Genomic DNA, 144179 nt, shown 5'->3' with positions numbered 1-144179 from the left:
AACCTGCTACCATCCTCCCTTCCACTGGCATACTGTTATGTTCAGCGCATAACTGTTTTCGTTCTCTTTCTGTCATCTGGTGGTCAAAGCAAGACTGAAAACAGTCTGGAGAAAACCCTCCCTTTCCCTCTGCCTCTCTCTCTCGCTCTCCAGTTAATGTCACCTCTCCTGGCTCTTACTGACACCTACCACCTGCCCTGGCCGGACAGAATCTGAACCAATCATTGATGTCTATGTTTCACAAGTTTGGACAGCACAGTAGAGTATAGTAATAATAATATGCCATTTAGCAGACGCTTTTATCCAAAGCGACTTACAGTCGTGCGTGCATACATTTTTGTGTATGGTGGTCCCGGGGATCGAACCCACTACCTTGGCGTTACAAGCACCGTGCTCTACCAGCTGAGCTACAGAGGACCACAGAAGAGAACAGTAGAGAACAGTAAAGAAAAGTACAGTAGATCACACTAGTGTAAAGTATAATGTACTGTACTCTACTGTACATCTCTACTTTACTGTACTGAATAAGGTTGAATATTTTCACGATATTTTACAAATGTTCCATCCCGAGGATAAATCACTTTTCTCCCAGGTAACCCGGTATTTCCCACCAAAGCCGGAAGTGTCATTTAAAAGCATGTACAGTAAATAGGCCTATGTCTGGATTTGATTAGCGCTTTGATAGAAAATTAAAGCCTGATACTACCTGAGCCTGATGAGCCATACATTAAATACATTTAATGAGCCCAAAAACATAAAAGCCCATAGATGTAGCTAGCTCTATGCTCTCTTGCGTAAATAAATGAAACTAGCTCCAGTAGGCTAATCTTTTTGCGTGTGAAATGTGTTACTGTACTGTAATATACTATATTATATGGAGTGGTCTTTACGCACATCGTTCAAACCAAAATAAAGTAGGGAGAGAACATGTGATTCTAGTGCAGCACATGCAACCTACAAAGTTACAAGTATATACTAGCGAAATATTATAGGGCCTATTTGTATAATTAGTAGGCTGAAGCATATATACATTTCATAATATTTCCCCTAATGTTATTAGCCTACCTCTTTCTCTCTCTATTGTTGCTTCATTCCTTCCTCGCTTTCAACAGTTAAATGAAATACGTTTTGTTGTCCTTATCTTCATAATTCTAATGACATCCTTGAATAATATAGGACTAGAATTAGAAGGCTTTCACTTCTCTTCACGAAGATTGAATGTTATGGGTCTGAATAAATAACTGCTAGCCTAGCGCCATCGCGCGTTCGCTCTTCTTTCAAACTACCCGTGAGTTCGATTGGCTGCTGTATTTAACATTCAGTAAACAAGAGCTTGTGTCCCTCTTCGAATAGTCTATTGGTATAAGAAATGCAACAAACAAAAAATGTCCAGCAAGCTATTCTAGTCTAGCTTTTCCTGCATGGGACTCCAAGAGCTAAGGAGCATTTTTAAGGAGAGAGGCCAGCGGAGCACAGGTGCGTGCGTATTGCACAAGAGACAGAGCCTATAAATTAGAAGCTTATTATGCATAACCCATCATTAATTAGCTAAATATAAGGCTAATACTGTGTTGAATTTATTACCTGAAAGAGGTAGGCTAGGACATCTATATACAGGGCTATATATATATATATCAATCTAGAACAGGATTATACTGTATATGTTGTACTGTAGTGTACTGAACTCTACTGTACTATAATCTACATGCTCTACTGTGCTGTACTGTCCAAACTTTTGAAACATAGACGTGTCTATGACTGGTTCAGATTTGGTCTGGTCCGGACCAACCATATGTGTTCTTGTTTGGGGGCGGAGCTCATTAGGGTAATAGCCAGTGTGTAGAATAATACGCAAATATGCAAAGGAGGATATTGCATATTTCTACCTTTGTGTACCTTTTCAGGATACATCACCATAAAGAGATTATATTCATATCCATAATTATGCATTTCTGTATAGTACAGATCAGGGACCCATGATGTAATTCCGCTACTGTAATTCTGTTACCGGATGTAAATCCACTTCACTTACTGTAGTTCAATTACCAAAATAGATTTTTTCAAAGTCACTGTGTCATGTCATAGCTGACACCCCATTATTTCTGCAGACATCTTTAAATCTTAATCAGAACAGATATTTAATAGAGTTTTTGGAAAATGTGGTCACTTAAAGAACTAAGGGAGATTTTACCGAAAATCTTTGACCAAACTTTGCATCTGCACAGTTCTTCCAGTAAATTTGTTTTTGTACCCTGTTCAGTAACACTTTACTTTAAGGGACTGTATTAAAACATTTATAAATTGTGTAGTTCATCATTTATTAATCATTACTCCCACATTTATAAACTATTTACTAATCATTAGTCAAATATTTTTGATGTCCTTAACCTAAATGTTTTGAGTGACCAGTGTAATTTCTCACAAAAAGATGGGCATGCCACTGGTAGTCATTCCTAACAGTACCTGGTAAAAGAGTAAGCACACAACACAGGATGTTAGCTTAGTACCCCCCCTACAAACAAAATGTACTACAGACAAAATAATTCTGATGCCCTGTAACATGCTTTCCCACTGGGCACAGAAGTCAGTTCACAAATGTGGGAGTAATGATTAATAAATGGTGAGCAAACTTTGTAAATGCCTTATAAATGGTTTATTATGGACCCTTATATTAAAAACTTTACCATGGCCATGGTTTTTGTTTGTTAACATTTTGAAGGGAAAAATCTAAGCATAATTCCATTACCGTGCAATTGCCCTCTGCTACTTGATACGAGGCACTGTGTCTTATTTTCTGTTGGCATTATAAATGTTATTTGGTGCCATAGATGTTCTCCATCTTTTCTTACACACTTCTATCCTGGATTTAAAGATGGTTGATTTGTGCATGAAAACGAACTTGCAACAGGGATCTACCATTGTACCCGTATCTCTCTCCAATCAGTAAGATCACAGGGGACTTCAGGTGAAATTGTTGTTTCCGTTATGCTCCAAAATATTATTATGCATTTATTTATACATTTTATGCACCCTCTTACTCAGGTTAGAAAGCTTATCAACTGCATATGAGCATTACACATAATTACTGAGCTCATCTGATTCTGTAAATATTCACAGAATGATTTTCAAGCAGCAAGCTTTTGCAAAACGATACTAATGATGGAGTGGGTGAAACTCAGTTTCCTCCAGTCTCTAATATACAATGTGCAAGTGACATCATCCTATGTCACACTTCCGGATCCTGTCCCCTAATCTTTTGAATCAGCTTGACAATTATATCATAAAATGAATGAAAACACAGTCATTTTGATAAGTTCAGATTTTTTTGTGGCCCCCACCCCATCAAAGTTGCCCATCCTTGCTTTAGATCCTATACTGTACCACCAAAGACTAAAATAAAGTATTACCTTTGGTTAATTTTGTGATTGTGAGTGTTACGTTCCCCAGCTAGAAAATAAAATAATGTAGCTCAAACAGAAGGGGGAACTAACAAAGAGTCACTGAGAACAACCAAAATGAAACAGGTGGGGATTTAGGAGTGGTTCTGAAAGAAACTCATGGGGGTATCCACTGAAAGTTAACTAGCAACAACAACTGGAACCTAAAAGACACCCACCATGAGCACCCACTAAATTTGCCTAAGAGGAGGCAAACAAAAGAAAAACCCACACCGAACTTAAAGACAGGAAGCAAAAGAAAAACCCACACCGAACTTAAAGACAGGAAGCAAACCAAAAAGGTGGAGCAAAATGAAATCAGGGAAATCAGACAAAATTATGTTTTTCTAGATGTCAAATCAGGAGCACCAACTAAAGGTGTTGACCCTCCGCATCTACCAAGACAACTGGAGCACTGGGCTAGCCACTCTTAAATAACACCTGGGCCAGCACATGTGAAACACCTTCCCACTAATGAGATTGCAAACCAGCACAGGTGGAACACATACTGACTAACGAGGTGACACCAATAGGTGCGCCCTATGTACTAAAGTGCTATACATGCTAACGTCCAACCTCAAAACATAAATGGAAAAACCAAAGCCTGTAATAGTGGGCACAGGCCCATATAGAAATGACAGGGCAATGACATTGACTGTTTGTGGTAATAGCTGTGTTAGGCTAACTGAATAACGTGATAGCCCTCCGCCTGTAATATTTTATTTTGATTTATAGGGGCGGGGACAAGTTTACAGTTGAAGCTGTGTCACTCTTAGCTAGCTAGCTGTAAAAGGTGTTAGTGTTATTAGCCTTAGCCTATTTAGCAAACTCGAACCAGCTAATCTGCCACGATGGATATCAGAAATTACCCAAACAAAGCAGAAGGAGAAGGAGAGCAATGAGCATCAGCAGAAGCATCAAACTACCTAGGTCGCCGCCAAGCCCAACAGCGATGATGCTACCGAGCTCCAGCTAGCTCCGTGTGCAGAGCCTACCCACCTTTCCACAAATGCCTCCAGGATAATGGCTCCACAGCTGCCTCCACCTACAACTATTCCTGAAGATCTTGGAACAGAGGTGCCAGCCCAGGTTAGCCTAGAATCCTACCCTAGTCGCAGGTTTTTTCTCCAAAAAATTAATTTAATAGCAACTGGTTCAAAGGAAGAGAGTGGCAGGAATACTTGGTTACTTCATATGCTGCATTTTGTTTCCCATGTCGAAAGTTCTGTGTTGGGTCCAATCATGCTAATGCAGACAAGGACTTCACCCAAGCATGGTATTCTAACTGGACGAATGCTATTGATAGTACCAAAGGATTTAATGCACCACCACCAGCTCCAAGCCAACAACAACCTTATGTAAGTACAAACCTCCAGCAGTACGTGGTGGACAGTACAGTAGGCCAGCAGGACAGAGGAGAAGAGACTGAGTGTAAAAGACTGTTCTTCAGCACGTTGGATGCGGTCATTGGTGAAATGTCAGAACGATTCAGTGAACGCAACAGCCAACTGGTGTAGGCCCTGTGTGCCCTTGACCCAGAGAGCCATGACTATCTACATGTGAAAAATGTGAAACCACTGCTAGATCTAAGCTAAACAGATTTGGTGGAAGCTGAGTTTAGTGTTGCTCGCCAGTTTTTGCAGACTGAAATTGACCGCTCTGGCTCCAATTAGGACAAATGGACCCCACTTGATATCCTGCAACAATTATCAGGGCCTCTCTCCGCTATGCCGACAGTGCTTACAGCACAAGTACTGACTTTTGGGGCATCCACAGCTACATGCAAGAACTCATTTTCCACTTTGAAAAACATGTTCAGTCAGCACCGAAGAATCATGCTACACCCAAGGAAAGCTCAACTAATCCAACTGACATTTGAGGGGGATCTCAGAAGATTTCAGGGAGAATGGAATTATCAATTACTCAGGAAGGTCCACAGAGCATCAAGGAAGCTGCGACTCCTTTGAAAATGTAAGATCTAATCAATCAGTTAGCTGGTCTGTTTTTATCAAAACGTTGCTTTACTGTGTAGGGGGTGCTGCCCATGGTGCTGATAGAGCACAGCAAGATCTTGTGCCATTGAACCTGTCAGTTCTTGGTCAAAAGCATTTTATGTTTATTGTGGTATAGTGTGATATAAGCAGAATTCAATTTAATTAAATTGCAAGAACCCAAATGACGCCCCTGGGTATAGCTACATATTGGTATGTTTCATCAGAGAAATAGGCTACATTCTATTATGGTTTTATTGGTAGCCTATTGGTTTTCGTTGCTGTAAATGGAACTGTACGTATTGGAAACACGTTTATGGTAGGCTGGCATTGCTTAATTGATTACGTGGGTCGAATTTGATTCACATAAGTGTATTGTGCTTTATACAATGGGTGGGTCTAATATCTGGATGCTGATTGGTTAAAACCGCATTCCAGCTGGTGTCTATTCCACAAGTTACCACCGGCTAAATATATGACGTTGAAATGCTTATTTACTCTGTTCCATCTTATTGCGCAATCCACTGTCTCATCAGCTCAGCCAGGCAATTTATATACTAGATCTACACTGTAAAAAGCATCTAGACATTATCTCCCATTTTCTTTAGACTAGCATTTGGTTTTCGACAGCGGAGATTTGTTATATAATATAATATAATATGCCATTTAGCAGACGCTTTTATCCAAAGCGACTTACAGTCATGCGTGCATACATTTTTTTTTGGTGTATGGGTGGTCCCGGGGATCGAACCCACTACCTTGGCGTTCCAAGCGCCGTGCTCTACCTTGCTGTATCTCCTACATTTGAAACACTGTTTCAATATTGAAATTCGATCTCCATTTGTCCCAGGGTAATGAACTTGTCGGGACGAGACAGACAGGCTGGCAGCTTTTCTTAGTCGAAATCATGAATCAGCATAATTTTTATGGATATATCCAAAGAAATGTCAATAGAAAAACATGAATGCAGCTACAGTAGTTTGCCGTCATTTGAAGTGATTGTGTTAGCTGTGTAGGTGGCTATCTCTTCGAAACCGTGGCCTGGCGAGAGATTATCCTATGCCAGGCGAAATCGCACATCGTTAGCTCATTGTTATGGATATATCCCAAAAGATAACAAAAAAACAGCTTAAACAAACGTAAACGGGCTGCACTATTTGATGTGACTGTGTTAGCCAAAGTTGGCTAGCTTGCAAGCAAGGGATAAGAACGTTACCAACCATCATGGAAACGGAACATTTAGAACGAACGACTGGGTCGCGTCTATAGATTTAGAACAAAAATACTTAAAGATTTGGACGCATCTCTGGCAAGAATATATTTTGATTTGTTTAACACTTTTTTTGGTTACTACATGATTCCATGTGTGTTATTTCATAGTTTTGATGTCTTCACTATTATTCTACAATGTAAAAATAAAGAAAAACCCTTGGATGAGTAGGTGTGTCCAAACTTTTGACTGGTAGCGTATGTACTGTATATATATATATATATATATATATATATATATATATATATATATATAATTATAAGAAATAAAAGTAGCAAATAATTAAAGAGCAGCAGTAAAATAACAATAGCGAGTCTATATACAGGGGGTACCTGTACCAAGTCAATGTGCGGGGGCACCGGTTAGTCGAGGCAATGTGTACATGTAGGTAGAGTTATTAAAGTGACTATGCATAGATAATAAACAGAGAGTAGCAGCAGCGTAAAAGAGAGGGGAGGGGGGAATGAAAATAGTCTGGGTACTGGATTAGATGTTCAGGAGTCTTTTATCCCGCTTATACGTTTTATATGTTTTTCTTTAGAAGCAAATTCATCATTTTCATCTTTTGGTTGTTAGAGACGCGACCCAGTCGTTCGTTCGATTAGTTCGATATTTACGGACGCGACCCAGTCGATTGTTCTTTAGGTTCCATTGCCATGCTCAGTGGCAATGTTCTTATCCCTTGCTTGCTGCTAGATAGCCAACTAGCTGCGGCTACACAATCACGACCTCTGCAGCCAGAATAACAGCAACGTTTATTCCGTTGCATTTGTTTAAGCTGTTTATCCCGCTTATACCACAGTTGCCAAAAAAGTAATACTAAGCACACATTTACCGGTAGAAATATACATTTTTTTATATGTTTTAATGTATATAAGCTAATTCATACTTTGTCATCTTTTGGCTGCTAGATGCGACCCAGTCGTTTGTTCCATTAGTTCGATATTCATCTTTCTTTATGTTCCGTTGCCATGCTCGCTGGCAACGTTCTTATCCCTTGCTTGCTGCTAGCTAGCCAGCTAGCCATGACTAACACAGTCAAGACCTCTGCAGCCAGAATAACAGCAAAATTGCTGTTTTCTATTGACATTCATTTAGAGACATCCATAACAATGAGCTGATAATGCCAGATTTTGCCTGGCATAGCTAGGAATGTTTGCCTTCTCGTCAGGACACTCGTCATTACAGACTGTTAATTACGAGGAGATCACATTGCATTTCAAACAAGATGCTAGAAGCTAGCTAAGTAGTTTGTTGCTAGCAAACCTGCCAATATGACAACCTATATAAAAAACTATCAGTTGCTGAAAACAGCTGGTCAAATTTGAAACATGTGGGAAGATTTGACAGCTTTAGCTGTCCCATTATCCATTATCTGGTTGTAATGTCCATTCTAAAATGCCCTTCTTGCCAATCAGAAATGAGTATTCAACAACACTGTGATATCATTCCCTATACCGCATGGTATATTTGCACGGTAGAATACAATGGCTATAGTTCATTCTTACATGTTCTATGTTTGAGCTGCTTTTGAAAGCAAAAGTCGAATTGAAAACATTATTGGCATTGTTGAATTTGATTTTCATAATAGCAAGCTACAGTAGGACTGATGGTTTGGTTACCTAAACTAGCAAGTCTTTGTTTGGTTATCAAGGCAACTACTGTCGCGATCTAGTAAACTTGCTAGCTACTTCAGTGGAGTTTGAACACATTTCTACCTGCAAATTAACACATTTCTAGCAGTAAATGTGTTAAATTATAGCCATGGTATAAAAGGGATAATCATCTCGGGGCTCAATGGTTTGCCGGCCCTCGGGCCTAACAATACACATGCCAATATATCCTCCAAACACCGGCTTCTCTGGCATTATCACTTAAATATCACAATGTGTTGCTGAACTCATGAGCGCTACTTCCTGTGTGAGCTAGGGTCGTACTCTACGGATGTTGTAGAGCATGAACCTGCAGGAGCGAGTCACTGTTTTGCTGTTTGCAGAGAACTATAGGGTGTAGTCCAGGGTCACGCCAAGGTTATTTGCACTCTGGGAGGGCGACACTGTGGAGATGTCAACGGTGATGGAGAGGTCTTTGAGCGGGCAGGCCTCCCCGGGAGGAAGAGCAGCTCCGTCTTGTAGAGGTTGAGCTTGAGGTGGTGGGCCGACATCCAAGCTGAGATATCTGCCAGGCACGCTGAGATGCGTGTCATCACCTGGGTGTCAGAAGGGGGGAAGAAGAAAAGTAGTTGAGTATCATCCGCATAGCAATGATAGGAGAGACAATGTGAGGATATGACCGAGCCGAGTGACTTGGTGTATAGAGAGCAGAGGATAGGGCCTAGAAGCGAGCCCTGGGGGACACCAGTAGTGAGAGTACATGATGCAGACACAGATCCTCTCCATGTCACCTGGTAGGAGAGGCCTGCCAGATAGGATGCAATCCAAGAGTGTGCTGAGCCTGAGACACCCAGCCCTGAGCGGGTAGAGAGGAGGATCTGATGGTTCATGGTGTCGAAAAGGGAGGAGGGGATGGGATCAACCGGGCTGGTTGTCGGGCGGCCAGACCTCACTAGTGTCAGGATTACATCTGGAGAGAGAGGGGAGAAAGAGGTCAAGGCGTAGGTTAGTTCTTTAACAATCTGATATTTTGTTTACTAGGCCTACTACTCGTTACCACTGTTTTATTTTGTTCACGTTCGTTCGCATTCGCAGTTGTGTCCATATTCTAAGCCAAACTGCTATTCAGTATTTTTGTTTGCTTGCATGAATAAGTAAGCTACTACTTTCAGCATTTAGTCTGCATTATTTTGGTAAGACAGCTGTGTGTACAGTTGGATTCACATAGGCTGTTTGTAATAGGTGAATTGCCCTATCTATCTTGTAGCCTATATTCATATATTCATCACCAAAATGGCCCAGCTGTAGGGCACTGTGCATTGTGCTGATACAGCGCAGCAGAGATCAAAAGCTCTCAATGATCTCGGATTCTCTCCATTTGAACTTTATATTTATTGTGGTATAGCTTGATTATATAAGCAGAATTCAATATAATTCCAGTGGAAGAACCCCAGAAAATGTTGCACCCTGCCGATTTCAACTGCCCCCTTAGTCACTGTCACGATTTAACTGGATATGAACCCAAATGCAGACAACTACACCGAGCCAGAGAAGGTTTAACAGGTTTATTCACAAGGTTCAATTTGTCCAGGTTTCCAAAAATAGGGGAAGAGCAAGTCCAGGTTTACAGGGAGGGTAACAAATCCAGGTTCTGAGCAGGAGTGGTACCGTAACGTCCTAGTGTCCGTGGTGAGTCCAAAAGGGAGGTCCGGTAGTGGAAAGCAGGATGGTGGTGGCAGGAGTGAAGCGGAGGCAGGAGTCAGGTTCCAATAATCTGTGGCACAGGAGAAAAGTAACTAGAACAGGCCAAAAACACAAAGAGCGAAAACAAGCAGGTTGAGTCAACAGCGAGACTAACATGGTCGTCTTGACTATGATCTGACGATGAGTGGCAAGTTTGACCGGGTCTTTAAGGCTGAGGTGATTATGGTGAATGAGCTGCAGCTGGAACCCTGACTCCCGCACACCAGACTTCACTCCTGCAATCAAGAACAGACAGAGGGGAGGGGGAGAGCAGAGAGAGAGCTACCTAGCAGCAGTAGGCCTAACAGTCACTTTATCCTGGTGCCGGTGTGGTGAGATAACTCGATCCCTTGGAATAAGGCCATATGAGCACTTATTTCAAAGAGCGCTCCGTAAGCCATGCCCCAGTGGGCAGACCTAAGCATGGTGGACTGGGACACGTTTTAATGAAGAAAAGCCTCTAATTTTACAATGGGTCCGCCGTGGTTCTGTGTATCCTAGTAATGCTAATATATTGGAATACATTGAGTGAGTTGACAAAACAGACCATGGTCCCATGTTTTCACACTGATATTTATTTGTTAAAGGTCCGTGGTGGGTCTGTGTAAACTATGCGATTATATTGGAGACAGGTTTATAGCAGTGAATGTCATCTATTAATTTACTGTTATAGTATTTCTAAGTACCAGCATATCAGGAAGGTAAACTAATTGTCACTTTATGATAGAACATTCAGATTTTTCTGCCTGACTGTGGCACTCTTTACCTGAATTGTTAGGATTTCCTTGTGATCACAACAAAACTACTTATTTTGTTTAAATAAACCACATTTCCATTCATAGTTTTTATGCGAATAAGGGACAGATCGTAATTTACTGGGTGGAGGGGTGGTCCAAAATAGGGGAGGGTTGTCAAACCTTTTTTTTTTTGCTTTGGGGAGGGTTGTGTTTTGTTTTATTGGGCACAGGGGAGGGTAGTGCGTTTTATCCCCCTGGTTTACGTTCGCTAGTTGCAGATTTTACTATATAATTTATTCCATCCTAGCCAAATTTCCTAATCTGCTTGCATGCACCTCCCCTATATCAAGGTGTTTTTGTACTTCCCCATTATGCACTACGCTTTTCCGTGTGCTTACTTTTACTATACCACAAGTCAGGATAGTCTGCCAGTCTAACGGTCCATCCTGCCCTCTATGCACCATTCATAGTGACAATAGTGCTAGGTGGATCGTTTGTCCAGATCTGCAATAGGCTAACTAGCAATCATACCACACATAAAAGCATTCAAAGCTGCATCAATTTTCAATATGAATCCACAAGAACAAATAGGAATAGCTGATAGGCAGCGGAGAGGCCAGGTGAATAGTTTTGCATGAATGAACAGTGAAGACATGACAAACAGCTCAAAAAGCTCCCCTATTGATCTTGTTTAGGGACAATAAAATGATCCTGCCTAGACTAGCCTACAACACCACAAGGCAATTAATAATTTAATTGTTGTTTCAAGCAAGTACAAAATTCTACTCTAGGCTGCCGTAAAAATGTAATTTCAATAACGGCGCAGAAGCCCTGTGATTTTAATGTTTCATTCGATTTGGATCAGTTGTGGATCTACTCTCGACAGTTTATAAGGTCTAGAAAGCCACAGTGGCAAGCCAGTCAAGCTGTATTTTTACTTCTGATACTGAATGCGCTGTCGGTCTCCCAAGTTGTTCTATGATAATGTGGCCACATGCAGTGCATTCGGAAAGTATTCAGACCCCTTGACTTTTTCAACATTTTGTTACGTTACAGCCTTATTCTAAAAGTGATTAAATCATTTCCCCCCCTCATCAATCTACACACAATACCCCATAATGACAAAGCAAAAACAGGCTTTTATAATAAAAAAATTAAAAATAATGGAGATATCACATTTAAAGAAGTATTCAGACCCTTTACTCAGTGCTTTGTTGAAGCACCTTTCGCAGCGATTACAGCCTCAAGTCTTCTCGCGTCGCTGCACAGCTATTTCCAGGTCTCTCCAGAGATTTTCGATTGGGTTCTGGTCCGGGCTCTGGCTGGGCCACTCAAGGACATTGACAGACTTGTCCCGAAGCCACTCCTGTGTTGTCTTGGCTGTGTGGTTAGGGTCGTTGTCCTGTTGAAAGGTGAACCATGCCCCAGTCTGAGGTCCTGAGCGCTCTGGAGCAGGTTTTCATCAAGGATCTCTCTGTACTTTGCTCTGTACATCTTTGCCTCGAGACTGACTAGTCTCCCAGGTACTCATATATATAAGGCATTCTGTTTGTTTTTTTATACATTTGCAAAAATTTCTAAAAACCTGTTTTCGCTTTGTCATTATGGGGTATTGTGTTTAGATTGCTGAGGATATTTATTTTTTTTACATCCATTTTAGAATAAGCCTGTAACGTAACAAAATATGGAAAAAGTCAAGGGGTCTGAATACTTTCTGAAGACACTGTATTTATATATAATTGCTACTGCTCAACTAAAGAAATCTCAGTCGACCAAATTGGGGTCAGCCCTAGTAAGGAGGGATGTATTATCTGTTTGTCAAGATTTACATAGTCTATTATTGTGGTGTTGAACACGCAAACCATCATATTGAAGTGCCTGAAAGTCGTTATGCTTTGTTCATTGGTTGGGTAGTCCGTTGGTACAGAAACCTGTTGGTGGAAAATGTGTTGCATATACAGTATTTTATATCATTATAAATATGGCATCAAAATGTAGAAAATCTAATTTCCCCCTAGCTGATCATTGTCTGCAGCTAGCTCTGATCATAGTGTAATGAAACAGGCAGGGAGAGTAAGCTCGTCTGGCCCGTAGCCCTGCGTGGCATCGACTGTGCCATAAAAGCATGCTGAAGTGGCAAAGTCAATATCAACATATATAAACACAGGGTCGCTACAGTTATTGTTATTTGTGATCATAGACATTATTTTGAGTTAATTCTATGAGGGGGAGATGCTCAATTAATTTTACAGTACAAGGGGATGGTCATGTGAAAATATATTTTGCGTTGGGGAGGGGGGTGCATTTTTTTTAATGACACCTTGAGATGGTTTAAATATTGAGGATCTGATTCTGGTGACATGATGATCGATGATTGACTGCCGTTTGACAAATACAAATATTCTTGCTCTTATCCATAATCATTTCATCATGTAGACGACCTGTATCTGCGAGCTGTTGGCTAGAGCGCACGTGCCAAGCCCAGAGTTTTGTGACAAAACTATCCGTAGAGTTGAAAATGCGATGGAAACACATTGAACTTTTGATTTTTATTCGGTACATATACAGTAGCTTAAGCGAAAAAGTCAATGTTGTGTGCACTACATCATCACGCACTGATTTCTATCTGCAACAAGTCCATTTGGTAGAAACACACCACTGGTGGGAAAATGATAATATTTTCTTTATACGGATTTTAGGATATTTGCATGACAATCTGTCACCAATTGGAAAGGAAAGGATCCACAAACACAGAGGCTGATTATCTTTCTGCACATATCTTTATTTACAATGCTGGCTGCGATGGCTAACACAAACGCATGACATTGAATGTTACCTGAATTGACTCAGAAAAGTAACATAAGTAGGCCTACAGTATCACAGTGAGGTCAAACAGGTGTGTGTGTGTGTGTGTGTGTTAGTCAGATTATCCAGTGTCCACAGCAACACTATTGATTATTCTCTACCCACAGTGCATGCTCTCACTAACACCAATTATAGTCACACAGCCTCTCCCCTTCATTTGCTTAACTGGGGGAATGGGATGGAGTAATTGTTTACAATAGGCAGGGTGATGCTCAAAAGGCAGGGTGGGGCACCCTACACCCTATTCCCTATAACTTGTCCCTGTATAATGCAGTACTTTTGACCAGAGCCCTATGGGCCCTGGTCAAAATTAGTGCACTATGTATAGAGAATAGGGTGCCATTTGGGACACATTCCTTCTGTTGATGAAGCCACCTGAAATCGATGGCTGCATACCAATTGTCCATTCCTCTCCTCATGGATATTTAAGCATTGGATAGGTGTATGCATTGGCTTGAGCTACTTTGCACCATTGTTAAATCCCTAAAATGAGAAGAAATGTTCAAGTCCACACAATGGATATGCAGCCAAAGTTAATGGTCACACACCTTTGAGTCATTAGTAATAATGGGTATTCTATAAAAGGGCAGATAATTGACATACGTTGTTCCTGTAGTAGGTAAGACAATGGATCCAGAGCTGTATAGGTTAATTATGGACTTTAAAGTAACAGGTAGGTAGCAGGTAGAGGGGGCCCAGGTGGGATTGGGCCAGGTACGTTCAGGTGTCAGGCCAGGGTGTCCTCAGTCGCGGTCCAAGAGCCTCAGGCCCTCCGGAAGGGGAGACAGTGAAAGAGAAAAGATAAGGGTTAGTGAGAGCATGGCTAAGACCATAGTTCGCCACATGCACTGGGGGTAGAGAATAATCAATAGTGTTGCTGTAGGCCTACTTATGTTACTTTTATCATTCTCATAATAGCCTAGTGTTTATTGTCATGTTTTCCTTTCATGATACTTACCTGTTGTCATTTGTCAGGCACAATGTATTGAATCATTTGTGTGCCAAATATCATTACGTTTTAGTCACATTTTTGTAATTTGAATAATGATTTAGTCTAGTTATTGTCAAAATGATGAAAACAGTGGGCCATTTTAGTCAACTAAATGTCCATTCATTCTAGTCACATTTTAGTCACATCACATTTGTATTGTCTCATTAACCTATAGTAAACATAAATCACTGACTTCCATGTCCACAAACGTGCATAGCCTTGTCCTTCCTAATTCAGCCTACATAGATGTTGCATTTTACATACAAAACAAACAGACACACGGAAGTGCAGAGAGAGAAAGAGAGTAGCACAATCACCAGATGGTGCCGCAAAGTATTGGCAAAGTAGTATGGGTTGCACCTACGTCACGAGGTCGCGTCATTGCCATTGTTATCAACATTCCAAAGATGCCGCAGCCACATTGATGTCCCAATTATTATGGGGACTAATGACTTTGAACGGGAGCTAATGACTGTTTCACCCATTGATGTAGTCGAGTCACTAATCTCCAGTCCGAATCGAATCCCAAATCCCCTATGCATCACAAATGGTCGAGTCACGAGTCAAATCACGAGTCCCTATGGCTGAAGTCTGAATCCCCGTGCTCAAGTCTTGGTTCAAGTGCTCAAGTCTGAGTCACTGGGTACACAATAAGTAAGGCATAATCAAGGAGGGGCTATACATTCTATGGAAAATAATGAACAACGTGAAAGGTGTGTTCCACAACGCGCTAGCGGAGTGGAACTGACCTTCCACGGAGTTGCATTATTTTCCAGAGAACGCATAGAGCCCCGAGTTGATTATCCCTTTTATGCCATGGCTATAATTTAACACATTTGCAGCTAGAAATGTGTTCATGTGCTGGTAGAAATGTGTTCAACATCCATTGAAGTAGCTAGCAAGTTTACTAGATAGCTAGAGTAGTTGCCGTGGTAACCAAACAAACAGACTTGCTAGTTTAGCTAACCAAACCATCAGTACTAGCTTGTCATTATGAAAATCGAATTCAGCAATGCCAATAATGTTTTCAATTTCAAAAGCAGCTCAAAAATAGAACATGTAAGCCATTGAATTCTACCGTGCAAATATACCGTGCCTTATTTAAGTGATAATGCCCAAGCAGCTGGTGTTTGGAGGATATATTGGCATGGGTGTTGCCGTGCCAATATATCCTCCAAACACTGGCTTAGAGGGCATAATCACTTTAATACAATGGGTTACCCACATATTCAAATAATGATTGACATATTTTCATTAAAAAAGTTATTTTGATGAATTTATTCATACTATTTCATCCTTCCACAAGATAGTCCCGACACAAATCTAGGGTTGCTAGAGACGTTTATTCAATCTGTTCGGTTGCTAGAGACGTGACCCAGTTGTTCAGTCTTTTTGTTCTGTATCTAAATGTTCTATTGCCATACTGTTTGGCAACGTTCTTATCCCTTGTTTGCTAGCTAGCCAACTACGGCTAACTTACAGTCACGTCAAAAGGTGCAGCCAGAATAACAGCAAAGTAGCTGCATTTGCATTTGTTTAAGCGGTTTTCTAGTGACATTTATTTGGATACATCCATAACAATGAGCTAATGAGGAGTGATTTCACCTGGCATAGAAAATGTGCTCACTCGTCAGGACACTGTTGTTCAGAGGAGCTAGCCAACAACACAGCTAACACAATCACTTCAAACTGAAGCTGGAAAGACTGCAAACTAGCTGCACTTTTTTCAATTGACATTTTTTTGTACATATCCATAAAAATGATGCCAGCTGATTCATGATTTTGCCTGGCTGAGAAACGCTGCCTGCCTGTATGACTCGTCCCGTCTCCTGACATGTTCATTACCATCGGACAGCTGGACATCAAAGTTGAATATTGAAACAATGTTGCAAATGTCGGAGAGACAGACAGCAAGGTTGATACAAATCTCTGCTGTTGAAAACTAAATGTTAGTCTAAAAGAAATGTGAGATAATGTCTAGATGCTTTTTATAGTGGAGATCAAGTTTATAAATTGCTTGGCTGGGCTGATGAGACAGTGGATTGCACAGATGGAACAGAGTAAATAGGCATTTTAATGTCATAGATTTAGCCAGTGGTAACTTGTGGAATAGACACCAGCTGGAATGCGGTTTTAACCAATCAGCATTCATGATTAGACCCACCCGTTGTATAAAGGGAAATAATGCATGCTCTAGAATGCCCTTCAAGCCAATCAGAAACAAGTATTCAACAATGCCATGGTATAACCAAAAATAAAGTGATTTACCCAGTCAGACAATACAATATTGTGGTGGCAAGAGGGATTTAGTCAATACATTTTCCTTTCTTTCTGTGCCACCAAATGTTTGCATATAGGTTACTGGTAATGTTACCAGGGCCACGTTCAATTGCAAAACATTCTTGAATGTTGCAGATATAAATTCCATGAATAGAGCCAACATGATTCCTTATTCAACATGTCAGAGAGGCATGTTTGTTCTACATAGCATATGAACGTTCCAAAATGTTGAGTCCTGCTGAACGTGCCCCAGATTGTTAGCTATTAGCTAACTAATGAGGTAACATGACTGAACAAGGTGTTGCCTAAACAAATTGTTAAGTAAAATGTGGCCTGCCAATCCACGATATAAATAAATAAAACGTAGCGCCAGGATTATGGGTCATATCTTTTGAACGGTAATGGCTAGAATCAAGCCGTTTCCTCTGAGCAAAACAGGGAGACTTGGTAGTATGTTGGCTACAGACCCTGGCTATGAAATGCAGTGGGGAAAGTGCGAGGGTTGAGCGAGACTACAAATTCTAAATATTTTCTATACTCAAGGGAGCGAAAACATAGCTAGACTGTTGTTTTACTATGAAACATAATGCTGCTGTTGTTTTTAATTTTGTAAAGCAGCTTGTGTTTCTTAAACAGGTAAAGGGTATCTAATGAGAAAGCTGGTGGTGACTGGCTTGCTACTGGGAAGTAAGAGAGTCTCCTGCGTGATGTGTTTAATCGGAGGTGGAGCCGGAGTGGAGTCTGTCTGCTAGAGGTCTTCACAGATCCAAAAAGTTAGACCTGTTCCGAAATGGACCTGGGGCTTTCACACCCGGACCCGATATGCATACATTTGTTTTGTCATATTTAGACCCGTTACGAATTGACCCGAGGACAACTAGACCCGTTCTGTATAGACCTTGTCTGATCCAGACCCTATCCGATCCAAGTGATGGAAGCAGCAGAAAAGTCCATTTTTAAGATACTTCATTAACTGGAGCTGATAAAGCGTGAGAAGAGTGAGAGAGAGGTGCAGCTAATAGCTAAAAGCTGCCATAACTAGGTTATTTATCAAATATGATTACGTAGTACCTGTCTTGACTGCATCAAACTGGGAGAAGCTAGTTAAGATAGCTAACATTAGCTAGCTAGGCTAATTGAGACTGCAGTGCATGCACTTTCTCATCCTACAGTTACAAATAACAACAACTCCATTCAGAATAATAAGTAGCAGCCTACTTGTTGGCTCTTGGTCGTTGTAGCCTATCCTTCTGCTGTAACTTTTAATTCCATCTTCCATTGATTAGATACCTCTTAACTTTTATATTTTTGTTTAATTGTATTGTACTTTTACCCCTTTTTCTCCCCAATTTTGTGATATCCAATTGGTAGTTACAGTCTTGTCCCATCGCTGCAACTCCCGTGAGGACTCTGGAGAGGTAAATGTTGTCTCCGTGCTGCTGTGCTGTTTGTTGCTACTTGGCTACCTGCCAAACTATTCACATTTTACTTTTAATAAACGTTTAATCAATCTCTGTGTTCAACAAATTTACCAACTTTTTAGTTTTGTCCTCACTCATCTTTTTTCGTTAAACTTTTTCACCCCGGACGTTTTATCCCGAGACAGAAGAGTCATTTTCCTGTGCGTTTTAGCTGCCAATTTTACTTTATTTTCCATCGCAACTTTTTTCCCTTATTCAACTTTTTCACTCCGGACGCTTTATCTGGACATGGTTCGTCAACATCTTCAACAGCCGAAGCTAAGTAGTAACATTAACATGATGTCTTCTAATTGCAGTCGCTGTACTCATAATATACAGGAGAACGATCGCCTTACGGCGAGAATAGCTGTGCTACAAGCCCAGCTTCAGACGCAATCGTTAGGCAAGGGTAATGTCAGTGTAGGAAAGGAAGAAACAGCGTCTGTGCCACCAGTAAGTACAGACAGTAACGTTAGTATTGTCACGAGTTACAAAGCCAGAACCCAGAAGCAGACCAGGACAAGGTAAGTTGAAACGAAGGTGAGTGTTTATTTACAAGTTCAAGAGTGATGCTGAATAATCCAGGGAACAGAGCGGGCGGCGTTGATTAGTTGTTGGGGGTGCAGTGGTTGATTCAATCATGGCTCGGCAGCCGCCGACCACCAGGCAGAGGTTGGATGAAGGTTCCGGACGAGTGACTGCAGATGGAACAAAACGGAGGTAAGTAAACAATAAATCAACAAGGTGCAAAACAACAAAACTAACGCTAGAAGCTCTACGACTGATACTCTGGTAAACCTACTGTTCATGGCTAACGATCCGGCAGGGAATGGATGTTAGGCCAGAGCCTAAGAAGGGTGATGATCAGGACCAGGTGTGCAGATTGCTGATGGGATGCAGGTGCGGAAATCAAGAGAGCTCCCGGAGCGTTCCAGAACCCTCGGGAAACTGGAGATCACGAGCAGAAAAACTAGTCCACAGACAGGACCCGACTCAGACTGCCGGGATCGTTACAGTACCCCCCTCCGACGAACGCCACCGGGCGGACTCCCCGGAGCGCCAGGATGGAGGCGGTAGAAGTCACGGATGAGGTCAGCATCTAGGATCTGTCGCCGCGGAATCCAACTCCTCTCTTCAGGACCATACCCCTCCCAGTCCACGAGATACTGGAAACCCCGGCCCCGCCGTCTGGAATCCATGATGCGTCGCACCGTGTAGGCAGGACCACCTCCGATCATCCGAGGAGGAGGAGGAGGAGGCGGAGGAGGCAACAGAGGACTGAGGAAAACAGGCTTGAGGCAGGAGACATGAAAGGTGGGATGGACTCTGAGCGTCCTCGGGAGTTTGAGTCGAACTGCCACCGGATTGATCACCTTCTCCACCACAAACGGACCAATGAACTTCGGTAACAACCTCCTAGACTCAGTCCGTAAGCGAAGATCCCGTGTGGCCAACCAGACCCTATCTCCGATGGTATAGGTGGGAGCGGGGATCCGGCGACGATTCGCCTGGAGCTGATACCGGTCCGAAACTCTAAGGAGTGCCTTTCTGGCCCGATGCCAGGTCCGGTGGCAACGACGAATATGGGCCTGAACAGAAGGCACTGAGAGCTCCTTCTCCTGAGAAGGGAACAAGGGAGGTTGGTAGCCATACAGGCACTGGAAGGGAGACATCCCAGTGGCAGATGTAGGGAGAGTATTGTGGGCATACTCAACCCAAGGCAACTGAGAGACCCAGGAGGTGGGGTTGGAAGAGGCCAGGCAGCGTAGCGTGGATTCCATCTTCTGGTTGGCTCTCTCCGCCTGACCATTAGATTGGGGGTGAAAACCAGATGTGAGACTGACTGTAGCTCCAATGGCCAAACAGAAGGACTTCCAGACAGCAGAGGTAAACTGAGGGCCACGGTCGGAAACGATATCACTGGGCAAACCGTGGACCCTGAAAACCTCCCTAACCAGGATCTCGGACGTCTCCGAGGCAGAGGGAAGCTTGGCAATTGGCACAAAGTGGGCGAACTTGCTGAATCTGTCCACGATAGTCAGAACGACCGTGTTCCCCTCAGAAGCGGGCAACCCAGTGACAAAGTCCAGGGCCAGATGCGACCATGGTCGCCGGGGAATAGGAAGGGGGTGAAGTAGTCCAGAGCTGGGCCGATTGGTACTCTTATTCTGCGCACACACTGGACAGGCAGCAACATAACCCCGAGTATCCTCGGCCACGGCAGGCCACCAAAAACGTCTGCGAAGAAGCGCCATCGTCCGAGCCACGCCAGGGTGACAAGCCATCTTGCTGGCGTGGGACCATTTGAGGACCGCAGGACGAACCGACTCAGGCACAAACAACCGACCGGGTGGACCGTTACCGGGACCGGGCTGCGTCCGAAGGGCCGCCATCACCTCCTCCTCAATCTTCCACCTAACAGCTCCCACGACGCAGTTCCGGGGGAGAATTGTCTCGGTCTTGGACCCACTCTCCTCCGTCTTGGAGAACATCCGAGACAAGGCGTCCGCCTTGCCGTTCTTAGATCCAGGTCGGAACGTCAGGGAAAAATTTAATCGTCCGAAAAACAACGACCACCTGGCCTGACGGGAGTTGAGACGTCTAGCCGATTGCACGTAAGCAAGATTCTTGTGGTCAGTCCAGACCATAAACGGTTGCTCCGCCCCCTCCAACCAGTGGCGCCACTCCTCCAAGGCAAGTTTCACCGCGAGAAGCTCCCGGTTACCCACATCGTAATTCCTCTCCGCAGGCGAAAGGCGACGAGGTAGTAGGCGCAGGGATGGAGTTTACTGTCCGTGGAGCATCGCTGCGACAGGATGGCGCCAACTCCCACATCAGACGCGTCCCACTTCAACGACGAACTGACGGGCCGTGTCCGGTTGAGAGAGAATCGGTGCGTTGGTGAATCGCCTCTTCAAATCCAGAAACGCTCGATCCGCCTCCGGATTCCACTTGAAGCTCCTGATACTGGAAGTCAAGGCAGTTAACGGAGCGGCCACACGGCTGTAATCCCCGGATGAATCTGCGGTAGAAATTCGCAAACCCCAAAAATCTCTGGAGCTGCAATCTCGTACCGGGCTGGGCCCATTCCAGAACCGCTCTAACCTTCTCCTGGTCCATCCTAATCTCTCCCCTGGAGATGATGTACCCGAGAAAGGATGTCGTGTGGGCGTGAAACTCGCACTTCTCGGCCTTCACGAACAGGCGATTCTCCAACAATCGCTGCAGAACCTGCCGGACATGCTGGACGTGGTCGGAAGGTTCCTTCGAGAAGATCAGAATGTCATCCAGATAAACAAACACAAAGAGACCGATCATGTCTCTCAGGACGTCGTTCACCATACTCTGGAATACCGCTGGAGCATTGGTCAGTCCAAACGGCATCACCTGATACTCGAAGTGACCCATCGGTGTATTGAAACCCGTCAACCACTCGTCTCCCTCTCTGATCCGGACCATGTGATACGCATTGCGTAGGTCTAGCTTGGTGAACACCGTAGCACCCTGTAAGGAGTCGAAGGCAGAACTCATCAAGGGCAGGGGATACTTGTTCTTGACCGTGATGTCATTCAACCCCCGATAATCAATACACGGTCGAAGAGAGCCATCCTTCTTACCCACAAAGAAGAATCCTGCCCCCAGGGGTGATGACGAGGGACGAACGAGACCAGCAGCTAGGGACTCCTTGATGTAGGTCTCCAAAGCCTCACGTTCAGGGCGGGAGATACTGTATAACCTTCCCTTGGGGTAGACAGCTCCAGGGAACAGGTTGATGGCACAATCATATGGTCGGTGGGGAGGGAGTGACAGAGCCTTCTGCTTACTGAACACTTCCCCCAAATCGTGATATGTCTCGGGAACCAGGGACAAATCTGGGGGTTTAGCCTCAATCACCTGACTGGGAACCGAATGGGGACAGGCAGTCTTGAGACAGTTAGCATGACAATCAAGGCTCCAACTCGTTACCTTGCCCGTCACCCAATCGAACGTGGGATTGTGTTCCTTCAGCCAGGGGTATCCAAGGACCAGAGGAACATGGGAAGACGGCAGAATGAAGAATGAAATCATCTCCGAATGATTCCCCGACAACAGCATCTTAACCGGTTCAGTCCTCATCGTGATACGTGCCAGCCTACTGCCGTTCAGAGTGGTCGCTTCAATGGCTTCCGGCAATTGCTCCTTGGAAAGCCCCAGCTGTTCCACCAACTCGGCATCAAGAAAGCTTCCATCGGCACCTGAATCGATAAAAGCGTTAATCGCTAAGCTCTGATTCCTGTTCACAAGGGTAGCCGGGAAACGGGGTCTGACAGAGGTATTGAGAGGTCGAAACTGGCTCGCTAAAAGTCCTCCCAACTTTAGCGAGCCGCGCAGTTTGACGACCGCCGGGAACAGGTGGCGAGGTAATGTCCCGAACCACCACAGTAGAGGCAACAGTTAGTCCCTACGTCTGAGTTGGCGTTCCTCCTTGGTTATCCCGTGCCGCCCTACTTGCATTGGTTCCGAATCGGGAGACAGGACCTCTCCACTAATCCTGTGTGGTGGACGATGATCGACGTATTCTGGTCCAATCCCCGACCCGACTGGAACCTGAGAAGCTGATCGATTGGACGGACCCCATTGCTTCTCCCTCCTTCGCTCTCGGACTCGATTATCCACCCGAATAGACAAGGCTACCAAGCTGTCCAGGTCACTAGGCTCCGGATAGGAGATCAACTCATCCTTGAGCTGCTCCGACAGACCCTGGTAGAAGGCCGCTTGCAGAGACTCCTCATTCCACCCACTCTCCACAGCCAACGTCTTGAACTCGATCACGAAGTCGGCCACGCTGCGAGTTCCTTGGTGAAGCGAAAACAGGCGCCTAGCTGCGTCCCTCCCTCGGACGGAATGGTCGAAAAGCTTCCTCAGCTCGGCCGTGAACCCCGGGTATGAAGCCATGCAGGGGTCTTGTCGTTCCCAAACGGCTGAAGCCCACTCCAGCGCTCGACCACGCAGCAACTCAATCACGAAGGCTATCCTAGCCTTGTCTGTGGCATAAGAGTAGGGCTGTAGATCGAACACTAACCCACACTGCATAAGGAAAGAACGGCATCTTCCCAGCTCCCCCTCATATCTATCCGGCGCCGGAACCTTGGGCTCACGGAAGGACACCGCTCCAGACGCGGCAGGCGAGATGGGTGAAACCGGTAGTGGATCCTCCACCGGAAACTCGCGCTGGTTCTGGACCTCCGTCAGACCGGTAGAAAGGTTCGAACTGCCAACGCGATCTCCTGTAGCTCCGTGCTATGATGGCCCAACATCTTCTCCTGATGGGTAATGGCATGGCGAACAGAGTCCAGGTCCGCTGGGTTCATTACTGGCCGGATCGTTCTGTCACGAGTTACAAAGCCAGAACCCAGAAGCAGACCAGGACAAGGTAAGTTGAAACGAAGGTGAGTGTTTATTTACAAGTTCAAGAGTGATGCTGAATAATCCAGGGAACAGAGCGGGCGGCGTTGATTAGTTGTTGGGGGTGCAGTGGTTGATTCAATCATGGCTCGGCAGCCGCCGACCACCAGGCAGAGGTTGGATGAAGGTTCCGGACGAGTGACTGCAGATGGAACAAAACGGAGGTAAGTAAACAATAAATCAACAAGGTGCAAAACAACAAAACTAACGCTAGAAGCTCTACGACTGATACTCTGGTAAACCTACTGTTCATGGCTAACGATCCGGCAGGGAATGGATGTTAGGCCAGAGCCTAAGAAGGGTGATGATCAGGACCAGGTGTGCAGATTGCTGATGGGATGCAGGTGCGGAAATCAAGAGAGCTCCCCGGAGCGTTCCAGAACCCTCGGGAAACTGGAGATCACGAGCAGAAAAACTAGTCCACAGACAGGACCCGACTCAGACTGCCGGGATCGTTACAAGTATAAATCCCCCCGCACAGTCCCCGCAGCCGGACAACTTTCTCATGGCTTCTGGAGGGAAATACTGTTGGAATGCTCAACCGGTGTCGCTCATTCAGCCGACAGAAACCTTCAACCGGTTTTCCCCATTATGTAGCGAGTCGGAGTCTGAGTCTGAGTCTTCTCTTGTCTCTACTCCTCCCGTTACGGGGTCTGAGACGCCGAAGGCTCCCACCATTAGCTCTGACAAATTGAAAACCCTAGTCATTGGCGACTCCATTACCCGCAGTATTAGACTTAAAACGAATCACCCAGCGATCATACACTGTTTACCAGGGGGCAGGGCTACCGACGTTAAGGCTAATCTAAAGATGGTGCTGGCTAAAGCTAAAACTGGCGAGTGTAGAGAGTATAGAGATATTGTTATCCACGTCGGCACCAACGATGTTAGGATGAAACAGTCAGAGGTCACCAAGTGCAACATAGCTTCAGTGTGTAAATTAGCTAGAAAGATGTGTCGGCATCGAGTAATTGTCTCTGGCCCCCCTCCCAGTTAGGGGAAGTGACGAGCTCTACAGCAGAGTCTCAGCACTCAATCGCTGGTTGAAAACTGTTTTCTGCCCCTCCCAAAAGATAACATTTGTGGATAATTGGCCCTCTTTCTGGGACTCACCCACAAACAGGACCAAGCCTGACCTGCTGAGGAGTGACGGACTCCATCCTAGCTGGAGGGGTGCTCTCCTCTTATCTACCAACATAGATAGGGCTCTAACTCCTCTAGCCCCACAGTGAAATAGGGTGCAGGCCAGGCAGCAGGCTGTTAGCCAACCTGCCAGCTTAGTGGAGTCTGCCAATAGCATAGTCAGTGTAGTCAGCTCAGCCATACCCATTGAGACTGTGTCTGTGCCTCGACCTAGGTTGGGCAAAACTAAACATGGCGGTGTTCACCCTAGCAATCTTATTAGGATAAAGACCTCCTCCATTCCTGCCATTATTGAAAGAGATCGTGATACCTCACATCTCAAAATAGGGTTACTTAATGTTAGATCCCTCACTTCAAAGGCAGTCATAGTCAATGAACTAATCACTGATCATAAGCTTGATGTGATTGGCCTGACTGAAACATGGCTTAAGCCTGATGAATTTGCTGTGTTAAATGAGGCCTCACCTCCTGGTTACACTAGTGACCATATTCCCCGTGCATCCCGCAAGGGCGGAGGTGTTGCTAACATTTACGATAGCAAATTTCAATTTACAAAAAAAAAAATGGCGTTTTCATCTTTTGAGCTTCTAGTCATGAAATCTATGCAGCCTACTCAATCACTTTTTATAGCTACTGTTTACAGGCCTCCTGGGCCATATACAGCGTTCCTCTCTGAGTTTCCTGAATTCCTATCAGACCTTGTAGTCATAGCAGATCATATTCTAATTTTTGGTGATTTTAATATTCACATGGAGAAGTCCACAGACCCACTCCAAAAGTATTTCGGAGCCATCATCGACTCAGTGGGTTTTGTCCAACATGTCTCTGGACCTACTCACTGCCACAGTCATACTCTGGACCTAGTTTTGTCCCATGGAATAAATGTTGTAGATCTTAATGTTTTTCCACAAAATCCTGGACTATCGGACCACCATTTTATTACGTTTGCAATCGCAACAAATAATCTGCTCAGACCCCAACCAAGGAGCATCAAAAGTCGTGGCTATAAATTCTCAGACAACACAAAAATTCCTTGATGCCCTTCCAGACTCCTTCTGCCTACCCAAGGACGTCAGAGGACAAAAATCAGTTAACCACTTAACTGAGGAACTCAATTTAACCTTGCGCAATACCCTAGATGCAGTTGCACCCCTAAAAACGAAAAACATTTGTCATAAGAAACTAGCTCCCTGGTATACAGAAAATACCCGAGCTTTGAAGCAAGCTTCCAGGAAATTGGAACGGAAATGGCGCCACACCAAACTGGAAGTCTTCCGACTAGCTTGGAAAGACAGTACCGTGCAGTACCGAAGAGCCCTCACTGCTGCTCGATCATCCTACTTTTCCAACTTAATCGAGGAAAATAAGAATAATCCAAAATTTCTTTTTGATACTGTTGCAAAGCTAACTAAAAGCAGCATTCCCCAAGAGAGGATGGCTTTCACTTCAGCAGTAATAAATTCATGAACTTCTTTGAGGAAAAGATCATGACCATTAGAAAGCAAATTACGGACTCCTCTTTGAATCTGCGTATTCCTCCAGGGCTTAGCTGTCCTGGATCTGCACAGCTCTGCGAGGGCCTGGGATCGGGAGAGACACTTAAGTGTTTTAGTACTATATCTCTTGACACAATGATGAAAATAATCATGGCCTCTAAACCTTCAAGCTGCATACTGGATCCTATTCCTACTAAACTGCTGAAGGAGCTGCTTCCTGTGCTTGGCCCTCCTATGTTGAACATAATAAACAGCTCTCTATCCACCGGATGTGTACCAAACTCACTAAAAGTGGCAGTGATAAAGCCTCTCTTGAAAAAGCCAAACCTTGACCCGGAAAATATAAAAAACTATCGGCCTATATCGAATCTTCCATTCCTCTCAAAAATTTTAGAAAAAGCTGTTGCGCAGCAACCTCACTGCCTTTCTGAAGACAAACAATGTATACGAAATGCTTCAGTCTGGTTTTAGACCCCATCATAGCACTGAGACTGCACTTGTGAAGGTGGTAAATGACCTTTTAATGGCGTCAGACCGAGGCTCTGCATCTGTCCTCGTGCTACTAGACCTTAGTGCTGCCTTTGACACCATCGATCACCACATTCTTTTGGAGAGACTGGAAACCCAAATTGGTCTACACGGACAAGTTCTGGCCTGGTTTAGATCTTACCTGTCGGAAAGATATCAGTTTGTCTCTGTGAATGGTCTGTCCTCCGACAAATCAACTGTACATTTCGGTGTTCCTCAAGGTTCCGTTTTAGGACCACTATTGTTTTCACTATATATTTTACCTCTTGGGGATGTTATTCGAAAACATAATGTTAACTTTCACTGCTATGCGGATGACACACAGCTGTACATTTCAATGAAACATGGTGAAGCCCCCAAAATTGCCCTCGCTAGAAGCCTGTGTTTCAGACATAAGGAAGTGGATGGCTGAAAACTTTTTACTTTTAAACTCGGACAAAACAGAGATGCTTGTTCTAGGTCCCAAGAAACAAAGAGATCTTCTGTTAAATCTGACAATTCATCTTGATGGTTGTAAAGTCGTCTCAAATAAAACTGTGAAGGACCTCGGCGTTACTCTTGACCCTGATCTCTCTTTTGACGAACATATCAAGACTGTTTCAAGGACAGCTTTTTTCCATCTACGTAACATTGCAAAAATCAGAAATTTTCTGTCCAAAAATGATGCAGAAAAATTAATCCATGCATTTGTTACTTCTAGGTTAGACTACTGCAATGATCTATTTTCCGGCTACCCGGATAAAGCACTAAATAAACTTCAGTTAGTGCTAAATACGGCTGCTAGAATCCTGACTAGAACCAAGAAATTTTATCATATTACTCCAGTGCTAGCTTCCCTACACTGGCTTCCTGTTAAGGCAAGGGCTGATTTCAAGGTTTTACTGTTAACCTATAAAGCGTTACATGGGCTTGCTCCTACCTATCTTTCCGAGTTGGTCCTGCCGTACATACCAATACGTACGCTACGGTCACAAGACGCAGGCCTCCTAATTGTCCCTAGAATTTCTAAGCAAACAGCGGGAGGCAGGGCTTTCTCCTATAGATCTCCATTTTTATGGAACAGTCTGCCTACCCATGTGAGAGACGCAGACTCGGTCTCAACCTTTAAGTCTTTACTGAAGACTTATCTCTTCAGTAGGTCATATGATTGAGTGTAGTCTGGCCCAGGAGTGTGAAGGTGAACGGAAAGGCTCTGGAGCAACGAACAGCCCTTGCTGTCTCTGCCAGGCCGGTTCCCCTCTCCACTGGGGTTCTCTGCCTCTAACCCTGTTGCAGGGGCTGAGTCACTGGCTTGCTGGTGCTCTTTCATGCCGTCCCTGGGAGGGGGTGCGTCACTTGAGTGGGTTGAGTTACTGACGTGATCTTCCTGTCTGGGTTGGCGCCCCCCCTTGGTTTGTGCTGTGGTGGAGACCTCTGTGGGCTATACTCGGCCTTGTCTCAGGATTGTAAGTTGGTGGTTGAGGATATCCCTCTAGTGGTGCGGGGGCTGTGCTTTGGCAGAGTGGGTGGGGTTATATCCTTCCTGTTTGGCCCTGTCCGGGGGTTTCTTCGGATGGGGCCACAGTGTCTCCGGACCGCTCCTGTCTCAGCCTCCAGTATTTATGCTGCAGTAGTTTATGTGTCGGGGGGCTGGGGTTAGTTGGTTATACCTGGAGTACTTCTCCTGTCTTATCCAGTGTCCTGTGTGAATTTAAGTATGCTCTCTCTAATTCTCTCGTTCTCTCTTTCTCTCTGAGAACCTGAGCCCTAGGACCATACGTCAGGACTACCGGGCATGATGACACCTTGCTGTCCCCAGTCCGCCTGGCCTTGCTGCTATTCCAGTTTCAACTGTTCTGCCTGCGGTTACGAAACCCCTACCTGTCCCAGACCTGCTGTTTTCAACTCTTAATGATCGGCTATGAAAAGCCAACTGAGAGACCTGAGCCCTAGGACCATACGTCGGGACTACCGGCCGTGGTGACTCCCTTGCTGTCCCCAGTCCGCCTGGCCTTGCTGCTATTCCAGTTTCAACTGTTCTGCCTGCGGTTATGGAACCCCTACCTGTCCCAGACCTGCTGTTTTCAACTCTTAATGATCGGCTATGAAAAGCCAACTGAGATTTATTCCTGATTATTATTTGACCATGCTTGTCACTTATGAACATTTTTGAACATCTTGGCATGGTTCTGTTATAATCTTCACCCGGCACAGCCAGAAGAGGACTGGCCACCCCTCATAGCCTGGTTCCTCTCTAGGTTTCTTCCTAGGTTTTCGCCTTTCTAGGGAGTTTTTCCTAGCCACCGTGCTTCTACACCTGCATTACTAGCTGTTTGGGGTTTTAGGCTGGGTTTCTGTACAGCACTTCGAGATATTAGCTGATGTAAGAAGGGCTATATAAAATAAAATTGATTGAAATTGATTGATTGAGAGCCATGCGTCCTCCAAAACACGACCCTGCCAAGCCGCACTGCCCACGTAACCCGGAAGCCAGCCGAAACCAATGTGTCGGAGGAAACACCGTACAGCTGGCGACCGAAGCTAGAGTGCGATGGGACAAGGACATCCCAGCCGGCCAAACCCTCCCCTAACCCGGACGTTCTGGGCTAATTGTACGCCGCCTTATGGATCTCCCAGTCGCGGCCGGCTGCGAAACAGCCCAGGATCAAACCCGGATCTGTAGTGACGCCTCTAGCACTGATCAGTGCCTTAGACCGCTGCGCTACTCGGGAGGCAGATTTCTCCTAACTTTTACCACACACGGAGGTTCTATGACAGTAGCCTATTGCGGCTTTGGTGACTTATGATTAGCCAACAACAACAAGCTACACGCACCACCCTCCACTCTCATGAAAAGCAAGAGCAGCAGCATAAATGATCAAATGTCTCTCTCTCTCTACTGCTGCAGTCGCATTCGGATCTGTATGGGCCCTTCCGGACTTGTCAGTTAAAATGACACATACCCGTGACAATCATATCAGATCTGACCCAGACCAGTTACTTTTTTTTTTATTCTGGACCCAGACCCGCTCAGGTCCCGGATCGTGTCTCGGGTATTTGGGTACAGGTGGATCCATGAAGACCTCTACTGTCCGTCTGTGTGCCCACACTCATCGCTTGCTCCCCAGCTGATGTAAGCTAGGCTGTGTGGGCCGGGTGTGTCGTGTTCTTCCCACTGCTGAACCGAACTGAGCTGCCTATCTGTGCTGCTAATATTAATTGTGTTTATCAACGAAAAGTACTCAATATCTCAAAAAACTATTGTCCAGTCCATTTAGTAGTCAGATTTTAGTCACAGCTATAATTTTCTCTCATCTGATTTTAGTCAACTGAAATGAAAAATCATTTTTGATTAGTTATAGTTTTTTTTGGGTCTATTTAGTCAGTTATAGATTATTTTCTTGTCAATTGGCACTGAAAATTCGTTTTTTGCTAATGCTAATATTAATTACTTTTCAACCAAAATGCAGGAGTAAAACACGTTTTCTGTATCTTGCGTTTTAAAAATGCATCACCATTTATTTGCGCACGATTGTGCACGTGTGCGTGCCAGAACACGCGCACAAGTAACAACTACTAGCATCTTTTGGTATGTCAAAATAGCTTGAAATTGATAATTTACTTATGAAGCTTGCATTTGGAATTTGTTGTTGAAATTAACATAATCAAAATATGTTGTAGACAAAATAATGAAGAGGGCTGATTGGTAGCCTCAATAAATAGACACAGATTTGTAGTTGAACAAGTCATTGCCTTTATAGATTATTATTATTTTTAAACTCGACTTGCTCTTTAAACGAAGGACTTGAATTTGACTCGACCAGTTCTACTTGGGACTTGCCTTGAGACTTGGACCTTGTGACTTGAGACTTGCACCTTGTGACTTGAGACTTGCTTGTTACTCGAATAATAGTGACTTGGTCCCAACTGTGCTATTTTTGTTGACGAAATTAACACTACCCTAAAAATCTACTTACCTGACGCAACCTGTTTACATATGGCAATAGTAGGTCTATATTCCACTAGAGCGGACTTCCTGACACAGAGGGTATTTGAATCGGTTGGTTTCAGCCTTTGGGACGAGAAGGAGGCGAACGTAAATGTGTGTGCTGCTGTGAGTTGCTACGTTAGCCATGTCAAGTTTGGGCCAATGTATTTAGCTCCTTTTATTCTTATTTTCTCCTTGGATTTGAGCACATGCATGCTGTCGCCAATGATAGCTCCCTAACCCGTTATTGAATAAATCCGGCACCTATTGGAAATCATCTTGCATCCTGTGCTGCCGACCTACAGTATCACCTCCCTTGGCCCCGAGACACTGTAGCTTATCCATTGTATGTGTGTGTGTGTGTGTGTGTGTGTGTGTGTGTGTGTGTGTTGTATGCTATGTTTGCTCATTCTTACCAGCATATGGCTCTGTTGATAGCCTATAATAGTTATTGTACGCGAACAAGATTAACAACATTAATTAACCTTGAAATAAAATGATGTAGGCTAATAATTACGTTTGTAGCCTATGTTAAGGAATTAGTCATTGTAGGCAAAAAATCTTAGAAAGGCCTAAACATAAAACAAAAACGACATATTTAGGCTACCAGGGTAATCATCTGACTTACATTCGCTTCACTCTATGGGCTATGTGCCTCATGCCTGCTTATTATATATATTAGACCTATACACGTATGCTGGTAGCCTGCTTGTGAGATGTCACTTTAATGTCAATGCATAGGCGTGTTCACAGGAAAAACACAAAATCATAGAGAAAATGATTATCATGGAACGTCCAGCAGCTATCGTCATTACCAATTCAGGAATGTGGATGATGCGCTGCTCTGCTGTGATGCTCACTCCTACCTGCCTGATGCAGATTAATGTAGCCTATGCGCCCGGTGGGACAGACCAGGCCTACTTCGCTCATAGCGACTTTTATACTACGGCTTTCTCGACCGGGCAGCAAGATGAATCCACTCCTAAGAGTTTTGCGGCATGGGAAGATAGTCTTCATTTTCGTATCCACTTCTCATTAACACCAGCTAATAAAAACACGGAGCTTTTTTCTCAGCCAATAAACCATATCATTCCTCAAGACGCTGCGAGATCACATTTCCTACATCTCTACGGTAAGAACGTCTCTGCTTTGATGATGCCACCTTTATTCATATGCCAGCCTGAGCCTAGTGAACAAAAAAACAGTTTACATTTTATTACTGAGATAGCTCTCTAATTTAGACCTATCCGATATAGCCTACCCAACCAATCATGTTTTACAATTATATCCGTGTCGACGAGCACTGTGAATAAGTCTACCGCATTTATATATGACAGATGTCAAAACATATATTCTCATATTGTCCATGTAGCAGGCATATTGTGTGCTAGCTTTGAATGAAACATGAATCAATCGATATTTTGCGTACCGCAGTTTATTAAATTGGCATGATATGACGTTTGCGACGTCTACACTACAGTACGTGGAACAAACCCGTGCCCCTTGCGACCACCAAGAATGTTCACAAATGCATTCATTGATAACGTTTGATAACTCTGGATCTAAACCTGTTTAAAGGGCACATTTCTGAACCTTCAGTAGCTCATATTCACCAGCAGTATCTCACACTGTCAGTAAGGACAGTGTTGAGGTTAGCCCACCCGGTCTATACGGAGTCGTGGAGGGGCGAGGCGCAGAGAACACGTTGATGGATATTTATTAGTAGGCTACCCAATACAGCAGCAGGCTGCCTAATGTCACAACTGTGGTTCACCCTTGACCACCTTCAATGATAGATGCTGTATGAGACATGTGCATCTTTTAAAAGTAGAAATTCTAGCTGTGCGTCTAAGAAATTGCTCAATAAGAAATTGCTCAATACTGTAATTGTTAGGGGTGCAGTAGATATGTTATTGTCAAATAAGTATTATACAAATGATTACTCTCAATACATAAGTACATATGTAATTGTGTAAATAGTTCGTCAATAACTTGTGCTCCACTCTGCTTAAGTGATAATGCCAGAGAACCCGGTGTTTGGAGGATCTATTGGCATGGGTTTCGTTGAGGGCCGGCAAACCGTGCCAATATATCCTCCAAACACCGGCTTCGAAGGCATTTTAACGGGTTACCAACATCTTCAAATAATGATTGACATATTTTCATTAAACACGTAATTTTTTTGAATTTATTCATACTATTTCATCCTTCCACCAGATATATCCCAGACACAAATCTAGGGTTGCTACCCTAGCCGGCTGGTCGTTCGTTCTATCGGTTCGGTTGCCAAAGACACGACCCAGTCGTTAAGTCTTTTTGTTCTGTATCGATGGACGCGACCCAGTCAAATGTTCTATTGCCATGCTGGCTGGCAACGTTTTTATCCCTTGCGTGCTAGTTAGCCAACTACGGCTAACTTACAGTCAAGTCAAACAGTGCAGCCCGAATAACAGGAAAGTAGCTGCATTTGGATTTGTTTAAGCTTTTTTCTAGTGACATTTATTTGGAGACATCCATAACAATTAGCTAATGATGCGATATTTCATCTGGCATAGAACATGTGCTCTCTTGTCGGGACACTGTTCTTCAGAGGAGCTAGCCAACAACACAGCTAACACAATCACGTCAAGCCGAAGCTGGAAAGACTGCAAACTAGCTGCACTTCGTTTCGTTTTACCTGTTTTCTATTGACATTTCTTTGTATATATCCATAAAAATGATGCTGATTCATTATTTCGACTGGCTGAGAAAAGCTGCCTGCCTGTTTGTCTTGTCCCGACTCCCGACCCCTACATGTTCTTTGCTATGGGACAGCTGGAGATCGAATTTCAATATTGAAACAATGTCGCATGTTGCCAATGTCAGAGAGACAGACAACAAGGTTTATACAAATCTCCACTATTGAAAACCAATGGCTAGTCTAAAAGAAATTAGAGATAATGGCTAGATGCTTTTTACAGTGGAGATCAACTTTATACATTGTCTTGCTGGGCTGATGAGACAGTGGATTCCGCAGTGAGATGCAACAGAGTAAATAAGCATTTCAACTTCATAGCTTTAGCCGGTGGTAACTTGTGGAATAGACACTGGCTGGAATGTGGTTTTAACCAATCAGCATCCAGGATAATACCCACCCGTTGTATAAATAAGTTTATGTGTGCTCTTCATTGAGGTAATGTTGACTCTCCTATCATGTGCATAACAGCAGCCTGCATTTAGCCTGTCAGACAGGTTTCTGAGGGACTGGATGGATTGATTGATTGAATGTGTGAGGTAATTTGTTTACAAACCTTTCTAAAATCAGATCCTCTTAACAAAGGCACATCATTTAAATAATATACAATGTGCAACAAGTAATTGCTCTGTGTAATGTGAATAAACCTTATTAGCCTGTATAACAGCAAATAGACTCTGAGGTCACATTTGGCAGTAATTGGTCCAATATGTGACATAGGCCTAGCATTCAAATGAATCAGTATTCTCATACATGAATTATAGATGTTATTCATTCACAATATCAGTGCTGTAATGTCCTTCAGTTCTATCCCTGAACAAAATTCTAAAATAAAGCTAGAATATTTTAGACTGATATACAGACACTTCATCCAGAAGTCTATGAATAATATATTGGCTGTGACTTTCTTTCCAGGCCTGGAGATATGTGGGATGGGATTAGATACTTGTTGCTCAAATGGAGATGATTCATTTCATGATTACTTTTTTTCCATGTCCTGAGTCACAGTCTGGGTGGTTGGTAATCACTTCAATAACAGTGTTTTGCAGGTTTGGCTTTTGCTTGATTGCAATTCAGTTAAAGACTGAGACATTTCAAACAAATGGCATAGTTTATGCTGTATGTGTATTTTGTGTGTAACTTGGACCTTTACAAATACGTACTATTCCCATGGAGTAACAACATTACTGTTTATGCTTTTGCTTGGACAAATCATTTACCAACCGGTTTGGTATCTCCTCAGCATTCAATATACTGTGTCTACTCTTACAAGAAAGAGGAAAGAAGGGCTGATTGAAATAGTTTAGCAGAATTACTAGTTCAGTTTATTAGAATCTTGAGTTTCTATTGGTTTAAATTTACTCAAAATGGTTTAGCACCTATGTACTAGGCTTATGTACTTCCTCTTCTTGACTCAAGTAACCAGTGGCCACATTTAGTAAGGCTGAGCCATTGGCTAAATCCATGCATGAGTATGTCATATGTATTTTTTAAGGGCTTTCTCTCTTCATCTCCTTTTCTTTATCAGCACCATTTTGACAACACAGAATAGGTTAAATAAATGTGTTGTTGAATGAATCACTTGTTGTTATTATCTTGAGAGTAAAGGTATCACTGCTCTTTCTGTTCACTAGGTTCATACACGAGAACACATACAGAACACGCCCATGGTTGCCCAGGGTTGTTATATGAATGTCAAGATCCACTTCCGTGCTGACATTTTTTGCTGAAAAGATTCAGATTGCCATCTGCCTCAAGAATAATTAAATGGTTGCCTTAGAAACACAATTATATTACAGCTATAAAATATAATCCTGCAGCCTTTGCAGTCCCGTCAGGTATGCGGTTGGACGTCGGATGGATGGTAGGGGAGGATGAGAGGGAGAGATTAGATGAGAGGGAGTGGATATGCATTCATTGTCCATCTCTGAGGAGAATGAGTCTAGAGAGAGGTCAAATTAGCCAGTAGGAATTGGCTGTGAACTGTTTACTATTCCATCAAATGTTGTCTGTGTTACAGACAATAACACTAGGGAGGACACTGGGAAGATTTTTGGTTTCATTCATTAAAAGATTGACTTGCATAGTATTGTCAGGAATTGTTAAAGTGTCTGGCTTATATCAAAATTGATTAAATCTCATAGAACATGTACAGTTCATTTTTAACTTCCCTGTATACCCAACAGTGCTGATACAATCCACACTGTTTATGTTTCAACCCCTGGTAGTATGCTCCTACTTGGCTCATTTGGCAAATATTGCAGACCATACGGATTGACTGACAATTGCAAACCACCCTGGTGTGTGTTCTACTAAAGCTAAGATTGGAGGGTGCATCTGAGCTTATTGCTACTATAGATCTGTTTGTGAGCAGCTGGGTAATTACAGTTGGGGTGATAAAGTTAAGAGGCTCAAGAATGTTGTAACACATTTTATTTTGTCTGTCTTGTGTCCTTGAAATTAGATGCTTAAGAAGTCTTCTGTTGCTAAGAGGCCTGTTGGGGTGAGAGAAAGTAAAATGGAGAGAGAGGAGGCAGAGAGACCTTGTATGCACTTGTGTGCATGTGCATAGGCTACATCTGTTTATGAGGGTGTGGAAACATGACACATTGAAGTATTAACCCGAGTTTGCATTTTACAATGCATTAGTCACACTGGCGCAACCAAGTTGATGAGTTATGCCTGGCCTTTCACTTTCCCTGTAGTGAAAGCTGTGGGAGGAGGTTGGCTTGCCAAAAAAACACACAACAACGTTTCCTTGTAATCATAATGATAAACTGTGTGGGAATGGAATTGCCCATGTTCCATATATGGATTGTGGGATGTGGGACTGGGATGTGTCGGTTATAGTGCACTGCGTTACAAAACCTCTATCTCTCCTCTGTTATCATAATTGGGCCTTGCTATAAGATTACTGTAATAGACAGTTTATAACAGCATCACAGAGAGCAAGGTCATCAACAGGATGACAACATCTACAAGTTGTGATTGACTGTTGTGTGTTGTACATCAGATATCGTTCAACAACTTGAGCATGATACTTGCAATGCCAGGGTTGTAGGTTCGATTCCTACGCAGGACCAGTATGAAAAAGTATGAGAAATGTATTCACTCACTACTTTATGTCGCTCTGGATAAGAGCGTCTGCTAAATGACTAAAATGTGAAATGATTATGACAGTAGTTACCATTTATTTCCTATCATTTTGGAATAACTGTAATGTTGTTGTTTTTTCCAGTATGCTGAATATGTGAAGAGTTCTGATAAAGTTGGAACCCATATTGTAGGAGGATATGTTGAGTTGTAATTGTAATGATTATGTTGGCCGGTTCCTGGTCCCGCCTTGGCTGTGGCCTAGAAGTGTAATTTTTGGTCCCCTCAAACTCAAGGGTGGGGATCTCTGGAGTCATTGGTTGAGGTTTTATTTGCTCTTCCATCCACACTCTAAGTCGATCACAGTCATTCATGACATGATATGCAATATCTGTGATGAATATGTACAGTTGAAGTCGGAAGTTTACATACACCTTAGCCAAATACATGTAAACTCTGTTTTTCACAATTCCTGACATTTAATCCTAGTAAGAAATTCCCTGTCTTAGGTCAGTTAGGATCACCACTTTATTGTAAGAATGTGAAATGTCAGAATAATAGTAGAGAGAATGATCTATTTCAGCTTTTATTTATTTCATCACATTCTCAGTGGGTCAGAAGTTTACATACACTCAATTAGTATTTGGTAGCATTGCCTTTAAATTGTTTAACTTGGGTCAAACGTTTCGTGTAGCCTTCCACAAGCTTCCCACAATAAGTTGGGTGAATTTTGGCCCATTCCTCCTGACAGAGCTGGTGTAGCTGAGTCAGGTTTGTAGGCCTCCTTGCTCGCATACGCTTTTTCAGTTCTGCCCACACATTTTCTATAGGATTGAGGTCAGGGCTTTGTGATGGCCACTCCAATACCTTGACTTTGTTGTCCTTAAGCCATTTTGCCACAATTTTGGAAGTATGCTTGGGGTCATTGTCCATTTGGAAGACCCATTTGCGACCAAGCTTTAACTTCCTGACTGATGTCTTGAGATGTTGCTTCAATATATCCACATAATTTTCCTTCATGATGTCATCTATTTTGTGAAGTGCACCAGTCCCTCCTGCAGCAAAGCACCCCCACAGCATGATGCTGCCACCCCGTGCTTCACTTGGGATGGTGTTCTTCGGCTTGCAAGCAACCCCCTTTTTCCTCCAAACATAACGATGGTCATTATGGCCAAACAATACAATTTTTGTTTCATCAGACCAGAGGACATTTCTCAAAAAAGTACGATCTTTGTCCCCATGTGCAGTTGCAAACCGTAGTCTGGCTTTTCTATGGCGGTTTTGGAGCAGTGGCTTCTTCCTTGCTGAGCGGCCTTTCAGGTTATGTCGATATAGGACTCGTTTTACTGTGGATATAGATACCTTTGAACCTGTTTCCTCCAGCATCTTCACAAGGTCCTTTGCTGTTGTTTTGGGATTGATTTGCACTTTTCGCACCAAAATACGTTCATCTCTAGGAGACGGAACGCGTCTCCTTCCTGAGCGGTATGATGGCTGTGTGGTCCCATGGTGTTTATACTTGCGTACTATTGTTTGTACAGATGAACGTGGTACCTTCAGGCATTTGGAAATTGCTCCCAAGGATGAACCAGACTTGTGGAGGTCTAGAATGTGGTTTTCTGAGGCTGATTTCTTTTGATTTTCCCATGATGTCAAGCAAAGAGGCACTGAGTTTGAACGTAGGCCTTGAAATACATCCACAGGTACACCTCCAATTGACTCAAGTGATGTCAATTAGCCTATCAGAAGCTTCTAAAGCCATGACATCATTTTCTGGAATTTTCCAAGCCGTTTAAAGGCACAGTCACCTTAGTGTATTTAAACTTTTGGCCCACTGGAATTGTGATACAGTGAATTATATGTGAAATAATCTGTCTGTAAACAATTGTTGGAAGATTACTTGTGTCATGCAGAAAGTAGATGTCCTAACCGACTTGCCAAAACTATAGTTTGTTAACAAGAAATTTGTGGAGTGGTTGAAAAAAGAGTTTTAATGACTCCAACCTAAGTGTATGTAAACTTCCGACTTCAACTGTATATAACATTAGCATTTCAAATGCACATCTCCACACATCCACTTGGCAAAACCTCCTCAAACTTCCCCACACATCCGTGTTCAGTATCTCTCTAGAAACCACAACTACAGATGTTAGTGGCTTATGTCATGCCAAGGAATGTTAAACACCTGTCATTTACTGTAAAATACAGGTTCAGATTGTCCCCATACGTGTGCTGGGACTATGGCTGTTGCGGTGACCGTATTACCGCCACACCTGCGGTCACGATTCATGAAGGCAGTCAAATTCCACATGACCGTTTAGTCACGGTAGTTAGGCTTCTCCAAGCTCTGCTGCTGCTGCTGGTCATTAGTAGCCTACCAAACTTGCTAACTGCCTGGTACTCAGCACTCTATTGTCCCTCTAATCACTCTGACATCGATGCAAATGTGTTCGAAAATCTAATCACAAACACTTAATGAAGGCTATGCAATTGCAGGAGAAAACAGAGTGATGGCCTCTAATAAAAATATGAGGATCCCATCAGCTTTCTATAGGCTAGGCCTACTATATTTATTTCTCAACTTTCCTAATATTTAGCACATTGCTTACATTTACAACAGGTGTATAGCCTACCTGGCTTGCATGAAAATAAACCACGGGGAAAAGCTTCCTACATTCGCTATTTAAGTGCATAGATGACATGTATTTTTTCCCACTGCCCCTGTTTTGGTACAGGTGCATGATAATGGTCAATTCTAAATCTAAATCAAACCAAATGTCACACATATATTATTTAGTTAGGTAAAGACAAGATTAAATCAAGAATAGTCTGATGGGTGACAATATTTGCCTATTTACATTTTACATTTTAGTCATTTAGCAGACGCTCTTATCCAGAGCGACTTACAGTTAGTGAATAAATTTTTTAAAAATACTGGCCCCCCGTGGGAATCGAACCCACAACCCTGGCGTTGCAAACGCCATGCTCTATCAACTGAGCTACATCCCTGCCGGCCATTCCCTCCCCTACCCTGGACGACGCTGGGCCAATTGTGGGCCACCCATGAGTCTCCCGGTCGCGGCCGGCTGCGACAGAGCCTCAATTGTGAATTATATATTATCACAATTATCACAATGTATATATATAACAATGCCTTTTTTTGCAACTTGTTCGAATCATAGTCACACACCTCATGTAGCCTAGCCCATAGGCCTATATGTTTTAATAAGGTTTGTTTCACAACTAAAGTGGCCAAATAACTTCTTAAAATTAAGCACATTCATCCGCTTTACAACGGGTGTAGAGCCTAACTGGCATATATAAGCAGCGCGTGAGTTTGCTTTACAACGGGTGTAGAGCCTAACTGGCATATATAAGCAGCGCGTGAGCTTGAAGTTTGGGGAAGATAATTCTCCCCATAAAAATTCACCTTTTATAATAGAAGCGTTACATGCATAATTGCATTTGCGGTCACTTTTGATAATGGTGTTTTCTGCTAATGGAATATTCGAGTTTATAGCCTACTACCATGTGCGCATTGCTGTGCTTATAATATGAAGAAATAGCCTAATATTTTATCAACATTTTAAGCTAAACGTTCTGATCTGTTGCGTCAGCCACATTGCATAAAAACGTTTTTTGTAGTTGTATTAATTTGGGATCTATCACATCCCACAACTGTCCCAGACTATGATTGGAATATTTTTTTCTCACACAGAATATTTTTCGCACAACGTTTATACTATGGGGGATAGTAGATTGACATAGGCTAGTGCTTTTGCTGTTCGTTAGGCCTACTCATCTTGTTGGCTTACGAAAGTAAATGTGGACAGTTCTTCCAATATCTTCAATATGCACCTCGGAATTGGATAAGGACGTGCGCAGTTGCAGCCCCGATGTGTCTGTCTTCACTTGTAGCCTGTGAGAAAGACCCGATCACGTGACGGAGAGCCGTGTGAGTGAGAGACGCTTCGGATTGCGCAGCACACTCAGGGATAAGGGCACAATGCAGCACTTCGGGCCGCAAAAGGCACAGATTTTTTTAGGTTGCATTATGGCCACAAAGGGGATACTGCCGTGAAATTCGATGCATTATCAAGTGCTTGTCAAATTGTGAATAAGAGACTGTTGTAGTGTGTACAGCCTGCGCAAAAAACTAAGCAGAGTTTATGCCTTTCAAGCGACTTCTTTCAAATAATCGTTAGTCTCATCATGCAGCCTTACAATGTATTAAAAATCAAAACATATAGCCCAACATTTGTAGAACAACTAAAGTTACATTAATAACTTTAAATTAAGCATATACAGTGGGGAAAAAAAGTATTTAGTCAGCCACCAATTGTGCAAGTTTTCCCACTTAAAAAGATGAGAGAGGCCTGTAATTTTCATCATATGTACACGTCAACTATGACAGACAAAATGAGAAGAAAAAATACAGAAAATCACATTGTAGGATTTTTTATGAATTTATTTGCAAATTATGGTGGAAAATAAGTATTTGGTCACCTACAAACAAGCAAGATTTCTGGCTCTCACAGACTTGTAACTTCTTCTTTAAGAGGATCATCTGTTCTCCACTCGTTACCTGTATTAATGGCACCTGTTTGAACTTGTTATCAGTATAAAAGACACCTGTCCACAACCTCAAACAGTCACACTCCAAACTCCACTATGGCCAAGACCAAAGAGCTGTCAAAGGACACCAGAAACAAAATTGTAGACCTGCACCAGGCCGGGAAGACTGAATCTGCAATAGGTAAGCAGCTTGGTTTGAAGAAATCAACTGTGGGAGCAATTTTTAGGAAATGGAAGACATACAAGACCACTGATAATCTCCCTCGATCTGGGGCTCCACGCAAGATCTCACCCCGTGGGGTCAAAATGATCACAAGAACGGTGAGCAAAAATCCCAGAACCACACGGGATGGACCTAGTGAATGACCTGCAGAGAGCTGGGACCAAAGTAACAAAGCCTACCATCAGTAACACACTACGCCGCCAGGGACTCAAATCCTGCAGTGCCAGACGTGTCCCCCTGCTTAAGCCAGTACATGTCCAGGCCCGTCTGAAGTTTGCTAGAGTGCATTTGGATGATCCAGAAGAGGATTGGGAGAATGTCATATGGTCAGATGAAACCAAAATATAACCTTTTGGTCAAAACTCAACTCGTCGTGTTTGAAGGACAAAGAATGCTGAGTTGCATCCAAAGAACATCATACCTACTGTGAAGAATGGGGGTGGAAACATAATGCTTTGGGGCTGTTTTTCTGCAAAGGGACCAGGACGACTGATCCGTGTAAAGGAAAGAATGAATGGGTCCATGTATCGTGAGATTTTGAGTGAAAACCTCCTTCCATCAGCAAGGGCATTCAAGATGAAACGTGGCAGGGTCTTTCAGCATGACAATGATCCCAAACACACCACCCGGGCAACGAAGGAGTAGCTTCGTAAGAAGCATTTCAAGGTCCTGGAGTGGCCTAGCCAGTCTCCAGATCTCAACCCCATAGAAAATCTTTGGAGGGAGTTGAAAGTCTGTGTTGCCCAGCGACAGCCCCAAAACATCACTGCTCTAGAGGAGATCTGCATGGAGGAATGGGCCAAAATACCAGCAACAGTGTGTGAAAACCTTGTGAAGACTTACAGAAAACGTTTGACCTGTGTTATTGCCAACAAAGGGTATATAACAAAGTATTGAGAAACTTTTGTTATTGACCAAATACTTATTTTCCACCATAATTTGCAAATAAATTCATTAAAAATCCTGTGATTTTCTGGATTTTTTTTCCTCATTTTGTCTGTCATAGTTGACGTGTACCTATGATGAAAATTACAGGCCTCTCTCATCTTTTTAAGTGGGAGAACTTGCACAATTGGTTGCTGACTATATACTTTTTTTTCCCACTGTAGGAGTAACTATTTCTTTGTTAACCGCTCAAAACAGAATAGCCAAGTGCACACTCCCTCAAATTGTTTGGAGAAAATATTTATATTTTATTCAGCTTTGTTCAATTGTATTCTTCATACTATAAAATAATATAAAATAATACCACGGAATTATAAGCAAATCTTGTCTGCTAAATTAACTAGTGTAGTCCACAGCCATTTGGCGTAGCCACGTCAGGACCGAAAATAAGGACAACTCTGAGTATGCTATTCTTTTCTTCTGAAATAGACTACATTTTCTTCATATCATGCTTCTTTAGACCTGTCTAAAATAAATAATGGATTTATTGTGAATGTGTAGGCTATATTACATGGATTAATTATACTTTTAAAAATGGCTTGTAGGCTATGTGTGGAAGTCAGGAGATGCTAAATGTGTTTATGTTAATTAACGGTCAATTACCGTGAGACCGACAGTTATTTGCTTGACAATCACTGGCTGATGAAATTTCGTGACTGCCACAGCCCTAGCTGGGACTACTTGTTCGTTTACGTTTCACAAATTCTGCTTGGTAACTCCTACGGCATTTTTGCTGCCAATCTTCACTGTAATTTCACAGGATACAATTTTATACACGCATCAGTCATTATGTCAATTCTTATCATGGCCTTGAGGTTTGGACCATGAGTAAAATAGCAAATAATGATAACCTCTCTAAGTACTGTATACTATAGCTCAGTTGATAGAGCATGGCGTTTGCAACGCCAGGGTTGTGGGTTCGATTCCCACAGGGGGTATGAAAAAAAATTAAAAAAAGAATGTATGCACTAACTAACTGTAAGTCGCTCTGGATAAGAGCGTCTGCTAAATGACTAAAATGTAAATGTAAATGTAATACTTTCTACCACACTCTTTGTCAAGCTAGAGGTTTACCCATATGAGCATGTAAGTTATTAATACTTCACGAGAGTATGTCATGAAAGTGTGGAAGCATGTGACTTGCATGAACACTTACCATAAGATCAGCTGTTCTCTGTGAACCTATAGCTTGATTTCCTATCATGCATCCCAGAAATATATCGACATGCATGCGGAATCACGCTTTTCACTCTTACTGCTTTAAGATGTCTCGTAGTGTAGCAACTAGCAAGACACTTCCCTTAAAATAAAACAGAATCCTATGTCATTAACCTACAATGCATTTGTAATCCGACACCGGCATCTAAAATGTCACATTATTTTGAAATATTTCCAAACCAATAGTTTGGTTGCTATGTGTAGGCTATGCAAGGCTTATGCACTACTTGATGATGTGTGTTTGTAAGTAAGTATGAATGAATGATCAAGTCACAGAGGAGTGCTACACGATGTCTTCACACATAACATCTTAATGACTGGCATATGTCCTCTCTCTTAGTCAATGGGCAAGTTGAGTAATTATTCTGGGCTATAGCACGTGCCTACTGTACACTGTAAAACGTTTCCCTGTAATATACAGCATTATACTGGCAGCAGAGATGCTGTAAAATGATTTACAGTAAGATAAACAGTGGTATTATACAATACGGCATTATACTGTAAATTAATGAGCATACTGTAATCATTACAGCAACACAGCTGTATTATATAATTACAGTAATTTGCTGGCAACTCTGCTGCCAGTATAATGCTGTATATTTACGGTACATCATTTTCCATAATCAGTTTTACGGTACCATTGCTCTTACTGTAATATTTTTTCCGGTAATTGTAATGAATGAACAAATGAATGAATGATTGGATGAATTAATTAAATTAATTGAGGCAAGATTGTGTTTGTATTTTACAGTAATTGCATGATATTGGTGCAAGCAGGTTGGCTGCTTGGTATTGTGTTCATATATTACAGCATATCAAATATATATGTGGTTGTACCACCTAGCTATCTTAAAATAAATGCACCAATTGCAAGTCACTCTGGATAAGAGCATCTGCTAAATTACTAAAATAGTAAAAGAAATATGAACAAAAAATATATACAGTACCAGTCAAAAATGTTGACACACCTACTCATTCCAGGGTTTTTCTTTATTAGTACTATTTTCTACGTAAAACAAATGGAATCATGTAGTAACCAAAAAAGTGTTAAACTAATCAAAATATATTTTATATTTGAGATTCTTCAAATAGCCATCCTTTGCCTTGATGACAGCTTTGCACACTCTTGGCAATCTCTCTACCAGCTTCACCTGGAATGCTTTTCCAACAGTCTTGAAGGAGTTCCCACATATGCTGAGCACTTGTTGGCTGCTTTTCCTTCACTCTGCGGTCTGACTCATCCCAAACCATCTCAATTGGGTTCAGGTCGGGGGATTGTGGAGGGTAGGTCATCTGATGCAGCACTCAATCACTCTCCTTCTTGGTAAAATAGCCCTTACACAGCCTGGAGGTGTGTTGGGTTATTGTCCTGTTGAAAAACAAATGTTAGTCCCACTAAGTCCAAAACTGATGTGATGGCGTATCGCTGCAGAATGCTGTGGTAGCCATGCTGGTTAAGTGTGTCACAGACAGTGTCACCAGCAAAGAATCCTCACACCATAACACCTCCTCCTCCATGCTTTACGGTGGGAAATACACATGCAGAGATCATCCGTTCACCCACGCCGCGTCTCACAAAAACACGGCGGTTGGAACCTAAAATCTCCAATTTGGACTCCAGACCAAAGGACACATTTCCACGGTCTAATATCCATTGCTAGTTTTTCTTGGCCCAAGCAAGTCTCTTCTTCTTATTGGTGTCCTTTAGTAGTGGTTTCTTTGCAGCAATTCGACCATGAAGGCCTGATTCACACAGTCTCCTCTGAACAGTTGATGTTGAGATGTGTCTGTTAGTTGAACTCTGTGAAAAATTAATTTGGGCTGCAATTTCTGAGGCTGGTAACTCTAATGAACGTATCCTCTGCAGCAGAGGTATATCTGGGTCTTCCATTCCTGTGGCGGTTCTCATGAGAGCCTGTTTCATCATAGCGCTTGATGGTTTTTGCGACAGCACTTGAAGAAACTTAAAAATGTCTTGACATTTTCTGGATTGACTGACCTTCATGTCTTAAAGTAATGCTGGACTGTCATCTCTCTCTGCTTATTTGAGCTGTTCTTGCCATAATATGGACTTGGTCTTTTACCAAATACTTGTCACAACACAACTGATTGGCTCAAATGCATTAAGAAGGAAAGAAATTCCACAAATGAACTTTTAACAAGGCACACCTGTTAATTGAAATTAATTCCAGGTGACTACCTCATGAAGCTGATTGAGAGAATGCCAAGAGTGTGCAAAGCTGTCATCAAGGCAAAGGGTGGCTATTTGAATTTGAATATAAAATATATTTTGATTCGTTTAAAACTTTTTTGGTTGCTACATGATTCATATGTTTTGATGTCTCCACTATTATTCTAAAATGTAAAAAATAGTAAAAATTAAGAAATCCTTGAATGAGTAGGTGTGTCCGAACTTTTGACTGGTAGTGTGTGTGTATATATATATATAAGTATTCAGACCCCTTGACGTTTTCCACATTTTTTTACGTTACAGCCTTATTCTAAAATGGATTAAATAATTACAGTCCTCATCAATCTACACACAATACCCCATAATGACAAAAACTGAAATATCACATTTACATAAGTATTCAGACCGTTTACTCAGTACTTTGTTGAAGTACCTATTACAGCCTCGAGTCTTCTTGGGTATGATGCTACAAGCTTGGCACACCTGTATTTGGGGAGTTTCTCCCATTCTTCTCTGCAGAGCCTCTGAAGCTCTGTCAGGTTGGATGGGGAGCGTTGCTGCACAGCTATTTTCAGGTCTCTCCAGAGATGTTCGATCAAGTTCAAGTCTGGGCTCTGGCTGGGCCACTCAAGGACATTCAGAGACTTGTCCTTAAGCCACTCCTGCGTTGTCTTGGCTGTGTTTAGGGTTGATGGCCTGTTGGAAGGTGAACCTTCGCCCCAGTCTGAGGTCCTGAGCACTCTGGAGCAGGTTTTCATCAAGGATCTCTCTCTACTTTGCTCCGCTCATCTTTCCCTTGATCCTGACTAGTCACCCAGTCCCTGCCGCTGAAAAACATCCCCACAGCATGATGCTGCCACCACCATGCTTCACCGTAGTGATGGTATTGGCTAGGTGATGAGCGGTGCCTGGTTTCCTCCAGACGTGACGCTTAGCATTCAGGCCACATAATTAAATCTTGGTTTCATCAGACCAGAGAATCTTGTTTGTCATGGTCTGAGAGTCCTTTAAGTGCATTTTGACAATCTCAAGGCGGGCTGTCATGTGCCTTTTTACTGAGAAGTGGCTTCCGTCTGGCCACTCTACCATAATGGCCTGATTGGTGGAGTGCTGCAGAGATGGTTGTCCTTCTGGAAGGTTCTCCCATCTTCACAGAAGACCTTTGGAGCTCTGTCAGAGTGACCATCGGGTTCTTGGTCACCTCCCTGACAAAAGCCCTTCTCCCCCAATTGCTCATTTTGGCCAGTCTTGGTGGTTCCAAACTTTTCCATTTAATAATGATAGAGGCCACTGTGTTCTTGGGGACCTTCAATGCTGAAGAAATGTTTTGGTACCCTTCCCCAGATCTGTGCCTCGACACAATCCGGTCTCGGAGCTCTATGGGCAATTCCTTCGACCTCATGGCTTGGTTTTTGCTCTGACATGCACTGTCAACTGTGGGACTTCATATAGATAGATGTGTGCCTTTCCAAATCATATCCAATCAATTGAACTTACCACAGGTGGACTCCAATGAAGTTGTAGAAACATCTCAAGGATGATCAATGGAAACAGGATGCACCTGAGCTCAATTTCGAGTGTCATAGCAAATGGGATGAATAGTTATGTCAATAAGGTATTTCTGTTTTTTATTTTTAATAAATTAGCAAATATTTCCAAAAACCTGTTTTCGCTTTGTGATTATGGGGTATTGTGTGTAGATGTAAACATTTATTTAATCCATTTTAAAATATGGCTGTAACGTAACAAAATGTGGAAAAAGTGAAGGGGTCTGAATTCTTTCCGAATGCACTGTAAGTATGCACACCCGAGTCAATACATGTTAGAATCACCTTTGACAGCGATTACGGCTGTGTGTCTTTCTCGGTAAGTCGCTAAAACTTTGCACTCTTGGATTGTACAATATTTGCCCATTTATTATTTTCAAAATTCTTCAGGCTCTGTCAAATTGGTTGTTGATCATTGCTAGACAACCATATTTAAGTATTGCCATAGATTTTCAAGCAGATTTAAATCAAAACTGTAACTCAGCCACAGGAACAATCACTGTTTTCTTGGTAAGCAAATCCAGTGTAGATTTGACCTTGTGTTTTAGGTTATTGTCCTGCTGAAAGGTGAATTCATATCCCAGTGTCTGGTGGAAAGCAGACTTATCCAGGTTTTCCTCTAGGATTTTGCCAAATTCCATTAGGTGAATTTTTTTCCTGAAAAACTCCCTAGTCCTTGCCAATGACAAGTATACGTGATGCAGCCACCACCATGTTTGGAAATATGAAGAGTGTTACTCAGGGATGTGTTGTGTTGGATTTTCCCCAAACAAATTTAATCTCTTTACCACTTTTTCTTCTAGTTTTACTTTAGTGCCTGGTTGCAAACAGGATGCATATTTCGAAATATTTGTATTCTGTACAGGATTCGTTCTTTTCACTTTGTCTTTTAGGTTAGTATTGTGGAGTATCTACAATGTTGGAATATTTGTATTCTGTACAGGCTTCCTTCTTTTCACTCTGTCATTTAGGTTAGTATTGTGAAGTAACTACACTGTTGTTGATCCATCCTCAGTTTTCTACTATCATAGCCATTAAACTCTGTAACATTGGCCTCATGGTGAAATTAGGAATGACGCCTGTATTTTTGTAGTGACTGGGTGTATTGATACACCATCCAAAGTGTAATTAATAAGTTCACCATGCTCAAAGGGATATTAAATGTCTGCTTTTTTATGTTAATGAGCCAGAAACAACAATACCATGCTCCCACTAGTGGTCAGAATGGTTTTTGGCGCTCCAAAAATACGGTAGGGTACTGTATTCTGTGGGGTGAAATTATATTACCAATTTAAATACAGTACTTATTTACAGGAATTTTACTGTTAAACCAACGTTTCATTGGAATTTACTGTATAATTTATCAGTTTCACCTAAAATCACCCAGAGTGCATTGCGATTTACAGCTATTTATTGTAAATAATTAATACAGTACATTGCTGTTAGTTTTATTGTGTAATACTGTAAAAACAACAATATTTGTAACAGTGTAGCCAGCAGCTGCTGTAAATATTCTTCCACTTCACCGCCACTTCAAGAAGATATCTACTAAAATAGTCTGAGCTTCATGCGTCTCACCCGACAGCATGAGGTTGGTGCCTGAAACTGAAAATGTGACTCTACAGTAGGCATAAGCTATTACTGTAAAGAAATACAGTATATTAGAGTAATTTTTACAGGAAACATCCAATTGCAGTTAATAACAGTATTTTTCAGCATCTTACGCATATTGCAGTGGAATCTACAGCATTAATTCTGTAAAACACATTTAATGTATTTTTATGTATAAGTCTTAGTGTACGCTAAGCAATATTCCATGTTAGGGCAATGTCACTGATCTAGCCCCAGATAATGTTAATAGTTGGTCATTGATAGTCAAATTTTTTAGATGCAAGTACTGCTTTACTTCCTCTTCTGTAAATATTATAGTGAAGAAACGGTAGTAAAGGTCCAGTAGAAAGCTAAAACAGCATGATCTCTCCAGCTCCAAAGATCACTCACAGGGCCATTTCTGCCGGAATACACTATGATTCATATATGACTGACAGCTTCTCTAATGTGATTTTTTTTTTTTTTCTTATTTTATTTTATTTATTTATTTATTTTATTTTTTTGGGGGGGGATGGATCAGCTTAATATTGCAGATAGATTGTATCTTCTATCAATGTAATTGTCTGCATCACTTCCAATCCCCCATGTTTTTTTAATTTTTTAAATTTTTTATATATATATTCCCCTTTATTACTTTTCAACCCCACCATCCTTTCCCTACTTGGAGTAAATTAGTGAACAACAACGCCCAGGCCTCTACTTCCGGTCTATACTTACTATCTACACCTTATGGACAGAGTTAATTTTACAATAATTCTATATATATATATATATATATATATATATATATAACACATATACACACATATATATATATATATATATATATATATATATATATATATATATATATATATATATATATATATATATATATATATATATATATATATACACATATACATATATATACATATTTTTTATTTTATTTTTGCTCCTGAACTTCTTCTACTCTCAACCTCTCCGATCATTTTCATGATGTCCATCCGGTTTGCTTCTAAATGCCATATCTTTCTAACTGTGCTCTTTCCCAAAAGCTCCCAACATACAACCTATATACTTATTATGGACACAGTATGCTTACATTATTAGCTATCTTTGTTATTATTTGTTGTTATTTGTTATTAGTCCCATCCTTCAACTCTATTCAATACCTCCCATCTATCTCTTAACACCATCCATATAGGATTTCTATTTGCCATATATATTTCAACCGTACTGTGATGTTTTACAAAAGTTCTGAACCTTTCTATTCTCATTGCTTCTACAGATTGTGAATTAAAAATAAACATTTTTGCTAAAAGTATTATTATATTATTGATTGATTGACTCTGACTTTTCAGATCACCCAGTAATGCTATCTGCAAGGTTAATTCCAGGTAAATATTGCAATCCTTTAGCCATTCCTGGACCTGTGTCCAAAAACAAGCTACAAATGGACAGAACCAAAACAAATGATCTAATGATTCTATCTCTTCACAGCAAAATCTGCAGAGCTGGGAAGATTGTATCCCCATATAAATAACATTCTATTGGTAGCAAGAATTTTATATAATAATTTAAATTGAAAGATTCTAATTTTTGAATCCGTGTCGTTTTGCGTGTCAGTTCATAAACACTATGCCATGGGATCGGTACGTCAAAGATCTCTTCCCAACTATTTTGCAATCTATATGGGACGGCTGTCAATCCTTTGGTCCTTAAGTGAAACTGATATACTTTTTTATTTATCACAGTTTTCCTTAACCAATTATGTTCTTTAATGCAAGGCCGACAGACAAGTTCCTTACTTTCTCCCCCTTCAACTTTCCTCTTCCACTTTTGCGGTAAGGCTGCAATTATTTGGTTGTAATTTTGGGTAGAGCAGACATTTCCATATGTTTTTGTTAGCTGCATGTGCGACATAACTCCACCAGTCCTACCGATGATATCATTTACGAAGATTATACCTTTTTTAAACATTCTGTCAAAAAATAAAGGTTTTTTGTCAATTAGTATATTTGAATTTAACCACAATATTTGTTGCATTATTTGTTCTGTCGTTTCTGGAGGATTAAATTGAAATTGCAACCAACTTTCTATGGCTTGTTTTAGAAATAGTGACATTTGGGAGATTATTTCCTTTTCAAATAACTGAAAGTGAGAGGTTGTAATCTGAATAAAGGGAAAAAGGCCTTTCTTGAACAGTGGGTGAGACAATCTTACTAATTTGCTTGAGAACCAGTTCGGATTTAAGTATAACTTTTGGATGACTGAAGATTTTAGTGATAGGTCTAATGCTTTAATATTTAATAATTTCTGTCCTCCGAATTCATATTCATTATATAAATATGCTCTTTTAATTTTGTCTGGCTTGCCGTTCCAAATAAAATTGAATATTTTTTTCTCATATAATTTAAAAAACTGTTTGCTAGGCGTAGGCAAGACCATAAGCAAATAGGTAAACTGGGATAATACTAAAGAGTTAATCAGGGTGATTTTTCCACAAATTGACAGGTATCTTCCTTTCCATGGTAGTAAGATCTTATCTATTTTTGCTAACTTTCTATTAAAATGTATTGAAGTGAGATCATTTATTTCCTTTGGGATATGTATTCCGAGTATATCCACATCACCATCAGACCATTTTATTGGTAAACTACATGGTAATGTAAAAATTGTATTTTTTAGTGATCCAATACGTAATATAGTACATTTGTCATAATTTGGTTTTAATCCAGAGAGGTTAGAAAATGTATCTAGATCCTCTATGAGGCTGTGGAGGGATTCTAGTTGTGGATCTAAAAGAAAACATGAATCATCTGCGTACAATGACACCTTTGTTTTTAAGCCCTGTATTTCTAATCCTCTGATATTATTATTGGATCTGATTTTAATAGCTAACATCTCGATGGCCACAATAAATAGATATGCCGATAGTGGACAACCTTGTTTGACAGTTTAAAACTTTCTGAGAAATAGCCATTATTTACTATTTTACACCTAGGGTTACTATACATGATTTTGACCCATTTTATAAGAGATTCTCCAAAATTGAAATGCTCCAGGCATTTATATATAAATTCCAGTCGAACTTTATCAAATGCCTTTTCGAAGTCTGCTATGAATAGCAGGCCTGGTTTCCCATATTTTCCATAGTGTTCTATTGTTTCCAATACTTGCCTTATATTATCTCCAATGTATCTTCCATGTAAAAAACCTGTCTGATTAGAATGAATAATATCCGACAATACCTTTTTAATTCTATGCGCTATACATTTTGCTAGGATTTTTGCATCACAACACTGAAGTGTAAGGGGCCTCCAATTTTGTAAATGGACTGGATCTTTATATTTTCCACTTGTATCCTGTTTCAGTAATAATGAGATCAGACCTTCTTCTTGAGTGTCAGATAATCTACCATTTACATAGGAGTGGTTAAAACATGCTAATAACGGTCCTCTTAGTATATCAAAAAGGTTTGGTATACCTCGATTGGTATGCCATCCAACCCTGGAGTTTTCCCCGGACTTAAAGTCTTTAATTGCATCCAGAAGTTCCTCCTCTGTAATTTCACCTTCACATGAGTCTTTCTGTGTGGCTGTTAATTTGACATTATCAATAGAAAAAAAATCTCTACAATTAGCTTCAGTTAGAGGAGATGGAGGCGACTGAAAAGAAAACATATGCTTAAAATACTTTGTTTCTTCCTTCAAAATATCATTAGGTGAATTATGGGTGACTCCGTCAATTGTAACCAGTTTCATTAAGTTCTTTTTGGTAGCATTCCTATGTTGTGATTTGTTTGTGCATGGCCTGGTCAGAGGTGGGGCTGTGCCATCAGTGACAGTCCTGTGTCAGTGTGGGGCTCCTGTTAATGTATCTGCTGGACTCTTGCAGGCTACTGTGCACAGCATGGTGATCAAGGATTGAGGGAAAAGTTTTATCATGTTTAGCCTTGCTTGTTATTGTGCAATTGTTCATCTACAATTTAGTTTTTCACATTCTTGGATTACAAGTATGGAGTGCGATTGTAATAACTATGCTGTAATTTGTGGCTTTCAGTGCTGTTGTACTTGTTTGAAAATCACTAATTTGTCATTAGGCAATGCTCTTTACGTCATTGTGTTGCCATCACAAAAACAACTCCCAAAAAGTAAACTCACACCCATCTTTCTCTGTGGGGGGTGCAGGTAGATGATGTATGCTCTGGCTGTCCTTGGCTGAGCCATACCACAATCCAGAGCATTTTTTCATTGTTTGTCATGGTATAGAAACAGACAGACACAATAGACACAAAATGTTGTACGTGTCTACTAAATCCTCAGGGAATAGATTATGACCACCTTGTGATTTTTGATAATGTCACTTTTTTTCTCAGACATGTATGTTGTAGTCTCATCAGTAAGCTGGTCTAGCTAAAATATGGGCTTAATGGACACTGCTTCAATTAGTAAAAGGTATACTTCAGCCAAAAATGTTATTACATTAGGAACATGTGGATTTATTAGTTTGTATATTTTTGTTGCTGCGAATAGTCGGTGTACAAAGATGGTAAGCATTCAGGGTCAATCCACTTAAAACCCTTTTAATGAAGATGGTAAACAGCTGCCGTATGTTGCGTAGGTAAATATGTGCTTAGTTTGACTCAATCAGAACAGTGAAAGTCATGTACTATCAACAGGGATAAGTAACTGTTTTTATAATCTGGGTCAGCAGCTTTAGAATATGATAAACATTATCATGTAACCCAATAGAAGCTCCTTATCTGTCCCAGGTTCTCGTCCATTATTTTGAATCAGTAGAAAACTGACATTGCACAATAGTTCTACCCATTTTCACTATGTATGTGTGGGCTTCTTCAGCTAAACTCACTGACTCACCTCTGCTCTGTCTCAGTGGCCGGGCGCTAACAATCTGGCTTTGTGTCTCCACTTGTGGGTAGAGGAACTCTGGGGCTGGGAGAGCGAGAGGGAGTGAGTAGGCACACAGAGCCATGCTTTCGCCTTCATACACTGCTGGAGCCATAGAGTAACGTCACAGTCAAGGCTTTGTTTTGGGCGCTCTGATTCCAAAATGCAACAATGTGTAGCAATACTTAGCCTTTTAGAGCACATTGAAATGAAACACTGCCAATTTCAAATATGTACAGAACTGGATGTGTTTAGTCTAGATGCCATAATAAAAACAGTATTGTATATGTGTTTGCCTTGGCTGTCATGTAAAACATTTTGAGTATTCAATGTTTCTATTGTTGAGAGATAACATAACTGATTGTCTATTCCTCACTCTGTTCTGAAATTCTGCCGTGGGTGGAATTAGATTGCATGCTTAGCGATTAATAGCTCTTGAAATTTTAACATTTTGCTTTGCCACACTGTGTGGGCTAGAACAAAGGGGTTTGTCACAGTGCAGACAAAGAAACAGAATAACACACACACACACACACACACACACACACACGTGTCTGTGAACACTACACCCCTTCTCTTTCTTTCTCTCTCTTTTTCTCTCTCTGTCCTCGACCCTCCCTTCTCTCAACCACACAGTCTAGCATAGCATAATCTCTCTCTCTACGGTACAGTTCACTCAAGCAGACTCCCACTCCTGGTGTACACAGGAAGTAGCTTTATTAGTTGGTTCATCCCTTTTATACAGACATTTCCTCTGAGTCAGGCCCAAACAATGGGCAAGAGACAAATCCTTTTGACTAACAAGCAAACAGAGTGGAGTCCAGTGGAGTCCAGTTCATGACTGTATTCAATGAATTCCCTGGTCTTTTTATATGTTCTATATCTGGGGATGTCACCATAGTCATATCAATTCAAATTTGACTGGTTTAGCAGATGTTATTGGGGGTGTAGCGAAATGCTTGTGTTTCTAGCTCCAACAGTGCAGTAATGTCTAACAAGTAATATCTAACAAATTCACAACAATACACACAATACACACTAATCTAGAGTAAAGGAATGGAATTAAGAATATATAAATATTTGGACGAGCAATGTCAGAGCGGCTTAGACTAAGATACAGTAGAACAGAATAGAATACAGTATATACATATGAGATAAGTAATGCAAAATATGTAAACATTATTAAAGTGACTAGTGTTCCATTATTAAAGTGGACAGTGATTTCAAGTCTATGTATATAAGGCAGCAGCCTCTAATGTGCTAGTGATGGCTATTTAACAGTCTGATGGCCTTGAGATAGAAGCTGTTTTTCAGTCTCTCGGTCCCAGCTTTGATGCACCTTTACTGACCTCGCCATTCTGGATGATAGTGGGGTGAACAGGCAGTGGCTCGGGTGATTGTTGTCCTGGATGATATTTTTGGCCTTCCTGTGACATCGGGATGCTCTCAATTGTGCATCTGTAAAAGTTTGTGAGGGTTTTAGGTGCCAAGCCTAAGGAGGCAATATATTTTTCTATAGCCCCTTTAATAGCAGCAACCATGGTCTAACCTTTTCTCTTGTCTTCTCTTTCCTCAGGTGGTATGTGTTTATGGAGATAACTGAACTCGAGCCGACTGTAAACCGTGTCATGACCTGAAACCTGGAAGTCCCCTAAAACCCAGCTACCAGACCTTAGCTACAGGAACAGAGTGTGTCCTGATCACAACCACTACTCCCCCGGCCAGTCCCACCAGACCCTGTACCTCTGAGACAATGTGAATGTGGACTGGGTTGTGGGTACAGAACCCCAAGGGCCCAGTCAGGAAGATAATCAGACCTTCAGGCTGATATGGACTATTGGATCAACACCTACTGAATCCTGTCAGCTCTGCTTGGAACTGTGAGTAACCCCTGAGTCAATTTCATTTAAACTCAGTCAATTTAGGGAATCAATCTAAATGCAATCTATTAATGCAAAGGGTCCCTTGTTTTCAATTAGGATTTCAATTCAATTCTTGAAGTGACTTTGTTCCGACACAGTGATTAGTGGCGTATGGGAGATTACAAAAACAAGATTATGGTACAGCTTCAATGTTAGTGCATATTATACTGTTACGACTTGTATATATGGTTAAGCTTAGCGCATGTTAGCTGAAAGCAAAGCCTATAACAGAGGCTCAATACTGTATCATGCTTCTGAACAGACAAATATTCAACCTTCCATCATCCCACAACAAAGGAAACATATCAGTTTTTGTCAACTAGCCATTCTTATGACAATTGATGTCAGAGTTATAAAGCATATAGTGGTGATCGGGACATTTGTCTGTAGCATGGCCTGCTTCTTGCCAGTGAAGTCATCCTTCCCTCTAGTACTGTTGCTGTTTGTCTGATAGGGAAGTTTCCCATTATGGCTGCTAATGCTTTACCCAGGGCCCAGACATTTATCTTCTCCAGCCTATCATCTCTCCTCAGATTCTCTCCTCCTCTGTTCACCCACTCAACTGACATGTATTTGATCTCCACTTCTACTGTCTGCTCCAGCCAGACAGCCATGCTGCTGACTGTTTGGGTGTTGCTTTCCACTTTCATTGTTTTCTCTCTCCTTGTAAAAAAACCTAAACATTTTGTGTGTCATCCATCTTACTCCCCGAAGCAAAGATGCTGCTTTTAGGTTTTATTGATTCATGGAAAAATCTGAACTTGAATGGATGTGGGTTGGGTTGCCATATAAAGATGAATGTTTTCTCTTTGTTTCCTAAGACAAAGGGTACACTAGTCTAGCCTATCTGATGAAATACCTTTACAATTGGAGATAAGGAAAGATTTCAAGGGCAGTAAATGGATTGCTATATTTTGGATGCCTTTTCTATGCCTGGATACAATTTTACAATCCCTGTATGTTTGCACCATGTCCATTTGTAAAGAACATGCACAAAACATATTTACATGCTCGTGGATACAGTATCCATTGTCCTCTGACATTGGAACCCATAAGATATGTTTTAACAATTTATAAATCATGAATTTCTTAATCCATGGCTCACCCATTACTATGTGCCCTTTAGTTGGGTTCATCTGAGTTCTTGTCAGGTCGTATACCGTAATGTTTTTCTTTACCCACATCATGTCAGAGTGGATATTGTGGTCACAGTGTGCAATTAGGAATTCAATGCATCCTCTTCATCAAATGAAAGTGCCATTCAGTTATACATGCAATCATGTGTGTGTGTGTGTGTGTGTGTGTGTGTGTGTGTGTGTGTGTGTGTGTGTGTGTGTGTGTGTGTGTGTGTGTGTGTGTGTGTGTGTGTGTGTGTGTGTGTGTGTGTGTGTGTGTGTGTGTGTGTGTGTGTGCGTGTGCAGATGTGCAATAACTTTCAGGGCTTACTGGAGTAAAGTAACAATGAACATTAGGATTTTCCACTCAGGGTTATGGCTGGGATTAATATTTACCTACCTATCAGTGTTGCTGAAGGTCAAACTAGATCAGAGGGGATTCATCACATTTAAACAGTTACTTTCACGTCGTTTGACACACATACCTATGACCGTAGTATTTATATTAGCAATTGCTGCACAGCTTAGTGGTGGATCAAGTGAATGTTTTTGATCCAGAACTTGTATGTTTTTGATCCAGAACAAATAAGATGAAATGTGAGTGAAATATGAATTAATGTTATTGTACATTGGCTGTAATCAAATCAAATCAAATCAATTGTATTTGTCACATGCGCCAAATAAAACAGGTGTAGACCTTACCGTGAAATGCTTGCTTACAAGTTCTTAACCAACAATGCAGTTTTAAGAAAGATTAGAGTTAAGAAAATATTGACAAAATAAACTAAAGTAATAAAATAAAAGAGAAACTATAAAATAACAATAACGAGAGTGAATGTGCGGGGGTACAGGTTAGTCGGGGTAATTGAGGTAATTTGTACATGTAGGTAGGGGTAAAGTGACTATGCATAGATAATAAACAGCGACAAGCAACAGCGGAAAAAAGGGGGGGGGGAGTCAATGCAAATAGTCTGGGTAGCCATTTGATTAGCTGTTCAGCAGTCTTATAGCTTGGGGGTAGAAGCTGTTAAGAAGCCTTTTAGGCCTAGACTTGACGCTCCGATATCGCTTGCTGTGCGGTAGCAGAGAGAACAGTGTATGACTAGGGTGGCTGGAGTCTTTGGCAATTTTTAGGGCCTTTCTCTGACACCGCCTGGTATAGAGGTCCTGGATGGCAGGAAGCTTGGCCCCAGTGATGTACTGGGCCGTACACACTACCCTTTGTAGCGCCTTAAGGTCGGAGGCCGAGCAGTTGCCATATGAACAGGAAGAAAAAACCTCTAAAATCTGAAAGCTCCTGTACAGTTGTAATACATACAGTACATTTAACTGCTTATCTCTGCTTGAATTAATAATAAAGAGAAATGTAAAGGTTCCAAGTCTCTTGAAAGGATAAGATACAATAAATATATGAGCATGCTATTTCTTATTTCTCAAGGTCTGTCATGCTTGCTCATGTTTGCGTGTGAGAGTTGAGGTGAGGCACAGCTGTTCCTTGTTGGGATAAAGCTGTCATCAGATTCTCCACTTCCTGCATCTTTCTTACCATTAATTTATTTTGGTACATTATAATATTTATACTGAACAAAAATATAAACGCAACATGCAACAATTTCTAAGATTACAGTTCATATAAGGAAATCAGTCAATTGAAGTAAATTCCTTAGGCCATAATCTATGGATTTCACATGACTGGGAATACAGAAGTGCATCTGTTGGTCACAGATACCTTAATAAAAAGGTATGGATCAGAAAACCAGTCAGTATCTGGTGTGACCACCGTTTGCCTCATGCAGCGCGACACATCTCCTTTGCATAGAGTTGATCAGGCTGTTGATCGTGGCCTGTGGAATGTTGTCCCACTCCTCTTCAATGGCTGTGCGAAGTTGCTGGAAATTGGCGGGAACTGGAACACGCTGTCGTACACGTCGATCCAGAACATCCCAAACATGCTCATTGAGTGACATATCTGATGAGTATGCAGGCCATGGAAGAATTGGGACATTTTCAGCTTCCAGGAATTGTGTATTGATCCTTGTGACATGGGGCCATGCATTATCATGCAGAAACTTGAGGTGATGACGACGAATGAATGGCACGACAATGGGCCTCAGGGTCTCATCACGGTATCTCTGTGCATTGAAATGGCCATCGATAAAATGCAAAAGTGTTCATTGTCCGTAGCTTATGCCTGCCCATTCCATAACCCCACCGCGACCATGGGGAACTCTGTTCACAACGTTGGCATCAGCAAACCGCTTGCCCACATGACACGATATACGTTGTCTGCCATCTGCCCGGTACAGTTGAAACCGAGATTAATCTATGAATAGCACACTCCATCGAAAGTGAGCATTTGCCCACTGAAGTCGGTACACGACGCCGAACTGCAGTCAGGTCAAGACCCTGGTGAAGACGACGAGCACGCAAATGAGCTTCCCTGAGACGTTTTCTGACAGTTTGTGCAGAAATTATTTGGTTGTGCAAGCACACAGTTTCGTCAGCTGTCCGGGTGGCTGGTCTCATACGATCTCGCAGGTGAAGAAGCCGGATGTGGAGGTCCTGGGCTGGTGTGGTTACACATGGTCTGCGGTTGTGAGGCCGGTTGGACGTACTGCCAAATTTTCTAAAATGACGTTGGAGGCGGCTTATGGTAGAGCAATTAACATTTAATTCTCTTGCAAAAGCTCTGGTGGACATTCCTGCAGTCAGCATGCCAATTGCACGCTCCCTCAAAACATGAGACATCTGTAGCATTATGTTGTGCAACAAAACTGCACATTTTAGAGTGGCCTTTTATTGTCCCCAGCACAAGTGGTACCTGTGTAATGATCATGCTGTTTAAACAGCTTCTTGATATGCCATATCTGTCAGGTGGATAGATTATCTTAGCAAAGGAGAAATGTTCACTAACAACACATTTGTACACGCAATTTGAGAGAAATAAGCTTTTTGTGCATATTTAATATTTCTGGGATATTTTATTTCAGCTCAGGAAACATGGGAACAATACTTTAAATGTTACGTTTATATTTGTGTTCAATGTAGTTTAGCAACTTTCTCTTTTGGTTTTTATGTTTTGTTGTAGATAAATGCATCCATTAATGTGTAATTAATTGCTAACATTATGTATTAATAACATTACCTGCATGGAGAAATCCTCATTAGGTAAATGCATTTTGGATTATGGTAATAACATCATGCAATGCTTGAGAATTGCTACTGCAGCATGCTTAATGCCATTGAGGCAGTTTTATTGAATTCACTTTGGGAGCTTTTATGATCAACAGGTGTTGATGACACTGTAGTTATGGGTCCAACTCTTAACATGCTTTTGATAGTACGGAGAAGGACTCTACTTGGATGAATGAGTTAAATTAAGTAGCTCAGACACATGAGGATGCTTTAGATCTCCCCTGGTCTGCATACACTACATGACCAAAGTATGTGGACACCGGCTAGTCTAACATCTCATTCCAAAATCATGGGCATTAATATGGAGTTGGTCCCTCCTTTGCTGCTATAACAGCCTCCACTATTCTGGGAAGGCTTCCCACTAGATGTTGGAACATTGCTGCGTGGACTTGCTTCCATTCAGCCACAAGAGCATTAGTGAGGTCGGGCACTGATGTTGGGCGATTATGCCTGGCTCACAGTCGGCATTCCAATTCATCCCAAAGGTGTTTTTAACGGGGTTGAGGTCAGGGCTCTGTGCAGGCCAGTAAAGTTCTTCCACACTGATCTCGAAAAATAATCGTCTAGAATGTCATTGTATGCTGTAGCGTTAAGATTTCCCTTCACTGGAACTAAGGGGCCTAGCCCGAATCCTGAAAAACTGCCCCAGAACATTATTCTTCCTCCACCAAATTTTACAGTTGGCACTATACATTCACTATGCATTTGGGCAGGTAGCGTTCTCCTGTCATCTGCCAAACCCAGATTTGTCTGTCGGACTGCCAGATGGTGAAGCGTGATTCATCACTCCAGAGAATGCATTTCATGAAGCTCCCGACGAACAGCTCTGGTGCTGACATTGCTTCCAGAGTCAGTTTGGAACTCGGTAGTGAGCTTGTTAACACTGAGGAGAGATTGGACACCTTCAATATATATATATATATATATATATATACACACACACACTCTACCGGTCAAAAGTGTTAGAACACCTACTCATTCAAGGGTTTTTCTTTATTTTTACTATTTTCTACATTGTAGAATAATCGTGAAGACATCAAAACTATGAAATAACACATATGTAATCATGTACAGTGGGGAGAACAAGTATTTGATACACTGCCGATTTTGCAGGTTTTCCTACTTACAAAGCATGTAGAGGTCTGTAATTTTTATCATAGGTACACTTCAACTGTGAGAGACGGAATCTAAAACAAAAATCCAGAAAATCACATTGTATTATTTTTAAGTAATTAATTTGCATTTTATTGCATGACATAAGTATTTGATACATCAGAAAAGCAGAACTTAATATTTGGTACAGAAACCTTTGTTTGCAATTACAGAGATCATATGTTTTCTGTAGGTCTTGACCAGGTTTGCACACACTGCAGCAGGGATTTTGGCCCACTCCTCCATACGGACCTTCTCCAGATCCTTCAGGTTTCGGGGCTGTCGCTGGGCAATACGGACTTTCAGCTCCCTCCAAATAATTTCTATTGGGTTCAGGTCTGGAGACTGGCTAGGCCACTCCAGGACCTTGAGATGCTTCTTACGGAGCCACTCCTTAGTTGCCCTGGCTGTGTGTTTCGGGTCGTTGTCATGCTGGAAGACCCAGCCACGACCCATCTTCAATGCTCTTACTGAGGGAAGGAGGTTGTTGGCCAAGATCTCGCGATACATGGCCCCATCCATCCTCCCCTCAATACGGTGCATTCGTCCTGTCCCCTTTGCAGAAAAGCATCCCCAAAGAATGATGTTTCCACCTCCATGCTTCACGGTTGGGATGGTGTTCTTGGGGTTGTACTCATCCTTCTTCTTCCTCCAAACACGGCGAGTGGAGTTTAGACCATCTTCCAGATGGTCAATGGCAAACTTCAGACGGGCCTGGACATGCGCTGGCTTGAGCAGGGGGACCTTGCGTGCGCTGCAGAATTTTAATCCATGACGGCGTAGTGTGTTACTAATGGTTTTCTTTGAGACTGTGGTCCCAGCTCTCTTCAGGTCATTGACCAGGTCCTGCCGTGTAGTTCTGAGATGATCCCTCACCTTCCTCATGATCATTGATGCCCCACGAGGTGAGATATTGCATGGAGCCCCAGACCGAGGGTGATTGACCGTCATCTTCAACTTCTTCCATTTTCTAATAATTGCGCCAACAGTTGTTGCCTTCTCACCAAGCTGCTTGCCTATTGTCCTGTACCCATCCCAGCCTTGTGGAGGTCTACAATTTTATCCCTGATGTCCTTACACAGCTCTCTGGTCTTGGCCATTGTGGAGAGGTTGGAGTCTGTTTGATTGAGTGTGTGGACAGGTGTCTTTTATACAGGTAACGATTTCAAACAGGTGCAGTTAATACAGGTAATGAGTGGAGAACAGGAGGGCTTCTTAAAGAAAAACTAACAGGTCTGTGAGAGCCGGAATTCTTACTGGTTGGTAGGTGATCAAATACTTATGTCATGCAATAAAATTGAAATTAATTACTTAAAAATCATACAATGTGATTTTCTGGATTTTTGTTTTAGATTCCGTCTCTCACAGTTGAAGTGTACCTGTGATAAAAATTACATACCTCTACATGAAAACCTGCAAAATCGGCAGTGTATCAAATACTTGTTCTGCCCACTGTAGTAACCAAAAAAGTGTTAAACAAATCTAAATATATTCAAATAGCCACCCTTTGCCTTGATGACAGCTTTGCACACTCTTGGCAATCTCTCAACCAGCTTCATGAGGTAGTCACCTGGAATGTATTTCAATTAACAGGTGTGCCTTCTTAAAAGTTAATTTGTAGAATTTCTTTCCTTAATGCATTTGAGCCAGTCAGCTGTGTTGTGACAAAGTAGGGGTGGGGGGTATGCAGAAGATAGTCCTATTTGGTAAAAGACCAAGTCCATATTATGGCAAGAACAGCTCAATTAAGCAAAGAGAAATGACAGTCCATTATTACATTTTACATTTTAGTCACTTTTTTGGTTACTACATGATTTCATATGTGTTATTACAATGTAGAAAATAGTAAAAATAAAGAAAAACCCTTGAATGAGTAGGTGTTCTTTAGCTTTTGACCGAGAGAGGGAGAGAGAGAGAGAGAGAGAGAGAGAGAGAGAGAGAGAGAGAGAGAGAGAGAGAGAGGATCCAAAAAGAAGTTTTACAATGGCAGTATTAATGATTATATCTATGCCATACAGCATTTTCTAAGGCTAAGATGATTTTAACAGAGAATAAAGTGGTGCTCTCAAGTCTGCACATGAATAAAACACTAGACAATAACTGTACTCTTATTTACTACAGCCTATGTATCCTGGTATGTCCTTCAGGCTACATGGTTACTCAGTGGTAACAGGAGATTCCTCTTCGTTCAAAGTGATCATTCCGAGAAAATGATATTTCTCATTTGGTTTTCACTGTTTCTCACTCCCTCCTATCCAAGTGCTGCTTTTTGCTATTTCTTTATGTGTGCGGCTGCAATGTGAGATGCACATCCCTTGAGCTTATGTTTAGCTTTGCTCCTGTCTGTCTAGGACTGCAGGGGATCTGGTTTCTGTTGTCTATGAGATAATGCTGCCTGTTTGGACGTTGATATGTGTATTTTAGGGATGTGAGGTCAGAGGAGATGCACCATACTGCTAAGTGGATATGCTAGGACAGGACAGGAAATTGATAGGCTACAAGGAGTTACAGAATCATACGGTCAGAGGGCCTGGCATCATCCCCTTATTTTCACTGACAACACTGACATCGTCAGGCCAGAATTAGTTTGTGTTGTGTGCGCCCTCTAGTGGAATTTATTTAGTGGATTTGTTTTGTTTACTGCATTATGTATTCACTCATGTTCTGTTTTATCTCCACAGTCACAATGGTGTTGTTTCTGACTGCAACTATAATAACCTTGAATAACTCCTCTCATGAGAACCAGACTACAGGTAAGTAACTTTCATATGAATAGGGAATTAAACAGAGCCTCGTTTCCCAGTAGCGATGTAACTTAAGCATTTCGATGAGCTTACCAGATGCATTGTTTATTACGAGTCAACTTTTTAAGAGTGTTTCCCAAACAAGCACGTAGAGAGAACGTTCGCTAAGTGCATCGTTAGACCATTAGTCGATACTGATATAATCGAAAGAAAAGCAGCGCTGCTCTCAGATCAGCTTTCTCCATTCAAATCTTACCTTAGCATTATAATTATAACAAAATACTAATGACAGATCATTTTCTAGAGATATATTACCACTTATGGCTACAAATATTGAGGCGGCTTATTCTAAATGCTGAACCTATCCATTTTAGTATTAGTATTTATTAGGATCCCCATTAGCTGCTGCAAAGGAAGCAGCTACTCTTTCTGTGGTCCAAACAGGATTAAAACAATTACATCACAACAAAACAACAGCCTACATCAAAAATAAAACAATACATCATACAAGACATTATTACATTATTAATCTATTATTACAAATTTAAAATATAGTATAGTATTACAATGTGTTTGTGTGTAGAGTGTGTGTGTTAGAGTGTGTGTGTGTATGCATTTGTGTGTGTGTCCGCGTTGTGCTGTGAGGTGTTGTTTTAGCAGTTTTTTTAAAATCTGATTTTACTGCTCGCTTGAGTTACTTGATGTGGAAGAGAGTACTATGTAGTCATGGCTCTGTGTAGTACTGTGCGTTTCTCAGAGTCTGTTCTGGACTTGGGGACTGTGACTCAAAAGAGTTCTACCTGGAACCAAAAAGGGTTCTACCTGGAACCAAAAATGGTTCTCCTATGGGGACAGCCGAATAACCGTTTTGGAACCCTTTTTTCTAAGAATGTGGGTGTCTGAGCTGTGTGTTACCTGTTTGAACAGACAGTTTGGTGCTTTCAACACGTCAATACCTCTCACAAAGACAAGTAATGATACAGTCAATCTCTCCTCTACTTTGAGCCAGTAGAGATTGACATGCATGTTATTGATATTAGCCCTTCGAGTACATAAAGCCCTTTCCTGCAGTTTTAATTACCAAATCGCCTACTAGTTGTCTCATGGGTGGAAAATAATTAATATTCTTCATAATGTCATAATTGATAAACATTATTTCAAAAAACCTTCCGAAAACCTGGTCTTTCTATGTAAACAAATGTGTTATATTTCAGTCTTCTGTAGGGTTGAATATTTTCCCGGTATTTTACAAATGTTCCATCCTGAGAATAAATCACTTTTCTCCTGGGTAACCCAGTATTTCCCGCCAACACCGGAAGTGTCATTCAAAAGCATTATAAGGTATATAAATAGGCCTATTTCTGGAATTGATTAGAGCTTTGATCGAAAATTCATGCCTGATGCAACCTGAGCCTGATGAGCCATACATTAAATACATTTAATGAGCCCTACATTAAAGACATTTAATGAGCCCAAGCCCAAAAAAGCCCAAATGATTGTGCTGTTATACAAAACATATATGATATAGGCTACTGCACATTTCGCACAACAGAAAAACATAAAAGCCAATAGATGTACAGTAGCTTGTGACACTCTGGCTCTATGGACGTTTATATTGAGCCAGGGTTGTTCATTTTCGTGTGTTTGGGTGTATTTCATTTGGTGGTGTTGGGGATGGGTGAGTTTCATTTTGTTTGTGTCATGTGGTGATTGGTCGATGACTCCCAATCGGAGGTAACGAGTGTCAGCTGTCGGCTCGTTATCTCTGATTGGGAGCCATATATATTCTGTGTGTTTTCTCCTTTGTGTTGTGGGTTATTGTTTCTTTGTTGCTGTTAGTAGTATTCAGTATAGAACTTCACGGATCGTCATTTGTTGTTTTCTTCGTGGTTGCTTTAAGTTAATAAAGTCATCATGTTCACTCCGCAACGCTGCGCATTGGTCTCCTCCTTCAGACGAGCGTGACAGAATAACCCACCAAAAAAGGACCAAGCAGCGCGTCCAGGAGCAAGGGGTCTGGACACAGGAGTTATGGATGCCTCCTAAGGACTTTTGGACATGGGAGGAGATTCGGGCTGGAAAGGGTCCTTGGGCACAACCGGGAGGAACATCATCGCCCTCGTGAAGAGCTGGAGGCAGCTGCAGCCGAGAGGAGGTGGTCTGAGGAGGAATATCACCGCCCTCGTGAAGAGCTGGAGGCAGCTGCAGCCGAGAGGAGGTGGTATGAAGAGGAAGCGCGGAGTCGAGGCTGGAAGCCCGTGGTTACTCCCCAAAAATTTTTTGGGGGGGCACATGGCTTGGCGCCTGGGCAGCAGGAGGCTGCCACAGGGAGAAAAGGAGAGAAGGCTATCGGATTACGGGAGCCATTGGCGAGTAGAGGGAGGGAAGTTGTTGTGGCACGGCATGAGAGACTGAAGTGTGTTCCCAGTCTGGTCCGGTCCGTTCTTGATCCCCAGTTAAGGCCAGTGGTGGGTGTTCCCGGCACGGTCCGGCCTGTTCCTACTCCACGCACCAGGTCCACGATGTGCGTCGCCAGCCGGCCTGAACTGGCCGTCTGCCCAACGGCGCCTGAACTGCCCCGTCTGCCCAACGCCGTCTGAACTGCCCGTCTGCCCAACGCCCGTCTGAACTGCCCGTCTGCCCAACGGCGCCTGAACTGCCCGGCTGCCCAACGCCGTCTGAACTGCCCGTCTGCCCAACGCCCGTCTGAACTGCCCGTCTGCCCAACGCCGTCTGAACTGTCCGTCTGCCCAACGCCGTCTGAACTGCCCGTCTGTACTGAGCCTGCAAAGCCGCCCGTCTGCCATGAGCCTTCAGAGCCGTCCGCCAGACCGGAGCCGCTAGAGCTCTCCGCCAGACAGGATCAGCCAGAGCCTTCCGCCAGACAGGATCAGCCAGAGCCTTCCGCCAGACAGGATCAGCCAGAGCCTTCCGCCAGACAGGAGCAGCCAGAGCCTTCCGCCAGACAGGATCAGCCAGAGCCTTCCGCCAGACAGGATCAGCCAGAGCCTTCCGCTCAGACAGGAGCAGCCAGAGCCTTCCGCCAGACAGGATCAGCCAGAGCCTTCCGCCAGCCATGAGCAGCCAGATCCGTCAGCCAGCCACGAGCAGCCAGATCCGTCAGCCAGCCATGAGCAGCCAGATCCGTCAGCCAGCCATGAGCAGCCAGACCCGTCAGCCAGCCACGAGCAGCCAGACCCGTCAGCCAGCCATGAGCAGCCAGATCCGTCAGCCAGCTATGAGCAGCCAGATCCGTCAGCCAGCCATGAGCAGCCAGATCCGTCAGCCAGCCATGAGCAGCCAGATCCGTCAGCCAGCCACGAGCAGCCAGATCCGTCAGCCAGCCACGAGCAACCAGATCCGTCAGCCAGCCACGAGCAGCCAGACCCGTCAGCCAGCCATGAGCAGCCAGACCCGTCAGCCAGCCACGAGCAGCCAGACCCGTCAGCCAGCCATGAGCAGCCAGATCCGTCAGCCCGCCAGGATCCGCCAGATCCGTCAGCCAGCCAGGATCCGCCAGAGCCGTCCTGCCAGGATCCGCCAGAGCCGTCCAGCCAGGATCCGCCAGAGCTGTCCAGCCAGGATCCGCCAGAACCGTCTAGCCAGGATCCGCCAGAGCCGTCCAGCCAGGATTCGCCAGAGCCGTCCAGCAAGGATCCGCCAGAGCCGTCCAGCCAGGATCCGCCAGAGCCGTCCAGCCAGGATCCGCCAGAGCCGTCCAGCCAGGATCCGCCAGAGCCGTCCAGCCAGGATCCGCCAGAGCCGTCCAGCCTGGATCCGCCAGAGCCGTCCCGCCAGGATCCGCCAGAGCCGTCCCGCCAGGATCCGCCAGAGCCGTCCCGCCAGGATCCGCCAGAGCCAGCCAGCCAGGATCCGCCATCTAGTCAGGTACTGCCCCTTAGTCCGGTGCTGTCCCTTAGCCCGGTGCTGCCCCTTATCCCGGTGCTGCCCCTTAGGCCGATGCTGCCCCTTAGTCCGGGGTTGCCCCTTAGTCCAGGTGGGGTTAGGTGGAGGGTGGTCATTGGGAGGAGGCTACCGAAGCAGGTGGTGACTGTGGTGGGGTGGGGATCACGACCGGGGCCAGAGCCGCCACCATGGACAGACGCCCACCCAGACCCTCCCCTAGTCCTGATGTTGGTGCGCCCGGAGTTCGCACCTTTAGGGGGGTACTGTGACACTCTGGCTCTATGGACGTTTATATTGAGCCAGGGTTGTTCATTTTCGTGTGTTTGGGTGTATTTCATTTGGTGGTGTTGGGGATGGGTGAGTTTCATTTTGTTTGTGTCATGTGGTGATTGGTCGATGACTCCCAATCGGAGGTAACGAGTGTCAGCTGTCGGCTCGTTATCTCTGATTGGGAGCCATATATATTCTGTGTGTTTTCTCCTTTGTGTTGTGGGTTATTGTTTCTTTGTTGCTGTTAGTAGTATTCAGTATAGAACTTCACGGATCGTCATTTGTTGTTTTCTTCGTGGTTGCTTTAAGTTAATAAAGTCATCATGTTCACTCGCAACGCTGCGCATTGGTCTCCTCCTTCAGACGAGCGTGACATAGCTATGCTCTCTTGGGTAAATAAATTAAACAAGCTCCAGTAGGCTTATCTGTACTACTGTACTGTATTGTATTATACTGTAATATATGGACTGGAATTACGCACATCATTCAAACCATGATAAAGTAGGGAGAGAACATGCAATTCTGGTGCAGCACATGCAGCCTACAAAGTTACAAATATAGGCTAGCAAATTTGATTTTAATTTTGAAATATAATAGGGTCTATTTGTATAATTACTAGGCTGATGCATATATAAAGGTCATAATATTTACCCTAATGTTATTAGCCTACCTCCTCTTTCTCTCTCTATTGTTGCTTCATTCCTTCCTCGCTTTCAACAGTTAAATGAATACGTTTCGTTGTCCTCATCTTCATCATTCAAATGTCATCCTTGAATAATATAGGACTAGAATTAGATGCAGAAGGCGTTCACCTCTCTTCACGAAGATTGAATGGTTATGGGTCTGAATAAATAACTGCTATTGTCTACCGCCATCGTGTGTTCGCTCTTCTTTCAAACTACCTGTCAGTTCTATTGGCTGCTGTATTTAACATTAAGCAAACGAGTTGCGTCCCTCTTCAAATAGTCTATTGGTAAAATAAATGCAAAAAAAAAAAAAGAATGTTCAGCAAGATATTCTAGTCTAGCTTTTCCTGCATGGGACTTAAGCTGTTAAAAAATATATATATATCTTTACAATAAAATAATAAGGTGACCCCGAAAGCCAGATGGAGATGGGTAAATTAGTGCATTTGTCTTTATATTACTGTAGCATAGACTATGCTGCAGCAAATGCAGGCCTACTGGTCACAAGAAGAAAGTTACCATGATGAGATGATAGGTCTACATGCATTGTGAACTGTGCTCCATACTGAGAGAGGCTGTCTGTCCCCACCCTGAGCTTTGATGATTCATCATGCAGATGTCGTAGAGAAGCCAGATTTAGACATCGCATATAATTTAACAGTTCCATTTCACGCCATTCTGTTCATATATATAATTTATTTAGGGAGTGGTTTTGGGTGGTACATCTCGGTAACCGGGTTCCCGCCATTCAACCCTAGTCCTCTGTATATGTATATAAAGTGTAATATTGGGATGCAAACTCAAAATTGAATACATTTCAACTCTATATCTGACATGGTACCGGTGTCTTCTTCTTTAAAGCCCATGACCATGTGTGTGAGGTGTATACTTTTGTTTCAAAGTACATTTGTTTAAAACTACCAAGAAACACTCTGTGTGACCCTGATTTAGCCCACTGCAGTAAAAGGTTTATGGGCCAGCCGTGCTGCTCTCTTCTTGGCCAACTGTAATTTGCTTATGTCCTTCTTTGTGGCACTTGATCATATAACTGGGTGTGATAAAACTAGGGCCTATAGGACTCATTTTGTTTATTGTGATGTCAAGAAAGCAGAGCAGCACTTTCTCACAGACATACCTCTCCCCATCTATCTATCTATCTATCTATCTATCTCTCTATCTCTCTATCTCTCTATCTCTCTATCTCTCTATCTCTCTCTCTATACAGTGGGGAGAACAAGTATTTGATACACTGCCGATTTTGCAGGTTTTCCTACTTACAAAGCATGTAGAGGTCTGTAATTTTTATCATAGGTACACTTCAACTGTGAGAGACGGAATCTAAAACAAAAATCCGGAAAATCACATTGTATGATTTTTAAGTAATTAATTTGCATTTTATTGCATGACATAAATATTTGATACATCAGAAAAGCAGAACTTAATATTTGGTAAAGAAACCTTTGTTTGCAATTACAGAGATCATACGTTTCCTGTAGGTCTTGACCAGGTTTGCACACACTGCAGCAAAGATTTTGGCCCACTCCTCCATACAGACCTTCTCCAGATCCTTCAGGTTTCCAGGCTGTCGCTGGGCAATACGGACTTTCAGCTCCCTCCAAAGATTTCTATTCGGTTCAGGTCTGGAGACTGGCTAGGCCACTCCAGGACCTTGAGATGCCTCTTACGGAGCCACTCCTTAGTTGCCCTGGCTGTGTGTTTCGGGTCATTGTCATGCTGGAAGACCCAGCCACGACCCATCTTCAATGCTCTTACTGAGGGAAGGAGGTTGTTGGCCAAGATCTCGCGATACATGGCCCCATCCATCCTCCCCTCAATATGTTGCAGTCGTCCTGTCCCCTTTGAAGAAAAGCATCCCCAAAGAATTATGTTTCCACCTCCATGCTTCACGGTTGGAACAGTGTTCTTGGGGTTGTACCCATCCTTCTTCTTCCTCCAAACACGGCGAGTGGAGTTTAGACCAAAAAGCTCTATTTTGTCTCATCAGACCACATGACCTTCTCCCATTCCTCCTCTGGATCATCCAGATGGTCATTGGCAAACCTCAGACGGGCCTGGACATGCGCTGGCTTGAGCAGGGGGACCTTGCGTGCGCTGCAGGATTTTAATCCATGACGGCGTAGTGTGTTACTAATGGTTTTCTTTGAGACTGTGGTCCCAGCTCTCTTCAGGTCATTGACCAGGTCCTGCCGTATAGTTCTGAGATGATCCCTCACCTTCCTCATGATCATTGATGCCCCACGAGGTGAGATCTTGCATGGAGCCCCAGACCGAGGGTGATTGACCGTCATCTTGAACTTCTTCCATTTTCTAATAATTGCGCCAACAGTTGTTCCCTTCTCACCAAGCTGCTTGCCTATTGTCCTGTACCCATCCCAGCCTTGTGGAGGTCTACAATTTTATCCCTGATGTCCTTACACAGCTCTCTGGTCTTGGCCATTGTGGAGAGGTTGGAGTCTGTTTGATTGAGTGTGTGGACAGGTGTCTTTTATACAGGTAACGAGTTCAAACAGGTGCAGTTAATACAGGTAATGAGTGGAGAACAGGAGGGCTTCTTAAAGAAAAACTAACAGGTCTGTGAGAGCCGGAATTCTTACTGGTTGGTAGGTGATCAAATACTTATGTCATGCAATAAAATGCAAATTAATTACTTAAAAATCATACAATGTGATTTTCTGGATTTTTGTTTTAGATTCCGTCTCTCACAGTTGAAGTGTACCTATGATAAAAATTACAGACCTCTTCATGCTTTGTAAGTAGGAAAACCTGCAAAATCGGCAGTGTATCAAATACTTGTTCTCCCCACTGTATATATCTATATCTATATCTATATCTATATCTATATATATATATATATATATATATATATATATATATATATATATATATATATATATATACATTTTTTAGATCAGCTTTAATATTGCAGATAGATTGTGGTTTCCATCAATGTAATTGTGTTAATCATTTCCAATCCCCCATAAAACAATCATCATTATATATATATTTGGGCTGTCAAAGTTCATGCGTTAATAACTTGTTAATGCTTAAATTTTTAATGCCGTTAATTCAAGCCCTGGCAGCCGATGCGCTAGTTTGACAACCACTTTACTAGCTAGCTACTTTTATGACTGAATGATGAAGAATGCTAGTAAGGGGCTTTTAAATGGCAAATTCAATTTCAAATCACTCCCAGATGGCTCTCTGGATAAAACCAAAGAAGTTAGCATCTACTGCAAGGCTGAATTTGTTTATCACCGAAGTACATAGAGTCTTCGTTATCATTTACAAGCAAAACATACTGTTGACGCTGTCAATACAAGTAACGTTACTAGTAGCAATGGAGGACATCGTCGGCAGGCTAAGCTAGACGAGTGTGCGCGCGGGAGGCTTATGGACAAGTCGATGAGCAGCAAGCTAACACAAGCAATAGCCAAGTGGATAGCTACAGCTTGCAGGCCAGTCCACATTGTGGAGGACGAAGTCTTGAGGGATATCATTCGGATAGCATCGAACGACTCAACATATTAGTTACCCTCGAGAGCCACTGTCGTTACAAGAATACACAAGTTGTATAAAAGCGAGAGGGCTACGAAAGCGGAGGAGTTGAAACATGCAACGGCTGTTGCTCTCACGGGAGATCACTGGACTTCGGTCAGTAACCACAACTACGTTGGTTACTGCGCACCACATCGATGAAAACTGGAAACTGAATTCACACGCTCTGGCCATTTCATGGATCTAGTAAAGCAGTGGAACATTGAAAATAGTTTGCACAGACATTGCACGGAACGTGATTACAGCTGCGAGACATCTGTCTTTTGAACACCAGCCCTGCACTGTGCACTGTCTCCAAAGGTCCATCACGGTGTCCCCACAGAACAGCGGGTTCGACCATGCCCTAGCCAAATGCTGAAAAATTGTTGGGCATTTCAAACACAGCCCACCAAACTCTGCAGAGCTAGGACAACATCAAGTTGCAAATGGGCTAAAGAAGGAGTCACTCGCACAAGATGTCACAACAAGATGGAATTCCACTCTGGAAATGGTCAAGCGTGTCCACAGAAACCAAGAACCACTGAGATATGCTCTGGCCCAACAGAACGAACACCACCATGCCAACCACAGCTGAACTGGAGAAACTGCAGATGCTGGAGGCACTACTGAAGTCCTGCAGGTAATATTCTTTATCCCACTAGTAGTGTTTATAATACAGTTTTTCTGAATTGCTAAAACACTAAACCCCATTCTCTGAACCAAATGCTCAGTGGCCTAAACCCATTTGTCGAATCAGTCACTCTTTTTGCAAAACTCTAAACACATTCTCACTCACTAAAACACACTCACCACCTGCCCTGCCTGTAGCTTGTAGTTTCTGTCTATACTCACCCAACCCAGACCCTACTTGTGTGAAAATATAGACATTGTAGTTACTGTATGTGTTTTCAGTAACACTATTCAATATTTTATTTTACAGACAGTTCTGGAGTTTGATGCCGCCGAACTGCCGCATGAGTTCATCTACGTGGATGAGGCAGGCTTCAATCTGGCCAAAACCAGGCGTCGGGGCCGTAACGTAGTTGGACAAAGGGCTGTTGTAAATGTCCCTGGGCAGCGTGGGGGAAATATCACCTTGTGTGCTGCAATTAGTGTCCAAGGAGTCCTGCATCATCATGCCACTCTAGGTCCCTTCAATACAGGACAGATCATTGCATTTCTAGATGCACTACATGCAGTTGTGCAGGACAGACCACAGCAGCCCAGGTTTGTTGTCATCTGGGATAATGTTAGTTTCCACCGGGCTGCTCTGGTCCAAGATTGGTTCAACAATCATAATCATTTCACAGTTGTATACCTGCCCCCTTACAGCCCCTTTCTAAATGCAATGGAGGAATTATTTTCAGCGTGGCGGTGGAAAGTATATGATCGGCAACCACATGCCCGCATGACTCTTCTGCAAGCAATGGAAGAGGCATGTGGAGACATTGAGGTGGGATCAATCCAAGGGTGGATTCGGCACACAAGGCGATATTTTCCCCGATGCCTAGCCCGCGAGGACATCGCCTGTGATGTTGACGAGGTCTTGTTGCCAGATCCGAACAGAAGGCGTGATCCATAAGCCCCCCCGCCCCCCACCACACACACGCACACGCACACACACACAGACCAAGTATATGTTTTTTCCCCCAATAGCAATTTATCCAGTAATTGTTTAGTTTTTTTACTTTTGTTTTGTTGCTAAATTTGATGTTAAGAATTTCTGTAAGAATGTTTGTTTTTTTGTAAAAACTTTTTTGTAAATACTGTTTGATTACTGCAGAAATTCTACTTTTGAGTTTTACAGAAGACAATGACAATAAAATGACAATAAAAATAGAAACACAAAGACTGCAGTGTTTTATATAAAGCCCATCAGTGTGTGTATGGTTTTGTTGCAAGAATTTCATTTTTAGAAAGGAGTGTTACAGTTTTTTCCAACTGCTTACACACGTTTTCAAAACTATGTCGCCTTTTTTCTAAACTCTACACACAATTCCCAAAACTGCACACACAAAATGCTAAATGCCTCACATCTCCTTCAAAATGTAACACTTCATTCAAAATGCCATAAACACATGTCAGAATGAAGCATTTGCATCAAATGGCAAACACTACTTTCATAATAGTAAATTTTTGGATATACCATGTAAACACTGTTATTCTAAATCTAAAGCTCTTTGGTCTTTCATAGGCTTATATATACATTTCAATACAATGTTCTACAGTGAAAGTAATCTGCTGAGATGGGTAACAAGTACACTGTAAACACCAATGCAATGTAGAAACAGAACATATTTATTAGGCCAAACATTACTGTTGTATACAGTAGCATACAACAAAACCATAAACATATGTAAACCAAAAGTATATTCTTTAGAATACAGTAAAGAACACAATTGTGTTTAGGGGGTCCCGGGGGTGCAGTCCAGGAAATGGTAGGGGGGCAGTCACCAGTGCTAAGCTACGCTTCATCTCTTCTCCGGGCTGGGTCTGGCCACAATACTTCGTCCACATCACAAGATACGTTTTCTCTTGCCAAACATCGAGGGAAGTATCTCCTAGCATGGCGTATCCAACCTTGGACAGAGGCAACCTCTATGTCCCCACATGCGTCCTCCATTGCCTGGAGAAGCGGCACGCGGGCATAGGGTTGGCAATCATACACTTTCCAGCGCCAGGCTGAGAAGAATTCCTCTATGGGATTTAGAAAAGGTGAATATGGGGGTAGGTACAAAACTACAAATTGTGGATGGGTGGCAAACCAGTTTTGGACCAGAACAGCCCAGTGAAAACTAACATTGTCCCATATAACCACAAATCTAGCAGGCTCCTGATATGGATCAGGGACAAGCATTGTGTAAATTGCATCCAGAAAAGTGAGGATATGGCCGGTGTTGTACGGACCCAGTGTGGCATTGTGATGGAGGACCCCGTTTTGAGTGATGGCAGCACACATAGTTATATTACCCCCACGCTGTCCAGGGACATTGGTAATTGCCCTCTGTCCTATTACATTTATTCCGCGGCTCCTGGTTTTGGTGAGGTTGAAGCCAACCTCATCCACATAATTAAATGTACATGGGCATCCATCTCCAATACTCTCTGTAACAGACAAAAGGATATACAGATGAGTAAATATGGTATGTCTGAAGTACTGGAAGTAGTGTTGCATACATACCTCTACAAAGTCATGTCGCAGATTGTTGACTCTGTCAGAGTTTCTCTCAAATGGCACCTTGTAAAGTTGTTTCATCGTCACTTGGTGCCATTGGAGGATGCGTTGTATGGTCGACAGGCTTACAGCATTGATGTTGTTAAATATGGTGTCATTATTCAAGATATGCTCTCTTATCTCTCAAATCCTAATTGCATTGTTGGCCAAAACCATATTTATAATTGCAGTCTCTTGTACATCTGTAAACAAGCGTCCTCGTCCTCCATGATGTCTTTGCCTTTCCACTCTGTACAGAATTCAAACACAGTATGTGTTCAGCATAGGAACTGTAAACAATGTACACAAAAATGTAGTACAGCATGATAACCAACCTCATTCATTCAATGCAGTGCAGTAAATGGATGGCTTAGAGTTACAAATGTTTATGCAATACTATGCAGTCATAAATATTTTACAGTACATTACTGTAATGCTAAAATAGTAATTAGGTAGTTGCATACCTGTTCTCATTTCTGAAGGTTCGAATTATGGACGCCACTGTAAATCGACTCAAGTTGGGCTGGACTCTCAGTCCAGCCTCTCTCATGGTCAAACCGTGGTTGATCACATGATCAACAAGTGTTGCCCTAATCTCATCAGAGATGGCTCTCCTTCCTTCTCTTCTTTGCCCTCGTCCTCTTCTTCCTCTTCCTCTTCCTCTTCCTCTTCCTCTTCCTCTTCCTCTACCTCCTACTCCTCCTCTTCCAACTATTCGTCTTTGAATTTGTCCTCGTTGTTGTCCCCTGCCTCTCCCTCCTACACCTCTTGCTCTCTGTCCATTGTTGGCATCCATTGTTCAAAACAGTCCTATACTACAGTAAAGCAGTGATTGGTTAGTGATCAGTTAAGCAATTAGTGTTTGAACATGTGAGGAGAGTGTGTTTGACCTGGTGAATAAGTGTAGCATTTTGATTGGTTGTGTTTGGAAAAGGAAAGCAAGTCACTTCCTGTTAGATTTTTGTGTTTTAGGTAGAGAATTGTGTGTAGTGTTTTGAAAAAAGTGTTTTATGCAATTGACAACTGAGTCAAAGGCTGAGAAATAGCTTATGGTTTTGGAGATTTTGTGTGTAGTTTTGCACTTTGAGTGAGAGGTTTCAAAAATTGTGTGACATGAAAAGATGTGTGTAAGCAGTTGGAAAAAGCAGTTGGAAAAAACTGTACGTTTTGATTGCAGTGTTTCATTTTGGCATATATGTGAGTTGTTAATCTCCAAGTGCTATGTCTGATTGGCTTGTGTGTTGAGTTTTGACATAATGAGCCAAATTCTGCAAAAAGTGTGTAAGCAATAGGCAAAAACTAATATATACAATAAATAAAAAATTCTGTAACTACATGCCCTGGATTATGTGTTCTCCATTTTTTGATGTAGTGTCTAATGAACGCTCTGTAGTGTTTATATATTGACTGGCTGTGTGTATGATCTGAAAGCATTGTTTGATTTTGAGCACAGATTAAATGGTTTTGAGGCGATTGTTTGATTTTGCCAGAAGAGTCAGGGGTTTTGTGAATGTAGTTTGAAGATTTGGTTTTGTGTTTAAAGTTATGAGAAAATGGGTGAAGGTTTCAAGAAATGTGTCTTAGCAATCGAGAAACTGTAAGATTTGGTTTGTGTGTGTGTGAGAGAGAGAGAGAGAGAGAGAGAGAGAGAGAGAGAGAGAGAACATGTCAACAGGCTTGTTCGTCTATGTAGCTGGCTGAGTGAAAAGAAATAGGAGGACGACTGAAGTGTATGGTCACAGGTTTATGTTCTGTGGAATTCATTACATTGTTGGACAAGTTAATGTTCTTTGTATCCATAGATACAGTATTTATTTTCTCATAGCCAACCCTCCAATCAGTAATTGGGAGAATAATCATTTGGAATGGCTGAAGCTTTAACTGTGTGTGTGTGTGTGTGTGTGTGTGTGTGTGTGTGTGTGTGTGTGTGTGTGTGTGTGTGTGTGTGTGAATTTATGAGGGAGCATTAGTAGGCCTACTGGGAGCATTAGTAAGTTTCAGGACTTTTATATATGCCATTAAAAACATTCTGATACAGGATATGTTTTGTGTTTCAGTCCCTACATGCCTATAACTCAATACACTGCATTTTTAAAATGGAAAAATATTTATTTAGTACCAAATTTGAGCAAATAAAAAATGTGCGATTAATTGTGATTAACTACAGAATTTTATGCGATAAATCACAATGATAATATTATAATTTTTTCTTTCACCCCCCTTTTCTCCCCAATTTTGTGATATACAATTGCGATCTTGCTGCAACTCCCCAACGGGCTCGGGAGAGGCGAAGGTTGTGTCACGTGTCCTCCGAAACATGAACCGCCAAATCGCGCTCTTTAACACCCGCCTGCTTAACCCGGAAGCCAGCCGCACCAATGTGTCGGAGGAAACACCATTCAACTGATGACCGAAGTCAGCCTGCAGGCACCTGGCCCGCCACCCGGCCCGCTAGAGCACGATGAGCCAAGTAAAGCCCCACCGACCAAAACCTCCCCTAACCCGGACGACGCTGGGACAATTGTGTGCCACTCGGGAGGCCGCAATTAATTATTTTAATCCCTTGTCAGCCCTAAAATATATATATATATATATATATATATATATATATACACAGTGGGGAAAAAAAGTATTTAGTCAGCCACCAATTGTGCAAGTTCTCCCACTTAAAAAGATGTGAGAGGCCTGTAATTTTCATCATAGGTACACTTCAACTATGACAGACAAAATGAGAAAAAAAATCCAGAAAATCACATTGTAGGATTTTTTATGAATTTATTTGCAAATTATGGTGGAAAATAAGTATTTGGTCAATAACAAAAGTTTCTCAATACTTTGTTATATACCCTTTGTTGGCAATGACACAGGTCAAACGTTTTCTGTAAGTCTTCACAAGGTTTTCACACACTGTTGCTGATATTTTGGCCCATTCCTCCATGCAGATCTCCTCTAGAGCAGTGATGTTTTGGGGCTGTCGCTGGGCAACACGGACTTTCAACTCCCTCCAAAGATTTTCTATGGGGTTGAGATCTGGAGACTGGCTAGGCCACTCCAGGACCTGGCAATGCTTCTTACGAAGCCACTCCTTCGTTGCCCGGGCGGTGTGTTTGGGATCATTGTCATGCTGACAGACCCAGCCACGTTTCATCTTCAATGCCCTTGCTGATGGAAGGAGGTTTTCACTCAAAATCTCACGATACATGGCCCCATTCATTCTTTCCTTTACACGGATCAGTCGTCCTGGTCCCTTTGCAGAAAAACTGGTGATGTTTCCACCCCCATGCTTCACAGTAGGTATGGTGTTCTTTGGATGCAACTCAGCATTCTTTGTCCTCCAAACACGATGAGTTGAGTTTTTACCAAAAAGTTCTATTTTGGTTTCATCTGACCATATGACATTCTCCCAATCCTCTTCTGGATCATCCAAATGCACTCTAGCAAACTTCAGACGGGCCTGGACATGTACTGGCTTAAGCAGGGGGACACGTCTGGCACTGCAGGATTTGAGTCCCTGGCGGCGTAGTGTGTTACTGATGGTAGGCTTTGTTACTTTGGTCCCAGCTCTCTGCAGGTCATTCACTAGGTCCCCCGTGTGGTTCTGGGATTTTTGCTCACCGTTCTTGTGATCATTTTGACCCCACAGGGTGAGATCTTGCGTGGAGCCCCAGATCAAGGGAGATTATCAGTGGTCTTGTATGTCTTCCATTTCCTAATAATTGCTCCCACAGTTGATTTCTTCAAACCAAGCTGCTTACCTATTGCAGATTCAGTCTTCCCAGCCTGGTGCAGGTCTACAATTTTGTTTCTGGTGTCCTTTGACAGCTCTTTGGTCTTGGCCATAGTGAAGTTTGGAGTGTGACTGTTTGAGGTTGTGGACAGGTGTCTTTTATACTGATAACAAGTTCAAACAGGTGCCATTAATACAGGTAACGAGTGGAGGACAGAGGAGCCTCTTAAAGAAGAAGTTACAGGTCTGTGAGAGCCAGAAATCTTGCTTGTTTGTAGGTGACCAAATACTTATTTTCCACCAAAATTTGCAAATAAATTCATTAAACAATCCTACAATGTGATTTTCTGGATTTTTTTTCTCAATTTGTCTGTCATAGTTGACGTGTACCTATGATGAAAAATACAGGCCTCTCTCATCTTTTTAAGTTGGGAGAACTTGCACAATTGGTGGCGGCCAAAATCTTTTTTTCCCCCACTGTATATATATATATATATATATATATATATATATATATATATATATATATACATACAGTATATATATAATTTTTTAGTGTTGGGGAAATTCGTAAAAAAAGGTCAGTGTCCTCATATGTAGTTATGGCCCTGTGCACATGTTGTTACACATCATGAAATATATTGAGGCAAACATTACAGACAGCAGCCTAGAATTAGCAAAATAGAATTCAATGGAATGAACATAAAATGTATGTTAATGTGATTGAACTATATAGGCCAACGTAGCCTATAATTTATTTATCTTTTGCAATCATCTACATTTTCATTTGAAGCATCATTTTATTCTTTGCTTGTATTTGTAGTCAAATTCGTTAGAGACAGATCAAATAAAATAAAATTGCATTTGTCACATGCGCCGAATACAACAGGTGTAGTTACAGTGAAATGCTTACTTACAAGCCCTTAACCAACAATGCAGTTTTAAGAAATAATACCAAAAGAATTCACAAAAAATACAATATAAAATAATACAAAATAAAAGTTACAAATAATTAAAGAGCAGCAGTAAGAATAACAATAGCGAGGATATATACAGGGGGTACCGGTACTGAGTCAATGTGCGGGGGCACCGGTTAGTCGATTCTATTCAGCAGAGATCTTCTATGTATAAAGTGACGCGGAAGGGCAAAAAAAGCATCTAACGACGCACTTAGCTGTTCTAACAGTGGTCTGAGGCAGTCGGTAAATAACGAGCATTTTCAAGTGCATCTTCAGTAACGATGGTTTTGGGAAATAGCTTGGCTACTAAAGATGGTTCTAGCGATGATCTTAATGCTATGAATGCTCTGGGAAACGAGGCCCTGAGCAATCGGCATACATTAACTCGATCCTAACTTTAAACAATTCTTAGACATGCACAGTTCAATTATCTATTAAAATGGGTGCATATAGATGTGAAATTATTGACAACACTTGTATGTGTAGTATACAAAATAATATATGTATCTTTGTTTCCCAGAAACCCCCACCCCCCAGGGTGGCCATGTTCTTTCCTCTACGCTGGTCATCTCTCTTCTTCTCATCATCATCATCATTCTCCTGACAGTATACTTCCTAAGGTAATAGACAACACTGGGTGGCTTAACCGCACCCCCACCCTTTCCTATATCATCAGCCCAGCCCACCCCCACGCTGTGTGTGTGTGTTGGAAGTGTTCCAACAGCTGCTCTTCCAGTAAAACAGAAAACAAATGGCTAGCTGGGTCATATTAGACCATTCTCTCTCTCTCTCTAATCTCACACTCTCTCTCTCTCGATCTCACACTCTCTCTCTCTCGCTCTCACACTCTCTCTCTCTCTCTCTCGATCTCACACTCTCTCTCTCTCGCTCTCACACTCTCTCTCTCTCTCTCTCTCGCTCTCTCACTCTCTCACTCTCTTGCTCTCACGCTCACTCGCTCACTCTGTCAACTCCTCTCTCAGTGGTGAGGGTACTATGTGCTTCTCATGAGAAAGAACAGCTTTCAGTTCAGAAGGTGGGTTTCTATTTATTCTGACTTGTTGAGCTGAAATATTATCTTTCATCGGTCGTGGTCCTCTGTAGCTCAGCTGGTAGAGCACGGCGCTTGTAATGCCAAGGTAGTGGGTTCGATCCCCGGGACCACCCATACACAAAAATGAATGCACGCATGACTGTAAGTCGCTTTGGATAAAAGCGTCTGCTAAATGGCATATTATATTATTATAACATTTTTGTTTTGTTTCCTCTTTTGTTTCCTTTTCCTCTTCTCTGTCACACTCTCTGGTTAGGTTTAGAAACAACAGGAAGGCTCTTGTCACCTCAGTTGATAAGAAGATTCCAAATGGCTTCTTGGAAGATAAAGGTACGTCTCACAACTTCACCTTTCCACATACATCTTATGTATAGGGCTGTTGCGGTAACCGTATTACCGCCACACCGGCAGTCATGAGTCATGACAGTAAAATTCCACGTGACTGTTGACTCATAGTAATCTCCTCTTATGCACTCTAGACATGCGTTAGTAGTACCCAACTCGCTAACAATCATCAGGTCTTAATGGCCTGGTACTCAGGGCTCAGGGCTGTATTGTCCTCTGACGTCAATGCATATGCAATCGAAAATCACATCAAACACTTATCATCAAAACAGTATGTGCTTTTAAAACTCACCTCACTGTGATGATCAATTTGAAGAAAGAAGTTCAACAACAGGTTGAAACTGAGTGTAAAACATGATCGTTGTGGATGTTGTTTCAAAGCCTAACACACCGAAATGGGCAGCACTTTCTAAGGTGATGGATGATTAATTCAAACACCCATATGCATATTAGAGCATATGCATAGGCCTACAGTCGTGGTCAAAAGATTTGAGAATGACACAAGTATTGGTCTTCACAAAGTTTGCTGCTTCAGTGTTTTTAGATATTTTTGTCAGATGTTACTATGGTATACTGAAGTATAATTACAAGCATTCCATAAGTGTCAAAGGCTTTTATTGACAATTACATTAAGTTTATGTAAAGAGTCAATATTTGCAGTGTTGACCCTTCTTTTTCAAGACTTCTGCAATCCGCCCTGGCATGCTGTCAATTAACTTCTGGGCCACATCCTGATTGATGGCAGCCCATTCTTGCATAATCAATGCTTGGAGTTTGTCAGAATTTGTGGGGTTTTATTTGTCCACCCGTCTCTTGAGGATTGACCACAAGTTCTCAATGGGATTAAGGTCTGGGGAGTTTCCTGGCCATGGACCCAAAATTTCGATGTTTTGTTCCCCGAGCCACTTAGTTATCACTTTTGCCTAATGGCAAGGTGCTCCATCATGCTGGAAAAGGCATTGTTCGTTACCAAACTGTTCTTGGATGGTTGGGAGAAGTTTCTCTCGGAGGATGTGTTGGTACCTTTTCTTTATTCATGGCTGTGTTCTTAGGAAAAATTGTGATTGAGCCCACTCCCTTGGCTGAGAAGCAACCCCACACATGAATGGTCTCAGGATGCTTTACTGTTGGCATGACACAGGACTGATGGTAGCGCTCACCTTTTCTTCTCCAGACAAGCTTTTTTCCGGATGCCCCAAACAATCGTAAAGTGGATTCATCAGAGAAAATGACTTTACCCCATTCCTCAGCAGTCCAATACCTGTACCTTTTGCAGAATATCAGTCTGTCCCTGATGTTTTTCCTGGAGAGAAGTGGCTTCCTCGCTGACCTTCTTGACACCAGGCCATCCTCCAAAGTCTTCGCCTCACTGTGCGTGCAGATGCACTCGCACCTGCTTGCTGCCATTCCTGAGCAAGCTCTGCACTGGTGGTGCCCCGATCCCACAGCTGAATTAACTTTAGGAGACGGTCCTCGTGCTTGCTGGACTTTCTTGGGCGCCCTGTAGCCTTCTTCACAACAATTGAACCTCTCTCCTTGAAGTTCTTGATGATCTGATAAATGGTTGATTTAGGTGCAATCTTACTAGCAGCAATATCCTTGCCTGTGAAGCCCTTTTTGTGCAAAGCAATGATTACGGCACCTTGTTTCCTTGCAGGTAACCATGGTTAACAGAGGAAGAACAATGATTTCAAGCATCACCCTCCTTTTAAAGCTTCCAGTCTGTTATTCTAACTCAATCAGCATGACAGAGTGATCTCCAGCCTTGTCCTCATCAACACTCTCACCTGTGTTAACGAGATATTCACTGACATGATGTCAGCTGGTCCTTTTGTGGCAGGGCTGAAATGCAGTGGAAATGTTTTTTGGGGATTAAGTTCATTTTCATGGCAAAGAGGGACTTTGCAATTAATTGCAATTCATCTGATCGCTCTTCATAACATTCTGGAGAATATGCAAATTGCCATCATAAAAACTGAGGCAGCAGACTTTGTGAAAATTAATATTTGTGTCATTCTCAAAACTTTTGACCACGACTGTATATCTAAGCCCAACCCGGAAAATTGTAATAATGATTTAGCCGTTATACAACAAATAGCATACCGCATGTTACACATGGCAGAAAAACATTTTAAAAATACTGATTGAAGATATCTTTGGTACATAATTGGTGTAGCCTAAATTAAACAAATGTGGTGTTACCCTACAATTATAGTGAATTTGTATTTGATTTTGAACAGCCTAGTAATGGTGAATTCTTTAAAATATATTTTTGTATTTAATAGGCTGACATTACCTTTAGCTGCAGAATATCTCACCACGTGTGTTTCCATCTCCTCCCCTCTCTATGCATTCCTTTCTCCAGTAAGCAGAGAGAGGGCCTGTCAACAGTTTAATTAAATATGTTTCGTTGTGAAAACATGTTACTATCGATGTTCCTGAACATATTTCATTGGTTTCCCAAATTAAGCACTGGGTAGCTGCAGGAACAGGGTTGGAGAGCCCATGGCATACAGAGTTTGGGCAGAATATCACCTGTTGGGTAGCAAAATAATCTGAGGAGCCTACCTGACATGAGTGAAAAACGTTCAGGCGGGAAATGACAAATATTTTTTGTCTTGCCCCTGTTCCTGCCCATTTCATAATGGGCCATTCTAAATCGAAACAAATTTGACATATTAGTAAAGACAAGATTAAATTGAGAATAGTCTGATGTGTGAAAAATTATCACTTGAAGAGAGAACAGCATGTGCAGACTGAGGCAAGAAACAGAGCGACATTTTGCGACTTTCTCAAATCATTAATAGCCCATAGTCGCATCATGCAGCCCATATATATTTTGATTTCTAAGGCATTCTAAGGTTTGTATCATTCACAGTAGCGGGAGAGAGAGAGTGAAGGTTGCGACGGCGCATTACCATCTGAGTTGGGGCAGAGTGAGTAGTGTTGGAGGAGAGCGAGAGAGAAAAGGATACAAAGTAGTGGTCGGAGACATGGAGGGGAGTTGCAGTGAGATTAGTAGAAAAACAGCATCTAGTAAAGATGAGGTCAAGCGTATTGCCTGCCTTGTGAGTAGGGGGGGACGGTGAGAGGGTGAGGTCAAAAGAGGAGAGGAGTGGAAAGAAGGAGGCAGAGAGAAATGCGTCAAAGGTAGATGTAGGGAGGTTAAAGTAACCCAGAACTGTGAGGGGTGAGCCATCCTCAGGAAAGGAATTTATCAAGGCGTCAAGCTCATTGATGAACTCTCCAAGGGAACCTGGAGGGCGATAAATGACAAGGATGTTTAGCTTGAATGGGCTAGTGACTGTGACAGCATGGAATTCAAATGAGGAGATAGACAGATCGGTCAGTAGGAAAAGAGAGAATGTCCACTTGGGAGAGATGAGGATTCCTGTGCCACCACCCCGCTGACCAAATGCTCTCGGGGTATGCGAGAACACATGGTCAGACGAGGAGAGAGCAGTAGGAGTAGCAGTGTTTTCAGTGGTAATCCATGTTTCCGTCAGCGCCAAGAAGTCGAGGGACTGGAGGGTAGCATAGGCTGAGATGAACTCTGCCTTGTTGGCCGTAGAACGGCAGTTCCAGAGGCTGCCGGTGACCTGGAACTCCACGTGGGTCGTGCGCGCAGGGACCACCAGGTTAGAGTAGCAGCAGCCACGCGGTGTGAGGCGTTTGTATATCCTGTGCGGAGAGGAGCGAACAGGGATAGACAGATGCATAGTTGACAGGCTACAGAAAATGGCTACAATAATGCAAAGGAGATCGGAATGAAATGAACTAAACATCTGGGAAAGCGAGAGAGCGGTGCCTCCCTCACTTATGTTTCACTGAAACACCCAAATATATCTCTCCCAACTTCCACCTCAGAAACTATAATTGTTGTAAACTACAGCGGTTCAATGTTTTCTAGGAATAGACTAACTTAGTTTATTCAGCTAGCTAACTTGGTACAGTATTCTTCCGTGAAAACCGTCCAGGGCACCAAATCCTATGACACCACAGCCAACTAGCATGCCAGCCTCCAACAACACGGTTTAGCACCAATACTCGGCCACAACAAACCACCAGTGTGTCAACAAGCCAAGCAGATAATTTGTGTCCGTGTCTAACGTTGTGGGTTAGTCCCGACAGCTTGAGCGAGTCCGTCATCAACTTATTCAGCCAGTTAGTTAGCTAGAATAGTTAGCATACTAGCTAGCCATTGCTTTCTGCCAACAAAAAAACCCCTCCTCCCACGGCACGAACACACAGAGAGAGCCAAGCTAACGTTAGCTAGTCACCCATGTCCCAAATTCCCTTGAACGACTCTGGTTACCAGTATGTAAAAACAAAACACAAATGTAGGTTATAACTTACCCCTAGCAGCTACTGTTAGCCAGCCAAGTGCAAAGCTAGCTACTGAATCGACTCAGCCAGTTTGCGTCTGTTCACTAGGTCGTTCCAGCTTTTGTTTAGTAGCTATCCAGCTAGCAACAAGCTAGCTACATTTCGAGCACAGTAGCTACCAACCACCCAACGCCAACGCTTCAACTAAGTTCAATGATATTCTTCTTGTTATAAAATCATATAATAAAAAAATAATGAGACTGGCAGACTTTTGCATGACAATAACCGGCTGACAAAATTTCATGACTGCCACAGCCCTACTTATGTATACAATATTTAATTTCACCATTGATTGTGTGTTGTGGGATGTGATGCAAGCCTTAGGTTGTGTGTGTACATAGTTCTTCTTGAATTTCACTACTGATCTGTACTCTAGATAAGTCGTCACAATCAAAACACAAAGTCAGGTCTGTTCTGTAGCAATATCATACTGAAGCCATATGCTGCTACTGAGATCTGTCAAGATGAACTAACACGTCTAAAATGGTAGAAAATGAGGAAAATATTCACAGTCTACCTTACCACACACAGTTGAAGCAAAATGCATTGTAACTTTCTAACCTTGTAATTAATAATCATAATTCATTACATTTGTAAAGCACTTTTCATTATACAGAATAATCTCAAAGTGCATAACATGTAAAATGTAAACCAAATAGAAAAAAATTAACACAACTAAACAGGGCAACTGACACAAAGAACACAACTGAAGCTACAAGGGACAAGTACACTAAGGAGCACAGCTGTCAACAGAAAGAGAAAGGTCTTTAGGCCCATTTTAATGTAGCCCAGAGTCTGTGGTGCCTTCAGGTGGTCCGGGAGGGCATTCCAAAGGCTGGGGTGGTCTAGCTGAGGGTGCGGGAGGGGTTATGGAGGGAAAGCAGTTATTTGAGATAAGGAGGGGCATTGCCATGAATACACTGGAAAGTCAGCAGGAGGGTTTTGAATTCAATACGTTTCCGCACTCTCATCAGGATGCTGGCAGCTCTGTTCTGGATGTATTGGAGCTTCTGGAGACTCCTGCCAGAGATCCCGATGAAAACTGCGTTGCAGTAAACCAGCCTTGAGGAGATTTTAAAAAAACGTTTCTGCATCAGAAAAGGGTGGGACAGAGTTGGCAGTGTTCTTGAGGTGAAAGAATGACGCTTTACACAGGTGTTTGATGTGGCTGTCAAAGGTCTGGGAGGAATCAAGCTTTACACCCAGATTGGAAACTGAAAGGGAGAGAGGGTTGTTCTGTCCTGCAATGGTGAGGTGTGTTATTGTAAGTTGTAATGTAACTTTCACATGTAAAGTACAATGTTTAGCAAGTGTGAGTGAGAGTTGAAGACCCAGTCAGTTGTTTTTATGAATCACCTGTTTGATGTCACCCTCCTTATGTTCACTTCATCACATGTGATAAGGTGATCTAGTTATTCCCCTTTAAAAAACAAAAAGGCAGAATTATTATTTCACAGTTATTTTACAATTATTGTACTGAATGTATATACATTGACATTGACATTTCATATTTTTTTATTTATTTTTTACACAGGAGAGCAGACAGTGGTCCTCCTCCCACGATCCCCATCTCCATCCAAGCGTCACTTTCTCATCCCCCTGGATTCGCTAGAAGACCAGTTCCGGATTTGCTCGGCAGACGACTGCAAGCTTTTCAGAGAGGAGTTCAATGTAGGTTCCTTTTCATAGAACACATAGTGGTCACAGTAGTGTGATACCTTCATTTGTTAATGCTAATAATGTCATGTAGAGTTTATAGTTCTTTATGTTGTTACATATTATGCTGCATGTATGAGGGCTTCATTAATGGCTTCATAGTTTGACCCCCTGTGTTTGTGTTGTGTCTGTGTAGTCACTACCCTGTGGCTACCAGCACAGCTCCTTTGAGGAGGCTAGCAGGGTGATCAACAGGGACAAGAATAGATATCCCAACATCCTACCATGTGAGTGATGGAATTTTTATGGGAATACGTTTTGCAACCATTAAACCCACTTAAGAGAGATAAAACAATTTAATAAAATGTTATGAAATAATTCTAAATAGGCTACCTATTTTCCTACTACAATTTTGTCTCTTTCTTACATTTTCAACAGATGACCATTCCAGAGTGTTGTTAACTCAAATCGATGGTTATTCTTGTACGGACTACATAAATGCCTCATACATAGATGTGAGTTGTTGATATTTACTATGTATTTCGTTCCATCCTATTATGAATAATTTCAATGCATCCAGTGTTACTTCCTTTCTCATTACGGTCTAATAAATACTGTAACTTGCCAAAACACATTTTCTTTTTCACCAGGGTTATAAAGAGAGGAACAAATTCATTGCAGCTCAAGGTAAATAAAGCTATGTGCAACATTATTGTGCAAAATACTGTACTACTAGAGGATTCATTATTTTAAATGACCTTTACGTAAGCATATGCTTTTTTCTAGCACCATAGGCCTACTGTATATCTATAGTATGTCTTCTTACGTCTGTGGTAAGCGTGTCACTCTCTTTTCCATAGGCCCAATGCACGACACTGTGGCAGACTTTTGGCGGATGGTTTGGGAACAGAAGACTGCTACTATAGTGATGCTCACTAACTTGAAAGAGAGAAAAGAGGTGAGTTTCTCTTCTCTCACTTTGGCTGCTCCCTTATCTGCTTAGACAACCAGTAAAGAATGTATTCAGAGTTGCTAATGGGATCTCATGTGGAATTATTTGACAGTTCGACATCCATAGATGTTCTAAAGAGCCTTTGCTAGGCCCCTTGTCTTCTCACACCTCAAGGATCATGGGTATAATTTATTTGACCCTTTCCTAACATTCCCAATCCATACAATGTGTCACACAAAATGACTTGGCATCACATTCCATTGAACCTCAAGGGGCTGATCAATAAAGAACAAAACATTTACATTTACATTTACGTCATTTAGCAGACGCTCTTATCCAGAGCGACTTACAAATAGGTGCATTCACCTTATAGCCAGTGGGATAACCACTTTACATATTATTATTTTTTATTTTTTTTTTTGGGGGGGGGGGGGGTGGAGTAAGGGGGGGAGGGGGGTAGAAGGATTACTTTATCCTATCCCAGGTATTCCTTAAAGAGGTGGGGTTTCAAATGTCTCCGGAAGTTGGTGAGTGACTCCGCTGTCCTGGCGTCATGGGGGAGCTTGTTCCACCATTGGGGTGCCAGAGCAGCGAACAGTTTTGACTGGGCTGAGCGGGAACTATGCTTCCGCAGAGGTAGGGGAGCCAGCAGGCCAGAGGTGGATGAACGCAGTGCCCTCGTTTGGGTGTAGGGACTGATCAGAGCCTGAAGGTACGGAGGTGCCGTTCCCCTCACAGCTCCGTAGGCAAGCATCATGGTCTTGTAGCAGATGCGAGCTTCAACTGGAAGCCAGTGGAGTGTGCGGAGGAGCGGGGTGACGTGAGAGAACTTGGGAAGGTTGAACACCAGACGGGCTGCGGCATTCTGGATGAGTTGTAGGGGTTTAATGGCACGGGCAGGGAGCCCAGCCAACAGCAAGTTGCAGTAATCCAGACGGGAGATGACAAGTGCCTGGATTAGGACCTGTGCCGCTTCCTGTGTAAGGCAGGGTCGTACTCTCCGAATGTTGTAGAGCATGAACCTACAGGATCAGGTCACCGCCTTGATGTTAGCGGAGAATGACAGGGTGTTGTCCAGGGTCACGCCAAGGCTCTTCGCACTCTGGGAGGAGGACACAACGGAGTTGTCAACCGTGATGGCGAGATCATGGAACAGGCAGTCCTTCCCCGGGAGGAAGAGCAGCTCCGTCTTGCCAAGGTTCAGCTTGAGGTGGTGATCCGTCATCCATACTGATATGTCTGCCAGACATGCAGAGATGCGATTCGCCACCTGGTTATCAGAAGGGGGAAAGGAGAAGATTAGTTGTGTGTCGTCAGCGTAGCAATGATAGGAGAGGCCATGTGAGGATATGACAGAGCCAAGTGACTTGGTGTATAGCGAGAATAGGAGAGGGCCTAGAACTGAGCCCTGGGGGACACCAGTGGTGAGAGCACGTAGTGCGGAGACAGCTTCTCGCCACGCCACTTGGTAGGAGCGACCGGTCAGGTAGGACGCAATCCAAGAGTGAGCCGCGCCGGAGATGCCCAGCTCGGAGAGGGTGGAGAGGAGGATCTGATGGTTCACAGTATCAAAGGCAGCAGACAGGTCTAGAAGGACAAGAGCAGAGGGGAGAGAGTTAGCTTTAGCAGTGCGGAGAGCCTCCGTGACACAGAGAAGAGCAGTCTCAGTTGAATGACCAGTCTTGAAACCTGACTGGTTTGGATCAAGAAGGTCATTCTGAGAGAGATAGCAAGAGAGTTGGCTAAAGACGGCACGCTCAATAGTTATGGAGAGAAAAGAAAGAAGGGATACTGTTCTGTAGTTGTTGATATCAGAGGGATCGAGTGTTGGTTTTTTGAGAAGGGGTGCAACTCTCGCTCTCTTGAAGACGGAAGGGACATAGCCAGCGGTCAAGGATGAGTTGATCAGCGAGGTGAGGTAAGGGAGAAGGTCACCGGAGATGGTCTGGAGAAGAGAGGAGGGGATAGGGTCAAGCGGGCAGGTTGTTGGGCGGCCTGCCGTCACAAGTCGCAAGATTTTATCTGGAGAGAGAGGGGAGAAAGAAGTCAAAGCATAGGGTAGGGCAGTGTGAGCAGGACCAGCAGTGTCATTTGACTTAACAAACGAGGATCGGATGTCGTCAACCTTCTTTTCAAAATGGTTGACGAAGTCATCCACAGAGAGGGAGGAGGGGGGACGGGGGGAGGGGGAGGATTCAGCAGGGAGGAGAATGTGGCAAAGAGCTTCCTAGGGTTAGAGGTAGATGCTTGGAATTTAGAGTGGTAGAAAGTGGCCTTAGCAGCAGAAACAGATGAAGAAAATGTAGAGAGGAGGGAGTGAAAAGATGCCAGGTCCGCAGGGAGTCTAGTTTTCTTCCATTTCCACTCAGCTGTCCGGAGCTCTGTTCTGTGAGCTCGCAATGAGTCATCAAGCCACGGAGCTGGAGGGGAGTACCGAGCCGGCCGGGAGGATAGGGGACATAGAGAGTCAAAGGATGCAGAAAGGGAGGAGAGGAGGGTTGAGGAGGCAGAATCAGGAGATTGGAGGGAGAAGGATTGAGCAGAGGGAAGAGATGATAGGATGGAAGAGGAGAGAGTAGCGGGAGAGAGAGAGCGAAGGTTGCGACGGCGCATTACCATCTGTGTAGGGGCAGAGTGAGTAGTGTTGGAGGAGAGGGAGAGAGAAAAGGATACAAAGTAGTGGTCGGAGACTTGGAGGGGAGTTGCAGTGAGATTAGTAGAACAACAGCATCTAGTAAAGATGAGGTCAAGCGTATTGCCTGCCTTGTGAGTAGGGGAAGACGGTGAGAGGGTGAGGTCAAAAGAGGAGAGGAGTGGAAAGAAGGAGGCAGAGAGAAATGAGTCAAATGTAGACGTAGGGAGGTTGAAATCCCCCAGAACTGTGAGGGGTGAGCCATCCTCAGGAAAGGAACTTATCAAGGCGTCAAGCTCATTGATGAACTCTCCAAGGGAATCTGGAGGGCGATAGATGACAAGGATATTAAGCTTAAATGGGCTAGTGACTGTGACAGCATGGAATTCAAATGAGGAGATAGACAGATGGGTCAGGGGAAAAATTGAGAATGTCCACTTGGGAGAGATGAGGATTCCTGTGCCACCACCCCGCTGACCAGATGCTCTCGGGGTATGCGAGAACACATGGTCAGACGAGGAGAGAGCAGCAGGAGTAGCAGTGTTTTCAGTGGTAATCCATGTTTCCGTCAGCGGCAAGAAGTCGAGGGACTGGAGGGTAGCATAGGCTGAGATGAACTCTGCCTTGTTGGCAGCAGAACGGCAGTTCCAGAGGCTGCCTGAGACCTGGAACTCCACGTGGGTCGTGCGTGCAGGGACCACCAGGTTAGAGAGGCAGCAGCCACGCGGTGTGAGGCGTTTGTGTAGCCTGTGCGGAGAGGAGAGAACAGGGATAGGCAGAGGCATAGTTGACAGGCTGCAGCAGATGGCTACAATAATGCAGAGGAGATTGGAATGAAATGAACTAAACATCTGGGAAAGGAGAGAGCGGGGCCTCCCTCACCACAACTCCCAAATATAAATCTCCCAACTTCCACCTCAGAAACTATAATTGTTGTAAACTACAGCGGTTCAATGTTTTCTAGGAATAGACTAACTTAGTTTATTCAGCTAGCTAACTAGGTGCAGTATTATTCCGTGAAAAACGTCCGGGCACCTCGTCATAAGACGCCACAGCCAGCTAGCATGCCGGTCTCCAACAACACGGTTTAGCGCCAATACTCGGCGACAACAAACCACCAGTGTATCAACACGCAAGCAGATCGTTCGTGTCCGTGTCTAACGTTGTGGGTTAGTCCCGACAGCTTGAGCGAGTCCGTCGTCAACTTATTCAGCCAGTTAGTTAGCTAGAATAGTTAGCAAACTAGCTAGCCATTGCTTTCAGACAAAGAAGAACCCCTCCTTTCATGGCACGAACACACAGAGAGAGCCAAACTAACGTTAACTAGTCACCCATGTCCCGAATTCCTTGAACGACTCGGGCTATCAATATGTAAAAAACAAAACACAAGTGTAGGTTATGACTTACCCCTAGCAGCTACTGTTAGCTAGCCAAGTGCAAAGCTAGCCACTGAATTGACTCAGCCAGTTCGCGTCTGTTCACTCGGTCGTTCCAGCTATTGTTTACTAGTAGCTATCCAGGTAGCAACAAGCTAGCTAAATTTCAAGCACAGTAGCCACTTGCTACCTAACGTTAACGGTTCAGACAATGAGGTTAGAAAACAGCTGAATGGTAGGCAATTATTGTATGTAATTATTGTAGGCAGCCAGCTGGCGTAATTACAGGCACTCTCAGGCGTGAAACAACTATGGGTTTAGCTGCACCCAAGGTTTGATTATAATTAGTCTGAGAGTCTCATTAATGGTCTAGAACATCAGAGTGATGAACTTATTGACTGACAGACTATCACCTCTGTCAACTATATCAAATATAGAGTTTGTGGTCAGTAATATAATAATATAATATAATACTATGCCATTTAGCAGACGCTTTTATCCAAAGCGACTTACAGTCATGTGTGCATACATTTTTACGTATGGGTGGTCCCGGGGATTGAACCCACTACCCTGGCGTTACAAGCGCCATGCTCTACCAATTAATCCTCATTTAAGTCTCTGCCATTCACATTGGTGAAACTATTCAAATAGTGTATATTTTGTAAGTTTTGCTTTGCTGAATGTCCATTTCGCCTCTCTTCAGGACAAGTGTTACCAGTACTGGCCAGACCAGGGCTGTTGGATGTATGGGAACGTGAGGGTGGCAGTAGAGGACTTTACTGTACTGGTGGACTACACCATCCGCAAGTTCTGTGTACAATATGTAAGTATCATTGTACACGCCTACATGACAACCCTGCGCATGAACCCTCACATAGAAAACATGATGCTGTGAGAGACTGTGACATGGTATTTAAAGTTTATTATCTAAATGATTTATGTGTTTTCCTGTTGTAAACAGCAGGGGAGTGATGGCCCCAGGGCCCCCCGCCTGGTCACCCAGCTCCACTTCACCAGCTGGCCAGACTTTGGGGTGCCCTTCTCCCCCATCGGCATGCTCAAGTTCCTCAAGAAGGTGAAGACGGTCAACCCGTCCTACGCAGGACCCATCGTGGTGCACTGCAGGTACTGAACCAGGGGAGGAGACTGGGAATTGTATCTGGAAATTCATATCTACAGGCTGTGCTAAATGTAGGCTATAGTGGTTAATATACACTTCATGGTATGTATAAGATAACAAAATTGTAGTGTAAAATAGTTTACTAAAAAAGTATGCCAATCATTGTCCCTTTATTTTGTATTGGTATGGCTGGAATTTCAATGCCTGTGTCATGTCATATAAAACTACCTCACCCAGGGGCATCATGAACAATCTAAGGGGGCACAAAGTACGTGAGGATGGTAGGGGGGAGGTCAGTTGGAGAATTTTGCATTATTCAAACACTAGCATAATAATTATGCTTGATTCTATGTATACTTTTCAGCATATCTAAGCATACCGCTTGAGCTGTCTGTATCCTCCTGACAGGTGGTTCTTTTTTTAAAGAAAATATATATGCTTCTCTGCATCTTTGCTAAAATCTGGGTAAAAGATTGAAAGGAATGTGAGTCTTATTCAGTACATTTAGTTTTTGCTTGCTTTTCTAAAGTCTACCAACCTTGCCAGCAGGCATGCCAGCTAAGACAGTTAGACAAGCTAGCTACTCTAACTTGATTGATAGCCTGAAATGGCTTCTTGGTAGCTAGTTATGAGGTTGGGAAATTGGGAACCTATCTGGGCTAGATAAAGCCAACTTCATAAAATTGCTGGGTGGCTAGTAATATATATATATATATATATATATATATATATATATATATATATATATATATATATATATATATATATATAAACACACACTACAGGTCAAAGGTTTTAAAACACCTACTCATTCAAGGGTTTTTCTTACTTTTTACTATTTTCTACATTGTAGAATAGTAGTGAAGACATCAAAACTATGAAATAACACATTTGGAATCATGTACTAACCAAAAAAAGTGTTAAACAAATCTAAATATATATTTTTATTTGAGATTCTTCAAATAGCCACCCTTTGCCTTGATGACAGCTTTGCACACTCTTGGCATTCTCTCAAGCAGCTTCACCTGGAATGCTTTTCCAACAGTCTTGAAGGAGTTCCCACATATGCTGAGAACTTGTTGGCTGCTTTTCCTTCACTCTGCGTTCCGACTCATCCCAAACCATCTCAATTTGGTTGAGGTCGGGGGATTGTGGAGGCCAGGTCATCTGATGCAGCACTCCATCACTCTCCTTCTTGGTCAAATAGCCCTTACAAAGCCTGATAGTCCCACTAAGCGCAAACCAGATGGGATGGCGTATCACTGCAGAATACTGTGGTAGCCATGCTGGTTAAGTGTGCCTTGAATTCTAAATAAATCACAGACAGTGTCACCAGCAAAGCACCCCCACACCATAACACTTCCTCCTCCATGCTTTACGTTGGGACCCACACATGCAGAGATCATTCGTTCACCTACTCTGCGTCTCACAAAGACACGGCGGTTGGAACCAAAAATCTCACATTTGGACTCATCAGACCAAAGGACAGATTTCCACCGGTCCAATGTCCATTGCTCGTGTTTCTTGGCCGAAGCAAGTCTCTTCTTCTTATTGGTGTCCTTTAGTAGTGGTTTCTTTGCAGCAATTTGACCATGAAGGCCTGATTCACACAGTCTTCTCTGAACAGTTGATGTTGAGATGTGTCTGTTAGTTGAACTCTGTGAAACATTTATTTGGGCTGCAATTTCTGAGGCTGGTAACTCTAATGAACTTATCCTCTGCAGCAGAGGTATATCTGGGTATTCCATTCCTGTGGTGGTCCTCATGAGAGCCAGTTTCATCATAGCGCTTGATGGTTTTTGTGACTGCACTTGAAGAAACTTGAAAGTTATTGAAATGTTTCGTATTGACTGACCTTCATGTCTTAAAGTAATGATGGACTGTCGTTTCTCTTTGCTTATTTGAGCTGTTCTTTCCATAATGTGGACTTGGTCTTTTACCAAATAGGGCTATCTTCTGTATACCCCCCCTACCTTGTCATAACATAACTGATTGGCTCAAACGCATTAAGAAGGAAAGACATTCCACAAATTAACTTTTTATGAAGGCACACCTGTTAATTGAAATACATTCCAGGTGACTACCTCATGAAGCTTGTTGAGAGAATGCCAAGCGTGTGCAAAGCTGTCATCAAGGCAAAGGGTGGCTATTTGAAGAATCTAAAATATATTTTGATTTGTTTAACAGGTTTTTTGTTACTACATGATTCCATATGTGTTATGTCATATCTTTGATCTTCACTATTATTCTACAATGTAGAAGAAACCTTGAATGAGTAGGTGTTCTAAAACTTTTGACCGGTAGTGTATATATGCTACATGACCAAAAGTATGCCACACTTGTTGCTGACAGGTGTATAAAATTGAGCACACCGCCATGCAATCTCCATAGAGAAACGTTGGAAGTAGAATGGTCCATACTGAAGAGCTCAGTGACTTTCAACGTGGCACCGTCATAGGATGCCACCTTTCCAACAAGTCAGTTCGTCAAATTTCTGCCATGCTAGAGCTGCTACAGTCAACTGTAAGTGCTGTTATTGTGAAGTGGAAATGTCTAGGCGCAACAATGGCTCAGCCTCGGAGTGTTAGGCCACACAAGCTCACAGAACAAGACCGATGAGTGCTGAAGCGCGTAGCGCGTAAAAACCATCTGTCCTCGATTGCAACACTCACTACCAAGTTCCAAACTGCCTCTGGAAGCAACGTCAGCACAATAACTGTTTGTCCATGGCCGAGCATCCGCACACAAGCCTAAGATCACCATTCGCAATGCCAAGCGTCGGCTGGAGTGTTGTAAAACTTGCCGCCATTGGACTCTGGACCAGTGGAAATGCGTTCTCTGGATTGATGAATCATGCTTCACCATCTGGGGAGTCTGACGGACAAATCTGGGTTTGGCGGATGCCAGAAGAACTCTGCCTGCCCAAATGCATAGTGCCAACTGTAAAGTTTGGTGGAGGAGGAATAATGTTCTGGGGCTGTTTTTCATGGTTCAGGCTAGGCCCCTTAGTTCCATTGAAGTGAAATCTTAATGCTGCAGCATACAATTACATTCTATACGATTCTGTGCTTCCAACTTTGTGGCAACAGTTTGGGGAAGGCCTTTTCCTGTTTCTGCATGACAATGCCCCCGTGCACAAAGCGAGGTCCATACAGAAATGGTTTGTCGACTTGACTGGCCTGCACAGAGCCCTGACCTCAACCCCATCGAACACCTTTGGGATGAATTGGAACGCCAACTGCGAGCCAGGCCTAATCTCCCAAAATCAGTGCCCGACCTCACTAATGCTCTTGTGGCTGAAAGGAAGCAAGTCCTCGCAGCAATGTTCTGACATCTAGTGGAAAGCCTTGCCAGACGAGTGGAGGCTGGTATAGCAGCAAAGGGGGGACCAACTCCATATTAATGCCCATGATTTTGGAATGAGATGTTCGACAAGCAGGTGTCCACATACTTTTGCCATATTTGTGACCTACAACCTGGATTCGGTCCTATGTAGCAACATTTAAAATTGTGTTTTTTACATTGGAAAAAAGTACAGACTCAGAGCAAGAAAATAGTATATCATACACTGGTCCTCTGTAGCTCAGCTGGTAGAGCACGGCGCTTGTAACGCCAAGGTAGTGGGTTCGATCCCCGGGACCACCCATACGTAAAAATGTATGCACACATGACTGTAAGTCGCTTTGGATAAAAGCGTCTGCTAAATGGCTTATTATTATTGCTGCAGTTGAGGAACATTGAGAAAGTAATTATGTTGATAAACTTCTAACCCCACTTTTGAGAAAATGGCCCGTGAATGTATTGGAGAGCTCTTCTTTGTCTACACCCATTCAGCATCGTTCACACCCTCTTAAGCCTTAGCCCCACCCATCTCTTTAAGGATTCACAGTTTAGTAAACAAACAAAACTTTCAAGACTAAAAGTGGTGAAAGTAGTAGCAAAAAGTAGTAGTAAAAATACACTTTATTTAGTCCTTTGCCTATATCCTAATCTGACTTTGGTGCAGGTCATGTTGTTCTTCACATTACCGTTTCTGGTAAACACACACTATATCAAATAAAATCTACGTTTATTTGTCACATGCACAGGATGTGTAAACAGTACAGTGAAATGGTTACTTGCATAGTGGAGTCTTTTGTTTAGACGTAGCTAGCTAGCTAAACAACCATAATCCCAACTCTAATGCCGCATTCAAAACAACTGGGAACTCCAACAACAAAAAAACTATGACTGGGAAAAAACTATTTTAACGGTCATCTAACTCGGAATTCCAACTCGGGAATTCGGGCCTCTTTCTATAGCTCCTACACAGATCATACACATAACATTAGCTAGCGAGGCAGCCAGCTAACATTAGCTAGCTAGCTAACAGTACGCTTCAACTTGCAATGAAAACGACTTTCTGACAAAATTAAAAACGTATAATATCTGAAAATGTAGCTAGACTCTTACCCGTTGTGATGTCACGAGAGGCTGTGTCCTGGAGGGACGTTACATCCCCCTGAGGTGGCTGCAAACCCAGACAGCTATGGCTCCATCTGCTGGTATGGTCGGGAACTCCACCCCTCTATGGCCAATCTTCCCACGCAGCTGAAACAAATGAGGAGCTGATGAGCTGAAGGTTTGGGAAGTGAAGAGACACAGTCTCCAACCTGGGCTCTCTGGAGGACAAGAGTGCTGCACGTCCACTTCCATGAGGAATATAAGGATTTGGAGATACTTACCTTTGGGAAATACTCACCTTTGGATATATGCACCTGTGGAAATACGTGAGAGACATTTGGAAGGACTTTTTGCTGGGTTGGCCACTAGCTGCAACGTGGACTACAGTAAGGCTGGGGAAAAGTTATCTGAGCGAGTGAGAATTATGATTTTGGATGTGGAAGAGACATCCCTGAACTGTTAACCCTTAAAGAGCCACAAGAGAACAGAATTTGGTTATATTTTCGTTAATTTCCCAAGACCTATAATAAAATCCTTGTTTTGTTTGAACCTTGTCTCCTTGCACTACTTGAGCAATCCCGCTGAAAGCTGTGTAGCCTCTCGTGACGTCACAGATGGTGGAGAATACGGGCACGCTCAAGCGTTAATAGTGCATGTCAGAGGAGGATACCGAAGGTTTGATCACCCAGTTTTCCAAGTTGGCCGTAGGCTCCCCGCCCGACTGAAATGGAGGACATATTGAAAGCCCTTGTTGCTGGCCAGCAAGCCCAGATGCAAGCAAACGTGGCTCTCTTGGAGGAGCAAAAGAAAGCCAACCTTCTGAAGGCAGAGGAATTGCAGTTGCAGAGACAGAGGGTGGTCCAAAATACCCGCCCAATAAAGGCAAGTGACTTTATATCTAAGATGGGAGCTACCGATGACATTGAGGCATACCTGCATGCATTTGAGGCCACGGCCACTAGGGAAGCCTGGCCCAAGCAACAGTGGGTTGGTCTGTTAGCCCCCTTTCTAACCGGGGAATCGCTGAATGCTGTCCGGGACCTGGGCCCTGACCAGGTTACTGACTATGATGCCCTGAAGTCTGAGATCCTCAGCAGATATGGACTCACAAAGTTTGGTATGGCCCAGCGCTTTCACAGTTGGACCTTCCAACCAGACCAACCTCCTCGGGCACAGATGCATGAACTTGTCCGAATCGCAAGGAAATGGCTGGATCCGCAGAGGAATACAGCAGCGGCGGTGGTGGAGGCCGTTGTGGTGGATCGTTACCTCACGCGCCCTGCCTTATGAGGCAAAACGGTTCATCAGTCAACAGGCCTTGACCACGGCTGATCTGACCGTGGAAGCTGTGGAAAAGTACCAGGCCACAGCGGAGATGCTGAATGCTTCCCGAAAAGACCCCAGGAGGGCGGCCCCACCACAAATGGGAAGAACCCGTCCAAAGGACCCCAAGGTCTCGAACCCAGCCACGTCAGGACTTATCCCGGCTCCAGGGGGAGCCAGAAACCAGGCGGGTCCAAGAAGAGTACACCAGGAGGGGGAAACTCGACAGTGTTACCGGTGTGGGGAGATGGGACATATCTCCTGGCAGTGTGGGAAACCAGCCGATGAACCTATGCCCACTGCGGAGTCCTCCAGCTCAGCACCCACACACCGTTTTGCCTCGCTCTTGGGAGTCGTAGATGGCGGCCCAGATCGACCCCCCACCTGCCCGGTAACTGTGAATCACCATGATGTGGAGGCCTTACTGGATTCTGGTAGCCGGGCCACCCTGGTGCGTAAGGATTTGGTGGGCCCAACGTGTCTGACCCCGGGGAAAGTCCTCCCAGTTTCCTGTGTCCATGGGGACACCAGAGAATACCCCATTACTGAACTTACAATGACCAGCACACGGGGAACCATACACACGACGGCGGGGGTGGTTGATTCCCTCCCCGTCCCTGTCCTAATTGGACGAGACTGCCCAGCCTTTTACCCCCTCTGGAGAGAGTCTCAGGAGAGGATAACCCGAGTACCTCGGAAACGGAGAGGCAAGACTCATCCTGGGAAGGCTCCGGTGCAATCCTCCGAGTTACTCACTCCCGCCCGGGCTCTGATAGGGATGGCAGGTGCCCAGACCGACACAGAGACGGAGCTACAGAATCTGGACAAAGAACTGTCTGGTCTGAAGGGGACCGCTGAGAGGTATCGTTTGTTAAAGCAACAGTTAGACATGAAGACAGAAGAGTTAGATATCCTCCAGGCTAAACTCCAACAGAGCTCCTTCCCTAAGCAACAGGAGGAGCTGGAGAGGCTGCGCAGGACCATCGAGGAGTGTGAGGAGACCCTGCGCAGTAGTAAGGAGGTCAGAAGAAGGCAGAGGAGAAGTACAAGGTGTTGGAGAACAAGATGAAGAATGCGGAGGCAGAGAGAGAGAGGAACTGAAAGCTGCTCAACAGAAGCTAAACTCTGCTAAAACCAAGGCTGATGCGTTCAGTAAGAAACTCAAGGAGAGACAACAGGAGGCTGAGTCCCTGGTCCTAGAGTTGGAGGAGTTGAAGAGAGAGCAGTCTGGCAAGCACCACGGCAATGCGGACGCCCTCTCCCGGCGTGATGCCTTCTTCGCTGCCTTTACCCCGACGAGGACGTCGGTCCCGAGGAGGGGATGTGTGATGTCACGAGAGGCTGTGTCCTGGAGGGACGTTACATCCCCCTGAGGTGGCTGCAAACCCAGACAGCTATGGCTCCATCTGCTGGTATGGTCGGGGAACTCCACCCCTCTATGGCCAATCTTCCCACGCAGCTGAAACAAATGAGGAGCTGATGAGCTGAAGGTTTGGGAAGTGAAGAGACACAGTCTCCAACCTGGGCTCTCTGGAGGACAAGAGTGCTGCACGTCCACTTCCATGAGGAATATAAGGATTTGGAGATACTTACCTTTGGGAAATACTCACCTTTGGATATATGCACCTGTGGAAATACGTGAGAGACATTTGGAAGGACTTTTTGCTGGGTTGGCCACTAGCTGCAACGTGGACTACAGTAAGGCTGGGGAAAAGTTATCTGAGCGAGTGAGAATTATGATTTTGGATGTGGAAGAGACATCCCTGAACTGTTAACCCTTAAAGAGCCACAAGAGAACAGAATTTGGTTATATTTTCGTTAATTTCCCAAGACCTATAATAAAATCCTTGTTTTGTTTGAACCTTGTCTCCTTGCACTACTTGAGCAATCCCGCTGAAAGCTGTGTAGCCTCTCGTGACGTCACACCGTATACATGGATGAACACTTCTCCCTCTGTCATGGATGCCATGGTTGCCCTTAGTTTGAAGATGTAATCCGGAGACAGGTGTTTTATACAACAGCCTTCTACCTGTGTTCTCTTTTTGCACGCTCTCCGCATTTGGCAATCATTTCTCTGCTTCCACCGGGAATTCCACTGATTTCAAAACTCGGTCAACTTCTTCCGTGACAATGTCACCGTTTCTTCCCCACCATTGTCATCAGAAGACTACAATGTCTGGTTCAATGAAAATGTTTTTACCTAAATCAGGGATTTCCTCATTGTCTGACTTAGTCAGAGAGTGTCAGCATGGCACGAGAAAGTAGTCCATCACAATGTTTTCCCAATGAGCTTTGTCTATAGCGCTATTAACTTCAGGGCAGCAATGTTGAGAGCAGTAGCAAAACTTTTTCAGTTCTTCATGATATCTTTAAAAAAAAGCAGAGGTAGACAGTATTATCCACACATACTGAGCAGCTCATGTTATAGACAAAAGCATGCTACATGGCAGACCAATCCAAACTCATCTCTCGGCATGTCCAGCCCATCCATTATCTCAGCCAATCATGGATAGCGGGAAGGTTCCTGTATTTTTCCGTGGCTAAACCAACTACGCTCATTATTTAACAGTTATATTTGTATTTACAGATGGCATACAAGTTTGTTATTAAGGCACATGAAAGTTCACATGTTCAAGAAGGCATTTCTGCAACAACAAAAATAAGTTCAAATGCCTCTCCTGTGAAGTAGTGACGTGTGACATACACCTAGTTTCCTAAAGGAAAACAAGAGTTTTTCTTAATTGTTTTACTATTTTCTACATTGTAGAATAATAGTGAAGACATCAAAACTATGAAATAACACATATGGAATCATGTAGTAACCAAAAAAGTGTTAAACAAATCAAAATATATTTTATATTTGAGATTCTTCAAAGTAGCCACCCTTTGCCTTGATGACAGCTTTGCACACTCTTGGCATTCTCTCAACCAGCTTCATGAGGCAGTCACCTGGAATGCATTTCAATTAACAGGTGTGCCTTGTTAAAAGTTAATTTGTGGAATTTCTTTCCTTCTTAATGCGTTTGAGCCAATCAGTTGTGTTATGACAAGGTAGGAGTGGTATACAGAAGATAGCCCTATTTGGTAAAAGACCCAGTCCATATTATGGCAAGAACAGCTCAAGTAAGTAAAGAGAAATTACATTCCATCATTACTTTAAGACATGAAGGTCAGTCAATCTGGAACGTGTCAAGAACATTGAACGTTTCTTCAGGTGCAGTCGCAAAAACCATCAAGCGCTATGATGAAACTGGCTCTCATGAGGACCGCCACTGGAAAGGAAGACCCAGCGTTACCTCTGCTGCAGAGGATAAGTTCATTAGAGTTAACTGCACCTCAGATTGCAGCCCAAATAAATGCTTCACAGACTTCAAGTAACAGACACATCTCAACATCAACTGTTCAGAGGAGACTGCATGAATCAGGCCTTCATGGTCGATTTGCTGCAAATAAACCACTACTAAAGGACACCAATAAGAAGAAGAGACTTGCTTGGGCCAAGAAACACGAGCAATGGACATTGGCCCGGTGGAAATCTGTCATTTGGTCTGATGAGTCCAAATTTGAAATGTTTGGTTCCAACCGCCGTGTCTTTGTGAGAAGCAGAGTAGGTGAACGAATGATCTCTGCATGTGTGGTTCCCACCGTGAAGCATGGAGGAGGAGGTGTGTGGGTGCTTTGCTGGTGACACTGTCTGTGATTTATTTAGAATTCAAGGCACATTTAACCAGCATGGCTACTACAGCATTCTACAGCGATACACCATCCCATCTTGTTTGCGCTTAGTGGGACTATCATTTGTTTTTAAACAGGACAATGACCCAAAACACACCTCCAGGCTGTGTAAGGGCTATTTGACCAAGAAGGAGAGTGATGGAGTGCTGCATCAGATGACCTGGCCTCCACAATCACCCAACCTCAACCCAATTGAGATAGTTTGGGATGAGGTGGACCGCAGAGTAAGGAAAAGCAGCCAACAAGTGCTCAGCATATGTGGGAACTCCTTCAAGACTGTTGGAAAAGCATTCCAGGTGACTACCTCATGAAGCTGTTTGAAAGAATGCCAAGAATGTGCAAAGCTGTCATCAAGGCAAAGGGTGGCTACTTAGTAGAATCTAAAATATATATTTTTTAGGTTACTACATGATTCCATATGTGTTATTTCATAGTTGTGATGTCTTCGTTATTATTCTGCAATGTAGAAAATAGTAAAAATAAAGAAAAACCTTTGAATGAGTAGGTGTGTCCAAACTTTTGACTGGTACTGTATATATATATATATATATATATATATATATATATATTATTTTATTTTATTTTAATTTTAATTTTAATGAAGAGATCAAACCTGAGGGGGCACGTGCCCCTGTGCCCCCTATGGGCATGACGCCTCTGACCACACCACTGAAGTCAGACACTTGCAGGATCAACTGTTGAAGCAGGTGTTGGCACTGGGGCTTTGCATCCTGAATGGGCCTCATTGATTGCTTTCCAACACCCTAAGCTGGTATCCCAGACTGCTGTCTGTGTGACTGGCCCTTCAAGCATGGTGGATGTTGTTGGCTTGTGGACATGTAGCCTTTTAGAATATTGCTTGTGGACATGTTACAATTTAACACATTTTAGGCCATACCACAATCAAGATTCCTGTGGCAAACTCGGCCACATAAATACAGTGCATTTGCTTTCAATTGAATCATCTAACTTGCCTCAGAGTTCTATGACAATGTAAGGGTCACTGTTCTCTTCTGTCTTTTGTCTTTCCCCAGTGCTGGGGTAGGAAGGACTGGGACGTTTATCGTCATAGACGCCATGATTGACATGATGCATGTAGAGCAGAGGCTGGATGTCTTTGGGTTTGTGACCAGAATACGGGACCAGCGCTCTCAACTCGTCCAGACCGATGTAAATGTTTCCTGACATTTAAATGTGTTCCTGCTGCACAAACAAGCAAAGATTCCTCTTTCACCCAATCTCTTGCTCTGTCTGTATTTCAGATGCAGTACTCATTCATCTACCAGGCTCTGTTGGAGTATTATCTGTATGGTGACACAGAGCTGGATGTGTCCTCTCTGGAAGGCCACCTGCAGAAGCTCCACAATACCAGAGCACCCCTCGACAGGCTGGACCTAGAAGAAGAGTTCAGGGTAAGGGCCAGTCACACACTTACTGTATATATCCTTTCCTAATGTCACACCCTGGCTCTGGGACTCTATTTGTTGAGCCAGGGTGTGTTTATTCTATGTGTTCTGTTTCTATGTTGGGTGTTCTAGGTTGTGTTTTTCTATGTTGGCCTGAGTGACTCCCAATCAGAGGCAACGAGTGTCAGCTGTTTGCTGGTTGTCTCTGATTGGGAGCCATATTTAAACTGTCAGTTTTCCTTTGTGTTTTGTGGGTTCTTGTTTCAAGTTGGTTGTGTTTGACCGTGTACTGTCACGTTACCGTCTTTTGTTGTTTTGTTCGCGTTTCGCTCAATAAATGAGTATGTTTGCCTGCAACGCTGCGCCTTGGTCTACTCCTTACCCTGACGTTTGTGACAGAAGAACCCACCATACCAGGACCAAGCAGCGTGTCCAGGAACAGGCAGCCTGGACGTGGGAGCAGCGTCGGAGGGTCGAGAGGCAACCCCAAATTTTTTTTAAGGGGGGCACACGGCAGGGGGCGACTGGGCAGCAGGAGGCTGCCACAGGGCGATTAGGTGAGGAGGCCACCAGGTTAAGGGGGCTACTGGCGAAGAGGGAGCAGGAGTTAGTGTTGCAGAGGATGGAGCTATTAGAGGCGATTAGGGAAAGGGTGAGAAATGAGGCACGGCGAGAGGAACTCGGTAGGCAGCTGAGGGAGCGGAGGGTTATAATGAAACCCAGTCCCGCTCCTCACACCAAGCAAGGTGTGTGCGTCACCAGTCCGGTCCGGCCCGTTCCTGCTTCCCGCACTAAGTGTACGGTGCACGTCGCCAGCCCGTCCCGGCTCGTTCCTGCTTCCCGCACTAAGTGTACGGTGCGCGTCGCCAGCCCAGCCCGGTTTGTTCCTGCCTCTCGCACCAAGCCTACGATGTGCGTCGCCAGCCCGGCCCGGCCTGTTCCTGCCCCTCGCACTAAGCCTACGGTGTGCGTCGCCAGCCCAGCCCGGCCTGTCCCTGCTCCACGCACCAAGCCTACGGGGTGCGTCGCCAGCCCAGCCCGGCCTGTTCCTGCTCCACGCACCAAGCCTACGGTGTGCGTCACCAGTCCAGCCCGGCCTGTTCCTGCTCCACGCACCAAGCCTACGGGGTGCGTCGCCAGCCCAGTCCGGCCTGTCCCTGCTCCACGCACCAAGCCTACGGTGTGCGTCGCCAGCCCAGCCCGGCCTGTCCCTGCTCCACGCAACAAGCCTACGGGGTGCGTCGCCAGCCCAGCCCGGCCTGTCCCTGCTCCACGCACCAAACCTACGGTGTGCGTCGCCAGCTCGGCCCGGCCTGTTCCTGCCACTCGCACCAAAACTACGGTGTGCGTCGCCAGCCCGGCTCGGCCTGTTCCTGCCACTCGCACCAAACCTACGGTGCGCGTCGCCAGCCCGGCCCGGCCTGTTCCTGCCACTCGCACCAAACCTACGGTGCGCGTCGCCAGCCCGGCCCGGCCTGTTCCTGCCACTCGCACCAAGCCAGGGGTGCGAGTCGCCAGCCCGGCCCGGCCTGTTCCTGCCACTCGCACCAAGCCAGGGGTGCGAGTCTTCAGCCTGGTCCAGAACGTTCCTGCTACTCGCACCAAGCCAGGGGTGCGAGTCGTCAGTCCGGTGAGGCCCGTTCCGGCTACTCGCACCAAGCCAGGGGAGCGAGTCGTCAGTCCGGTGAGGCCCGTTCCGGTTCCACGCACCAAGCCAGGGGTGCGAGTCGTCAGTCCGGTGAGGCCCGTTCCGGCTCCACGCACCAAGCCAGGGGTGCGAGTCATCAGTCCGGTGAGGCCCGTTCCGGCTCCACGCACAAAGCCAGGGGTGCGAGTCGTCAGCCCGGTCCGGCCAGTTGCTACTCCACGCACCAAGCCAGGGGTGCGCATCGTCAGGCCGGTCCGGTCCATTCCTGCTCCACGCACCAAGCCAGGGGTGTGTATCGTCAGCCCGGTTCGGCCAGGTGCTACTCCACGCACCAAGCCAGGGATGCGCATCGTCAGCCCGGTCCGGTCCGTTCCTGCTCCACGCACCAAGCCAGGGGTGCGTGTCGTCAGTCCGGCTCCGGCCAGCGGGGCTAGACCGGATCAGGGGCGCTATGGGGGGTTGATTGGAGGGTGGTGGGCAAGGCCGGAGCCAGAACCGCCGCCGAGGAGGTATGCCCACCCAGCCCTCCCCTGTTTAGCTCTTATTGAGGCGCGGTCGCAGTCCGCGCCTTTAGGGGGGGGTACTGTCACACCCTGGCTCTGGGACTCTATTTGTTGAGCCAGGGTGTGTTTATTCTATGTGTTCTGTTTCTATGTTGGGTGTTCTAGGTTGTGTTTTTCTATGTTGGCCTGAGTGACTCCCAATCAGAGGCAACGAGTGTCAGCTGTTTGCTGGTTGTCTCTGATTGGGAGCCATATTTAAACTGTCAGTTTTCCTTTGTGTTTTGTGGGTTCTTGTTTCAAGTTGGTTGTGTTTGACCGTGTACTGTCACCTTACCGTCTTTTGTTGTTTTGTTCGCGTTTCGCTCAATAAATGAGTATGTTTGCCTGCAACGCTGCGCCTTGGTCTACTCCTTACCCTGACGTTCGTGACACCTAAATTGTCTCACATTTATAGTCACATTCAAATGAGGGTAGCCATCTCTCTTAAGTAGTCCTAATTTCACCCCATTTTCTCTTCTCAGAAACTGACCAATGTACGCATAATGAAGGAGAACATGAGGACTGGAAATCTTCCTGCCAACATGAAGAAGAACCGTGTGCTTCAGATCATTCCATGTAAGGAGTACTCTGACACTCTTAACTGTTCCATAATACATCACAACCCTACCACCATCAAACTCTTAGTGCTGTATTGATGCTTGATATAAATTCATTTTAGGCCTAAGAACTTTGCCAAGTTACCCCTATGAAGTAGTATTACTTTTGGAATTAATATACTGTAGGTAAATGACACAAACGACACAAGTAGTTGAACTATTGATGGAAATAAATGAAGTTGTTATGGTTTTTGCTTTACCACAGATGACTTCAACCGGGTTATATTATCAATGAAAAGGGGCCAAGAGTTCACGGACTACATCAATGCATCATTTATTGATGTAAGTATTTAGTAAGCACATTTAACTTTCTCCAGAGCTGTTTATGTCTTTACGTATATGATGCCCTGAACAGTATGTGTGTTATTTTCCAGGGCTACAGACAGAAGAACTACTTCATCGCTACCCAGGGTCCCCTGTCCCACACGGTGGAGGACTTCTGGAGGATGGTGTGGGAGTACAGGTGTCACTCTATCGTCATGCTCACTGAACTCAAGGAGAGGGAACAGGTACGGACCCCACTGTGGCAAGAGCTAACTACAACTTAATCAGTAAATAACAGCTGTTTGTTACTTCAGCAATGGTCATCAAAATTGTTAAAAGGTTTAAAATACAATTCTGATGAATGCTACTGTTGGATAATGGATGAAGATACTCTGAACTTTTTGCATTTTTAAAATCCATCTTATATTGACGGAATTATAGAACATAAAACATTGCACTGGCACGGACAAGTAATGAATGGAGTTCAGGCATTTCGGTATTTCGGTATTTCGGAATTCAGGAATTAAATTCATTATAAATTGTTACCTTTTTTCTTCTTCTAATATATACATTTTCTTAGTATATCAGGTTATTTTTTTAAACTTTGTGATAAAATTAAGAAAATCATATGTGCCTCTTTTGCATATACAGTGGGGAAAAAAAGGATTTAGTCAGCCACCAATTGTGCAAGTTCTCCCACTTAAAAGATGAGAGAGGCCTGTAATTTTCATCATAGGTACACGTCAACTATGACAGACAAATTGAGAATTTTTTTTCCAGAAAATCACATTGTAGGATTTTTAATGAATTTATTTGCAAATTATGGTGGAAAATAAGTATTTGGTAACTTCTTCTTTAAGAGGCTCCTCTGTCCTCCACTCGTTACCTGTATTAATGGCACCTGTTTGAACGTGTTATCAGTATAAAAGACACCTGTCCACAACCTCAAACTGTCACACTCCAAACTCCACTATGGCCAAGACCAAAGAGCTGTCAAAGGACACCAGAAACAAAATTGTAGACCTGCACCAGGCTGGGAAGACTGAATCTGCAATAGGTAAGCAGCTTGGTTTGAAGAAATCAACTGTGGGAGCAATTATTAGGAAATGGAAGACATACAAGGACACTGACAATCTCCCTCGATCTGGGACTCCATGCAAGATCTCACCCCGTGGGGTCAAAATGATCACAAGAACGGTGAGCAAAAATCCCAGAACCACACGGGGGGACCTAGTGAATGACCTGCAGAGAGCTGGGACCAAAGTAACAAAGCCTACCATCAGTAACACACTACGCCGCCAGGGACTCAAATCCTGCAGTGCCAGACGTGTCCCCCTGCTTAAGCCAGTACATGTCCAGGCCCGTCTGAAGTTTGCTAGAGTGCATTTGGATGATCCAGAAGAGGATTGGGTGAATGTCATATGGTCAGATGAAACCAAAATAGAACTTTTTGGTAAAAACTCAACTCGTCGTGTTTGGAGGACAAAGAATGCTGAGTTGCATCCAAAGAACACCATACCTACTGTGAAGCATGGGGGTGGAAACATCATGCTTTGGGGCTGTTTTTCTGCAAAAGGACCAGGACGACTTATCCGTGTAAAGGAAAGAATGAATGGGGCCATGTATCGTGAGATTTTGAGTGAAAACCTCCTTCCATCAGCAAGGGCATTGAAGATGAAACGTGGCTGGGTCTTTCAGCATGACAATGATCCCAAACACACCGCCCGGGCAACAAAGGAGTGGCTTCGTAAGAAGCATTTCAAGGTCCTGGAGTGGCCTAGCTAGTCTCCAGATCTCAACCCCATAGAAAATCTTTGGAGGGAGTTGAAAGTCCGTGTTGCCCAGCGACAGCCCCAAAACATCACTGCTGTAGAGGAGATCTGCATGGAGGAATGGGCCAAAATACCAGCAACAGTGTGTGAAAACCTTGTGAAGACTTACAGAAAACGTTTGACTTGTGTCATTGCCAACAAAGGGTATATAACAAAGTATTGAGAAACTTTTGTTATTGACCAAATACTTATTTTCCACCATAATTTGCAAATAAATTCATAAAAAATCCTACAATGTGATTTTCTGGATTTTTTTTCTCTCATTTTGTCTGTCATAGTTGACGTGTACCTATGATGAAAGTTACAGGCCTCTCGCATCTTTTTAAGTGGGAGAACTTGCACAATTGGTGGCTGACTAAATACTTTTTTTCCCCTAGTGTATTTAATCAAATATTTGTCTCTGTAAAATTATCATATTTCTCCACTTACCATTTGTCTGTCTCTCAGTCTGTCTACCCCCTTTCCCCCCTCTCTCCCTCTCGCTCACTTTACCTTTCTCTCACTTACGATTTCCTGGAATTCTACTGTTCATAGAGTTTCGGAAATCTGTATTATAATTCATACCTTCTGCAGTTCAGACATTATTTAGTTTCTCCTCTTCAGGGAACATTCCTCTAGCTGCATAAGAGTGGAAACGGCTAAAAAGATCAAACTGGTCAGAAATTAAGGTTTTCACATTTCCAATGAAGCTCTGGGGTCTCTTAGAAGCAATTCAGAAAATTGTTTTTGAGCCATGAATGTCTCCCTAAGAGGCACTTTTTAAATAATTACTTGTTACAGAAATATTTTATTATATTTGAGATATATTTCTCAGAAACACCAAGGACCTGTGGCAAAATACATTATCAAGCATATAAGAGTCTATGTCTGCGCCTGCATGGAAGTCTAATTAGCATAATACAAAAATGTTTAAGCTAGACATTTGTGTTTCGCATGGGCTGCGTCTCAATTCACCGCATCCGCCGATGTCGGCCTTCCGCATCTGCGATGGAAGGTGGCAGAGCTACCGCTGTGTTTGTCAGACCAAGAGAAATCCTGAAAATCAGTCTTCTCACAAAAACTTCTGCAGAGTCCGAACGGTTTGAGCTACATAATATGACCCCACCAACAAAAGCTGAGCCTCTCACAAATACGTACATGTTTGTTGTTTTGCTCTACGACGCCCACAAGCTTTACAAGACTCGTCTGAAGGTAATCCAGTACCAGGCCAAAATATGGAAGTGAATAGGGCAATTCGATGTTAAAGGTATACGGGTCATTCCACAGTGAAAAAACAACAACAACAAATTGTTCAGATATAGGAAAGACACTTCAAAACATACTTCCTTTGAGGTGTTTTTTGACTATTTGTTTTGCCATGTATGAATGTATTATTCAATAATAGCAGTAAGGCCAAATTCAATTTTGTATAAAATTATCTATTGTCTATCTATTTATCTATACCTACAGGTATCCTATAATTCAAAATCAAATAGCTAAATGATCCACGGTATGACCATCTTAAAACAATTCCATATGTTAGCTTAGCTCTCCAAAGGTTTAGACTCTAGGGGGTTTTAATGAGAGGCAATGCTGTTGGCTAGGACACAAAACGTTTGTTTTTTTATTTTATTTTTTATTTCGATTTATCAGCACCCCGGATTGACTATCCAAATAAAGTGTTACGAACTGTCCTTCAATGCACATTGTGCCACATGCAAAATGGTTAAATCAATCCCATGACAACATTGTTTACTCCAGTAGTTGTATTCATAGCATTATAAAGTAAACATACCATTGAACTTCTAATGTTTTTTATTTACAGTACAGTATTGATTGGTTGATTCAAGGATAGTTATTGACTCAATGTTGTCATATTGTTGTTATATTTTCAACCACATACCATCAGAAAAGCTGCCACTCCACAAAATAAAAAGTTTGTCACAGTCTTTCAAACAAGTGATTGGCTTTTTCTCTTCACACAAGGACAGGGAAGATTGTGCCCAATAGCAGTTCTGGCTGACTGTACTAAACTGTCTTATCTGCATTCGACAACCGCTTTAATCAGATGGCCATTACACATGCATCTGGGACTTCCATCCACCTTATTACGGAGTTGTGCAGACCTGTATCGAACAGCCCTTTCCCCGAGCCATGATCATATACAGTGGGGAGAACAAGTATTTGATACACTGCCGATTTTGCAGGTTTTCCTACTTACAAAGCATGTAGAGGTCTGTAATTTTTTTATCATAGGTACACTTCAACTGTGAGAGACAGAATCTAAAACAAAAATCCAGAAAATCACATTGTATGATTTTTTAAGTAATTAATTTGCATTTTATTGCATGACATAAGTATTTGATACATCAGAAAAGCAGAACTTAATATTTGGTACAGAAACCTTTGTTTGCAATTACAGAGATCATACTTTTCATGTAGGTCTTGACCAGGTTTGCACACACTGCAGCAGGGATTTTGGCCCACTCCTCCATACAGACCTTCTCCAGATCCTTCAGGTTGCGGGGCTGTCGCTGGGCAATACGGACTTTCAGCTCCCTCCAAAGATTTCCTATTGGGTTCAGGTCTGGAGACTGGCTAGGCCACTCCAGGACCTTGAGATGCTTCTTACGGAGCCACTCCTTAGTTGCCCTGGCTGTGTGTTTCGGGTCGTTGTCATGCTGGAAGATCCAGCCACGACCCATCTTCAATTCTCTTACTGAGGGAAGGAGGTTGTTGGCCAAGATCTCGCGATACATTGCCCTATCCATCCTCCCCTCAATACGGTGCAGTCGTCCTGTCCCCTTTGCAGAAAAGCATCCCCAAAGAATGATGTTTCCATCTCCATGCTTCATGGTTGGGATGGTGTTCTTGGGGTTGTACTCATCATTCTTCTTCCTCCAAACACGGCGAGTGGAGTTTAGACCAAAAAGCTCTATTTTTGTCTCATCAGACCACATGACCTTCTCCCATTCCTCCTCTGGATCATCCAGATGGTAATTGGCAAACTTCAGACGGGCCTGGACATGCACTGGCTTGAGCAGGGGGACCTTGCGTGCGCTGCAGGATTTTAATCCATGACGGCGTAGTGTACTGGGTGTATTTGCAGACATTATATAAAGGGGTGGAGCAGGGCTGCAACCACCAAAGACCTCTGTTTAGGCCTAACGCAGCGCTAACTTGCGCTGTCTAGACTGCCTCATTAATGAATACATACTGTTGTTGTCACATTCTTTTGCATAATTTAATAAGTGTGTAGAGAAGGATACCCACGCGATTTAAAAACAAAATGCTTGGCTCTAGATTATACCAATCTATGCATACTTTACACCAGGGGTCTCCAACATGTCGATCGCTAGCTACAGTGGCTTGCGAAAGTATTCACCCCCCTTGGCATTTTTCCTATTTTGTTGCCTTACAACCTGGAATTAAAATGGATTTTTTGGGGGGATTTGTATCATTTGATTTACACAACATGCCCACCACTTTGAAGATGCAAAATATTTTTGGGGGTGAAACAAACAAGAAATAAGACAAGACAACAGAACTTGAGTGTGAACAAAGTCAATACTTTGTAGAGCTACCTTTTGCAGCAATTACAGCTGCAAGTCTCTTGGGGTATGTCTCTATAAGTTTGACACATCTAGCCACTGGGATTTTTCCCGTGTAGCTCAGTTGGTAGAGCATGGCGCTTGCAACGCCAGGGTTGTGGGTTCGATTCCCACGGGGGGCTAGTATGAAAATGTATGCACTCACTAACTGTAAGTCGCTCAATGGAGCGTCTGCTAAATGACTAAAAAATAAAATACAATTTGCCCATTCTTCAAGGCAAAACTGCTCCAGCTCCTTCAAGTTGGATGGGTTCCGCTGGTGTACAGCAGTCTTTAAGTCATACCACAGATTCTCAATTGGATTGAGGTCTGGGCTTTGACTAGGCCATTCCAAGACATTTAAATGTTTCCCCTTAAACAACTTGAGTGTTGCTTTAGCAGTATGCTTAGGGTCATTGTCCTGCTGGAAGGTGAACCTCCGTCCCAGTCTCAAATCTCTGGATTTGAGTTTTCCCTCAAGAATTTCCATGTATTTAGCGCCATCCATCATTCCTTCAATTCTGACCAGTTTCCCAGTCCCTGCCGATGAAAAACATCCTCACAGCATGATGCTGCCACCACCATGCTTCACTGTGGGGATGGTGTTCCCGGGGTGATGAGAGGTGTTGGGTTTGCGCCAGACATAGCGTTTTTTTTTTTCATTTCTAGTCTCATCTGACCAGAGTACCTTCTTCCATATGTTTGGGGAGTCTCCCACTTGGCTTTTGGCGAACACCAAACGTGTTTGCTTATTTTTTTCTTTAAGCAATGGCTTTTTTCTGGCCACTCTTCCATAAAGCACAGCTCTGTGGAGTGTATGGCTTAAAGTGGTCCTATGGACAGATACTCCAATATCCGCTGTGGAGCTTTGCAGCTCCTTCAGGGTTATCTTTCGTCTCTTTGTTGCCTCTCTGATTAATGCCCTCCTTCCCTGGTCTGTGAGTTTTGGTGGGCGGCCCTCTCTTGGCAGGTTTGTTGTGGTGCCATATTCTTTTCATTTTTTAATAATGGATTTAATGGTGGGATGTTAAAAGTTTCTGATGTTTTTTTATAACCCAACCATGACCTGTACTTCTCCACAACTTTGTCCCTGACCTGTTTGGAGAGCTCCTTGGTCTTCATGGTGCCACCTGCTTGGTGGTGTCCCTTGCTTAGTGGTGTTGCAGACTATGGGGCCTTTCAGAACAGGTGTAAATATACTGAGATCATGTGACAGATCATGTGACAAATAAAGTCCACATGTGTGCAATCTAACTAATTATGTGACTTCTGAAGGTAATTGGTTGCACCATATCTTATTTAGGGGCTTCATAGCAAAGGGGGTGAATACATATGCACGCACCACTTTTCCATTATTAATTTTTTTGATTTGGATTTTTTTTTTCATTTCACTTCACCAATTTTGACTATTTTGTGTATGTCCATTGCATGAAATCCAAATAAAAATCCATTTAAATTATAGGTTTTAATGCAACAAAATAGGAAAAACACCAAGGGGGATGAATACTTTTGCAAGGCACTTTACCTGTAGCTCGCAGCCCACCTATGAGTAGCTCGCACAAAACAATTCTGAAAGTACATGCATTTTTCACGTTTCACCTTAAAGTATCAGACACTCCCAGCTACTATTTAATCAACCCAACTTTGACATTATCTCACCCCTGGTTAGCCACTATTGGCTTAAAAAGCCAATTCTAACTCAATATCTGCTAATTAATTTCCAGCAATATTGCCCCTGTCTGTCTGTGTGGTGCACATTGTTATTTATCACTCCGTGTGTAGCATTTTGATGTGATAACCATCTTGTGGGTTGACAGAAATACTTTCCCCAAAACCTTCTCAATTAAATGTTAACTGCAAAGCAGGCTTACCTGATAGAAGTATACCATGAGTAAGTATCTATTTTGTATCTATTATTTGTTATTTGCAAACTTTGCCATGAAATGAGCAGCAGCAGTACAGAACCATCGCTAGACCGGCACATTAGACGGCACATTCCTCACTACTAGATGCACAATTAAAAGGCCAGATTCACAATTAAAGGGGAATTACACTCAAAAATTGTAATATGATGTGATTTACGAATTGCCATGGACTCAGAACATCCAATTTGTTTGTTTCTCTATGAACAATTGTAATAAAATTAATTAAATAACTGAGACATAATTTGGGAAAATACAGTTGAAGTCGGAAGTTTACATACACTTAGGTTGGAGTCATTAAAACTTGTTTTTCAACCACTCCACAAATTTCTTGTTAACAAACTATAGTTTTGGCAAGTCGGTTAGGACATCTACTTTCTGCATGACACAAGTAATTTTTTCAACAATTGTTTACAGACAGGTTATTTCACTTATAATTCACTGTATCACAATTCCAGTGGGTCAGAAGTTTACATACACTAAATTGACTGTGCCTTTAAACAGGTTGGAAAATTCCAGAAAATGATGTCATGGCTTTAGAAGCTTCTGATAGGCTAATTGACAATATTTGAGTCAATTGGAGGTGTACCTGTGGATGTATTTCAAGGCCTAACTTCAAACTCAGTGCCTCTTTGCTTGACATCATGGGAAAATCAAAAGAAATCAGCCAAGACCTCAGAAAAACAATTGTAGACCTCCACAAGTCTGGTTCATCCTTGGGAGCAATTTCCAAACGCCTGAAGGTACCACGTTCACCTCTACAAACAATAGTACGCAAGTATAAACACCATGGGACCATGCAGCCATCATACCGCTCAGGAAGGAGACGCGTTCTGTCTCCTAGAGATGAACATACTTTTGTGTGAGAAGTGCAAATCAATTCCAGAACAACTGCAAATGACCTTGTGAAGATGCTGGAAGAAACAGGTACAAAAGTATCTATATCCACAGTAAAACGAGTCCTATATCGACATAACCTGAAAGGCCACTCAGCAAGGAAGAAGCCACTGCTCCAAATCCACCATAAAAAAGCCAGACTACGGTTTGCAACTGCACATGGGGACAAAGATCTTACTTTTTTGAGAAATGTCCTCTGGTCTGATGAAACAAAAATAGAACTGTTTGGCCATAATGACCGTCATTATGTGTGGAGGAAAAAGGGGGATGCTTGCAAGCTGAAGAACACCATCCCAACCGTGAAGCACAGGGGTGGCAGCATCATGCTGTGGGAGTGCTTTGCTGCAGGAGGGACTTGTGCACTTCACAAAATAGATGGCATCATGAGGAAGGAAAATTATGTGGATTGGGAAAATGGCTTAAGGACAACAAAGTCAAGGTATTGGAGTGGCCATCACAAAGCACTGACCTCAAACCTACATAGAATTTGTGGGCAGAACTGAAAAGTGTGTGCGAGCAAGGAGGCCTACAAACCTGACACAGTTACACCAGCTCTGTCAGGAGGAATGGGCCAAAATTCACCCAACTTATTGTGGGAAGCTTGTGGAAGGCTACCCGAAACGTTTGACCCAAGTTAAACAATTTAAAGGTGATGCTGCCAAATGCTAATTGAGTGTGTGTAAACTTCTGACCCACTGGGAAAGTGATGAAATAAATAAAAAGCTGAAATAGATCATTCTCTCTACTATTATTCTGACATTTCACATTCTTAAAATAAAGTGGTGATCCTAACTGACCTAAGACAGGGAATTTGTACTAGGATTAAATGTCATGAATTGTGAAAAACTAAGTTGAAATGTATTTGGCTAAGGTGTATGTAAACGTCTGATTTTTATAGGGCCCCCCTTATAGTTGTTTATTAACCATTGTTTTACCAGGTATATTTACAGAAAATATAGTGCACTACTTTTTCTTGTACACTAAGGACCTGGGGAAGAGTTGCAGGTGAGAGGAGAAGAGAATAATGTGCCTATTTGAAAGCTAGAAAAAGATGAGTAGTTTTAAAAGTAGCTAGAAAAGGTTGGAGACCCCTGCTTTACATTGTTTGAGAGATCAGTATCACTATAATCAGAATGTTTATTCGGAAATTGCTTAAATTTCAGCACGTCTAATTAAAAAAAAAGTCAACTGTATAAAATGTTTACTTTTTTCATTTGCACAAAAAATCAACACCCAATAGATGCACTGGAAAACCATTGAGCCCATTTCAGCCGTTACCAGAGTGTGTTTAACAGGTCATTACAAATGTTTCCGAGGTCGTAACGTTAATGGAAAATAACTAATGGCACAAGCAAGAGTGGGAAAGAGTCACCAGTGTAAAATTAAAGCAATCAATCCAGTCGATTTTGCACCCCTCAAACACAGGAAATAGAGATCCTCAGGTGGGCGTGGCATGCACGTTGCTAGTTAGCTGCCTCTAATAGTGATAGACAAAATATTTATTTATCTTAGAATTTTTTTTTGGGGGGGGGGGGTTAAATGTTCTATAGTCTTGATCTTCTACAGAAATGTCCATGTAGAATTGCCTTACATCAGGGGTGTCAAATTCATTTTTCCCCGAGGGCCCGTATTTGGACTTCACAGTAGTCCGGAGGGCCGCTCAAACATTTGTTATATTTCCTTGTCGTCAAAATTAGCAAAGACATTTCTATCCATCGTTTTTCTGTATTTTCAATGCGCCCTGACTGTCTAGCTTTCAATTAGTGGATTTTTAACAAGCTAGACAGAGAGACCATATAAGTCTAGGTCCATTATCATTATATTTTCTTTTAAACCATGATAATTACTACACAGTTTCGATTTTTTATTAGTCATTTCAATGTAGATTTAGGTTGTTTTTCCCACCTGTGGGCTATATGTTTGACACCCCTGCCTGACATTAATCTGTCCCCAGGACAAATGTTTCCAGTACTGGCCAGCAGAGGGCACTGTGACGTTTGGAGACTACACTTTGGAGCTGAAAGGGGATGCCCTATGTGACACTTTCACTCTGAAGGACATTGTGCTCACATATGGACCAGTGAGTTTCCTTCACATAAACAAGCATTTACGCGAGCTACCCGATATGGATGTATTTTAAATATATTATTTGTGATGTAAATTATTTTTGTCCTTTAGGATCACTGGGTTTGGTCCTTTAATCAATGGTATTCTGTTATCTAAATGTGTGTCTTATCTTGAAGTGAATTGTGTCAGGTTCATGTTAGGTTTATTTTTCGTTACCAGGTATACTAATGTATGTAATGATGAATCACATATGTTTCCCATCACCAGGAAAAACAGTCAAGGCACGTCCGGCACTTTCATTTCCACGGCTGGCCTGAGATCGGAATACCGGCAGAGGGAAAGGGAATGATCGACATCATTGCTTCAGTGCAGAGACAGCAACAACAGTCTGGAAACCACCATATCATAGTACACTGCAGGTAAGGGACATGTACTGTACACACAAACCAAATCTGGGAGCCCAAAACACTCTCATTACTACTGCCCTTTTAATTACTTGGAGTGTAAAAAGTTGAGGGAGGGGGGGTGCTAAGCTGACATATGTAATTGTTTTCAGATGGTCATACTATGGATCATTTAGCTATTTGATTTGGAATTTTAGGACCCCTTTAGGTATAAAAAAAAAATATATCAAATTTCTTTTGGATAAAATATAGATTTTGGCCTTTACTACTAAAGCCCGTAGAAATGCATTGAATAACACATTCATAAATGGCAAAAAGGACAGTCAAAAAATTTATCATAAGAAACAAGGTTTTGAGGTATCTGTCCTAAATCAAGGAGATATTTAAAAAACTCAGGAAATATATACAGTGAGGGAAAAAAGTATTTGATCCCCTGCTTGCCCCTGTTTGCCCACTGACAAAGAAATGATCAGTCTATAATTTTAATGGTAGGTTTATTTGAACAGTGAGAGACAGAATAACAACAACAAAATCCAGAAAAACGCATGTCAAAAATGTTATAAATTGATTTGTATTTTAATGAGGCAAATAAGTATTTGACCCCCTCTCAATCAGAAAGATTTCTGGCTCCCAGGTGTCTTTTATATAGGTAACGAGCTGAGATTAGGAGCACACTCTTAAAGGGAGTGCTCCTAATCTCAGCTTGTTACCTGTATAAAAGACACCTGTCCACAGAAGCAATCAATCAATCAGATTCCAAACTCTCCACCATGGCCAAGACCAAACAGCTCTCCAAGGATGTCAGGGACAAGATTGTAGACCTACACAAAGCTGGAATGGGCTATAAGATCATCGCCAAGCAGCTTGGTGAGAAGGTGACAACAGATTATTCGCAAATGGAAGAAACACAAAAGAACTGTCAATCTCCCCCAGCCTGGGGCTCCATGCAAGATCTCACCTCGTGGAGTTGCAATGATCATGAGAACTGTGAAGAATCAGTCCAGAACTACACGGGAGGATCTTGTCAATGATCTCAAGGCAGCTGGGACCATAATCACCAATAAAACAATTGGTAACACACTACGCCGTGAAGGACTGAAATCCTGCAGTGCCCGCAAGGTCCCCCTGCTCAAGAAAGCACATATACAGGCCCGTCTTAAGTTTGCCAATGAACATCTGAATGATTCAGAGGAGAACTGGGTGAAAGTGTTGTGGTCAGATGAGACCAAAATCGAGCTCTTTGGCATCAACTCAACTCGCCGTGTTTGGAGGAGGAGGCATGCTGCCTATGACCCCAAGAACACCATCCCCACCGTCAAACATGGAGGTGGAAACATTATGCTTTGGGGGTGTTTTTCTGCTAAGGGGACAGGACAACTTCACCGCATCAAAGGGACGATGGACGGGGCCATGTACCGTCAAATATTGGGTGAGAACCTCCTTCCCTCAGCCAGGGCATTGAAAATGGGTCGTGGATGGGTATTCCAGCATGACAATGACCCAAAACACACGGCCAAGGCAACAAAGGAGTGGCTCAAGAAGAAGCACATTAAGGTCCTGGAGTGGCCTAGCCAGTCTCCAGACCTTAATCCCATAGAAAATCTGTGGAGTGAGCTGAAGGTTCCTGTTGCCAAACGTCAGCCTCGAAACCTTAATGACTTGGAGAAGATCTGCAAAGAGGAGTGGGACAAAATCCCTCCTGAGATGTGTGCAAACCTGGTGGCCAACTACAAGAAACGTCTGACCTCTATGATTGCCAACAAGGGTTTTGCCACCAAGTACTAAGTCATGTTTTGCAGAGGGGTCAAATACTTTTTTCCCTCATTAAAATGCAAATCAATTTATAACATTTTTGACATGCGTTTTTCTTGATTTTTTTGTTGTTATTCTGTCTCTCACTGTTCAAATAAACCTACCATTAAAATTATAGACTGATCATGTCTTTGTCAGTGGGCAAACATACAAAATCAGCAGGGGATCAAATACTTTTTTCCCTCATTAAAATGCAAATCAATTTATAACATTTTTGACATGCGTTTTTCTGGATTTTTTTGTTGTTATTCTGTCTCTCACTGTTCAAATAAACCTACCATTAAAATTATAGACTGATCATGTCTTTGTCAGTGGGCAAACATACAAAAGCAGCAGGGGATCAAATACTTTTCTCCCTCACTGTATATATATATTTTTTTTTTGCACATTTTTAACCCCTTTTTGGGGTAGGCACAAAACTACCTTCATACTTCCATTAGTTTTTTAAAACCGGTACAGGTTACCTTTAGGGGGTCGTAGAGCATAACGGAGAACACCATTGTGTTCCCATTAATTTGTAGCCCAAATGGTTCGAACGCTACTAAACAGAAGTTGGCACGTCGACGGTACCGACATCAGACGAGTCTCCTGACCCTTGTGGTGGTCGAAGAGCAAAACGGAGAACACCATCATGTTCGTGAGAGTCTCCCCTTAATCGTTTGTAGGTCAAACCGTTCGGACGTTACAGACGTTTTTGTGCTAGCTCTACCACCTTTCACCACAGATGTGGAAGTGCAACACTGGCAGATGCGGTGGATTGAGACACATCCAATGCAAAAAAACAGATACCTCTAGCTTAATCTGACAGATTCTGATGGGGATATTTTTTGTTATGTAGTGTGTCAATCGTCTCTAGGGGTTTAAAAACACATTAGGATCATACCAAACACAAAATAATGTTTTAAAGAAAATCTATGACTTTTCTCCAATTTGCTTTTGTAGACTCTGTTCTACAGCCCAACTCTTTATAAAGACTTGTGTGAAAGACTGCTGTAAAAGCTCTGATCAGAACATGCGTAGCTCCAGGTGAAGTACTTCTCATGCAGCACGGCCCACTGGGATTGATCCAATCCACTGATTCACAGTCAATTAAAACCTCTCAAAGTGAAATCTCCTACCACTCCGGCTTTGATTAATCTGATAGAATGAGCTAACAACAGGAAATGGTGTCATCACTCTCTCATATTCCTTCATCAGGGCCTGTCTAAAGAGGAGATTTTTAAAGCTTTTTCTCATCCGCTGGGAGTGGGGGCTTGCCCATTACAATCACCCTCTCTCTTCTCGCTCTCTCACCGGCATTGTAAGCACTGACTCAATCCAAAGAGAGTGAGAGATAGCAGACTTATTAGTGCTACCGTTTGGATTAGTGTCTTTAAGGGAGGCTGATTATTAGTACTATTAGTCAAAGGTCACCTTTTCTCCAACTAATTGCTTTCAATACAAATGGGAAAGGATGGTGTAAGCTGTAGGGTTTGCAGTATAGCCCTATGGTTAGGGAAATGGGAGAATAGGAAGCTGTAGATCTAGGAGCTCTACTGTTAGAGATCTCTCCTATCAACCACTAACAAGATCCTTTTGTATATATAGAGTATGTGGACACCCCTTCAAATTAGTGGATTCGGCTATTTCAGCCACACCCGTTGCTGACAGGTATATACAATCAAGCACACAGCCATGCAATCCCCATAGACAAACATTGGCAGTAGAATGGCCTTACTGAAGAGCTCAGTGACTTTCAACGCGACACCGTCATAGGATGCCACACACAAGCCTAAGATCACCATACGGAATGCCAAGTGGTGTAAAGCTCGCCACCATTGGACTCTGGAGCAGTGGAAATACGTTATCTGGAGTGATAAATCACGCTTCACCATATGGCAGTCTGACGGACAAATCTGGGTTTGGCGAATGCCAGGAGAACACTACCTGCCCGAATGCATAGTGCCAACTGTAAAGTTTGGTGGAGGAGGAATAATGGTCTGGGGCTGTGGCAACAGTTTGGGGATGGCCCTTTCCTGTTTCATCTTGACAATGCCCTCATGCACAAAGCGAGGTCCATACAGAAATGGTTTGTTGAGATCGGTGTGGAAGAACGTGAATGAGCCTGCAATGAGCCTTGACCTCAACCCCATCGAACACCTTTGGGTTGTATTGGAACGCCGACTGCGAGCCAGGCCTAATCACTCAACATCAGTGCCCGACCTCACTAATGCTCTTGTGGCTGAATGGAAGCAAGTCCCCGCAGCAATGTTCCAACATCTAGTGGAAAGCCTTCCCAGAGAAGTAGAGGTTGTTATAGCAGCAAAGGGGCAACCAACTCCATATTAATGCCCATGATTTTGGAATGAGATCTTCAACGAGGAGGTGTTCACATACTTTTAGTCATATAGTGTAACTTACCTGTTTTGCTGCACCAAGGAAATCCAACACGATAAAATACATAGAATGTTGTGAAATCAGTGCATTGCTTTGGCGCTCAATGCAGCCCAAACGGCATGACAGTGAACTGGTAGAGCCCTGAGGGTGTATGGAATGTAGTATACTCCCTTGACTCACATTCAGTTCTAAGCACATATTCAATAAATTGCTTGGAGTAACCCTGGATTGTAAACTGTCATGGTCAAAACATATTGATACAACAGTAGCTAGGATGGGGAGAAGTCTGTCTATAATAAAGCACTGCTCTGCATTCTTAACAGCACTATCAACAAGGCAGGTCCTACAGGTCCTAGTTTTGTCGCACCTGGACTACTGTTCAGTCGTGTGGTCAGGTACCACGAAGAGGGACTAACATTAATAATATGCATGTCAATCTCTCCTGGCTCAAAGTGGAGGAGAGATTGACTTCATCACTACTTGTGTTTGTGAGAGGTATTGACATGTTGAATGCACCAAGCTGTCTGTTTGAACTACTGGCCCACAGCTCGGACACCCATGCAGACCCCACAAGACATGCCACCAGAGGTCTCTTCACAGTCCCCAAGTCAAGAACAGACTATGGGAGGCGCACAGTACTACATAGAGCCATGATTACATGGAACTCTATTCCACATAAAGTAACTCATGCCAGCAATAAAATTAGATTTAAAAAACAGATAGAAATACACCTCATGGAACAGCGGGGACTGTGAAGCAACACAAACATAGACACGTGCATACAAACACACGATAACATACGCACTATACACACGTACACATGGATTTTGTGTTATAGATATGTGGTAGTAGAGTAGAGGCCTGAGGGCACACACTTAATATGTTGCGAAATCTGTTATGAATGTATTGTAATGTTTTTAAAAATGTATAACTGCCTTAATTTTGCTGGACCCCAGGAAGAGTAGCTGCCGCCTTGGCAGCAGCTAATGGGGATCCATAATAAATACAAATACAGTACCCTCTAATGGTAGTTACTGGCCTTTAGAGCAAACGTATCTGTTGCTGTAGATGCTGATGATTCTGTCCTGGGTTTATTTCTCAGTGCTGGTGCGGGTCGGACCGGGACATTCATCGCCCTGAGTAATATTCTGGAGCGGGTGAAAGCAGAGGGCCTACTGGATGTGTTTCAGACAGTCAAGAGCTTACGTATGAAGAGACCACACATGGTTCAGACTGTGGTAGGTATTACATATCGTAGCATAAACACATTGTTTACCATGTTTGGATACAATTTCTATCATAGGTGATGGTAGCCTACATTAATGAAAATATACAGTATAAAGATGACATGCATTCAAATTATCTTCAAAATAATGACAATTATGTATTTCAGTGATTTATGTTTGTGTTGTGTGTTTTGTTTGTTTGTTGTTTCAGGAACAATATGACTTCTGCTACAGAGTGGTTAAAGATTTTGTTGACATTTTCTCAGACTATGCCAATTTCAAATGACAATATCTGCTACACCCATGTATTTTTCCACCTAGCATATACCATTTTGTTGGAACCTTCTTTTCTAAGCTCTTTTAAGCTCTTTTTACACTTTACACCTATCACCAGTACTTAAACTTATTGTATCATATTGTAATATATTTGTTTGTTTGTCTGTCTGTTTTTTTGTTTGCTCGTTCAAAACAGCCCCAAATAAAATATTATATTATGTCTATTTAGTCATGGACTTTTCAACTAGCTTTGTGTCCTCAGTATTTGAATTGAAAACCTAAGACCATTCGATCAAAAATGGGAATGAAGGGTTTAATTGAATAGGTCCTCTGACTCAAGACAATACTGAAAATATGTTATTATGTTAACATTATGTATATACACTGAGTGTATAAAACATTAAGGACACCTTCCTAATATTGAGTTGCACCTGGTCAGTCTATGTCATGGAAAGAGGAGATGTCCTTAATATTTTGTACACTCAGTGTATTTATTAATTAACTTATGCATATAATCTTTATCTATTTATATAATGTAGAATTTAATGTACATTTTGAGTATGTAAAAAAAATAAAAATACCATGAGATTGCCTTTCATTGCCTGTGGTCTGTACCATAGCTATGGCACATACTATGGAAGTCCACAGATTGGACAAAAAAAATGCTGTTGTAAAGATACACAACCTGCCATAAGAGTTTGTCAATGTATTACTGACCTTACAAGTGACAAGTGACTTAAAGTGCCATTCAATATTTGCGGTGTATGATATGTTTTTTCATATCAACAGCATATTGAGTATCCAATGGAAAACAATATATTTGGAAAACTTTAAATTGCCATTTGATTCAAACAGCTATTATCATCTAACCTCACCAACAAATGGCTGTTCATATACATACAGTTGTAAAAAAAATGTTTGGGTTGGAATATATAGCATTCATATGCTTTTCAAAATAACTACAGTATATTGGACCTAACATTTCAGCATTTGTATGTTTGCATGAAGCAGTACCATACAAAGATTAGAAAAAGTTTCTGATTAAGTAAAAATTGTCACCAAGTGACTTAAACTTCAAATAGACATAGCTAAACCAGTAGATTGTTTAAGTTTTTCAAGACTAACTTAAGAAGTTAGATTTCAATAAAATATAATTTTCACTATTTCCATATAGTTAATAAAACAGCCTTAATCTATGTAATTAACATGATTGGGGTTAAGGCAAATTATTATAATACCAATATACCAAAAATATATGCTTTATTTTCAACTTGAAAAGTGTAATTTAGAGACAGGCATCAATTTCCTCTTGATATGGAGTGTTCAGTCACAGTGCCCTCATATCAATCACTAATTAACTTAATTATTATTTATTGAAATTTAGCAGACACTCTTATCCAGCGCAACTTACAGGAGCAATTATGGTTAAGATTTTTCACCTAGCCGCCTCAGGGATTCAAACCAGTGGTCTTTAATTTACTAGCCCAACACTCTTAACCGCTAGGCAACACGTTAGGCTACCTGCCACCCGGTTATTGACAATAGCACATTTCAGGAAGCTCGTTTCTGAAATGTCTATGTTCTGTCATTTACTATGAAATATATATACAGTATATGATCATAAATGTAATATAATAAACATTCAAATTACCTGGTTAACTGGTTATTAAGTGTTGGTAGGCCATCCTTTTCATACCAAAGGTACATTTATGGATTCATTACCTCTTTGGCTATCTGTAGCTCAGTTGGTAGAAAAATGCGCTTGCAACCCCAGTATAGTGGGTTCGATTCTCAGGACCACCTGTATGTAAAATGTATGTACTAATGACTGTAAGACGCTTTGGAAAAAAGTGTCTGCCAAATGGCATACTGTATTAGGTAAAGAGATAAGGATTGTGTAATCATATAATGGTCTTCATTTAGAATCAATCTTATGTACAGAGTATGGAATTGAGGCCTAATGTAGTGCACAAGCATCTTGTTCCTGTACTGTCTCTTGTCATAAGTCTGTTTGACGTTTACATTTTATTTGCAAATTATGATTGCAATAAATGCATTGAAAATAAACTAATTAGCAATCAATTTCTGAATATTTGTAAAAGATACAAAACATGGGTATCAAACAGTGGAGGCTGGTGGGAGGAGCTATAGGAGGACGAGCTCATTGTAATGGTTGAAATAAAAATAATGGAACATTATCAAACATATGGAAACCACAAGTTTGACTGTTGTTTTATTCCATTCTAGCCATTACAATGAGCCTGTCCTCCTATAGCTCCTCCCACCAGCCTCCACTTGTATCAAATTAACTTTTTTATTGAGCAGAATATATTATTTCATTTACAAACATTACATATTTTATAATATGTGCACTGACTTCACCTCTTAACACATTACGAATATGTTTGTTTCCATCGAATTCAGTTTGAAGCTTATGCACTAAGCAGGTCCCGTTTGTGACATTTAGTGTCCATTAGGCACTTAGTGTGTCACACCTGTGGAGAAGGGATTATAATCCTGATGACACAGACTGTTCCATGTCTAACGACCCCTATAAAAGGGACCCATGATTATTCCCACCACACTGTAAGAAGGAATAGACAGAACGGAGACAGTATGTGATTCATTCATGTGCTTTCAAATACATTTAAAATAGTTAACTATTGTGCATTTATGTGTTGATAATATATACTAGTTGCATATTCAATAGGTAATCATTGCAAGACAATCCCAAGCTGTATTTGAGTTTAGATAAAATATTTTTGACTATCAAATGTAGCTTGTATTTTACTGGCTTTTTTTCCAGCTTCCATGGATCTTAGCAGCAGAACGGTTGTGCAGGTGGTGTTATTGGCGTTCATAGCTCAGGTCACTTTCTCTCAGCATTGGTCATATGGGTGGCTACCTGGAGGGAAGAGAAGTGTTGGGGAGCTGGAGGCCACCATCAGGGCAAGTACTATTTACCCTATGTTTACCCGTATATAAGTAACTATGTCTACCTGTACATACATGTAATTGTCCTTTAACTAAATCTATTGTGTTTTAAGTAAAAACCTGTGTACATGTATATATACACTCATGGGTCAGTTCCCCATTCACAAAAGTGGATCGGTCCTACAGACAGTGAGTCACGTGGCCGTGGCTTGCTATATAAAGCAGGCAGACAAGCATCAAGGTATTCAGTTACTGTTCGATTGAACGTTAGAATGGGCAAAACAACTGACCAAAGCGACTTTGAACTTGGTATGATCGTCGGTGCCAGGCGTGCCAGATCCAGTATCTCAGAAATGGCCGTCATTTTTGGTGTGGGATATTTGTTCAAGAAGCAGTCTTTTCAAGAGTACATATGCAATGTTTATTAAGCTCTTTGAGGGTGTTGCATATGGAGTATATAGGTAATAACATTACATATTCCTCTTACATATTGCTATCAAGATGATGGACACAGGAGGTGTAATGGCTCTTCCTGAGGAGACAGGTGCCCATGTCCCAGAGAGACTGAGACCATATGACGTAGTAAGTATTCATATTCATATATTAGGTTAGATATTGTATTCATTGTATTTCTAATGGTCAATTCCTTGTTTCGTCTGAAGATATTGAATTGATGTCTCCTTGTAATATGTTGTAAAAAGATATGCCAAAAAGAAATGTTAAGATGAGAGTATTGGCTGACAAATAGAAAGCTTCCCTGAAGTGATACTTATAAATGTATGGATACAATGTTGCTCATTTCTGATACATCAGTATAATATACTGTAGATACAGTATTATACAACATAAAGTAGACTTCTGAAGTTGACACTTTGTTTCCCTAGATATCGAAGAAACGCATGCCACATAAATAAAGAACTGTGAGACCATTCTTCACAACGAAGCAAGAAGACAGCGATGATGGGGCATTCAAGTACAGTTCTGTCCATTTCCAACTAAGATCACATTTAGATTGATGTTATTTACTTGAAGTATGACATTTTAACCTCCTGTAAAATTGTAATAAAGAGTGATTGAAAGATATGTCTCTTTGTATCTCCTTACAATACAGTAGCTGCAGTGTCCTATCCAATTTTGGATTCATCAATTAGTGACCCATCATAAGATTGAGATGCAGTTGACAGACCATAAATTGATTATTATTGTACATTTGTTTTCCATGACCGACAAGCATGATCAACTTGTAGTTCAACAACCTTAGCATGACAACAGCTGGTGATTAAGTAAATGTATTAAAATGAAATAGTGTCATTAGATTTGAAAGAGTGGTTTATGTCCCTTTTATAATTAGATCTTATTGCTTGTCAGTCATGCATAATTTCATCCAGAAAAAACACAAGACCAATAGCATTTTGAAACAGGACATTTGTTTTACCTCAAATGTATGTGAGAGTATGTCACCTGTTGAATAATTGAATTTTGTATAGTTAAAAATTATTCTGAAATGTCAAGAGGGTTGACATTTTTCTACTAGTTTTGCCAGGATCATAGACATCACTAAAAGCCTGTTTAAAACTTTAATGTCGTTCAATAAATTGGTGTTCATTATACACATTTGAATTTCATATCAGGCAAGAAAAGGAATCCACAGGGGGCATATGTTTTAAATAGAACTCATTTTCTGGCAAAGCCCAACAGACATGGTACCTCACTAATCGTGTAGTGCATTAGGGGCCCATGATTCATGAACTGTGCCAATACAAGGGAGACCCTTCATTGTTAGTGTGTGGTTGTAATGCACACCAATGAACCCAAACCCGCCTGTACTTTTGGGAAAAGGTGAACATTTTTAAAGCACATAGAATTTGAAATAAATTAAACCACTTTCCATTGCACTTTCAGAACAATGGTTCTTCATTTGTGATACCTAACATCGTTGGTTTAATATTCATGGTTAAATTTGCATAATGCAATCATTTTCTTGGATGTTATATATATACAGTTACTTTTAAAAAGTACTTTACTAGTTTTTGTTACTTGAGAACTTGCTCCATCTATTACAACAAAGAATATATATTATTTAGCTGGTAATAAGAACGTTATGTACGTTTTGTTTGTGTGATACTTGTCTGAATTGACACTCTTAAAATTAAAAGTGCAATTTAGATCCAAATTCAGTTCTTGAGAGCGATGCCATAGGGAACCATTTAGGGTCTCTGAAGAACCATAAATGGGATGGTTCTTTGAAGGACCATACAAAAATTAAAAACCAAAAATGTTTCGGCCCTCCAGGACCGGAATTGAATAGCCCTGCTGTAGGGTTTTAAGCTTATTTGCATATTTTCCTGGGTGCCCTTCAAGTGAATTTTAGAGTTACCAGTACCACTCATGACTGTGTTTGCTAGTGACAGAGACATGGTTGTTGCATTCATTCCTGTGGCCTTCACCAAGTGAGATCCTAAGTCAATATGTTGTCATGACAATTATTGGATGTCCCAACCTATTTCCCTCTTGGGTGCATAGCCAATATTGGACCTGACCTCAACTTTCCCCAAAATGCTGTGCTGCAGGATGTCACACGCTAGTAGGGCCTTTTAAAATCTGTTTGTATTTTATGGCTAATTCTGTATTTTTTTTCCCTAATTCTGTTTCTGGGTTTTGTTTTTCCAGGTTTTGGATTTCTCCTAGTTTTTTCTGGTTTCCCCCAGTTTTATTCACACTTTTTAATAGAAAAACAACACAATGTGATTTTCTGTGTTCACAACAATGCTTAAACCGCATCAGGGGACCACTTTTGAGGTCTGGGAAAAATCTAAGAAACTTAGATTTTGTGTGTAGTTACCCTGTGAGCATGCACTGTTGTTTGGTTAGCAGTGTTTCTGTAGCACTTCAAGTGCACATGATGCAGTTTGCAAATCAAATGTCCACTTGTGGTGCCACTGGACAGCGAGAAATTAGTAAGATAACCTTTATTTATTATAATTTAAATGAGTTTGTAATAGTTAAGCATTGAGTTAGATTACATAACTACCCCAATCGTTATTTCAAATAATTTCGGTGACTTCACAGCAATTGCTAGCCAGCCAACGTTAAAAAGCTAGCTAATGTTAGCAGCATAAGCTAGCTAGCTAGCTATACCAATACAAAATGTAGCTAGCTAGCAGTATCAACTAAATAACCCCCCTAGATACAGCCACGTCTCATAGTCACGTCATGAGATTTGTAAATGAAAGAGAATGTAATAATATGAATCGAGTTTCCCATCTCCCCATTTAGAGTATTTCTGGTGCAGCACAGAAATGTCCTTATCCAGATGGTTTTACAAAGGTATTTCCTAACATCCTGCTAACTTTCTTTGCTGTTACTTTTAAGGTTGGAACCAATGATTTATATATACACTAGATGACTGATAGGGGGTGCTGTGTTGAAGCCACCGTGCCTCCATCTTGGCGCTCTCCCACCATTATACAAAATATTTTGGATGCTATAGAAAAGCATTTATTATTGTCTACATTTGTTTTGCCACGTGTATTATATTACAGACACCTTAATGCATAATGTAAAATTATATTATGTGAGCTAAACTGGCAAATAAAAAAAAGGAAACAAATATTTTAACAAATTCCTTAAAGTATATATGTTTTTAGATTACTAATTCTACTGTCCCCACAACAGCAAAATAATACTTAAATACATGTAATTTTGTCCTTAAAACATTTAATTGAAATACTGTAGAGTTCCATTCATTCATATGGAGGAATTCACTCTGTCAATTAGGTTAGTATTGTGGAGTAACTACAATGTTGTTGATCCATTCTGAGTTTTCTCCTATCACAGCCATTAAACTCTGTAACTGTTTTAAAGTCACCAATGGCCTCATGGTGAAATCCCTAAGCATGTAACGATCCCGGCAGTCTGAGTCGGGTCCTGTCTGGTGACTAGTTTTTCCTGTTCGTGATCTCCAGTTTCCCGAGGGTTCGGGAACGCTCCGGGGAGCTCTCTTGTTTTCCGCACCTGCATCCCATCAGCAATCTGCACACCTGGTCCTGATCATCACCCTTCTTAGGCTCTGGCCAAACATCCAGTTCCTGCCGGATCGTTAGCCATGAACAGTAGGTTTATCTGAGTATCAGTCCTAGAGCTTCTAGCGTTAGTTTTGTTGTTTTGTACCTTGTTGGTTTATTGTTGACTTACCTCCGTTTTTGTTCCATCTCCAGTCACTCGTCCGGAACCCTCACCCTACCTCTGCCTGATGGTCGGCGGCTGCCGAGCCATCATTGGACCAACAACTGCACCCTCAACAACACATCCACGCCGCCCGCTCTGTTCCCTGGATTATCCTGCACCTTTTTTGAATCTGTAATAAACCCTCACCTTCGTTCAACTCTCCTTGTCCTGGTCTGCTTCTGGGTTCTGTCTGAGGGAACCGTGACAGAACGATCCGGCCAGTAATGAACCCAGCGGACCTGGACTCTGTTCGCCATGCCATTACCCATCAGGAGAAGATGTTGGGCCATCATAGCACGGTACTACAGGAGATCGCGTTGTCAGTTCGGAACCTTTCTACCGGTCTGACGGAGGTCCAGAACCAACGCAAGTTTCCGGTGGAGGATCCACTACCGGTTTCACCCATCTCGCCTGCCGCTTCTGGAGCTGTGTCCTTCCGTGAGCCCGAGGTTCCGACGCCGGATAGATATGAGGGGAGCTGGGAAGATGCCGTTCCTTCCTTATGCAGTGTGGATTAGTGTTCGATCTACAGCCCTACTCTTATGCCACAGACAAGGCTAGGATAGCCTTTGTGATTGCGTTGCTGCGTGGTCGAGCGCTGAGTGGGCTTCAGCCGTTTGGGAACGACAAGACCCCTGCATGGATTCATACCAGGGGTTCACGGCCGAGATGAGGAAGCTCTTCGACCATTCCGTCCGAGGGAGGGACGCAGCTAGGCGCCTGTTTTCGCTTCACCAAGGAACTCGCTAGCGTGGCCGACTTCGTGATCGAGTTCAAGACGTTGGCGGTGGAGAGTGGGTGGAACGAGGAGTCTCTGCAAGCGGCCTTTTACCAGGGTCTGTCGGAGCAGCTCAAGGATGAGTTGATCTCCTATCCGGAGCCTAGTGACCTGGACAGCTTGGTAGCCTTGTCTATTCGGGGTGGATAATCGAGTCCGAGAGCGAAGGAGGGAGAAGCAATGGGGTCCGTCCAATCGATCAGCTTCTCAGTTCCCAGTCGGGTCGGGTGGTGGACCAGAACACGTCGATCATTCTCCACCACAATGGCTTAGTGGAGAGGTCCTCTCTCCCGATTCTGAACCCATGCAAGTGGGGCGGCACGGGTTAACCAAGGAGGAGCGTCAACATAGACGTAAGACCAACTGCTGCCTCTACTGTGGTAGCTCGGGACATTACATCTCCACTTGTTCCCGGCGGTCGTCAAACTGCCCGGCTCGCTAAAGTTGGGAGGACTTTTAGCGAGCCAGTTTCAACCTCTCAGTACCTCTGTCAGACCCCGTTTCCCGGCTACCCTTGTGAACAGGAATCAGAGCTTAGCGCTTAACGCTTTTATCGATTCAGGTGCCGATGGAAGCTTTCTTGATGCCGAGTTGGTGGAACAGCTGGGGCTTTCCAAGGAGCAATTGCCGGAAGCCATTGAAGCGACCACTCTGAACGGCAGTAGTCTGGCACGTATCACGATGAGGACTGAACCGGTTAAGATGCGGTTGTCGGGGAATCATTCTGAGATGATTTCATTCTTCATTCTGCCGTCTTCCCATGTTCCTCTGGTCCTTGGATACCCCTGGCTGAAGGAACACAATCCCACGTTCGATTGGGTGACGGGCAAGGTAACGAGTTGGAGCCTTGATTGTCATGCTAACTGTCTCAAGACTGCCTGCCCCCATTCGGTTCCCAGTCAGGTGATTGAGGCTAAACCCCCAGATTTGTCCCTGGTTCCCGAGACATATCACGATTTGGGGAAGTTTTCAGTAAGCAGAAGGCTCTGTCACTCCCTCCCCCACCGACCATATGATTGTGCCATCAACCTGATTCCTGGAGCTGTCTACCCCAAGGGAAGGTTATACAGTATCTCCCGACCTGAACGTGAGGCGTTGGAGACCTACATCAAGGAGTCCCTAGCTGCTGGTCTCGTTTCGTCCCTCGTCATCACCCCTGGGGGCAGGATTCTTCTTTGTGGGTAAGAAGGATGGCTCTCTTCGACCGTGTATTGATTATCGGGGGTTGAATGACATCACGGTCAAGAACAAGTATCCCCTGCCCTTGATGAGTTCTGCCTTCGACTCCTTACAGGGTGCTACGGTGTTCACCAAGCTAGACCTACGCAATGCGTATCACCTGGTCCGGATCAGAGAGGGGGACGAGTGGTTGACGGGTTTCAATACACCGATGGGTCACTTCGAGTATCAGGTGATGCCGCTTTGGACTGACCAATGCTCCAGCGGTATTCCAGAGTATGGTGAACGACGTCCTGAGAGATATGATCGGTCTCTTTGTGTTTGTTTACCTGGATGACATTCTGATCTTCTCGAAGGAACCTTCCGACCACGTCCAGCATGTCCGGCAGGTTCTGCAGCGATTGTTGGAGAATCGCCTGTTCGTGAAGGCCGAGAAGTGCGAGTTTCACGCCCACACGACATCCTTTCTCGGGTACATCATCTCCAGGGGAGAGATTAGGATGGACCAGGAGAAGGTTAGAGCGGTTCTGGAATGGGCCCAGCCCGGTACGAGATTGCAGCTCCAGAGATTTTTGGGGTTTGCGAATTTCTACCGCAGATTCATCCGGGATTACAGCCGTGTGGCCGCTCCATTAACTGCCTTGACTTCCAGTATCAGGACCTTCAAGTGGAATCCGGAGGCGGATCGAGCGTTTCTGGATTTGAAGAGGCGATTCACCAACGCACCGATTCTCTCTCAACCGGACACGGCCCGTCAGTTCGTCGTTGAAGTGGACGCGTCTGATGTGGGAGTTGGCGCCATCCTGTCGCAGCGATGCTCCACGGACAGTAAACTCCATCCCTGCGCCTACTACTCTCGTCGCCTTTCGCCTTGCGGAGAGGAATTACGATGTGGGTAACCGGGAGCTTCTCGCGGTGAAACTTGCCTTGGAGGAGTGGCGCCACTGGTTGGAGGGGGCGGAGCAACCGTTTATTGTCTGGACTGACCACAAGAATCTTGCTTACGTGCAATCGGCTAAACGTCTCAACTCCCGTCAGGCCAGGTGGGCGTTGTTTTTCGGACGATTCAAGTTTGCCCTGACGTTCCGACCTGGATCTAAGAACGGCAAGGCGGGACGCCTTGTCCCGGATGTTCTCCAAGACGGAGGAGAGTGGGTCCAAGACCGAGACAATCCTCCCCCGGAACTGCGTCGTGGGGAGCAGTTATGTGGAAGATTGAGGAGGAGGTGCTGGCGGCCCCTTCGGACTCAGCCCGGTCCCGGTAACGGTCCACCCGGTCGGTTGTTTGTGCCTGAGTCGGTTCGTCCTGCTGTCCTCAAATGGTCCCACGCCAGTAAGATGGCTTGTCACCCTGGCGTGGCTCGGACAATGGCGTTTCTTCGCAGACGTTTTTGGTGGCCTGCCATGGCCGAGGATACTCGGGGTTTTGTTGCTGCCTGTCCAGTGTGTGCGCAGAATAAGAGTACCAATCGGCCCAGCTCTGGACTACTTCACCCCCTTCCTATTCCCGGCGACCATGGTCGCATCTGGCCCTGGACTTCGTCACTGGGTTGCCCGCTTCTGAGGGGAACACGGTCGTTCTGACTATCGTGGACAGATTCAGCAAGTTCGCCCACTTTGTGCCAATTGCCAAGCTTCCCTCTGCCTCGGAGACGTCCGAGATCCTGGTTAGGGAGGTTTTCAGGGTCCACGGTTTGCCCAGTGATATCGTTTCCGACCGTGGCCCTCAGTTTACCTCTGCTGTCTGGAAGTCCTTCTGTTTGGCCATTGGAGCTACAGTCAGTCTCACATCTGGTTTTCACCCCCAATCCAATGGTCAGGCGGAGAGAGCCAACCAGAAGATGGAATCCACGCTACGCTGTCTGGTCTCTTCCAACCCCACCTCCTGGGTCTCTCAGTTGCCTTGGGTTGAGTATGCCCACAATACTCTCCCTACATCTGCCACTGGGATGTCTCCCTTCCAGTGCCTGTATGGCTACCAACCTCCCTTGTTCCCTTCTCAGGAGAAGGAGCTCTCAGTGCCTTCTGTTCAGGCCCATATTCGTCGTTGCCACCGGACCTGGCATCGGGCCAGAAAGGCACTCCTTAGAGTTTCGGACCGGTATCAGCTCCAGGCGAATCGTCGCCGGATCCCCGCTCCCACCTACACCATCGGAGATAGGGTCTGGTTGGCCACACGGGATCTTCCTTTACGGACTGAGTCTAGGAAGTTGTTACCGAAGTTCATTGGTCCGTTTGTGGTGGAGAAGGTGATCAATCCAGTGGCAGTTCGACTCAAACTACCGAGGACGCTCAGAGTCCATCCCACCTTTCATGTCTCCTGCCTCAAGCCTGTCTTCCTCAGTCCTCTGTTGCCTCCTCCGCCTCCTCCTCCTCCTCCTCGGATGATCGGAGGTGGTCCTGCCTACACGGTGCGTCGCATCATGGATTCCAGACGGCGGGGCCGGGGTTTCCAGTATCTCGTGGACTGGGAGGGGTATGGTCCTGAAGAGAGGAGTTGGATTCGCGGCGACAGGTCCTAGATGCTGACCTCATCAGTGATTTCTACCGCCTCCATCCTGGCGCTCGGGAGGTCCGCCCGGTGGCGTTCGATCGGAGGGGGGGTACTGTAACGATCCCGGCAGTCTGAGTCGGGTCCTGTCTGGTGACTAGTTTTTCCTGTTCGTCATCTCCAGTTTCCCGAGGGTTCGGGAACGCTCCGGGGAGCTCTCTTGTTTTCCGCACCTGCATCCCATCAGCAATCTGCACACCTGGTCCTGATCATCACCCTTCTTAGGCTCTGGCCAAACATCCAGTTCCTGCCGGATCGTTAGCCATGAACAGTAGGTTTATCTGAGTATCAGTCCTAGAGCTTCTAGCGTTAGTTTTGTTGTTTTGTACCTTGTTGGTTTATTGTTGACTTACCTCCGTTTTTGTTCCATCTCCAGTCACTCGTCCGGAACCCTCACCCTACCTCTGCCTGATGGTCGGCGGCTGCCGAGCCATCATTGGACCAACAACTGCACCCTCAACAACACATCCACGCCGCCCGCTCTGTTCCCTGGATTATCCTGCACCTTTTTTGAATCTGTAATAAACCCTCACCTTCGTTCAACTCTCCTTGTCCTGGTCTGCTTCTGGGTTCTGTCTGAGGGAACCGTGACAAAGCAGTTTCCTTCCTCTCCGGCAACGGTGTTAGGAAGGACGTCTATAACTTTGTAGTGACTGGATGTATTGATACACCATCCAAAGTGTAATTAATAACTTCACCATGCTCAAAGGGATATTCAATGTCTGCTTTTTTTTTTTTTACCCATCTACCAATAGGTGCCCTTTTTTGCGAGGAGTTGGAAAACCTCCCTGGTCTTTGTGTTTGAATCTTTGTTTGAAATTCACTGCTCGACTGAGGGACCTTACAGATAATTGTGTGTTTGGTGTACAGAGATGAGATAGTCTTTCAAAAATCATGTTAAACACTATTATCACACACAGGGTGATTTCATGCAACTTATTATGTGACTTGTTAAGCAAATCTTTACTCCTGAATGTATTTAGGCTTGCCAAAACGAAGGGTTTGAATACTTATTGACTCAAGACATTTCCGCTTTTCATTTTTAGTTAGTTTGTATACATTTAGAAAAAACATAATTCTACTTTGACATTATGGGGTATTGTGTGTATGCAGTGACAAAACAATCTAAATGTAATAAATTTTAATTTCAGGCTGAGTATTACAGGACACTACATAACGTGTCAATAAATAGGTTATCAAAGTTCTGCTGATTTATGGTTCTCTCATAATCCACAGGTTACTGTAGGGTGTGAGAGGTATTTAGATGGGTTGATTGACCTGCAAAGCTTGCATTTGTTTGTGTGTGTGTCAGAGCCAAGATGATTTGGAGTAGTCCTTCCTGAGATTACCGCACCAGATATTCCTATTCTGTTCCCATGCTGGAGACCAGGGCTTGATTACAACCTGTTACAATGATCCAAACATTTTGTTGCTGATCTTTCAGTGGGTGAGAGGGTGAATGTGTCAAAGACCTGACTGGGCCCTGTACGGTATGGCTCGTTACATTGGTGTGTGCGTGTTTGTGTACTGAAGTACCTATAACTTGGTTTCAGAAGAAAGCCACATTCAATTTCCTTATGTGTGTGTCAGAGCCAAGATGATTGGGAGTAGTCCTTCCTGATTTACTGGGCTCAGTCCCAAATGGCATCATATTCCCTATATAGTGCACTACTTTAGACCACTGTGGGTCAGGAGTGGTGCCCTACATAGGGAATATGATGCTATGGGCCTGGTCAAAAGTAGTGCCATTTGGGATGCACACTGAGTCATGTAGCTCCTTCATATACACCTGGGGCTGACAGAGCGGTAGACAGACTGACAGACCTGTAGACAGACTGACAGACCGGTAGACAGACTGACAGACAGGTAGACATACTGACAGACAGACAGACAGACAGACATACAGACAGACAGACAGACTGACTGACTGACTGACTGACTGACTGACTGACTGACTGACTGACTGACTGACAGACAGACTGACAGGTAAAAGACAGACTGTATGTAACAGAGATATTTCATCTACACATCGTGTATGACCAGTATGAAAATGTATGCACTCACTAACTGTAAGTCGCTCTGGATAAGAGCGTCTGCTAAATGACTAAAATGTAATGTAAAATGTTATGTTGGGGGCTTTCATCAAGCTAAATGTTTCTTGGTGTAGCATTGTCCCCAGGCTATTGTGCACACAGCACATACATGTAAGCCTGGGATATAAACCATTCAAAGTTTGCCTTAGTAGGAGTGACCATAGCATTCTATGGGAGTGACCTTACTGAGTAAAGTATTTGTCATCAGGCTACATCCTTTGCTAGAAAAACATTCCCCCAGGTCGTCACTAGTTAAAACAGCCACAAAGTCCTAATTATGGCTAAACCCCGCCCATTTCCACAATTTATCTTCTTAAAATTAGATGTTAGACCTAACCTTAACCCTAACCTTAACCATACTGCTAACCTTATACCTAACCCTAACCTTAAATTAAGACCAAAAAGCAAATGTTTTTTTTCAGGAATTTTTACAATTCAGCCAATTTTGAGTTTGTGGCTGTGCTATATAGTAGAAACCATCCCCTCTGGCCTCAAGGAATAAAAAAACGACATGCCCTACCTTCCAGCTAGCTAATTACGTAGCAAAGGACATATCTAGCTAGCTAGCTAGCTAATGGCTTCACCGAGAAGAAGAAAGACTACACCCTTAAAATCTGCGGTCAATGTGTGTGGTGCTTGCGGGAAAAACTATCCAAATAAGACCTACAAACACCATCTCTTTATTGCCAAGACATCGGACCGATACGACAGAGGTGCACACGACACGTGGGGGAAGGTGTTGTGGAAGATGATTGGTTGGTCGATTAAGCCAATGAATATATTGGCTAACGAAGGCCAAGTTTGATGCGTTGAACGAGATTGGGTGTAATGTGACTAACACGTTAGAGTGTGTGCCATCCTTCAAAACAAAATGTCAGTCTTTATAAAGCATATGTTTCTATCATATTTTACATAGTGGGTTATGTCACATTTGACATTGGTGGTTATGTCACGCAGATATGCCACATTTATGAACCCTTTATAAAGCATGACATACAGTTATAGATGCTTTGTAACACATTTATGTAGTGCTTACGAAGGCTTCATGAAGCCTTTATAAGATGAACGTTGTTTAAAGCGAGACCGATATGGTCATAAGGCCTTCTTTTGAGGGCCTAGTTACCCTAATACAGTGGCCTGAAACTCGTAGTTTACAGGCCACATCAGGCCTGCAAGTCACGTTATGCTGGTTTGCAAAGTTATGTGTAATTCAGCCAGAGTGGGAATATCCACCATTTTGAATTTGTATTCACCCGCAACTTGCATTCAGAATGACTGCCAGGTTGGGAAGACTAAGATATGAGACTAAACATCAAAACTGGAACAACCATTTCAGTAACGGGTGCAATAAGTCCAAGTAACAGATTGGGATAGTTTAATAAAATGGTATGCTATTTATATTTGAGTAGCATAAGATTAATTAATCAATCAATGCAAAAACAAAGCAAAAAATCAACCTGCAATAGAGCATAGTGGGAAATGTGATCATGATGGGTGTGGTTTGGTTTCAACTCTGGTTATTAACACCAACAATGGGGTTATTTTACACCACTGAGTGTTAATTTAACTCTTTACAGTGTTACTTTAACTCTTGCATCAACACTAGAAATGTTATACTGACAAATCACTAGTTAATACTGTCCCATTTGCTGTGTGGTATGAAAGGGACACATCTGCAGGCTTCCATACATTTAAAGAACCTTTTAAAATTCTGAAGAACCATAGATGCCACATTAAGAACCCCACACTTAACTCAAAAGTTGTTTATCGGGCATAAGTTCTCCAAGGAACCTTAAGAGCTGAGGAAGAACCATTTAAGAACACATTTTTTTCAGTATAGGATTATGTTTCTCCAGGGAGACAACATACTTTTAACTAATATATATTGTTTATTTAATCAGTGCAGTTTTTCATACTTTTTAATCCAAGTAACACATAATTGGTTCATGAGGCAGGATGAGGGTATATATTTGGTAAAAATATGCCCACACATTAATTTTATGTTGTTCCAATTGTAACCAGTGCACCTTCTTAAATCCCCCCTTTCTTTTCCAGATGTCCTCACCAAGGACCTAGTTAATTGCAAATATTTTAATACAAAACAAAAATTGCCGTTATCTATGTTTCAAAATTTGATTTAACCTCACTTTCTCCTTTCCATACCCCCTGGTGAATATTCACTTTGTTTACCTCAAATTAAACCTCATATTGTTTACAGCCTCTTAGTCCCTGAACATTTTATAGCATTTTGGAATTATTTATTTATTTATTTTTGGTAATGATTGTAGTGTTGGGATTCATTTCAATGTTGCCCTCATCTGCATGAAAATTATATAATTAACTTTTGATTAACCAGCTCGTTTGAGTTTGCTCCCCCATGCACACTGGTGAATAGTACCCACTGCATTCTAATGACTGTTTTCCAATTGAGTGGTGACCTTTTCATCAAAAACCTGCAACTGGAGCTTAACAACAGTGGCAAATAATCATGGTGGAGACAATGGTAGAGGTCGGCAGGCTAGGATGTCATCTTTAAATATAACAACAGAGATGAAAGCAACCTTATAGGGCTTTAGTGGTGGTGGCGGAAAGTCAAGCGCTTGTGTTAGTGGTTGGCTATTGTTAAAGATTTGGAGGGCATTGAGAGGGAAAGGACAGGAAGGTAGAATGGTCCATTGTTAATTGTACTCGCTCGGAGGGAATACTATTATGAAGAGCAATACATTTTGATTCTTTGTGCCATTTATTAATCTTCAAAACAATACTTATGTTGATAATAGCTTCAGGAAAAAGATGTCTCAAAACCGATCCATCCAAGGCCAAAGCATTTCATTGAAATATATCTGTCAATCGAGTACATCCAACAAGCATCTTACTTTGTTTTCATAATTTCAGTATCAGTTTAGAGATTATTATCTATAACACTTGGTCTCAGTATACTTGCATTGAAGAGAAAGAAAAAATGCTATTTTCAAACATTCATCAGTTAGACCAGTTAAGATTGAGTGTATGATGAAGTTGTATGCCCTAGTAGGTGACTTATTATTATGTCTCTTATTATTAACAGCTTGGTGAATTTCCCATGAGGTAACCGTGAGATGGAATATCAATTGAAGTTTCATGTGGGTAGTACAATGTTCCCGCAGGCTTTAGAGAGAAGCAAAGTCAGTCTTCAGAGAGAGTTTAAATGCCAGGGAGGCCATCAAATACTTCAGAGGGAACTTAAAGAGATTTTAGTCTCATAGTAAGGATATCCATCAAAGAACTTGGGATGACAAGGTTATATGGTGGTCTAAGGCAATCATTAGCCTATTTGATTAGACAGTCTATATTATTTGACATATCAAATCATTTTGATATATTTTGTAGTGATTATGTTATTGTTAAACTTTGGACTGTGAGCAAGAAAGCACCATTTCAATGTAATGTGCCAAAACTAAAATTGCCTAATGGATGATGATGGTCTCATAATACATCAAATATTACATTTTAATGTTTTGCCATATCCACATTTCCCCACATGGTGACACTCTTGAGCTGTCTGATTATGAATCTAGTCCATACCTCATCCAGCACTTCAATCAAATAAGTTGAGCATTCCTCAAACTCAAACAAAGAATTGAATCAAACAGCTGTCACTTCAACCGATTGCAACATGCATGTCGCATGTTGGTGAAAACATATAAGAATAATATATTTTAATTGCTGAGGCTGGGTTGCACTGATCTTAACATCCGGTTGTGCGGCACATGCTGCTGTTTTCACAAAATGATTTGCTAAGATGAACAAAAGTACATAATGAAAGTATAAGCATGTCTCTCTCATTAACACATACTGTAAATAAACATTGTAGTTTCTGAGTTACTGTAACAACAGGTGTTTGCTATAAGAGGAATTTTCTACAGTATACATTAGTTATTACAGTAGACTGGGCTTCTCTCTCCTACTGTATGCTGGCAGGGAACCTTCCTGTTGAGAACCGCGTTCTATCCTTTGATCAAAGAACAGTGTTAAAGCACTGTGAGAAGAAGTAAGTATGAAATATTAATGAATACAGCTGTGCTTTGATGGATATGTGTGTCGTTCCATGAAATGTGCCCCTTTTGGGTATAGTATAATTTTAATATTGTGTCATGAAGAGCACACGTTCAACTTAATAAAAAAAACATGTTTTCCCATCTCAAGAGGTTAAATAAAGAATTACTATATTAAGTGCCTATTAAGTGCCAAATAAAGTTACAGGGATGACCGTAACAGGGTTGACAATTTCATCTTAAATCAGCCATAAATCCCCTAGTGACAGAAGCTTGCAATTAAATGCAAGCTTCAACAAAACGTTTTAATTGTAAAAAATAATGTTTGCCTGTATATTTATGGGTAACAGGGTTGACGTGTTATGCTAGACCCATTCAGTTTTCCACAATAAAACCCCAGAAAATGGCCAAAAATAGTAGAATCAGCTCACCTGCTTTTGAGCCATGATTTGACTATTAGATGTTCAATGTTTCAAAAAAATTAATAATAATAATTAAGGAATAGTTTCACCATATTACATTTTTCTGTTCACATAACAGTGTTGAGCTTAAAATGAGGACCTGTTTTTTTTTTTACATCTTCAAATTAAGGGGGATATCATCATTCATATGAACTCATGAATAGCAAATATGTTTTTTTAATGAAATAAATAATAATCTTCAGAAATGACTTTGTCAAAGCAACCAAATAACTAGGGCTTTACAATAATGGTGAAACTTAGAGAAATGTTGGGGTTAAGTGGGTTAAAATCTTCCTAGAAGTCACAGACGGTGCACATAAGGACATTTTGGCACTTTAGAAAGTCTTTATTCATATTAAAAATCTAATTTATTTAATGTTCCATGTGGTCTATAATAAAGGGAACCTCATTTAATATAACAGGCTTTTAACATTCAAATTTGGTGCACATTTTCTAATTACAATATCAAAGGGATATCTTGGGGATCATACTTAGGCAGCCATTTTGCCTACCTATGTTGTGGGATCTTGTTTCTATTTCAGTTTAGACGTGTTGCTGTTAGCCTTTAGAACTTCACGTTCAGTTGCTTTTGTTATTTTGTCAAGTGTTTATTTAATAAATTAAACATGTACGCATACCACGCTGCACCTTGGTCCAATCCTTTATACAACGAACGTGACAAAGTACCCCAGTAAGACACTGCTAAAGGCCAGTGTTTGTGTTTTGGAAATATTAGCAGCTTGTTTCTTACAACAGTTAGCACTGAATGTTAGCGCTGTTTTGTTCGCACATAGATCAATCATGAATCATACAGCATGTGTAAATAATTTATTCAAGAGGATTGTGATATATAAATAATAACATCATTCATTTTTGTTTGATTTTGAAATCTCTTTTGGACAAATCGAATAATGAGTTTCAAGAAACCAGTTCTACTGTGGAGCCAGAGTTCCTACAGATGGTATGAGATCACAACAGCAGACGAGGTGGTTGAGGCTTTGTCACCACTTTGTGCAGCTTTTCATTTCCTGTTCCTAATGCCCATTGGGATCTGTGACTCATCGGAGGTTATAAGTTAATAATGTACTGTAGAACTGTTGTTCTCATCTGAATTAAGGGGGATAGCATCATTCACATGAACTCATCAATAAGATATGTTTTCTGAATGAAACATTTGGCATTTCTTGTGACTTCATACTTAGAGAGATATCCTTCTCCTGTTGCCCTCTCTTTAATCTTTTCGGATTTAAATTTCAGCCTTTGGACCAGAGTTGAGATAATGTCCCTGTACTGTTAGAGGTGTGTCATAACAGTAACACTACTTATGTGATAATTTGGGTACGCCACTCCCCATGACCCACAACATCTAACACTGGGCCCATACCGTAAGCCTTCCTCCCTAGACTTTTCTATGGCATGTCCCCTAAGTAAGTTTTAGCATGTCGCTACACAGCAATTAGCAGTATATGGCAAACTGTGAGGGAGGACAGGATCCATGTCCACATTTCAACCCCAGATCATGAGTCTCCAACCCGACTTCAAGGCAAGCCATGCAATTAGCCACAATAATAATCATGTGTTATAAGGGAACAAAGATAGGGG

General features: G+C 42.8%; 1 protein-coding gene across 1 annotated transcript; it reads left to right on the top strand.

Annotated features, from left to right (window-relative positions):
* Positions 1 to 31840: 31840 nt before the first annotated feature.
* On the top strand, positions 31841 to 125772 carry LOC121571109 (receptor-type tyrosine-protein phosphatase epsilon-like). Its single transcript, XM_041882412.2, has 21 exons — positions 31841 to 32098; positions 55572 to 55875; positions 64061 to 64132; positions 80961 to 81060; positions 81751 to 81824; positions 87760 to 87896; positions 88078 to 88168; positions 88320 to 88396; positions 88532 to 88568; positions 88742 to 88839; positions 93545 to 93664; positions 93803 to 93966; positions 104497 to 104632; positions 104725 to 104874; positions 107541 to 107634; positions 107881 to 107957; positions 108050 to 108184; positions 118114 to 118239; positions 118494 to 118645; positions 123921 to 124056; positions 124256 to 125772. The coding sequence occupies exons 3-21, from the start codon at positions 64066 to 64068 to the stop codon at positions 124328 to 124330; spliced, it is 2046 nt and encodes a 681-aa protein (XP_041738346.1). The 5' UTR covers positions 31841 to 32098; positions 55572 to 55875; positions 64061 to 64065; the 3' UTR covers positions 124331 to 125772.
* The last annotated feature ends 18407 nt before the right edge of the window (positions 125773 to 144179 follow it).

Source organism: Coregonus clupeaformis, chromosome 1 (assembly GCF_020615455.1).
Source record: "Coregonus clupeaformis isolate EN_2021a chromosome 1, ASM2061545v1, whole genome shotgun sequence".
Classification (NCBI taxonomy): Eukaryota; Metazoa; Chordata; class Actinopteri; order Salmoniformes; family Salmonidae; genus Coregonus; species Coregonus clupeaformis.
This window is presented reverse-complemented; position numbering and strand designations above follow the sequence as displayed.

Coding starts and splice junctions, on each gene's coding strand:
- LOC121571109 (XM_041882412.2), top strand. CDS start 64,066: ATGGTGTTGTTTCTGACTGCAACTATAATAACCTTGAATAACTCCTCT. Junction 88,840..93,544: donor ACTTGAAAGAGAGAAAAGAG/GTGAGTTTCTCT, acceptor GCCTCTCTTCAG/GACAAGTGTTACCAGTACTG. Junction 108,185..118,113: donor AACTCAAGGAGAGGGAACAG/GTACGGACCCCA, acceptor ATCTGTCCCCAG/GACAAATGTTTCCAGTACTG.